Source organism: Amaranthus tricolor, chromosome 16 (assembly GCF_026212465.1).
Source record: "Amaranthus tricolor cultivar Red isolate AtriRed21 chromosome 16, ASM2621246v1, whole genome shotgun sequence".
Taxonomy (NCBI): domain Eukaryota; kingdom Viridiplantae; phylum Streptophyta; class Magnoliopsida; order Caryophyllales; family Amaranthaceae; genus Amaranthus; species Amaranthus tricolor.
Genome location: NC_080062.1, coordinates 889,788 through 1,033,966, shown reverse-complemented (window position 1 = coordinate 1,033,966; position 144,179 = coordinate 889,788). Strand labels below are relative to the sequence as shown.

General features: G+C 31.3%; 5 protein-coding genes, 4 long non-coding RNA genes and 1 pseudogene across 13 annotated transcripts in view; all 10 read right to left on the bottom strand.

Annotated features, from left to right (window-relative positions):
• LOC130803290 (uncharacterized) overlaps positions 1–1,755 on the bottom strand; it is a 12,471-nt gene extending 10,716 nt beyond the window's left edge. Inside the window, exon 1 of the mRNA XM_057667495.1 lies at positions 443–1,755. Within this exon, the coding sequence (XP_057523478.1) occupies positions 443–996 (554 nt within the window). The 5' untranslated portion in view covers positions 997–1,755. The remainder of the gene's footprint in view (positions 1–442) is intronic.
• Positions 1,756–6,052: 4,297 nt separating this feature from the next.
• On the bottom strand, positions 6,053–11,627 carry LOC130802215 (probable receptor-like protein kinase At5g38990). Its single transcript, XM_057666139.1, has 3 exons — positions 10,649–11,627; positions 8,500–8,937; positions 6,053–7,882 (listed from the first exon to the last, which is right to left on the bottom strand). The coding sequence occupies exons 1-3, from the start codon at positions 11,476–11,478 to the stop codon at positions 6,319–6,321; spliced, it is 2,832 nt and encodes a 943-aa protein (XP_057522122.1). The 5' UTR covers positions 11,479–11,627; the 3' UTR covers positions 6,053–6,318.
• A 43,996-nt stretch (positions 11,628–55,623) lies between these two features.
• LOC130802214 (putative receptor-like protein kinase At5g39000) lies at positions 55,624–66,290 on the bottom strand. 3 transcript variants are annotated; one of them, XM_057666137.1, is made up of 3 exons: positions 65,344–66,290; positions 57,914–58,306; positions 55,624–57,434 (listed from the first exon to the last, which is right to left on the bottom strand). In XM_057666137.1, exons 1-3 carry the CDS (start codon positions 66,162–66,164, stop codon positions 55,871–55,873), a joined length of 2,778 nt encoding a protein of 925 aa, XP_057522120.1. In that variant the 5' UTR covers positions 66,165–66,290; the 3' UTR covers positions 55,624–55,870. The 3 variants fall into 3 exon arrangements, with proteins under 3 accessions (XP_057522120.1, XP_057522119.1, XP_057522121.1); XM_057666136.1 differs by having other exon boundaries at positions 57,914–58,342; positions 65,344–66,285; XM_057666138.1 differs by lacking the exon at positions 57,914–58,306 and having other exon boundaries at positions 65,344–66,289.
• A 4,646-nt stretch (positions 66,291–70,936) lies between these two features.
• Positions 70,937–73,949, bottom strand: LOC130802213 (uncharacterized). Its single transcript, XR_009039748.1, has 3 exons — positions 73,612–73,949; positions 71,880–71,952; positions 70,937–71,459 (listed from the first exon to the last, which is right to left on the bottom strand). It is a non-coding gene; the product is annotated as an uncharacterized LOC130802213 (long non-coding RNA).
• Positions 73,950–77,240: 3,291 nt separating this feature from the next.
• On the bottom strand, positions 77,241–79,095 carry LOC130802212 (uncharacterized). Its single transcript, XR_009039747.1, has 2 exons — positions 78,779–79,095; positions 77,241–77,550 (listed from the first exon to the last, which is right to left on the bottom strand). It is a non-coding gene; the product is annotated as an uncharacterized LOC130802212 (long non-coding RNA).
• Positions 79,096–91,134: 12,039 nt separating this feature from the next.
• LOC130802208 (putative receptor-like protein kinase At5g39000) lies at positions 91,135–101,817 on the bottom strand. Of its 3 annotated transcripts, none has more exons than XM_057666133.1 (3): positions 100,871–101,817; positions 93,425–93,817; positions 91,135–92,945 (listed from the first exon to the last, which is right to left on the bottom strand). In XM_057666133.1, exons 1-3 carry the CDS (start codon positions 101,689–101,691, stop codon positions 91,382–91,384), a joined length of 2,778 nt encoding a protein of 925 aa, XP_057522116.1. In that variant the 5' UTR covers positions 101,692–101,817; the 3' UTR covers positions 91,135–91,381. The 3 variants fall into 3 exon arrangements, with proteins under 3 accessions (XP_057522116.1, XP_057522115.1, XP_057522117.1); XM_057666132.1 differs by having other exon boundaries at positions 93,425–93,853; positions 100,871–101,812; XM_057666134.1 differs by lacking the exon at positions 93,425–93,817 and having other exon boundaries at positions 100,871–101,816.
• Positions 101,818–106,463: 4,646 nt separating this feature from the next.
• LOC130802211 (uncharacterized) lies at positions 106,464–109,476 on the bottom strand. Its single transcript, XR_009039746.1, has 3 exons — positions 109,139–109,476; positions 107,407–107,479; positions 106,464–106,986 (listed from the first exon to the last, which is right to left on the bottom strand). It is a non-coding gene; the product is annotated as an uncharacterized LOC130802211 (long non-coding RNA).
• Positions 109,477–112,767: 3,291 nt separating this feature from the next.
• Positions 112,768–114,622, bottom strand: LOC130802210 (uncharacterized). Its single transcript, XR_009039745.1, has 2 exons — positions 114,306–114,622; positions 112,768–113,077 (listed from the first exon to the last, which is right to left on the bottom strand). It is a non-coding gene; the product is annotated as an uncharacterized LOC130802210 (long non-coding RNA).
• Positions 114,623–130,265: 15,643 nt separating this feature from the next.
• LOC130802204 (putative receptor-like protein kinase At5g39000) lies at positions 130,266–135,706 on the bottom strand (annotated as a pseudogene).
• A 6,998-nt stretch (positions 135,707–142,704) lies between these two features.
• On the bottom strand, positions 142,705–143,464 carry LOC130802207 (probable receptor-like protein kinase At1g30570). The gene has a single exon (XM_057666131.1). It carries the CDS (start codon positions 143,356–143,358, stop codon positions 142,708–142,710), a length of 651 nt encoding a protein of 216 aa, XP_057522114.1. The 5' UTR covers positions 143,359–143,464; the 3' UTR covers positions 142,705–142,707.
• Positions 143,465–144,179: the final 715 nt, after the last annotated feature.

The following is a 144,179-nucleotide window of genomic DNA, read 5'->3' as shown; positions in this document are numbered from 1 at the left end:
TCATTAACTTTATAAAAATATTTTTTTATTAGTTATAGTCCTTATAATTTTTTCAATGACTTTATTTCAATTTTTTAATAATTATATATGGTGCCTACTTTTTTTTATTAAATTAAATTTATTATTTAATAAAATAATATATTAATTATCTAAAATATTATATTTTTCTTATTTTCATTTACATTTCTTATGGAAACTTGATAAGAAACGAAGAAAGTAATAGAAAACTTTGTAAGAAAAAAATACTATTTATTTTTTTACTTGACACTAATAAATTAACTACTTTCTATGCTTTTTGGGAATTCAAAAGAATTTATATTTCATGGTGACCCAAAATTATCTATCCACCAGATAGTTTAAGTTTATCAGTGAAACAAAGAAAATTAGAAGACAATTGTCTAAAATTAAATTCAGGAAAAATGAAAAATATTGTTGAACTTACATCATGTAGTCATCGTCTCTACCGAACCAAGTCCGGCTAAGTCCGCAATCATCACGCGGCTCCACGATCGACCCACCAACGTTCAGCCGGATAATATTTTCCATAGCTATTGAATCCGAAAAATTAAACAGGTTATTCAAATAATCTTGAAACCCACCCGTAAGATATGGAACCATATTGGATCCGGAACGGTTAAAGTACAACCCATCGGGAACAGATAAAATCTCCAACCCATTTATGAACCCGTACCCATCCGGGTTACCTGGTGAGAAAGTTAGGTTTAGACCCTTTTGCCCGTTTCCTTTGTTCAAAGAGATGTAAATCTCTCTTACAAGCCCGTCGTTTACGGGCGCATTTGTATTGGTGTACGCGTTGAACGCGCTAAAATTGCGCAAAATATTGAACCCATTAATTGTGAGCGAAAGAAAAGACGATTTGATGTCTATAATGTCGTAGGATATGGATAGGGGTGGAAAGTAGAGGCGGACTAGTTTTGGGCCCCACGTAGTAACAGGTATGGAATATGTTGTCGTGGCCCGAAATATTCGGGCCATGTGATAAGGAGTTGAAGCCGCCTCCACTGCTTTTGCAGTGGATTTACTAATGGCAGAATACGTTGCTAGGATGAAATCTTGATCGCTCCGCCATCTGTCACCGAAGTTATCGGTGGGTTGTGGAGAATTTTTCGGTAGGCCAAAGTTGATGAGGAGGTGGTCGGGTTGTTCATATGGGGTTGTAATGGAATTTGTTAGTGTTGTGATGAAGAGGAAGGAAAGAAGTGTTGCATTTGAGGGTGAACGAACATTATTGGAGATTGGAGATAGAAAATTAAATGATTTTGGATAAAAGTATTTCTATCTAATCAATTTAAATTCAAAAATGTGATTTTTTAGGTGCATTATTTCGAGTAATAATTTTGTATAACACTAATATGTATGTTGACCGTTTACTTTATCTTCTACTTCTACATGACAAATTGGATACAAATATCAATTTGAGCACTTGAAAGTTATTATTCCAGCAGTAATAAAGATGGTTTGTATAAAAATAGTTGTTGGCATTTGGTTGCTTATTAGGAAAATAATTGAGTCATAATTCCAAAAACCATCAAAAATATTACCCATAGTAGCTTTTGGGTTATGGCTTTAAGTTATTTCTCAGAAATTTTTTTCTAAATGTCCAACGAAAAAATCACTTGCAGCGCGTAAGATGATAAAAGGAGAGACGTGAATGTTGAGTTGGATGTTGTGACATATCAACATAGATAAGATTAAGAACCGTGTTTTGAGAGAAAGACTAGAGGCTTTACCCATCTCTGCAGAGATGCGTGAAAGTAGATTGAGATGGTTTTGGCATGTACGAAGAAAGATCGTCGACATGCAAAACATCACCGTTGATAGAAGTAAAGTCATGATAGGCCTAAGAAAACGTGAGAAGAGCAAATTAAAAATGACATAAATGAGTTGTATTTTTCTAAGAACTTGACTAAAGATAATTAAAATTAGTTGGAGACGTAGTTTTGGTGTCCGTGAGCATCAATAATTACCTTTAGCTCATAGTCTTGCCTTTATGATTGTGTTTGTATATCTCTGGCTTATGCATATAAGCTATTATTACTAGTCTTAGCTTTTTTGTTTTTTCTTCTTTGTCTTGCTGGTCTTTTTAGTTCATTTGCGGGTTTTCTTGAGATGAAGGTTGTATAGATTGTAATTTTTTTTTACCTCTTTTGATAAGGTAAGGTATGTTAATTTTAGTGATCAAAATATACTTAATATGAAGATTATAAATTTATTATTAGGAAAATTAATTTTCAAAATAATAAAATTACACTCTTTTAGACTTTTAGTCTTTAATGACTCATCTAAAATAGAAGTTATATACTAATTTTTTACTAGCAATCATTTCGATTTGGGTTGATCAGTTGTCATTACTCCCATTCATTTTGAAATTTCACACGCTCACTCCATTAATATCTACACAATTAAATTACTCCATCCATCCTCAAATTTTACATTAAATATTCTCGTTGAAATTTTAAAGAAATTGGTTCGACTTTGGTTCAATGTTGAGGCTAATTAATGATAGTTTTTCAAATAAAAAAAAATCTTGAATTTGAATTTGGTTTGAATTTAGGATGGTTATGGTGGTGGTTTACATTTAGGGTGGGTGGTTATGGTGGTTGTTTGTGGAGGTTGCGTCATGGAAAGGAGGTGAGGAAGGCTGCACAGGGTGCTGTTTATGGAAGGCCGATTGGTGGTGGTGGAGTGGAGGGAAGGGTTTTATGGTGGTTGAGAACAGAGGGGCATAGGGGCTGCGCAAAGGATGGGGAGTTGGATTTGGTAGTGGATTTTGATGAAGATGGTGGTGGCTGGAAGTGGGTGGGGAATAGGAGTGACAGTGAGCGGGGAACGGTAGTAGTTGTGGCCTGTGAGGGATGGGGGCTGGAGGTTGGGCTGGGATAGGGAAGGGGTACGGTGAGAATTAGGAATTCATGTTCTTTATTTTTATTTTTATTTTCCTTTTTTTTGTACTTTTTATTTTATTTTTTGTATTTTCTTTTTTTTTTTTTTGAGCAACTTAACCTACAATTGTAGGTTAATAATAGGTTAAAGATGCTCTAGGGAAATTCATATTAAAGTTGATATTATTTAGGGTTAATCGAAATCTCGTATTATTGCAAGATAATCAGTAAAAGTTCGTATTATTCACGGTTATTTTTTCTTAATATTATTACTAACATTAATAATATGTTGATGCTAATTACAATAATACTTCCTCCGTTCTGAAATACTAGTTACATAATGGTTTTTGACACTATTCATCATTCAAGTTTATTTTATATATTGCGGCTAATGTGTAAAAAAAATATTGTCAAGTGAGATCTTATTTGAATCGTCTAATCGCATAGTTTCATAATATTAATTTTTTTAATATTTTTTAGATGTGTATATTTCAATATATAAATGATCAAAATAACACATTAAATTATATAAAAAGTCAAATATAGCAAGTATAGTGGAACGGAGAAAGTACTCTATACTAAAACTAATATTGTTAACAATATAATAATTTGAATACTAATGATCCTAATGACATACGGTAGGGTTTATGCCATTTTACCTCAGCCAAACTTTAATTGTTCGATTCTTCTCTCACCAATTGATAAGCAACCTTTTGGAGAATTTAGCTTTTGCAATAACACTTAGATTACATCTATTGTTTATAAAGTTAACATCAAGCTAAGGGTCACCATTAAAAAAGGTGTTGAAGCTAAATTTTTAATTTAAAAGCATGCTTGTATCTGTGTGAATATTTAAGAAGAGAAGAAAAGTCAAATTATGAAAATAAAAAAAATGATAATATGATAAGAGGGTAATGGAAGATTATCATTTTATTTTGGGGACAAATATTCGATATGTTTTACCCTTAAAATGAAAGGATTAATTTTTCAATTTGTCTTTCTCCATCCATCGCTTTATAACCATTTATTACCATTAGGACAATTATATATTTTTTTATTTTATGCTCTAATAATACTCTCTTTTAGTTTAATATTTATTCCCCCATAGATATTTACATTGTATAAAAACCTAGTCTTGTAAATACAAAATCATGCACATAGGCCAAATCAAGGATTGGTTTGGGGTATATTATATGACTCCTGACTCTATATGTTTTACATTAAAAAATAAAAATTAAAAATTACTCTTGACTTGTATTTTTGTTTTTAATATAACAAAAAATTTTCAAGTTGAATCTTACTTAATTAGTCTTAATGTAAATTTTATTAATATCAATTTTTTATAATTTTTATTATCCATAATTATAGACATTATGAATTAAAACAATACATTGAATAATGTGTATAATCAAATAGGCACTCAAAAGAGATTGAGGAAGTATGTTTTTTGCTTATTAGCCTTTAAATAAATTTAATCTTTTTTGATGACTCATTATACTAGTATAAGGTGTGCAAAGCTCATCCGTATATATCCGTGGATCCACTCAATTGTCATTTTTTTTAACTCCTTCTTATTCTTATCAGATGATTTATTTTTTTTTCATACTATTCACCAATTATTCTAGTTTATATTTTATTCTCACACAAATTGTTGTGTGACACGGTCTTATTGTGAGACGTTCTTCAATCATGAGTTGAATAACTCAATTTACAATTTTTAATAAATAAGTTTCTTGTTTTGAGATCGTTTCACCGAAAGCCGGTCTTTCACAAGAGTGGCTATTATTCTCAATATATTAATAAGTATATATGATCTTGTTTGATTCGTCTCAATATATATTTTATTATCATTAACTTTTTATAATTTTTAACAAACACTTTTTGACACATTAAAAATTAAAATGATGTATAAAAAATATGAAAAACCATATAAGGTATTAGTACATTAGAATAAAAAAGGTTATAATACTTCAAAGAATTCAAAACAAATAGATTTTTATTTAAATAAATTAGTTCATAGCCTAGGCAGGTCCAACCTTGGACTCCTTATTTGCCATCTTCCAATAAAAAACAAAAGCTATGATCAATCAATTTATCAAAATGGCTTTTAGCATAGAAGAAAATTAAACAACTTTATAAATTTGTTCTTATTTTACTTGAGGGCCCCAATAGATTATACTCAAAAATAAAGATAAAGTTGCCCAACTTTAAGGGTTGATCTTGACTCTCAAGTCTCAAGTCTCATTTTGCCACTCACCAATGGACTTGGTCCAATTTGTCTACTTAGTATACAAGTCTCTCCCAAAAGTATTCTTACTTTTATCGCTACATTTTCTTTTATTCTTGTAATTTTTGTTTTTAGATTTTAATGTAAATATAAAAGTTAAATAATTTTTATTGTAAATTTTTAAAAGTTATAATAAATAATATTTAAAAAATACATATCGAGACGAATTTATCAATATTCACATATGAATATGTTTTTTTATATAAATTAATGAGAATTATTAATTAAAATTTGACATAAAATTTTATAATTCCATTTGAGAAGAGTAAAAAAGAATTTTGTTATGTATGTATGTGGCAAAGTAGAAAAAAACTAGACTTTTATAAATTGCTAATCTTGCTCTCTTCTCTCTTTTTTTTCTCTCAAAAAAATCTAACCTTCATTGTAAATTTTTGGGGCTACTATCAACCTTATAATGATCATGATAGAGGGAAGACTTTAGTATTGGATCTCCTTTATAATGATCATGACTTTTTTTATATACTCCCTCATATTCAGCCTACTTGTCACATTTACCTTTTTTACACTTGTCGAGGAACATTTTAACCTTTAATATCTTTAATTGTGCATATTAAAAATTATCAAAACTTGATATTAATAATCATTGTATTGAAACGAATGAAATAAAATCCCGCTTGACTATATTTTACGTTATAGATTAAAAATAAAATACAAATTAAGAGTGATTAGTGAGTAGTAACCAAAAAGTAATTGGGACAAGTAGGAAGAGTAGGAGGTAGTAAAATTTTGTTTGATTAAAATTATTATGTATTTGATCGATTGTTACTCTGTTGTAGATGTCGTATGATATTTTTATCAATAAATTATTAGATTTTCTTAAAAAAATAACTAAAAAATGAAATGGACTAACACGGCACTTATGCATCTTATATTTTTATGATATAATTATTCATATTAAAAACACAACCGTACCTTGAAATATTCAAAATATAATACTAATTAACAAATTAACAGTTATATTTATTATCCTCAAAAAAAAATTTACAAAAAAAATATATTTTCTTATTTCTTTTAGATACTCTTGTATGAGAAATAAAAATCTTATATTCTCATGTCGTATGAAACACATTTTATAGAGAAATCGTCTCATACAACAATTTGTACGAGTCATCTGGCTTTTGGGTCGATAATCTCAGAAAAAACCGAACCAGACTTCATATCAATTATGGGTGATTCCGATGAATTAAATGTAGTAGTTCTACTATCCAATAACTTTTTTGTGCCCATATCAACCATCTTAGTATCAGAAAAATCATCATTTAATGTGGTCGATTCATTCTCAATATACATTGAACCTAATGCATTTTCCCCATCAAGTTTAAAACTTATCGTAGAATCTGAAATTTCTCCTTGAGGATCATCACTTAAATTGTTTTGCATAATTTTCTCCGCGGTTTCTTGTAGTTGTAAGGCAAATTCAAGGCCCCAAACTACGTCCCCCATCGAAGGACGATCACTTCCATGTTCTCGTATACACATTTCTGCCACTTCTCCAAATTTTTTTAGACATTCGGGTGCAATTTGCCCTGTTAGATTTGGATCGACAATTGTGTGGAGGGTTTTATTTTTGTAGTTATAACGAGCCCACACGGCTAAGTTCACTTGTTGCTTGGGTAGATTAGGGTTCATCGCAAATCGAGCACATAAAACCTCGAACAACAAAACTCCGAAGGAGTATACATCTGATTTCTCTGTCAATTGTTGACGTCGATAGTACTCTGGATCTAAATATCCAACACTTCCTTTAACAGCGGTACTAACATGGGTAGGACCCATATCACCAGGAGTGGGTCCTACCTTTGAAAGGCCGAAGTCTGAGACTTTGGCCGTCCACTTATCATCAAGAAGAATATTCGTAGACTTGACATCTCGATGAATAATCAATTGTTTAGCACCCGCGTGAAGATAGTGCAAACCGCGAGCTGATCCAAGACAAATCATAAGTCGTTGCTTCCACGACAATGGTGTATGGTTCTCGCTTCTCTCGGGATTCTTGTACAACAAGTGATCCCGAAGAGTGCCACGTGGCATATACTCGTAAACTATGATCATTTCACCGTGTTCGTCACAATATCCGATTAAGGACACCAAATGTACGTGACGTAGTCTCGATAGCATCTCGATTTCTGTTTCAAACTCGCGAGCGCCTTGCTTCGATGTTGTCGTAAGACGTTTTATGGCCACAATAGTGGCTCCATCATCTATTGAACCCTTGTAAACTTTACCGAACCCACCGGTTCCTATGATCAAATCGTCGTCGAAATCGTTCGTAGCAACCCTAACTTGCGCAAATGAGAAACGTCGACAAAGATCGGACGGCAGAGAAGAAATCACACTAGCGGTAGTTGCATTAGATCCAGAATCATCCAACGGCGAAATCCACTTAAGCTTGCTAGTATCATCTTTGCTCATTGTTTTCATGAATTTTTGTTTCTCATTTTTTCTTCGGAAAATGATTATGAAATATATTGATGATATGAGTGCGACTACTAGAATAGCACCAAGGATTCCTCCGATAATCGGTATTAAATGATTAGAACTATTCGACGATCGATTATTACCTTGTAAAGATGTTAAAGTCATAGTGATATTAGGATTTGGTGCGGCAAGAGAACCATTTGAAGAGTTCAACTTGAAAATCTCCAATCCATTGAGCAAGACATCGCCATATCTAGAAAAACAAGACAACAGTTTCAACTTCAATGCAAATTTGAAAAAGTCATTAAATAAAGTATTTTTAGAAGGAAAATATTCTTGCTATCAAACAAATAATTAGTCTATATGCTCTTTTGAAATTGCAATAATGAATCATATATAATACAAAGACTAAGAAATTGTAAAGGCATTTATATTGCATAAATCTGGATTAAAATTAAAGTAAGGAAACAAAATTTTTCGTGGTGGGACCACTTCCATAAAATAAAATGTGGCAAGAAAAATAAACAAACTAAAAAAAAGAAATTTTTTATTTTTAAAAAAATAGAGAAATGGACTTCAGGTAAAAACAATTGGAAAAGTAAACTTCACGTAAAATTGCTATCTTAAATAGCGATTTTAAACCCATATTGGCTAAAAATGTAAGTTTTTGGGTCAAAAGATTAAAAAAACACACGGCGAGTTTGACTTGATTAAAATATATGCAAATGTATTGTAGAAAGTCTTTCCATTCATTCTTATGATAGGCGTTCAATTTTTAACCCAGGGGAAAATCAATGCTTGACTCCTAGCCTCCTCATGCACGGGCCGGATTCTCGATTTCTTACCCATAAAAAACAATGATTAACTTACGTTGAGGTAAGGTCGGGAGTAAGTGTCACTGAAAGAAGACCTCTGGTTTCGACACTAGCTTTGTTGGTACCACTACCTTCAAAGAGCGTAACGAAATCTCGATACATTGGAATGAAAATGCCACCAGTTAGCGCAAAAACATCAATATCATGTGCACCCATTTGATTGTTGATACTAACGTGGAAAACTCTTTGGCCAGTGTTGTTGATTTTGGAATCTAACTCGCAAAAATGGAGCCTCACAAGATAATTAAATCCAACATCGACCTCGAACAACCATGTCATATTTTGGTTTTGCTTCAATTTTTTAACATATGGTCCCATCAACCTCATTGTCAAGTACACTAATTCTGGCGCTGTATAAGATGGTGTTGCAACTGTATAATTGAAGTTTGTGATTGTGGTATCGTTGTTCAACACTGTGTAGTTTAGACCATTACTGATCATGTACAACATAAAAATAAAATTAATCAATTTATCATCATATATGATAGATTCCGCTTAGGACTGGGTTTGTGGGTTCGTGACCGACAAATTATACCTACACCCCATCTGAAGACAGGACAAGAGGAAAACAGTCATAGCGACGCTCAAATAAAAAGAGCACTGCAAAAAAAAAGAGACGAATGAAACCAAATACAATACCAAAGTTACATGTGTTCAACACAAGCTAAGGTACAACTCAATATAATCAATATATATATATATATATATATATATATATATATATATATATATATATATATATATATATATATATATATATATATATATATATATATATATATATATATATATATATATATATATAATTCAAAAATAAGTACATAAAAGTAGTAATGCTATTATTCCGAATTTAAAATTGTATTTGCAGTTTTAAATGATTACTTAATCATCTAATCAAACTTTTGGATGAATTGAGTACTTGATATGACTTTAAAAGGTCATGTTAAGGATTAGAATCTCATTCATCTAACGTTTAAAGTGGGAATATATACTTCAAATATACGGAAGACTTGTATTGCATGATGCACACTTGTAGCCTATAGTGAGAAGAGACGTGATTGTACTTCTATATTGCACATTTCCTCCGTTTTTCTTTTATGTTTTATAGAATAATTTTACATGGTTCTTTATTCTATAGTATCTTACATATTGCGATTATTATATGAGAAAAATATATAACCATTTGAGATCTTATTTTATTCGTCTCTCCACGCATATCAATATATTATCATATTATTGTATTTTTAATTATTTTTAACTCGATCTTATAAACGCATTGAACTTAGCAAACACGGGAAGAAACAAGTATATATATACATATTAGTGTGTGATGTAGTAAACACATTCAAACACTGCACACAAGTTAAAGATGTCACTGCTACAATCGACATATTGGTCAATTATATTTACCAAGAGTTTGTTTGGTCAACAAATAAATACTTAAATTCCTATAAAATTTTTAATTTCTTAATAAATTAATAACTTAAAAAAATTCTTTGACATTGTTTTTTTCTTTTTCTTTTGGTTGAATACTGAAAATGGAAATTATCACATAAGTATAGAGCTATGAAGATTGCATTTTTATCGTTACTTAAAAGAATTTTTTATTTTTATATCATAAGATTTGAATAAAAATAATCTTTTTAACCTTATTTTAACATTTTAACATTTGTATCTTTCTTATGATCCTTATATGTTTCTCATTAACTTTACAAAAATATTTTTTTATTAGTTATAGTCCTTATAATTTTTTCAATGACTTTATTTCAATTTTTTTAATAATTATATATGGTGTCTACTTTTTTTTCATTAAATTAAATTTATTATTTAATAAAATAATATATTCATTATCTAAAATATTATATTTTTCTTGTTTTCATTTACATTTCTTATGGAAACTTGATAAGAAACGAAGAAAGTGATTGAAAACTTTGTAAGAAAAAAATACTATTTATTTTTTTACTTGACACAAATAAATTAATTACTTCCTATGCTTTTTGGGAATTCAAAAGAATTTATATTTCCTGGTGACCCAAAATTATCTATCCACGAGATAGTTTGAGTTTATCAGTGAAACAAAGAAAATTAGAAGACAATTGTCTAAAATTAAATTCAGGAAAAATGAAAAATATTGTTGAACTTACATCATGTAGTCATCGTCTCTGCCGAACCAAGTCCGGCTAAGTCCGGAATCAACACTCGGATCCACGATCGACCCACCAACGTTCAGCCGGATAATATTTTCCATAGCTATTGAATCCGAAAAATTAAACGGGTTATTCAAATAATCTTGAATCCCACCCGTAAGATATGGAACCATATTGGATCCGGAACGGTTAAAGTATAACCCATCAGGAACAGATATAATCTCCAACCCGTTTATGAACCCGAACCCATCCGGGTTACTTGGTGAGAAAGTTAGGTTTAGACCCTTTTGCCCGTTTCCTTCGTTCAAAGAGATGTAAATCTCTCTTACAAGCCCCTCGGATGTTATGGGCGCAGTTGTATTGGCGTGCGCGTTCGCGTTAGTCGTAACAGCAAACGCGCTAAAATTGCGCAAAATATTGAACCCATTAATTGTGAGCGAAAGAAAAGACGATTTGGTGTCTATGATGTCGTAGGATATGGATAGGGGTGGAAAGTAGAGGCGGACTAGTTTTGGGCCCCACGTAGTAACAGGTATGGAATATGTTGTCGTGGCCCGAAATATTCGGGCCATGGGATAAGGAGTTGAAGCCGCCTCCACTGCTTTTGCAGTGGAGTTACTGGTGGCAGATTGCGTTGCTAGAATGAAATCTTGATCGCTCTGCCATCTGTTACCGCGCTTATCAGTGGGTTGTGGAGAATTTTTTGGTAGGCCAAAGTTGATGAAGAGGTGGTCGGGTGGTTTATATGGGGTTGTAATGGAATTTGTTAGTGTTGTGATGAAGAGGAAGGAAAGAAGTGTAAGGAGCATTTGAGGGTGAACGAACATTATTGGAGATTGGAGATAGAAAATTAAATGATTTTGGATAATAGTATTTGTATTTCTATCTAATCAATTTAAATTCAAAAATGTGATTTTTGAGGTGCATTATTTTCAGAGTAATAATTTTGTATAACACTAATATGTATGTTGACCGTTTACTTATCTTCTACATGACAAATTGGATACAAATATCAATTTGAGCACTTGAAAGTTATTATTCCAACTAAATTTGTCATTTTCTCTTTTGGTTTGGTGAATTAAACTTGTTTAATTTTTATTTTTTTAAATATTATAACCTCACAAATACTTGTGAGTGAGAAACGTTTTCTTTAAGTAAAAAATCTCTGATTGGATCAGCCCATAAAATAAATATAAAAAGAATAACATTAAGCTTTAATGGACTGGATTTGAAAGACAATTTCTCAGAAGACTAGAGCCTGCGGTTATCACATAGTTTTTTTTAAATTTTTATCGAAATGGTTATGGGCTTAAGGCTATGGTCATTAGCCCATATACCGCCCAAATTCGGAATCCTAGTGGAAGAGATAATGAACAGATCAAACATGTTTTTTCTATCTAAATATTTAACTATTTCTCTCTTATTTCTCTGTAAAATATCAATTTACTTGTTTTTTTCTTTCATTAAATATAATGTTGGTTTAACATGAATAAATTTGGTACTTCCTCTATTCTTTCAAATTTCTTGCAATTAGAAAATTACACTATTTATTTATTATTATTAATTTTTAATTTGTTTTAATTATTAAGTTAAAGCATAATCAGGCGTGTTTTTATTTGATTTGTATCAATACAAAAATTATTAATATTAATTTTTTATAATTTTTCATTATAAATAATTAAAAATATTAAAAATTAAATTAATTAATTAAATAGTATAAAAAAATCAAATATTACAACTACTTTGAAACACAGAATTTACTACTTATCAGAGAAATAAAAAAATAAAGCAGTGACCACTCACAAGTTGCATAAGACGTCAGTGTTATGTAGAACAAGTCAAGAATGGCATGAAATTAAAGCTCAATTATTGAATAGTCAATAGACAAGGACATTAACATATGAATATGTATGTCCAAAGTTTTAATAGACAATTAATTAATGAACTATCATTTTTTCATTTTGGTAAAGCATTATTTAATTTGTAAAACTAACTTAATTAATTAAACAAGAAGATTCAACAAATTAAATTAACAATTTCATTATTTAGATACCTTAATAATTGACCAAGAAAATATAATAAATTAAATTAACAAAGTAATGGATGATCATTAATTAGAGGATATTATTTCCATTGATTATATGATGATTTGTCAGTATTTTTATTTTCGCCAAATTATTATAATTTTTTAACATATAATTAAAAATTTGAAAATAAAAAATAATTTTAGGTCCCAAAAATTGTGGGCCGTTATGTCGTCATATATGGTGCTTTTGTTAAAGTGTTGGACCTGTGTATAGAGGTTTGTTTGATGAATGGTAATTGGTTGGAGGTTGAAGCTATTAGTTAGTTTGATTAGCTCAAAGAATTGACTTATTTGCTACTTCTCAAAGCCAAAGGTTTAGGCCAGCCAACTGTAATTGTTGTGAATGGGCTATTGCAATGGTGAAGAAACAATAACAAAAGAAATGCAAAGACAAACAACCAAAATAGAGCACAACAATGGAAGAAGCAAAACACAAGATGTATGAGGTATCTATGGATACCTCCACCTCAAAATAAGTAGCTTATCATTAATATAATCAAAAATACATTAATGACTCACCTTTCCAAGCTTTTAGAACAGCCTCTCAAAGCAAAGATTGAACCTTTAACTCAATCTCACACAAACATGCATAACACAAGGATGAAGAACTCTTATGATGTGAACCCTAGCTTTCAATCTTGTATATACCTCTCTCAATTCTCTAATGATGTTCTAAGACTATAGTCACAAAACATATTAGAATAACTTAGGATAAAAGGCTTAAAAGCCCACAAAATCCCTCACATAAAACAAAAAGCTTTTGTTTTGTTCGCTGCCATTTTGCTCGATCGAGCGCCCTAGGCTCGACCGATCGAGTGCTTTCTCTGAGGCTACTGGAACCCTGCTGCATTAAGGTTCGACCGAGCCAAACATGCTCGACCACTCGAGCGGTCTTCAAAGCCCTCCAATCTTCGTGCCTTGTCTTTATTAAGACACCCCAAATCATTTACCTTGATCACTTTATCAAGCGATCCAAATCTCAATCCTCCATAGCTCATGTTCCTTACAACTTCACTCTCAAGAGTGCAAGACAAGGCATGAGCAATCAAGTGATCAAACCCATCACCATGGTCATTAAAATTGGGCTTGACTCAACTGTAATAAAGATGGTTTGTATAAAAATAGTTGTTGGCATTTGGTTGCTTATTAGAAAAATAATTGAGTCATAATTCCAAAAACCATCAAAAATATTACCCATAGTAGCTTTTGGGTTATGACTTTAAGTTGTTTACCAGAAACTTTTTTCTAAATGTCCAACAAAAAAATCACTTGCAGCGCGTAAGATGACAGTAGGAGAGACGTGAATGTTCAGTTGGATGTTGTGACAAACCAACATAGATAAGATTAAGAACCGTGTTTTGAGATAAAGACTAGAGGCTTCACCCATCTCTGCAGAGATGCGTGAAAGTAGATTGAGATGATTTTGGCATGTACGAAGGAAGACCGTCGACATGCAAAACATCACGGTAGATAGAAGTAAAGTCATAATAGGCCTAAGAAAAAGTGAGAAGAGCAAATTAAAAATGACATGAATGAGTTGTATCTTTCTAAGAACTTGACTAAAAATAAATTAAAATTAGTTGGAGACGTGGTTTTGGTGTCCGTGAGCATCAATAATTACCTTTGGCTCATAGTCTTGCCTTTATGATTGTGTTTGTATTTCTCTGGCTTATGCATATAAGCTATTACTAGTCTTAGCTTGTTTGTTTTTTCTTCTTTGTCTTGCTAGTCTTTTTGGTTCATTTGCGGGTTTTCTTGAGTTGAAGGTTGTACAGACTATAATTTTTTTTACCTCTTTTGATAAGGTAAGGTATGTTAACTTTAGTGATCAAAATATACTTAATATGAAGATTATAAATTTATTATTAGGAAAATTAATTTTCAAAATAATAAAATTACACTCTTTTAGTCTTTAATGACATATGAATTTAATCTACTATTTATAGCTAGAAAGAAATAGAACGGGAACATCTAACGAAAGGAATGCATTTCACATTTGTAATCTGGCACGAGCAATTACCAGCTTGAATTTTGGTGCGGCAGACTGGTCTCTTATTCATAGATTCATTTGTTGTGCGACAGCGGAAGTAAGTTCGTCGAACAATAATGAAACAATAAGAAAATTCAATGCAAAATAAGAAATTGACACGAGAGATTTAACGTGGTCAATGTGATAGCTACATCCACCGGCACTAAGATTAAAAAATTTCACTATGATCGCAAAGAATTACAAGATGAATCTCAATAATGAGTACAACTACGCGAGCCGCGAAATGGAGACAGAACGCACTCCGTGCCCCACGGACTAAGGCAGCAGCTTCTCCGCGCCCCGCGGACCTCCTCTTTGACCCATACTCATCTTCTTCAATGGTGCTTGCTAATTTGAGTCACCATTAACAACAATCTCCACCTTGACAAAAACTCGTATTCAGCAAACGATCTCCTCAACACAAAGTGAACATATCTCAAGCCAAAACCCGATGTAAAGCTCATGCATAAGCCGTACATCCCGATAAGTCTTCAACCAAGACTCATCCCGACAAATCTCCAACCAAGACCTATCACATACTTGTCACCAAGTATAGCAACTCATAATGCTCCACCTGCATCACAAGCCCCGGGCAAGCTCCACCTTAAGGCCAACATGCCTACAACAAAAGCTCCCTAACACCGCCCCTAAGGGCCTACTACATCACATAGTAATCAATATTTAGCAAGTCTAAGCAATGTTTAAACTTACTAAATGGAACAGACTTAGTAAAGAAATTAGCTGGGTTGTCAGCGGTCCCGATCTTCTTTACCTTTACCCTCCGTCAATACACAAGAAATAATACCTAACATCAATGTGCTTGGTCCGATCATGGTGTACTTGGTCTTTAGCTAAGCAAATGGCACTTAGACTATCACAATACACCGTAGCAAAATCCTGTGCGATACCCAGTTCACCTACAAGGCCTTTGAGCCATATGGACTCCTTAGCTGCAGAAGTTAAAGCCATGTACTCAGCTTCAGTAGTAGACAACGTAACCGAAGACTGCAATATAGACTTCCAACTAACCACAGAACCACCCAAAGTAAACACATACCCGGTCACCAACCTCCTGGTATCCACATCAGCTGCATAATCAGAATCACTATATCCAGTTACCAAACACTCCTTACCATTCCCATATGCAAGACCAATATCAGTTGTCCCTCTTAAAAATCCTTTTCACCCCCTGCCAGTGCTCTCTCCCAGGTCGAGCCATGAACCTACTCACAACACTAACAGCGTGCGTAATATCCGGCCTAGTACAGACCATAGCATACATCAAACAACCAACAGCGTTGGCATAAGGGACTCTAGATATATATGCCAACTCCTCCTCAGTTTGAGGTGACATAGACAAAGACAATTCACAGCTCATAGATGTTGGTGTACTTATAGGCTTTGATTTCTCCATCCCAAAACGAGATAAAATCTTTTCGATGTAACTTTTCTGAGTCAAGAAAAGCTTACCTCTAGCTCGATCCCTATAGATCTCCATACCCAAAATCTTCTTAGCTGGACCCAAATCCTTCATGTCAAATTCCGAGCTAAGCAACTCTTTAATTCTAGCAACATCCGATTTATTCTTTGTGGCAACAAGCATGTCATCAACATATAACAACAAATAAATCATGGAACCGTCATCCAACTTACTATGATACACACAACAATCATACGCGTTCCTATCAAAACCATGCGAAACCATAAAAGAATCAAACCTCTTGTACCACTGCCAAGGGGATTGCTTAAGTCCATACAACGACTTTAGCAACTGCATGCATATTGCTCTTTCCCTGGGATCTTGAATCCCTCGGGCTGCTTCATCAAAATCTCCTCCTCCAAATCGCCATAAAGAAAAGCCGTCGTAACATCCAGCTGCTCCAGTTCAAGGTCAAAATGTGCTACAATCGACAATAGCACACGAATAGAAGTATGTCGAACCACTGGTGAGAATATCTCCACAAAGTCAACCCCTTCTACCTGACTGAACCCCTTTGCAACTAGCCTAGCCTTAAAACAAACTTTCTCAGATTTAGATGATCCTTCTTTCTTCTTAAAAATCCACTTGCACCCTACAAGCTTTCTCCCCTCTGGTACCTTCACAAGTTCCCACACACTGTTCTTGTAAAGAGACTGCATCTCTTCACCCATTGCAGCAAGCCATTGCGCCGACTCACTATAACTAATTGCTTGTTTATACGTGGCAGGTTTATATAACTCTACATCATCAGCAACACTCAATGCATAACCAGTCAAATTCTCAACAAAGCAAGTTCTTCCTTCCATCTCTTTAATCAACCTGACAGGCTTCTTGATAACTCGTCTAGGTCTCTCAAGAATGGTGTCAGATTGACTAGATGACCCCTGATTATACTGCTCCACCTCCTCCCCAAAGTTAGGAGAGGATGGAACAACCTCAGGTTCAGGAGTACTCGGCACTGGAGCCTCAACATCATCATCAATAAATTGCACTCGAGGTAAATCAGCAATGGATGACTGATGTACCTCAAGTACTCCATCTGTCTGCAGCAAGTTTTCCCCTTCCTTTCCCAGATCAGAAGACTCCGAGCTCTTCTTGGAATACATGGTGCTCTCATCAAAAGTGACATCCCTACTAAGAATGACCCGACCCTCTGAAGGTGAATAGATCCTAAACCCCTTCACACCATTACTGTACCCAACAAAACACCCTTTCTTCGCTCGTGGATCCAGCTTACCCTCACTAACATGATAATAAGCAACACAACCAAAGATCTTCAAATTAGAGACACTAGGCAACTTACCACTCCAAATCTCAAACGGAATTCCGAAATCAATTCCCGAATGCGGACCCCTGTTGATGATATAACAAGTTGTCATCACAGCTTCACTCTAATACTTCCTCCCAAGCCCTGCATTAGAGAGCATGCATCGAACTCTCTCAAGCAGTGTCTGATTAACCCGCTCTACAACACCGTTCTTTTGTGGTGTCATCCTGACGGTATGATGCCGACCAATACCCTCATCTGCACAGAACTGATTAAACTCTTCTTTGCAAAACTCTAGCTCATTGTCTGTTCGTAGCTTCTTAATCTTCTTACCCTGTCGATTCTCCACCAAACCTTTCCATTGCTTAAAAGCTTTGAAGGCCTCATCCTTTGACTTAAACAACCTAAGCCATGTGTATCGGGATTTGTTAGCTAAAAATGACACAAAATAGCGAAAACCTCCCATACCTTCAACCCTAGATGCACCCCAGCAATCTGAATGGATATAATCGAGCACTTCATCAGTAATGTGAGCACCCTTGATGAACTTTGACCCGTGTTTCTTCCCAAACACGCAATCTCACAAAATTCAAGGTTAGCAACCTTGATTCTGGATAGTAGACCCCTGTTAGACAATAGCTGCATTCCCTTCTCCCCTATATGACCAAGCGTCATGTGCCAAATCTTGGTCATCTCCTGGTGAGACGCTGATGCGCAAATTGCAGAACTAGACAGTGTAACACCCTCAAAGACATAGAGGGTGTTCCTCTTGATACCCTTAAGTACCAACTCCGAACCTCGGTAAATGGACAACTCCCCATCCAAAAACACTCCATTGTACCCCAAATCATCCAAGGTACCTAATGAAATCAGATTCTTCCGCAAAGCAGGGACATGCCGTACTCTAGTCAATGTCATCTTTCGCCCATCACTAGTCCTCAATCTCATGGACCCAATACCCGTAATCTTACAAGGTGCGTTGTTACCTACAATAACTTTACCCCCATTGCAAGACTCATACGTGTCAAACCAATCTCGACGTGGACTCATATGGAACGAACACCCCGAATCTAGAACCCAATCATCAGAAAGATCCCCAGACTTAGCAGAACTCACTAACGCCAAGTTTTCTTACGAATTATAGTTCTCCTTCGATTTTTCCTCAACTACAGTAGCTTGGGACTTGCCCTACATCACTGGACAATTAGCCCTAAAGTGACCCGGTTCCTTGCAGTAATAACAGGTCTTCTCCGCAGTCTTACCAAGTCCCTCATTGTCGTTTCCAGCACCCGACCCAATATTATTGCCCTTGTTAACCCCCTTTTTCTTTTTAGACTTCCCGGACTTTACAAACAACCCACTGCCACTCTCCCCGTTATCACCTATAACTTTCTGACGAAGTTCCCTAGTATGAAGTGTTGCCTTCACTTCTTCTAAGGTCAGTGAGCCTTTTCCTCCATTACTGCTAATTACCCGTCAGTTAACCCGTTTTTCGACCCCGCAGTAGTACTCTTTGAAGCCAACGGACGCCAGATTTGTTGTTGTTTCAATAGAACCTTCATCTTTATTTGCCATAGCCCGAAGCTGTTTTTCCCGGTAAATTTCTCGATTCTTATTGTAGAATCTCCAGCCATTGTTCCACTCAAAAACTCTCCAAGGACTTAAACCTGAGCTCTTGATGTCATTGTTGTGCGACAGTGGAAGCAAGTTCGTCGAACAATAATGAAACAATAAGAAAATTCAATGCAAAATAAGAAATTGACACGAGAGATTTAACGTGGTTCACTATTAATGTGATAGCTACATCCACCGGCACCAAGATCAAATAATTTCACTATGATCGCAACGAATTACAAGATGAATCTCAATCACACTCAAAAATTAATGGCTCTCTTGTGATCTCTCTCAATTTTGTGAATCATCATATATTAATCCTAAAATGGCAGTTTATATACTAATGCCCAATAAAAGGAAGTTATTACATAATAAACACAAAGTAACCGTCCCAAAAGACACCTCCCGTGAAAAGAAACCGCCATTTTGCAAGCCGTGTACAACTACGCGAGCCGCGAAATGGAGACATAACGCACTCCGCGCCCCGCGGACTGAGGCACCAGCTTCTCCGTGCCCCGCGGACCTCCTCTTTGACCCATACTCATCTTCTTCAATGGTGCTTGCTAGTTTGATGTAACACCCCGAGATTTTCTGACGTCATTATTTAATATTTTAATGACTTTTGGGTATTTTATTATTATATTAAATTAATTTTGAAGTAGTTTTAATAAATTCATTTCATATACGAATTTAAATATTAACATATATTTATATTAAAAATACAATTACGATTTCTAAATAAAGAGGTTCGAATCAAAATAATTATTTTTTTATTAAAATGTGTGAGCGTACGGAGGTGAGTTCTTAATTGGGCCTCAAAAGAAGATGAATCAAGATAAATAAATAAATAGATAAATAATATAAAAGGATGTGTTAGGGTTGTGAGTACTCCTTCACTCACTCACAAGAATCACGTCGCCCATCCCTCCTCTTCTTTTCCTCTCTAAACTCCCTCTCCCTCACGGCCCACAAAAGAAAACAGCAGCTGCCGGCACACCACACCACCGGCAGGCCACTTGCTTTCCTTTTTCCCTCCACCGTGAGCAGCCACCAAGCAAGGCAGGCCCTCTTCCTCCCCACGAACAATCACGAGCAGCAGTGGGCTGTGTTGCCTGTTCCCAGCTGCGAGCAGGGCTGCGTGTTGCTCTCACAGTAGCCGGCGGGTGCCACCAACTCCCCACCTTGGTCCTCCACCACCACAACAACCACCTACAATCTTACCCTTTTCTAGTTCCTTCATTGTAAGCCATCTCTTTTATTCTCTAATTAATTTTCTAGTTTTAATTGGAGTTTTATTAAGTGTGTTGAGTTTGATGTTGGTTTTGTGTTAATATTATTGAATCTTTTTGTGGGTAAGAATTTGATCGATGAATTAAACATGTTTATGACTTAGGGTTTGAAGTGTGATTTGAAATTATGGGTTGTGTGTTGATTTTGTATTAGTGTCTTTGAATCTTAGTATGGGTAGTAATTAAATATGTTATCTTTGAACACGAAACGATTAGGCTTGGCTTTAGAGATGAAATTACTAATAATGTGTGTTTTATACTATATTTTGGTGATGATTGATTAAATAACTTTAAAAGTTGTTTTAAGATTTGGTCGATTGGTTATATTTGTGAATAATTAGTAATGATGATTATGTTAGTTGACTATGAAAGTGATTTTGATTGATTAAATGGGGAATAATAGTTACTAATTGTTGTGGTCTGATTGTTGTAAATTACAAATACCCTTATTAGGTTGTTATTGAAGTTATAGATACATGATATTAGTAAAGCAAGAGCATAATGTCAACTTATCGTCGATGGTTGCTAAAGTTATTTGTCGTGTTGTTTTGACTATAGTTCTTAATAGCTTTGGAGAATGTAACAAATGATATCCCGATACGATAACTCTAAGATTTGTCTTATCGTTAAATTAATATTATATTAAAATTGTAAGATTTAGTTGTGATTAGTTATCTTTGGGTAACGCGAGTCGATATGCTCAAAATTAGTTAATATAAAGAAACGATTCACACATACTTCTACTTTAAATTGATGGAAAGACTTATGCTGTGTTGAGTTAATGATTTTGGCTTGTATTGAATGAGTTGTGTGCGTACTAGAGTAATCGGAAACTCATGTTGAATGGGTGATAGCGGTTACTTTGATATTTATTTTGGTATGGCAAAGTAGTTAAGGGAACTTATTAGTTCTACTCATAACTTATATAGGTGCCCATTTCGTAAGAGGAAAGTAGAGCCTTAGTTGGGTGATTGTGACTTTTGATCGTGCAGTGACGCTTACAGATACGTATACGCAGTAACTAACCCTTATATGCAATTTGCTTTAAGATATTATTGTTTATTGTGATAATATACATTGCATTGAAACTATGAGATACTAGTGAGTACACTTTATATGAAGAGCTATCGATTATGAAATCCTTGCGCTTAGAATAGTTTAGAGAATGAGAGTGTTAATAGAAGGCGAGAACTACTCCCTTATCTATTTAAGAATTGGATTACGCCTTACTTGGAGTTAGAATGACTCCTTTAGAGGTGAATTTCATAGTTTGATGAGTGGCCCAGTGGGTTTTGGCGTGCTGCTATTCCAGAGCGCTCATTATTAGTCAAAAGTGGAAGTTATTCCTATCTGATAAAGTATTAGATTATGATTAGCTGGTGTGACTCAACTGGATTATGTCCGGTTGATTTAGTAGTCCCCTAAGTGAGGTTCGTCGGGACCACCGTAAGGGGGGTATGAGCATGCATGGGTCACTGGGCGCCGGATGGCCGATACCGCCCCTTGACCGAGGTGTTACCATACGGGCCTTGCATACCCCAATATGGTGGCCTCTTCACTGGTTTAGAACCCCAGTGTGTTAGTTTTTTTCCCGAAGGTAGGACCCGAGAGGGTCAGTTGGAGGGGGCATGAGCTCATACTTTGCCATGGGCGCCGGATGGCCGATAACGCCCTTGGCCGCGTCACTATGCCAGGAAGTAAAGAAAGATCAACTGATAGAAAGTTATTCAGTGATAGAAAGTTTATTCATTGATCGAAAGTTATTTAATGATAGAAGGTTCATTCTTTGATAGAAAGCTTACACATTAATAGAACGTTTACTCTTTGATAGAATATTTACTCATTGATTGTAACACCCCGTAATTTATCGGAATTAAAAATAAATAAAATATAATAAAGTAGAGTATAATAAAATAAAATAAATAAGTAATATTGAATTATACTATTATACATAGTTAATTATAAGAAATAAAGTAAGTTTAATTTTAACGGTAACAAGTTTTATCGCGTACGATGTTATCGCGTGACGTTTCTTTGCTGTTTTAACAATAATATAGTAATTACTTAACTAATTAACAAAATTAAATTAAATTAAGGGAAAATGAAGGGGGTGGCCGGTTGTGTGAAGGAATGGGAGGAGTCTTGTAACTCCTCTCATAAGTGTGTATTATGGCACATTAAGCTCATCCCTTAATTGCCTATTAATCCTTGTGAAAACCATTTGAGTTCTTCACCCTTCTAAGCTCCCAAGTGAACAAAAAAAATCAGAAAAATTCTCTCCTTTGTGCTTGTTGATTCGGCATTTCAAAAAAAAAAAAAATTTGTTCTCTTGTTCTTCCATTCAATCTTTTGATCAAAGGGGTAAGTTTAATTGAATTGCTAGTTATAAAGTTTACATACAAGGTTTTCTAAGATGAATTACATTTTATGTATGATGATATCCTATGACTTTGAGGAGAATTGAGTATATTTTTATGTAATTTTCTTTAACAATCCTTTAATAAACCTTAATTTTGTTAAAAGGATTAAGTCATGTTCTTGATTTATATTCTTTAACAAAGTTTAAATTTGTTATAAGAATTGAGTTTTGTTGATATTCAAATAAATTTCTTTTATGGTTTAAATTTCTCTAACTAAATTTCAATTTGTTAGTAGAAATTAAGTTGGTATGGTTTAAGTTATGTAGTCATACAAGGGTTTAATATTCCTTTAGCAAAATTTGATTTACTTGAAGGATTGTGTTATATTTATATATATGTGTCTTGTTTTAAAAGGGTGATTTAGTTTTGTAATTCTCTACAAAATTTAATTTGTAAAGAGAATTAAGTATTTAATTTAGTTATGATAATTTATGAAATTTCAAGTCTCTTAAAGGATTTTGCGGATGTGTTCTTGCTAGAATTATTTTAGTCATGAGTTTTAAAAGAAAAAGGGGGTTGATAATGTATATATAAAATAATAATAATAATGAGGAATTTAAAAAATATATATATGTATATGTATTCGGGTAGCAGCTGATCTGCCTCGTTAAAGGTGCCGACCCGGAAACGTTAGTTGTTTTCCGTTGTTTTGTGCACCGTTGCGTTAAAAACTCGTTAAACACTTAAAATAATTAAAAATAGTAAATGGATGTTAGAAATTACGAAATTTGGTACCCAAGGTAATTGACGCGTTCCAAACGCAATGGCGAAGTTGGATTTTTCATTTGAATTTTCTAATCTGTCCGAAATGGCCCTTAAAGTTTCTGGTCAGAATGTGAAATTTTGAACCTTTGGGAATTGGATGAAAACAATTAAAAATTATCTAGTCTTAGTGATATTTTGGCATATGGAGTGGATTAGATGTGTAAACACGTCCTAATACGTGATCGTTTTGTGTGTGTGTTATTTTGGACCTCAATTTATAAGAGGGCGAAATTTCAGTTGTGCTTGAGCATTGTTGTTTGCAGCGCTTAAAGGTACACGCTTAGACCATACTGTTTATGTGGTTGTGCAAGTAGAGTTGTTTCATTTCTAATCGGGGCTTTGTAAATCACATAAGGATTAGACACCTCAAATAATTTGAAAGAAATTAATTGGAAATTGAGGATTTATGTGTTTGTCACCCAAAGGGGTTGACGTTTGGTTATGTTACCCAAAGGGGTTAACGTTTGGTTTGGATTATTATAATTATTGTTCCCATGGCAGTTTTGGATCATTACGGTCACCATGGGGGTATGCATACTTTAGCCTTTGACGACCTGAACAGGACGGGCAACGTCTTAGGTCGGTGGTTGCCATGGGATTAGCTCTCTCAAGTGTATTCCTCCAAAATATTTAAATTTATACTTGAACGACTCGAACAGGACGGGCAACATTACAAGTTGGAATTATCTAATAATGAATGGTTTATACTTGAACGACCCGAACAGGACGGGCAACGTTACAAGTTGGGATTTATTAATAATGAATGTATTAGAGCCTATGCATGCTAGGATGAACATTTTGCTTGTATTCAACCTGGTTGATAATTGTATGAAGTCTCTGACGTGTATTGGTTTGTTTCTTTGGAACCTACTGTGTGTTGTCATACGACGACTAGTAGGTTGATTGCAGGTGGGGCCTGGAGTGAGATCTCGGTTTAGAACCTGTAATTATCAAGACTGTGCCATTATCTTTTTAGATTATCAGTAGAAAGAAATTTTGTATTTAAGTATCAGGCGATTGTGTAGTTTTCTATTCGCTTCCGCTATTTCAATTAGTTGATTCAGAGGCCTTTAGGCTCTCGAGTTGTATGTAAATGACTTCCGCTGACTTGTTTTTTTTTTTTGCTTGAGTATGTTTTCTGTCCTAATTATATTCCTTTATCGATGGAACGCTGACGATCCAAGTAGAGATGGTTCTTTGGTGTCCGTTATGTGAACCGGGTTCATGTTTCCATATGATTGCCCGGGTCACTTGAACCGGGCCGTTACATTGATAGAACATCTACTTATTGATAAAATAGTTTATGCTAGTGAGAAGTGTGCCTAAGTTAAGTTACGTCAAGGGTATTACAGACTATAATCACACTTACCTTAAGATAGACAAGCTCTATGAGGTCATGTGTTAGGTATTCTGTTAATGCCTTGGTCGAGTTGATACTATACGTGTTTTGCCAGAGTTTATGTTTTTAAAAGAGGAGCGTGAAGACCTGCATTCTACCCAAGAACACATGGTTCGGGTTGGAAAGCACGTAATGAAATTAAGAAGTATAAGTGGCCGATAAACGGTTACTAGCTGTGCTTGCGTCTTATGAAATCATCTTATGTTTTTTTATAATATAATGTTATCTAGTAGTTGGCCTTATTATATTTGATGCTAGTTACTGACGTGTACGTGTTTGTGTTTATGTTTGATTGTTGATGACTTTCTATGATTGTCCTGCTATGACATATTGCCCTTTGGTCTAATGTCGAGCAGCAGGAGGATTATAGACAGGCGTAGCAGGTAGTGGAGCTTCTTTTGCATTGCATTGCATTGAGGGATAGTGATGAGGGCGAAGCATAACCTGTGTCATAACGCTATCTTTCGATTTTGTAGCTTTTTTTATCTTTTGTAAACTTTGGTTGTATGTGTTTTGTTATGAGGCCTGGTGTCTTCCCTTGTATATTTGTATTTCCGCTGCGTAGTTTATAACTCTGTATGGTTTTAAGGAGTTAAGTCGTTTTTTTAAATGCAAACGTCGACACTGGAACCACAATCCATGCTTGGCATGTTGATTTAAGAAGCCGGCGACGAATCATTCCGCCGTGGTATGAGATTTTAAAGGCAATGATGCCGTAGATTAGTTTAATGTTTTATTGTGCTGATTGCTCTACCACATGTTCGATTTTTAGAAGAGATGCTGCCGAAATTTCCACTCACCCTTTTTAAAGTTAATGTTTCACGTTTATCTAATTCTTTTCCTTTTCTTTTATGTAACACCCAAATTTACTCCCGTCCTTTACGATTTTGGTTTCGTTAAGGGGTCGAAAATTCTTGGGTGTTACATTTGAGTCACATTAACAACATCATTGATGTCATTGGAGCATTCGCCCTCTATATGAACCACATTGAAGCACAAAACTAGCAAAGAAAATAAAAGAAAAATAAATGAAACAGATAATTTACACTTACTTTTTTTCATAGTGTTTTTTTTTTTTTTTTTGAAAGAATTGACGGGGATGATCAAATGGAATTTATATCTTAAAACTTATATAGCAAAATGAAATTAATATTGAAATTATTGATAGTAATCCGTACTAATTTTGGAAGAAAAATACAAAAAAAAAAAAAAAAAAAAATCTAACTTGCATTATTGTTTAGACTTTAGAGGGTCCATACTAAAGTAGGATAAGAGATGTGAGGTATGTATTCACTATTGTCTTTAGTATTGAACCACAAGTCCAATAGTATAAAATTGAAAATTTATTAATATATTTCTTTTTATACAAATTGCCGGGCTATTCCAATGTGCATTTACAGTATTATAGTAATTAATAGGATCATAAATAAATTAGTTATAATCATAAAATGATTATTTACGGTTTTAAAGTGATTACTTTTTATAGTTTTAATGTGATATTTATTTATAGTGTTTTTAAAGTGATTATTTATAATCTTAAAGTGGTCAGTTAAATAAACACTACACCAAAAGGACTTATATTTATCTTTGATCTACAGTTCTTTAAAACCGCTATAAATGAATTTGTTATGTATAGCAGTTTCAGCAGCAATAAAAACATGATTACTATTTATAGTTGTATTAACCGCTATGTGTATTATTTATAACAGCTGCAACAACTATAGAAAATAGTATATCAAAAAAGGGTTTTAATCGAGATGCACATATTATTTGCGTAAATTTATATTCATTTTAAAAAAAAACAAAAAATACTCTTTTATTTCATTAACTTAGTCATCAAAATTCACCCCAAACACCTAGACCTTAGAATTATTGAAATTAAGTTTTAAAATTCTTTTCACCAAATCAAGATTAACAAGATCACGTGGGTGAAATTCAAAATCAATTATTGTAAAAAGTGTAATTTTCTACTAAGGTAATAAATTTTTACATTACACCATGGGATTTTAATGAAATTGCATATCGATAGCTTTTTTAAATTATGAAATATATTTTTTTTAGTTTAATTGTGTTAAATATACATGTCGCGATTTCTGTTGTCGCCATAAGCATAATATGATGATTATAAATCTATTATTAGGAAAATTAATTTCAAAAAAATAAAATTACACTCGTTAAGTACCTTCTAATATAAAAGTCATATTAATTTTTCACCAGCAACCATTTTGATTTGGGTCCAGCTGTCTTTACTTCCCATCATTTTGAGATGGCACACTTTTCATTCTCTCTTCTATTAATATCTACATAATTAAACCTAATTCTTAAATTTCGCCACCCTTTTCATTTTATCGCCACTCTTCTAGAAAATTATGAATTTACCCCTGGATTTTCAAAAAATTACGATTTTGCCATTGAACTTAAAATTTCTTATACATACCACAATCTCACTAAAATTTATCTTACCACACTTAAAAACCAACTTACAAAAGCAAATTGTTGGAGCAAAACCTAAGTTCAATCCGCAAACAATTAATCGAGGTAATTTTTTTCGAATCCAATTAATCTAAATTCACAAACGAAAAAAAAAAATTTAAAGTGAACCGCCCAAATCTAGGCGATTGGACCTCGGTTCAATCACCTAAAAAGTGGCTATTGAACCGAGGTCCAATCGCCCAGATCTAGGCGGTTCACATATATATATATATATATATATATATATATATATATATATATATATATATATATATATATATATATATATATATATATATATATATATATATATATATATATATATATATATATATATATATATATATATATATATATTCCTTTGTTTTTCAATAGTTATTAAATTATATTATTATTGTTATTATTATTATTTTTATTACTGTTATTATTATTAATTTTATTGTTATTGTTGTGATTGTTTTATTTTTTTATTATTAAATATATATTTATGTTTTGATTTTTTATTTATTAATGTAAATATGTTTGTTATAATTATTATTATTATTTTTATTTTTAATAACCTTTTTATATTACCTTTATTATTATTGCTATTATTGTTTTTTTTATTTATTTTTAAATGTAAATTATTTTAATTTTTTTAAAAAAATATGAAAATAAATCGCCCAGATCTAGGCGATTGGACCCCGTTTCAATCGCCAAAAATTTGGCGATTGAACCGGGGTCCAATCGCCCAAATCTGGGCGATTTATTTTATATATTTTTTTTCGTTTTTTTGATAATTATTATTATTATTTTTAATTTTATTATTGTTGTTATTATTATTATTATTATTATTATTATTATTATTATTATTATTATTATTATTATTATTATTATTATTATTATTATTTTTATTATTTTTATTATTTTTGTGATTGTTATTATTTTTATTGTTAAATTATTATTTTTTTAATTATTAATTTATTATTTTAAATTTATTTATTATAATTAATATTATTATTATTATTAATAAACTTTGTATGTTGTGTTGAAAATTATTTTAATAATTGGTGTTGTTTTTTTTTCAATTTTTTTTCCATTTTTTGTTTTTTAGAATAATTATAATTATTTTTATTTATATTATTATTGTTATTATTATTATTATTATTATTATTATTATTATTATTATTATTATTATTTATTATTATTATTATTATTATTATTATTATTATTATTATTATTATTATTTATTATTATTATTATTATTATTATTATTATTATTATTATTATTATTATTATTATTATTATTGTTATTCTTATTATTTTTACTATTACATTATTATTATTGTAACGGTCCGGTTTAAGTGACCCGGAAATCCATATGAAAATACAAATTCCGGTTCACCTTTTTGGACTCTAGAGAAGACTTTTCTCTAGGACCGTCAACGTTCCGTCGATAAAGAAATATAGATAAACAGAAAACAAGACCAATGTGAAAGGTAATAAGTCAGCGGAAACTCTAGCGTACAACTCGAGAGCCTAGAGGCCTCTAAACAAACTAATCAAAAAAAAACGGAAGCGAAAAGAAAACTATCTCATTTGTTACATTAATTACAGAGATTTTGTCTATTCATAATCTAATATAAAAGATAATACATAGTCTTGCTTATTACGGGTTCTACGTCGAGATCTCACTCCAGACCCCACCTGCAATCAACCTACTACTCGTCGTAAGACAACACATAGTAGGTTCCAAAGAAACAAACCAATACACGTCAGAGACATCATACAATTATCAATCAGGTTGAAAACAAGCACATTGTTCTTCCTAGCATGCATAGGCTCTAGTACATTATTATTAATTAATCCCAACTTGTAACGTTGCCCGTCCTGTTCGGGTCGTTCAAGTATAAACCATTCATTTTTAGATAAATTCCAACTTGTAACGTTGCCCGTCCTGTTCGGGTCGTTCAAGTATAAATTCAAGTATTATTTTTGGAGGAATACACTTGGGAGAGCTAATCCCAAGGCAACCACCGACCTAAGACGTTGCCCGTCCTGTTCGGGTCGCCAAAGGCTAAAGTATGCATACCCCCATGGTGACCGTAATGATCCAAAACTGCCATGGGAACAACAATTATAATAATCCGAACCAATCGTTAACCCCCTTTGGGTAACATAACCAAACGTCAACCCCCTTTGGGTGACAAACACATAAATTCTCAATTTTCAAATAGTTATTTCATATTATTTGAGGTGTCTAATCCTTATGTGATTTACAATGCCTCGATTAGGAATGAAACAACACTACTTGCACAACCATATAAACAGTATGGTCTCAGCGTGTACCTTTAAGCGCTGCAACAACGAAGTTCAAGCACGACAGAAATTTCGCCCTCTTATGAATCGAGGTCCTAAATAACACACACACAAAACGATCACGTATTAGGACGTGTTTACACATTTAATCCACCCCATACACCAAAATATCACTAAGACTAGATAATTTTTAATTGTTTACATCTAATTCCCAAAGGTTCCAAATTCCACATTCTGACCAGAAACTTTAAGGGCTATTTCGGACAGATTAGAAAATTCAAACGAAAAATCCGACTTCGCCATTGCGTTCGGAACGCGTCAATTACCTTGGGTACCAATTTTCGTAATTTCTAACATTCATTTACTATTTTTAATTATTTTAAGCGTTTAACGAGTTTTTAACGCAATGGGTAATTAAACAACAACGAAAACACACCCGACACTCGGATCGGGGCACCACCACCGAGGCAGCAGTTGCTGTCCGGAATCCCCTTTTACTTTAATTATTATTATTTTTTTTTTTATTTTATTATTCGAATTATTTAATCCTTTTTAAATCTCATAACCTACACATCAACCGAAACCGAATTTTCATTCTACTAAAATAAAACAAACAAGACCAATTTTCCTATCACACAACCACTTGATATTTCCACACATTTGGCAATACACAAAGTCCATCAACAATCTAAGCCATCATCAAAACATAAGGCTAACAACTTAAAACATACTCATCCTCAAGATCTTCAAGAACATTTAAAATTTTATAACCATGATAAGTAAATTAAATATTTGATCCTCTCAACAAATTTAAATTTTGTAGAGAATCATAAACCAACATTTTTTTTTTTTTATTTTAAATCGAACATATATATATAAGGACAATCCTTTAAACAAATCAAATTTTGTTAAAGGATTTATAAACTCATGGATACTTACATCACTTAATCCACACACTTAAAATTTCATCTAACAAACTAAAATCTTGTTAGAGAAATATAAATCGTAAAATAAATTCAATTTAACATTTGAATAGACTTTATTCTTATAACAAATTTAAACTTTGTTAAAGAATGTAAATCAAGGAAAATTTTGCATAACAGAAATATGATATAACCCTTTTAACAAATCAATTTTATCAAAGGATTATTAAAGAAAACTTATATAAAATACTCAATCCTCCTAATAAGTCATAGGATATCATCATATTGAAAGAAATATTATATAATCTCATACTAGAATTTCTTATAAATAAAATTTATAAATAACAACTCAACTTACTTACCCCTTTGATTTGAAGATTGGATTGAACAAAGTTTTTTTTTTTTTTCTTCTTGAATACCGAAACAAAAGCAAGAAAAGAGGAAAATTTTCTGAATTTGTTCACTTTGAAAACTTAGGAAAAGTGAGGAAACTCAAATGATGCTTAAGGATTAATAGGCACTTAAGAGGTGAGCTTAATGTGCCATAATACTCACTTATGAGAGGAGTTACAAACTCCTCCCATTCCTCCTCACAACAACCGGCCACCCCTTCACTCCCCTCTCAATTATTATTATTTTTTTTTTAATTTAATTTAATTAATTAATTAAGTCATTATTATATTATTGTTAAAATAGAAAGAAACGTTACGCGATAGCCTCGTACGCGATAAAACTCGTTACCGTTAAAATTTAACTCACTTTATTTCTTAAAATTATCTATGTGGAATAATATAATTTAATAATACGTATTTATTTTATTTTATTATATTATTTCTTAAACCCGATAAATTACGGGGTGTTACAATTATAGTGATTTTTATTATTATTATTGTTATTATGTTATCCTTTAATTTTATTTATAATTATTTTTTTTGTTATTAGTGTTATAATTATTGTTATTATTTGTGTTCCTTTTGTTATGATTATTTTTAATGTTATTATTTTTGTTAATATTGTTATTATTTTTATAATTATTGTCAATTTAGAAAATTAATATTGTTTTTTGTTAATGTGGTTAATGTAACGTAATGTTTGATTATGTTCATTTATTATTAATATTTAATGAAATTGTTAAAAATTGTGGAAAATGACTGGTAATAAAAGAAAAGGAAAGGGTTTTTTTAGACAATTGTTGAGAGGTAATAGTTCTAGGCCTACCTTACTCAGAGGGGACCCGCATGAGAGGGGGGTAACGGGTTCTGCTAGGAGGGCTAGGCAAGAATAGGCTGCCAGACACAATATTGCCCAGAAGTCGAGTGCGCTAGACCTATTGCGAACCCCTCTTGATGACCAGTCTAGCAGCATCCAGAGTAGTTGGGGGGTTTCGAGTGATGATGATAATGATGTAGATGATGTTCAATATGAAGCATCTGATTCTCGCCCATTGAACTGGACTGTTGTTCGGGGGCCCAATGAGAGATTCGCACGTAGCGGCCCTAGTTCTTCTGCCGCATCTGAGCGCGCAGGACGTAGTTTCGTCGATAATAAGCCGCCATGGGAGAGCAGGCCCTCACAGTCCGCTAACACGGACTGGTTAGTCACATCGCCCCAGCCCGGGGGCCCGACAGATACGCGACTGATCCCTAGCTATGGAGGGCACGTAGCTAAACTTATTTTCGACGGCTCCGAGCGTACGCCTCCGATTCTGGATTGCCGTATTAGGAAGAGGCCGATGGAGTCCATCATCCGACTGAGGGATATGTCCAATGTGCTAAACGATGTTCTACCTGCCACTTCCCTCGGCCGACTACCGGACATTATGCACCAGTACATCGACTGTGCTTTGATATCGGCGTTCGTGGAGAGGTGGCAGCCGGATACGAACACCTTCCACATGCAGTGGGGGGAAATGACGATTATGTTGCACGACATGCAACGCATACTGGGCATTTCTATTGAAGGTTCTCTGCCGGCTGAGCCTTCTGAGGCGGAGTGGCAGGTCGGTATCACCAATCGGTTCGGGGAGCCTATGTCTGAGCTTCGGCGTAGAGGTGCATTCACATGCGGCTACGTGAACGTTGCTGAACTGATGCAGCTGTGTCATAGGTCCCAGGCCATGGATACCCAGACGACAGCGTACTACATGGCTATCGTCGGCTCTACCTTGCTGGCGGATAAGACCAGAATTGGCATGCGACCTCACTCGATACTTGCCGTGAACGTCAATCAGCAGGAGGTGGCCTGGGGTGCGGTGACCTTGGCCTACTTGTATAGGCAGCTCGGAATGGCATCTAGGGCTGGTTGCAAGACCATTGCGGGCTGTCTCACATTGCTTCAGACATGGATCTATGAGTACTTTCCCGCTTTCCGCCCTCATCCTCTCTGAGAAGATGTGCCAAACATGACTAGGGCGGAGATGTGGTCAACGAAGAAACCATGTCATGAGGTGGACAGGCTGAGGGACTGCCGCAGGGTTCTTGACTCAATGACGGAGACTCAGGTATTGTACATTACATGACATTTTGTTATTCATGTGTTTTTAATTTTACATTATTTGTTAACTTGGTCTGCATGCAGGTGGAATGGACTCCGTACAATTCTGCTGCTACTGCGTTGCTGAATGAGCACCCACGCACCACCATCATCGGGGGTATCACGTGCTTTGATGTCGTCGAGGTGTATTTGCCGGAGCGGACATTGCGACAAATCGGGTTCATGCAGGCTATTCCCCCCGCTCCTATGAGACCAGCCAAGGCTCTCCGACCGGCACAGGTACCTAATCCGTGACCTTTGCTTCTTCTGCTGTTTATTTGGAGGCATGGAGTAGGTTCCCCTTTAGTGCCCGCCTTGTTGAGCAGGGACTTCGCCGGGCATCTGTGCCATTAGAGGCTGAACCAACTTACGTTGACTGGTTCAGAGTATGCTCGCACCCGTACATAGCCCCCGACGTAGGCCCGACTTCCGGTCCTCGTCCTTCTCAGAGCAGATCTGAATACGTGAGTTTTGAAAATATACTTGTTTTCTGCTATGTTTTTGTGTTTTTTTGATGTTGTTTTATATCTTGTTAACTTTTTTTTCCTTTTGTTTTTTCAGTTCCTCAATGAATGGCCCAGTCGATTTGTGATGTATGCACTTTATACTATATTTTTATGCTCCTTTCCCTTGCATTTTATAGCATTCTGATGTGTGATTTCGCATTTTCCATGTGGTTTTACGCTTGGTTGGAGTTTTTTGTGTTTTTGATTATTTCAGGTCATTTTACTCCACTCTTGTGTTGGAAGCGGATCACTCCTGAGCATTAGATGCGTGCTTCGAGATTTGGCAGAGTTTGAGACCGCATTGCAACACTTTTGTGAGCTCACGAGCCCATTCGGACATGCTTCGAGTCCCGTTGGGTTTCGTTGTACTTTTGTCGCGTTCTCATGAAGAAAAGTAAGCACAAGATGATAGGCCCGGGCGGGTATTTTCATACCCGGGTGATTTCAAGCAAGAAGTAAGAACGCAAGCATCCAAGCCCAGGACCCGGTCGGGTCCAGCTCAAACCCGGCCGGGTTTGTCTAAAATCACTTACTGGAATGTTCAACCCACGGACCCGGTCGGGTCTTACTTAAACCCGGTCGGGTTCTGCAACTTCTACTCTCTGGAAAACTCTTAACACACGGACCCGGTCCGGTCTTGCCAGAAACCCGGTCCGGTCTTCCAGAAACCAGGTCCGGTCCTGCTTTAATAACCGTTTTTCAGCGCAGTTTTCTTATTTAATCACTGGGGAATGTAATAGAACGGGAGTAAACATTTTCTCTGTTTTCTTTAGATACTTTTAATTCTTCACTTTGGTAGAGAGACTTTGTAACTTTCAATTACTTTCGTTCGTCATTTGGTATTCAACTTCAAGTATTATTTCTTTATCTTTTCCTTGTTATTATTTTTAATCATGTTTCCTTTAATTAATTATTGTTTTGTTGCATTTAATATGTGTGAGTAGTTTCTTAATCTAGGGTTAGATGGAACCCTAGCCATGATTTTGATGATGAATTATTGAATCCCAATCCCTTTTTATTATGCATAATCCTTGTTCATGCTTGGTTTCTTATGCTAGTTAATTCATATATTTTCAATAGAAATTTTGGAAATTGTGGTTAACAATTCATTCAATCGCTAACGAAAGTTAGGGTTGAGTGAATTGCCTTTTAGATCAAGGGCTTGATAATCTTCATGAAAATAGATAGATTTGATTGTTGGATCTTATAGAATACTACGCTCAATGTCATTACTATGCTTGATTCCATGAAAATAGGTTTGATAGTATGGTAGTGAAGCTAATAGTCTTCGAAAGGAGTTATTAGTATTTCTAATGGTGTATTCGTCCCATTGAACTTGTTTATGATTGTTGAAAAGGATAGTAGGATCTTATTGTCATCATATCATGCTAGTGGGGAAATTTATCTCTAGATGTCTTAGTATCATTGATTTACCTTTCTAATTAAATTGTTTGTATTCTAGTCATTTAGTTAGTTTAGACATATATTTTCTGAAATTGTGTGTTACTAAGGATCAATTGGTAGCCGGAAAATAATCATTTACTACGTTGTTCCCTGTGGATTCGACCCTAATTGCCGCTATATTAGTTGCATAATTAAATTAGGATTTGTTTGATAGTACATAAACGACCTATCAATTTGCTCCAGTGGCTAGACTACCTCCTTCCCTCGCGGATATGAACCCCCGTCAACGACATGCGTTAGAAATTTACCTTAATGATTGTAGAGATTTATTTGACGAATGGAAAATTTTTAAAGGGCATGGCCCTTCATAGTCTGTAATTCAACTATTTTACATTAATAATTGTATTTATTTTCGTCAACGCTATTTACCTCACATTTAATTCATGATTACATCGTTACTATACAAAGTAATATACCTATGCACTATATACAAATTGAATCTCGCGTATAATTTCTACAATACAAGTAAATAATGATTTATACAACACGTAAGCCTATGGAGTATCTAAATTTACAGCATCGTCAGCGGTGTTATTACTTGGTCGTGCTCGTGGCCCGCGTAGATTATTCCAGAGCATAATCCTCGTACTGAAATGTGTCTCAATATTTCTGGTGAAATTGTCAACCGCTTCTCTCCAACGTTGATGGATTGGCGGCAGTGGGGCTGAATCGTCGTTCTCCTTAACGGGAGATCAAGCAGTTGAATTGCGGATTACCGTCAGCAGAACCATAAAAAGTAATGCCAATGTTTAGAAAGGTTGCTGCAGAGTACAAAGCCATCGGTGCATCCATCCAGTGAATAAAAGGAGCAGGTCCATTGCCGTGTGAACCTATTCTGAATATAGCCTCGTCTAACGACTCCTGGGATAGATACAAACTTAGGTATTGCTCTATGTTCATTTGCATTTCCATACACATAGCACGTCTTAAAAGAGGCCATGCTTCCTCGCCTCCCAGCTCTGTGACGGCAATTGCTCTAAATCCACAGTTACCATCACTTAACACATCAATCCAGTCGAACAAGTAAGGAGGAAGGATGTACGGGATGTTATTAGGCCATGGAAACTGTGAAAAATCACGACCACCTGGATCATCTGCAATAATTGAAAATAAGGTTTATAATATTAAACTGTAACAAATTAATGCAAATAACGGAAAAGAAAGTCATGTACCGGATAAGTTGAAACTAAACTTACTTCCTACTGAGGATTGCGTTTCTCGACCGCTAGATCTGCCACTAGATCTTCCGCGGGAAGAAGATCTAGACCCTCGACCACGAGAAGATGATCTGTTATATTCAAATGCACTTTTTTTCCTTCTCATGGTTTTACTTGTGCTTGGTCTTCCCTTTCTCGGTGGACTTGCGTAAGGCTCAGGTATTTCGGCTCCTTCTGGGTGTAGTTTATATTCAAGTACCTGAGACATTCGGCGTACAACAGCGGGATCAGATTTAAGGACTTCATCGACCAGAGATTGAAAGTACTCTTTGTCATTGGCGTTCGCGTATCGCACTCCTTCGTTGGTCTCGTCTCCGACCTCTGTGTACCTCAAAGTACTCCAGAATTGATGAATGTCATCCACGTACAAAGCACCATGTGAACTGATGCACATATGTAAATAACATGCACACGGCAATCCATGGGTTTGTTGAAGTACACAACCGCATTTGTTTAATACAAAATCACCCAGTTCTAACATGCGGTTATACTCAAGCTGGAGCTGCTCCAAGGCGTAGATAGATATGTGGCGATATAAAGGTCTAAAGAAATGTTGTCGCAGCGACCTTCCATGGATTCCTGTAGCGCTTGTCGGATCCTGGCTTGCTGATTTGTAATTTGTGCGTGTGCCCTTTTAAACAGGGTATCGAATGAGCTATTACCGCTACCAAGGTAATACTTGAAAGACGAGTGTTGACTTTCGACTCTGCTGGTATTCTGGTTACCCATGTGCAAACAATCATTCGTCCACGCACACACAAATTTATCTCTAAGTGGAATCCATGTTCCAGCCAAATACCGAACGACCTTTTTGTTCCTAACCGACCACGTACTAACGATCGCTTGCCATCTCTGTTCAAATTCCCCGATTGTAGAACTTTCAACCAAGGGGTTCCATCTACCCTGTCTGAATATTTGGCCTTGTTGATTTTTTTTCCCGCCACACAACTTGTCCACCATGTTCTCAACGTCGTTGGCAATATGCCAGATGCATAACAAATGCCGCACATCTACATTAAACAAAACATTGAACGTAATTACGACATATTCAATACATAGAACGACATTAATTAATCAACAAAACCTTTTTACCTGGGAAGACGTCACGAATAGCTGCAGATAGACCTTTGTCTCGATCGGTTACAATGACGCTAGGAGTTTGAGCAGTGCCGAAAATATCTCACAATCCCTGCAACACCCACGAATACGACACAGCCGCCTCATCTCGCATCAAACAAAACGCAACCAAGAAGTTGTGATTGGTTGGCGTCATTCCGATCACATCACATAGTGGCCACTTTTGTTTGTTCGTTTTGTACGTTGTATCTATCAACACTACATACGGCCACGTACGTATCATTTGGATAGAGGTAGGATTTGCAATTAATAGTCTGCTCAATTGCCCTTCGCTATCCAAGTCTGTCCAGACCACGTAATTAAGTTCTGTGGCAGTATGAAGACAGTGTTGAAGGGGAGTCCTACCCTCCATCTCTTCTCTCCTTATTGATTGCCTAATATTATATATCTGATTCATACTAGCATAAAAACCAGGAAAATTATCTCTAATAGAATTCATAATAAAGGCCGGTTGCATTCCGGTTGCACTAAGCTGTCGTATGTGCTTCCGAATATCTACATTTATCCTATTCGCCCTTACATGACCATCTCTGTACACTAAGAATGGGTGGTTATGTTTTTCTTTTTCACCAAGACACACCCTTACCGTCCAAGGTCTTTCTCCTGGTTTACGACTAGTTCCTACAATCAAAAATTTACACCCGCAACTTCTACTTTTAGAACCAGGTCGGGCAGTATTATCTAGATTATGTACATCACCCCTAATATTACCATAGCGGTGACATCTTAAATAGACACTAACTCTAGAACGTCCTTCTTTCTTTTTATAAGAAGCACGTGTAAATTGAAAACTAATTGTTATTGCTATCGTATCGGCCCAACTATGTAACTCATCTACGGAAGTAAATTCTCTATCCGTAACAAAGCTACCGAAGTAGTCAACGTTGTCTCCAAAGTTTTCAAACTCCTGCAAATTTGAAATAAAAATAATATAAATTAATTACATTAATGACGAAAATATAAATAATAATTATAACAAAAATTAATAAAAATACTAATACTAAAAAAAATTAATAAAAATAATAATAATAATAATAATAATAATAATAATACTAATAATAATAATAATAATAATAATAATAATGACGACAACAATAATAATAATAATATCAATAATAATAATAATAATAATAAATTACGTAAATAAAAAAAATTTAAAAAACAATAATAATAATAATAATAATAATAATAATAATAATAATAATAATAATAATAATAATGACAATAATAATAATAATAATAATAATAATAATAATAATAATAATAATAATAATAATAATAATAACAATAATAAAAAAATTACGAAAAGTAAAATTAATAATGACAACAACAACAACAACAACAATAATAATAATAATAATAATAATAATAATAATAATAATAATAATAATAATAATAATAATAATAATAATAATAATAAAATTACGTAAATTAATAAAAAAAATTAAAAAAACAATAATAATAATAATAATAATAATAATAATAATAATAATAATTATTATTATTATTATTATTATTATTATTATTATTATTATTATTATTATTATTATTATTATTATTATTATTATTATTATAATGACAACAACAACAACAACAACAATAATAATAATAATAATAATAATAATAATAATAATAATAATAATAATAATAATAATAATAATAATAATAATAATAATAATAATAATAATAATAAAAATAAAAATAAAATTACGAAAAGTAAAATTAATAACGACAACAACAACAACAACAACAACAACAACAACAACAACAATAATAATAATAATAAAAATAATAATAAAATACTCCCTCCGTTCCTTTTTGTTTTTCCACATTACTAAAACGGGTAGTTCCATAAGTTTTTCCACTTTAGAATACTTTCCATTTTTGGAAAGTTTTTTTCCCATTTATACCCCTCAAATACCCTCTTTTACCATAAATAATTATTTTCTCTCTCATACTTTCAATACAATTATTACTTCACACTACTATTTAATTAAAATAATACCCACTACAACCTCATACTTCGAATACAATCATTACTTTCCACTATTATATATTAAAATAATACCCACTACCACCAAAGATTCTATTTTTCTTAATCTATGTGAAATACCCAAAGTGGAAAAACAAATAGGAACGGAGGGAGTATTACGTTAATAAATAAATAAAAAATAAAAAAAATTAAATCGCATGAAACTGGGCGACTAAACCATGGTCCAGTTGCCCAGTTTTGTGCGATTGAACCATGGTCCAGTCACTCAGTTTTGTGCGATTTAATTTTTTTTTTTTTAAATTTCCAACGATTCAAATCGAAAAATTTACGTACCGCATCCGATTCATAGTCGCTTTCGTTAGCCATAGTTAACCGATTAAGAGTTTAAGAGTTTAAGAGTTTTTAGAGAGATAGTACCGTGTTTGAATTCGTACTTCATACACGTCTGAGAATTCGATATATATAGACAAATGTTCCCGATTAAAGTGTTAATAGTGTTATTAAGTGTGATTTACATTAATTAATTAAGTTTTAAGTCCAGTGACAATTTTGTAGTTTTTTAAACTTTAGGGGCAAATACGTAATTTCAAGGAGGGATGGCGATAAAATGAAAAGAGATGGCGAAATTTAGTAACTCAAATCATCATATCCACAAAAGTATTAGAATTCAATATTCATATGCGTACTTACATTCGTCGATGGAGCTTTGATCTTAAGTTTTCGTAACTTGGTCAGAAAAGTCCAACCAACAAAAATACCTAATTTTAATATTTAAAGAGTGCAAAATCAATAAAGCTAAAAGTTTGTCAAAAGTTAAAGGCCTGCAAAATTGTTTTCATTATGTTGCAATTTTCACTTTAGCGTCAAGACCTTCGCAAAAAATGATTTCTTAGTCATAATATGAACATCAACAGCAAAAATCTGCAACACATCAAACAAAATGCACAACTTTAGCAAAACTAAAAGAATGAAGGGTCTACTTCATCTAACCACAAGCAAAACATAACATTAAAAAATTCTTAATTACACTTCTACCATAAGCACTAAAAAGTAATATGAAAAAGATTCAATGAATGATAAAAATAATAATAATTCTTATTATTTACCAAGTAGGAAAAAATAAAGTCAAACCACCATCATGCCATCATATATACAAAATTAAAATCATTCACAAAAGCATATGATAACAACAACAAAAAAAAAAAAAAAAAAAAAAAAAAAAAAAAGAAATCAGATAAATACAATATTAGCTCAACAAAATTATAAAAATTCATCTCAAGACAAAATGTCAGCCAAGCTAAAGTCGCTATTGATTATAAATTTAAGTTGAGCACAAGGTTTGTAGGTTTGATTGCACTTAACTAAAAAAACCAGATCGAAGTTGCAACAGGTAGTCCCATAAACTTGTTCACCTATAGCAAAGATCCACTAATAAAAGGGACTAGTTTTGAACTTGTATATAATTAATACAATTTCTAATTTGATGGAGGTTGGAACGCAGCATAAAAAGATGACACTGTTCAAAGACAAAGACTATTCTCTTTTAAAATGGTTAAATACTGGCAAAACAAACATTTTTTAAGGTACAAGCTTGTAATATAGACTTCATCAAAACCCCATGGAAACTATAAAAGAAAACAAGTTAAAGAAAATATATGATAGTCAGATGTTCTTGTAATAAGTAAAACTCCTCTCTATCATGCTAAAGTCATTTAATTAAACAAAGATTAGTGAAGATCAATATTAAAAGGTTGATGATGATAGGTGAATATATAGCCCTAAGTTGACAAACAAGAAATGTAACACTTAAAAGGAACAATCTACAAAGAAGACATTGCGATTTTAATTCTAACAAGATAAAATCGGTAGTTTCCATGTAATTGTAAAAAAACAAAGAGAAAAAGTTAATGGAGATGAAATCAAATCTGTAAAGTTGAGCACATGGTTTACATCTTCTCAATGCTTCCACAATTGTTTATAGGCTTCGAAAAATTACAAAGTGTAAGCAATGAAATTATACTCTAATGCTAACAAATTAAAAAAATGGTAAATCTGACGGCGAGGATGAGATGGTGACGGCGGCGAGGATAATGAAAAAATGAAGTGAAATTATCTTTTAAGCGGCTAGGGTTTTTGTTTAAGCTATTATGCCATTTTGTTTTTGTTTAGGCGGGGTAGAACCCGCTCTTCCTTTCGCTTAAATTTTTTTGGATTTTCGACTATTGAAGCCTGTGTAATTATCAACTGTTTTGTACGTTAAAAAATAAGCGTCTAAAGATTCTGTGCTTTTTTCGACACTTTCTATTGCGTTGAAATTCAAGCCTCTAAAAACTCCACCTTTTGCTGTAGTGCTATAAATTACTTTCAATTAATCAATTTAACAAATACCTCCTACCAGTAATCATTTATCAAACAAATTCTTTAATCAAAATTGAAAGAGCTAGAGCATAATCAAATTCAATCAAGCACTTCAAATTAATTTTAACATACAACTATTAATAACATCCCATCTATATATGATTTAATAACAAGATTTAACATTATTTCTCAACGATTAAATCGAAGTAAAAGTAATTAGGAAACGTACATATATAATTGAAATCTCAAATTCATAGTTGAGAAGATAAACTACAATTTCACTAAGCCGAATCGAACCTTACCCTTGTGTAGAAACAAATAAGAGTTTTCGAATTAGCTTAGAGAATTACAAATTAGCCTAATAATTAAATACATTTTATTTCATCCTCGTGACAAGAATACTTTGAGTCAATTAATTCTCGAATCAAACCTTTGTCTATAGAGATTCTCTGACCACTCGAACCAAAAAAAATTCCAAAAATAGAAACATAATTTTTAAGAAAGTATTGACATATAAATTTAACCTACTATTAACTTGATTGATGGCGGGGACATCTACGGTAAACAATGCAATGTGAATCTGTAACCTTGCACAAGCAATCACCAACTTGCTTTTTGTTGTCGCAGACTGGTCTCTTACTCTGAGCATCAGTGACCTTCAAGCATTTGCCCTCAATATGAACCACATTGAAGCTCAAAAATAGCAATGTAAATAAAAGAAAAATAAATGAAGGAAATAATTTACTCTTACTATTATTTTTCAGTGTTTTTTTTAAAATAATTGATGGGGATTGGTGATTGGGGATTGAATGGAATTTATATCTCAAACTTATATAGCAAATGAAATTAATATACGTCAGATTTAGATAGCGCGGGCACATCTATTATACATGATACACCTTCCATTGGTGACCCCACATAAGCAATTACCATACATTTCTGCCTTGCAAAATGGTCGTGGAGTTTTTACATTATTTCTCTTTGTGATGCATTGAGCAGAAGCTATATATTCATTAAAGCTGAATATTAGCAGCATAAATACAAGAAAAAGGTGCAAAACTATATTCTTGTTATTTTTCATGGTGTTTTTTTTAAAATAATTGATGGGGATTAGGTATTGGGGATTGGGATTGAATGGAATTTATATCTCAAACGTATATAGCAAATGAAATTAATATATATTGAAATTATGAATAGTTATCCGTACTACTTTATTGGAGGAAAAAAAATGTAACATGCATATTTATTGTATAGAGGGTCCACAATGAAGTAAGGATAAGATATGTGAGGTATGTATTGTCCTTAATAATTGAACCTAAGTGCAATAAATAAATTTGAAAAGTTATTGATATAATAGTATTTCTTTTTATACATATTTTTAAATTAGATGGTTTTTACGGTTAGATTATTTTGATTGTACTGAATAGTGAATACTAATCCACATACATTTATAGTATTATATTTCCTTTGTTTTCTAATGTTTTTTTTTTTTGAATATTTCACCTTTAAGAAAGAGAAATTTGATTAATGTTTTAGAAACGTATTTATAAAATAAAATATATTCATATGAGATCTTTTTAGATTCGCTTTAATATACACTTTTTTATTATGTCTTTTTATAATTTTTTATTATGTGTATTAAGAGATACTAAGACTTAAATTTTGCTTTGAAAATTATGCAAAAAGTAAACGAGAAAAGAAAAAAAGAACAGAAGTAGTAGTTATTACTTAATTAATTTTAAATTGACTAATTATAACCCATTTACAATTTTGAACTGGTTACATTTATAGTTTTAAAGTTATTACTTATAATCTTAAAGTGATATTAATTAAATAAATTAATTAATTGTATGGGTCTAGTATCATGGTGAGAGTGGTCAAGAACACAAAATTGAGAATAACAATTGAGAACATCTCTCTAAAGTTTTTGGTTAAGCTATAGCGTATTAAATTATTAACTAAACTATATTCAACCCTAATTAGAATGTACATTCACTAAACTCAACTCAACTCCACATTTTAAAGATTCTACATGTATCAATATTACCATCAATTTTTTGATATAAAAACAAATTATCTAAGGCCAAAACTCCAAAACATATTGCAATAAAAAAAAAAAAAGAGCAAAGTAGTCCATGAGAATTTGTACTCGAGACACTTTATATTTATTCGGTATACAACCATCAATTACATTAATGTATAATTAAATTCAATCCAAAATTTAAACATACACAAAGATATATAAATATATAACTAAAATAAAACAACAATCACTACAAATAATTATCGAAATAACAATGGAAAATCAGCGAGGGGGTTGGTTGGTCGCCCTTGGCGACCACATAGCGACCGCTAGATTCGTCGCTGTATATTTAAAAAAAATTAAAAAAAATAAAAGCTTTTATTTTTTTATTTTTTTTACATATACAGCGAAGAGGCTAGTGGTCGCCCGGCCTACTTTTTGACCGTTTAGCTATCAAATGGCGACGAAAAGCGTTGTCGCCAATTCGATAATTATTTGTAGTAAATTTCGCTAATAACATATAATTTTCTTAATTCATTAATTAATTTTAATTAATTATTATTAAACTTTTATATAAAATTTGAAAAAAGCGAATATACATGATTTTATCATCGTAAAAACTAAAAATATACGTCAGATTTAGGTAGCGCCGGCACATTTATTATACGCGATACACCTTCCATTGGTGACCCCACATAAGCAATTAAAGCTGAATATTAGCAGCATAAATACAAGGAAAAGGTGCAAATCTATATTCTTGTTATTCATGGTGTTTTTTTTTTATTTTTAATTATATGTATATGTTCAAATGAAATTAATATCTCAAAGTTATATAATGGAGTGGGAATATTTCTGGTAGAATTGGATAAATAATGGATGAATTAGACTAACTTGCATTATTATTTTAATTGTTCATGTTGGAAGGTAATGGGTAGTAGTTGAAACACAAGCAAATAAAAAATTCTACCGACAATTATTTAGCATAATAAAAAATTTGAAAATAAATATTTATATTGTAAAAGTAATAATTTGCAAATTACAGCTTTAAAGTTTAAATTTTTTACGAATCACAGTTACTAAAGTATCAATGTTTATATCTTTCAGACCGGTCAAATCACAGAAATCCGACCATTTTAACCTAAAATAGACGTGATCAAACACCGGGCTGGGCGGAAAAAACAGCCCATTGATGCGGGCGGGCCTAAAAGTTCTTGCCCAAACTCGTAATATGCGGGCTTGCGGGCCTATGTTATATATTATTTATACATAATTAAAAATAAAAATTACAAATAATTGAAATAAACAAATACAATTGTTACATATTATACATAATTTAAAACACAAATTACAAATAATTCAAATAAACAAATACAAAATAATCAAATTATGTAACTAATTAGTGATTTGACAATCGTCATCTTCACGATCTACCTCTTCTTCCTCCTCTTCAACATTAAAAATAGTAAACCGACCTTGATGCAATATGAAAAAAAATTGTTAGCATATGAAATAATCAAAATATGTAACTAATTGGACCAACTTAGCTCCTTTCGAATCGGGCCGGGCCGGCCCGCAGGCCAAACACCAATCCCTAACCCGTCCAAAAAAATTTGGGCCACTTATTTTCTGCCCAAACCCACCCATCGGGCTATATTTTGGTACCCAAACCCTCACTTTTTCGAGCCGGGTCGGGCCTGCCGCCCATGATAAGGTCTAACCTAAAACTTTGGACCCCTAACATGATTAGAATTTGTGATTTGACTTGAACATTGTAAACATTGATACTTTAATAACTATAATTCGAATAAAAAATATTAAAATCGTAATTAAAAAAACTTTAATTCGCAAATTATATTTTATATTATCATTTTTTTAAATCTATTAATTTTTGCCATTAGGTGAATGGTCCATTTCTTCCTTTTTAACTTTGTTTTATTGATGTTATGATTGGTGGTGAGGAGTGGAAACGACGAAGAGATCAAAATTGTGTTTAATGTTGTCATTTGAAGGTTTGTATTTGTATATGATTTAGGCTTAATTAATTTACAAATTACACATATAAAAGAGATTAATTAAATTGAGTTAGTTTAATAAAAACTTTGCACTATTTTTCCGGGTCCATTTGCCTTTTTTGTTAGTGAATAATTATGATGTATCAATTTAGAGAAATTCTTGTATAAGAGTGTCTTACACTGAAACATGTCTATATAAAGAGTTAATTTGTAATAAACTAATTGTTTGAAGAAAAAATAAATGTTTAAATTAATTTAATTTAGTTATGATATTTATTTAACAACAAAACTATCTTAAATGAAAATGCAAAAGTTCTTGTGAGAGACCATCTCTAATTGGGCCGGATCATTATATATTTTTTAAAATATTATAAGTAGGCATTAAGAATAATATAAGTAAACATTTAAGATATTGAAAATAGACATTAAGGATACGGTAAGTAAACATTAATGATAATAATATAAGTAGACATTATGAATACGGTAAGTAGGTATTAATCTTTAATGAACTGGGTTTGAGATACGTCTCTAAAAGACTAGCTAATGAAAATATATGATCAATTTATTGTTGAGAAATGTGATTTGTGAATATTATCATGGATATATAGTAGAAGTATTTGACAATTTTAGCAATACTTTCTCAAAAAAAATAAAAATAAATAAAAGAGATAGTAGAAGATACTATGAATAACAATACTCCATTATATTCTAAATATCCACCAAAAGAGAGATTTATCAAGGGGTCAGGTGAAATTAGATAACAAATTGAATCTTATTCTTGTACAAACAAAAATTGTTTTCCTAATCCGTCTTTTAGAGCAAACTCAACAAAATTATATATAAAAAAAAAAGAAATTAGCATAATTTAAAAATAAGTTCTGACATAGCATACATCAATCTTAATATTTCTTTATTTATAATTTTACTCTTAAAATGAAAAGATGTACACTATGCTACTATGGACTAAATTTAAACAAGTCTTTTACCATTAAGTAGAGGTGTTCAAAACAAATTCAATACTTTGAAATTTACTCGATCTTGTAATTGAACTTGATTTGATCAAAGATATAAAATATATTAACAATTATGTAAACACATACAAGGATATATATATATATATATATATATATATATATATATATATATATATATATATATATATATATATATATATATATATATATATATATATATATATATAATATTAACAATTATGTAAACACATACAAGGATATATATATATATATATATATATATATATATATATATATATATATATATATATATATATATATATATATATATATATATATATATATATATATATATATATATATATATATATATATATATATATATATATATATATATATAAGAACTAATTTTGAAACAATTCGAAACATTTGACCTAAAAATCGATCCGATGATCCGAATAAACATCTCAACCGCTAACTAGAGATACTCGGCGGACATCTACGGTAAGCATTGCACCTTCCACTCGTAACTTCACATAAGCAATTAGTATAAAAAGGATGGCGATTGCTAGTCCTGCAAAATGGTCTTGGACTTAGAACATGAAGTGTGTTTAGGATGCAACTATTAGCACTTTTGCCATTCAAGCTTAATAATAGTGTTTTTAGTTAATGGTGTTTTTAGTGGAAGTTAATGGATACTCATTAATTGAACACAAGTCAAATTAATGCTTTTAATTATTAAATTAAATAAATACTCTACTATTTTTGTCATTTTGATTTATCATAATGGAGAAAGATTAATATAACATAAAGAATTATGAATTAGTCTAGTATATTTAAAATTTTTTCCTTTCATTCATATGACACAAGATTTTAATTCTCACCTCATAATAAAATATTTAATAATTTTAGTTATTTCACAAATTCCTTAACATGTTATGTTCAATTATAATATTTTTTTATATATTTTTCCTTATGAGTAAATGATACGCCATATTTTCTAATGGAGGGCCCCACACTGGAATATGTTAGACCCATTTATAGTATACTCTATTGGGTGCGGCATGGTTGTAATTAATTATATTACTGAAAATAAACCCGACCATTTTAATTCAATTTTAATGTGATTTTGAAACTTAATTAACAATTATGTGTAAATTAATATGAAATTAACATTTAATTTTAATCCAATCTAAATATATGACACGAAATCAACTCAATGATAGCAATGAACTTAACAGTGCTAACTTTACCTTTATCTTTTGTTTGTATTAATTAAGTTATTAATCATAGGCGTAACTGAGCTGTTATTTGTTATTAGTAATTTGTGATCAAGTTATTAATCATAATTTAATTAAGTTAGTAATCAATTATTAGTAGTTTTCATAATTTGTAATCAATAATCTGTTGTTCGTTGTTTGTAGCATATCACATGCAAGCTAGCTAAGGATTTCTCTCTCTTTTTTTATGTTGGGCGACCTATATGTAAATAATAATAGACACTTTAACATGTACAAATTCGAATATGATGTTAAATTTGGGTATGTATCCCAAGAGTTGAAAGGGAAAACAAAAACTTCTACAGTAGAGCAAAGATGGATAGGATATTATGAATTTACCGAGAATGATGAAGATGATCCTGAATTTGGTTAGATCGTGTTCACGTCCTACAATGTGCAACCAAGATTTTTGTGGTATAAACATATGGCCCAATCACCCTCATTGTCAAGTAGACTAACTCAGGCGCCGTAAATGATGCTGTTGTAACTATGTAATTGATGTTTGTGGTATCGTTGTAGATCGATGAGAAGTAGTTGTGACCGTTACTCATCAAGTACAACAACACTAAAATAATATTAATCGAAATCAAAGTTACTAACCATTTTTATTCACTGTACATTATTTCTTCAAATATAAGCAAATATTTATTAAATCTAATTAATAAGTTTTTATCAGAAAATAATTCAAAAGTGTAATTATTCACAATGGAAAGGTGAAAGGATGGATTATTAATATTAATTTTTCCTATTTATATTAAGTCTAATTAATCATTTTTTATCAATTTCTACCACATAACTAAAGTTGTGCAATGGACTGAGGGCTCTTTGGGGCCCGAATTTTAATGTTAAATGGATTGAGCTTTAAATGAACCCTTTATTTAAATAAAAATAGAACAAGCTAATAATGGGCTATGAATTATTCTTGCCAACAATCAACATATTGTACATTTCTTAAACAACTAATTTTGCGAGTGACCGTCTCAATATGAGATCAATAGTCCAATAGTCCAATCAGCCTAATTATATTTTTTTCCAATAGACCAATAGTAATTAATCTATTTCAGTTTATAATTGATTTCTTTTATAAGTTATAATTGATTATTTAATTGCTCATTTTATATATAATTGATCACTTCAAGGTCTAAATTGATCACTTTAACATTGAAATTGAAGACTTTAAAAAAATTGACTCATTTAGAGATATAAACTTGTATGAAGAAATTGATCACTTTAATGTAAAAATTGATCACTTTTAATCAAAATTGAATTTTTTTATTAATATCTTTTAAAAGTTGTAACTGATCATTTAAAGAATCACTTTATATATAATTGAGCTCTTTAAAGTTTTACTTTAAGGTATAAACTAGTACGTAGAAATTGATCAGTTTAATGTCAAAATTGATCACTTTTAGTTCATAATTTAATTTTTTTATATTTTAATTGATTTATTTAAGATTTACTTTAAGTAGAAATTGATATCTTTAAAGTCAAAATTGAATTTTTATTCTTTAATTTTTGAAATTTAGATCACTTTTGGTTTTCAATTTTTGGCTTTTGGACCGGTATATATATGGAAGGTCCCTTGAATAAGTTTTTGCGTTCCTTAAATAATCGTAATTAGTTGTTTTGATATTAGTTTAGGAACACATATTATGTAATTATTATATCACTTGAATAAGGGATTTTTTTGTACTATATATATTTACCCTTTGTCATTAATGAGAATTATTAATCGTCTTCCACAAAACCTAATAAATTATGATATATTATTATAGATTTATAACCATTAATTGTTTAAATATTATTGACAAAAACAAGTAATTAAGTTATAATGCATTTTAATACTCAATTTGATGACATGTCTATATCAATGAAAATTTGTAAGAAAAAAATTATAAACAAGTCAGATCGCGTCGAGAGGCCCTCGCACACGTTCATAAATTCCACCAATTATTTTACTTCAACCCAAATTTAGTAGAAATATTGAACTATTAACAATTTGAATTTGTAGTTACGACCCGTTGGTTGTTGGTACCAAATAGTAGTAATAAAAATTAAACTTATTACAATTTACCATGTTTTTAGCACATTCACTTAATTAAGTTTTGTTAGTATGACAGAGAATGACCCAAACGATTGTTTTAGATCTGGTTAAGAAATAATCATAATACGTGCCATAATGCTAATTAAGGGTGTTTAAAATCGTATACCGAATCTATTCGGATTCAAAAATCTACTTTTCTAATAATGAAAATCATGATTTGGTTTGTTCCGATTCGGATTAAAATGGATTTCTAGATTTCATATATTTGATTTATCGAATCGGATACTGGATATTCGATTTTATTTTATTTTTATTTTTTTGCCTTTTAAAAAAAATTTTGCGATTTTTACACATAAATATTTAAACTCATTTCGCTTTCTTTCTTTAATGAAACTTATTATTTAATGTTTGAAAAAAAATCATTTTGAAAATATGGTTAGATTTTCAAAAGTCTAATTTAATTAACATAAATTAATTATGTAACTTAGTTGTACCGGTGAATTATAAATATTAGTATACTCAATAATATAATCAAAGTTTTATATATATATATATATATATATATATATATATATATATATATATATATATATATATATATATATATATATATATATATATATATATATATATAATTAAAAATCAGATATCCTTTTAGTAAATACTCCGATTCGGATCCGGAATATCTGCCTTGGCAGTGTTGATGGTGGTCGTATGTAACGGTGTGAGGATGAACTCTAGATCGCTCTGCCATTCGTCAAAACTTCCATCATCGGTGGGCTGAGTGGAATGTTTTGGTAGGCCAAAGTTGATGAATATGTGATCGGGTGGGAAGTAATATGGGGTTAATAGTTGGGAGGAGGAAGAAAAAGAAAGAAAGAAGTAAGGGGAGCGCGTGTGGATGAATTAGAGTGTGATAATGGTTGCAATTGGTGGTGAAGGCGAAGCCCTCTAGCCTTGGCTCGCGCTTGGTGGAAGCACTCTTAGTGATGACGGAGGTGGGTGAAGGTTCTCAGCAATGATGATGGCTTGTGTGTTGCAAAAAATTTGTAAAATTGTAGGGAAATCAGTAAAATGATCGATCATTTTAAGTAGTTTTTCTTATAAAAATTCAAATTATAAGAAATATTCCCTTTGTTTATCAAAAAACTTTTATTTGTCATTTTTAAATATTTTATTTGTTGTTTTCATAATGAATATTTCTATTTGTATCACAAATTTGGACATTTTTAAATAATCCTTATTTTTAATATTTTAATAATACATATGGTCCCCACATATTTTTCATTAATTTAATTTTAATATATTTATATTATTTATGCTTCCCACATATTTTTAACTAATTTTATTGAAACATTTTTTTGTTAGTTGTGGTCTCCATATTTTTCCACTAACTTTCTTTTAATAATTTTTAAATGTTTATGGTCCTAATTTCCTTCAATCAAATTTATTATTTAATAAAATAATATATTCAAAAAGTAAAGATTTTATTTTTTCTAATTCTCGTAAACATTACTTGTGAAAACTTTTATTAAGGAATGGAAAGAATACATGTCATATGTATCGTGACAAATGTAATAGGATTACACATTGATACTCCATATTTTAACTTTTTTTTATCCATTGAAAATCATGAGTAGCATTTTTTATCTCTTTATACATGGAATATTTGAAAAGTATCCAACAATATAAAATAGAGGGAGTAATATACAAATAATTATAGTAGTACTATTATTACTTTTTATAATTATATCTATCTCATATTAAAAATAATTTTTTTATCAAAAGGAAACATTTTTCTTTGTTATTTAGTTAAGAAAAAATTACCGTGAATAATATAAACTTTAATTAATTTTCCTATAATAATACGAACTTTTGATTAACCTTAAATAATACCAACTTTGGCATACGTTTTCCCTTAGCATTCAAATTCACATGCAACCTGTAAAACAGGTAATTCTACTCTAGAAAAAAGATAATTTTATTTAAAGAAAAATAATTTCCAATCCCCTCTTTAATCTCCACCTGTGCACCACCCCCTCCCCCTCCCCTGCGACGGCGCCCCCACCCAACGAGGCTCAGCAACTCATATCTGCAACACCAATTTAATAATGGTGGTCAATTTTGATGGTCGAATTTGGTAGTGGAAAAGTAGATTAAAGATTATGTTGGTTTGAATTTGGGATGGTTATGGTGGTGATTCACATTTAGGGTGGGTGGTTATGGTGGTTGTTTGTGGAGGTTGCGTCAGGGAAAGGAGGTGAGGAAGGCTGCACAGGGCGCTGTTTATGGGAGGCCGATTGGTGGTGGTGGAGTGGAGGGAAGGGTTTGATGGTGGTTGAGAATAGAGGGGGATAGGGGCTGCGCAAAGGATGGGGAGTTGGATTTGGTGGTGGATTTTGATGAAGATGGTGGTGGCTGGAAGTGGGGAATGGGAGTGACAATGAGCGGGGAACGGTGGTAGTTGTGGCCTGTGGGGGATGGAGGCTGGAGGTTTGGCTAGGGATAGGGAAGGGGTACGGTGAAGATTAGGAATTCATGTTCTTTACTTCTTTTTTTTTTTCACTTTTTTTGTACTTTTTATTTTATTTTTTGTATTTTCTTTTTTTTTTTTTGAGCAACTTAACCTACAATTGTAGGTTAATAATAGGTTAAAGATGCTCTAGGGAAATTCATATTAAAGTTTGTATTATTTAGGGTTAATCGAAAGTTCGTATTATTGCAGGAAAATCAGTAAAAGTTTATATTATACACGGTTATTTTTTCTTAATATTATTACTAACATTAATAATATGTTGATGCTAATTACAATAATACTTCCTCCTTTCTTAAATACTAGTTACATAACGGTTTTTGACACTATTCATCATTCAAGTTTATTTTATATATTGCGGCTAATGTGTAAAAAAAAATATTGTCAGGTGAGATCTTGTTTGAATCTTCTAATTACATAGTTTCATAATATTAATTTTTTTATATTTTTTAGATGTGTATAGTTCAATATATAAATGATCAAAATAACACATTAAATTATATAAAAAGTCAAATATAACAAGTATAGCGGAACAAAGGAAGTACTATATACTAAAACTAATACTGTTAACAATATAATAATTTGAATACTAATGATCCTAATGACATACGGTAGGGTTTATGCCATTCTACCTCAGCCAAACTTTAATTGTTCGATTCTTCTCTCACCATTTTAAATTTTTTATTAAAAGCATGCTTGCATTTGTGTAAATATTTAAGAAGAGAAGAAAAGTCAAATTATGAAAACAAAAAAGATGATAATATGATAGGAGGATAATGGAAGGTTATCATTTCATTTTGGGGACAAATATTTTTCAATTTTTCAATTTGTCTTTCTCCATCCACCGCTTTATAACCATTTATTACATTGAGGACAATTATACATCTTTTCATTTTATGCTCTAACAATACTCTCTTTTAATTTAATACTTATTCCCCCATAAATATTTACATTGTATAAAAACCTAGTATTGTAAATACAAAATCATGCACATAGGCCCAATCAAGGATTGGTTTGGGGTATATTATATGACTCGTAACTCTATATGTTTTACATTAAAAATTAAAAATTAAAAATTACCCTTAATTTGTATTTTTATTTTCAATATATTAACAAAAATTTTCAAGTTGGATCTTACTTGATTAGTTTTAATGTAAATTTTATTAATATTAATTTTTTATAATTTTTATTATCCATAATTTTAGACATTATGAATTAAAACAATACATTGAATAGTGTGTATAATCAAATAGGCACTCAAAAGAGATAGAGGAAGTATGTTTTTTGATGATTAGCCTTTAAGTAAATTTAGTCGTTTTTGATGACTCATTATACTAGTATAAGGTGTGCAAAGCTCATCTGTATATATACGTGGATCCAACTCAATTTTCATTTTTTTTACTCCTTATTCTTATCAGATGATTTATTTTTTTTTCATACTATTCACCAATTATTCTAGTTTATATTTTATTCTCACACAAATTGTTGTGTGACACGGTCTTATTGTGAGACGTTCTTCAATCATGAGTTGAATAACTCAATTTACAATTTTTAATAAATAAGCTTCTTGTTTTGATATCGTTTCACCGAGAACCGGTCTTTCACAAGAGTAGCTATTATTCTCAATATATTAATAAGTGTATGTGATCTTATTTGATTCGTCTCAATATATATTTTATCATCATTAACTTTTTATAATTTTTAACAAACACTTTTCGACACATTAAAAATTAAAATGATGTATAAAAATGTGAAAAACCACATGAGGTATTATTACATTAGAATAAAAATTATTATAATATTTCAAACAATTCAAAACAAATAGATTTTTATTTAAATAAATTAGTTCATAGCCTAGGCAGGTCCAACCTTGGACTCCTTATTTGCCATCATCCAATAAAAAACAAAAGCTATAATCAATCAATTTATCAAAATGGTTTTTAGCATAGAAGAAAATTCAACAACTTTATGAAATTCCATCTATCACTCTCAAGTCTAAGTCTCAAGTCTCATTTTGCCACTCACCAATTGACTTGGTCCAATTTGTCGACTTAGTATACAAGTCTCTTTTAAAGTATTCTTACTTTTATTGCTACATTTTCTTTTATTTTTGTAATTTTTGTTTTTAGATTTTAATGTAAATATATCTTTTAAAAGTTATAATAAATAATATTTAAAAGATATATATCAAGATGAATTTATCAATATTCACATGTGAATATATTTTTTTATATAAATTAATGAGAATTATTAATCAAAATTTTAAAATTCCATTTGAGAAGAGTAAAAGAGAATTTTGTTATAATGATCATGCTCTCTTCTCTCTCTTTTTTTCTCTCAAAAAATTCTAACCTTCATTGTAAATTTTGGGGCTACTATCAACCTTATAATGATCATGATAGAGGAAGACTTTAGTAATGGATCTCCTTTATAATGATTATGACTTTTTTATATACTCCCTCAAATTCAGCCTTCTTGTCCCATTTACCTTTTTTACACTTGTCGAGGGAACATTTTAACTTTTAATATCTTTAAATGTGCATAATTAAAAATTATAAAAAGTTGATATTAATAATCATTGTATTGAGACTAATGAAATAAAATCCCGCTTGACTATGTTTTAAGTTATATAAATTAAGAATAAAATACAAATTGAGCGTGATTAGTGAATAGTAACCAAAAAGCAATTGGGACAAGTAGGAAGAGTAGGAGGGAGTAAAATTTTGTTTGATTAAAATTGTTATGTATTTGACCAATTGTTACCTGTTGTAGATGTCGTATGATATTTTTATCAATAAATTCTTTGATTTTCTTAAAGAAAAAAACTAAAAAATGAAATGTACTAACACGGCACTTATGCATCTTATATTTTTATGATATAATTATTCACATTAAAAACACAACCGTACCTTGAAATATTCAAAATATAAGAGTAATTAACAAATTAACAGTTTTATTTATTATCCTCAAAATAAAAATTTACAAAAAAATAGATTTTCTTATTTCTTTTAGATACTCTTGTAAGAGAAATAAAAATCTTATATTCTCATGTCGTATGAAACACATTTTATGGAGAAATCGTCTCATACAACAATTTGTACGAGTCATCTGGCTTTTGGGTCGATAATCTCAGAAAAAATCGAACCAGACTTCATATCAATTATGGGTGATTCCGATGAATTAAATGTAGTAGTTCTACTATCCAATAACTTTTTTGTGCCCATATCAACCATCTTAGTATCAGAAAAATCATCATTTAATGTGGTCGATTCATCATCAATATACATTGAACCTAATGCATGTGCCTCATCAAGTTTAAAACTTATCGTAGAATCTGAAATTTCTCCTTGAGGATCATCACTTAAATTGTTTTGCATAATTTTCTCCGCGGTTTCTTGTAGTTGTAAGGCAAATTCAATGCCCCAAACTACGTCCCCCATCGAAGGACGATCATTTCCATGTTCTCGTATACACATTTCTGCCACTTCTCCAAATTTTCTTAGACATTCGGGTGCAATTTGCCCTGTTAGATTTGGATCGACAATTGTGTGGAGGGTTTTATTTTTGTAGTTATAACGAGCCCACACGGCTAAGTTCACTTGTTGCTTGGGTAGATTAGGGTTCATCGCAACTCGAGCACATAAAACCTCGAACAACAAAACTCCGAAGGAGTATACATCTGATTTCTCTGTCAATTGTTGACGTCGATAGTACTCTGGATCTAAATATCCAACACTACCTTTAACAGCGGTACTAACATGGGTAGGACCCATATCACCAGGAGTAGGTCCTACCTTTGAAAGGCCAAAGTCTGAGACTTTGGCCGTCCATTTATCATCAAGAAGAATATTCGTAGACTTGACATCTCGATGAATAATCAATTGTTTAGCACCCGCGTGAAGATAGTGCAAACCTCGAGCTGATCCAAGACAAATCATAAGTCGTTGCTTCCACGACAATGGTGTATGGTTCTCGCTTCTCTCGGGATTCTTGTACAACAAGTGATCTCGAAGAGTGCCACGTGGCATATACTCGTAAACTATGATCATTTCACCGTATTCGTCACAATATCCGATTAAGGACACCAAATGTACGTGACGTAGTCTCGATAGCATCTCGATTTCTGTTTCAAACTCGCGAGCGCCTTGCTTCGATGTTGTCGTAAGACGTTTTATGGCTACAATAGTGGCTCCATCATCTATTGAACCCTTGTAAACTTTACCGAACCCACCGGTTCCTATGATCAAATCGTCGTCGAAATCGTTCGTAGCAACCCTAACTTGTGCAAATGAGAAACGTCGACAAAGATCGGACGGCAGAGAAGGAATCACACTAGCGGTAGTTGCATTAGATCCAGGATCATCCAACGGCGAAATCCACTTTAGCTTGCTAGTATCATCTTTGCTCATTGTTTTCATGAATTTTTGTTTCTCCTTTTTTCTTCGGAAAATGATTATGAAATATATTGATGATATGAGTGCGACTACTAGAATAGCACCAAGGATTCCTCCGATAATCGATATTAAATGATGAGAACTATTCGATGATCGATTATTACCTTGTAAAGATGTTAAATTCATAGGGATACTAGGATTTGGTGCGGCAAGAGAACCATTTGAAGAGTTCAACTTGAAAATCTCCAATCCATTGAGTAAGACATCGTCATATCTAGAAAAACAAGACAAAAGTTTCAACTTCAATGCAAATTTGAAAAAGTCATTAAATATAGTATTTTAAGAAGGAAAATATACACTCTATCAAACAAATAATTACTCTATATGCTCTTTTGGAAGAATCATATATAATACATAGACTAACAAATTGTAAAGTTGTATAAATCTGGATTAAAGTTAAAGTAAGGAAAAATTTGTATATGACAAAATTTTCCGTGGTGGGAACACTTCCATAAAATAAAATGTGGCAAGGAAAATAAACAAACTAAAAAAAAAATTTATTTTTAAAAAAACACACGGCGATTTTGACTTGGTTAAAATATATGCAAATGTACTGTAGAAAGTTTTTCCTTTCATTCTTGTGATAGGCGTTCAATTTTTAACCCAGGGGAAAATCAATGCTTGACTCCTAGCCTCCTCATGCAAGGGCCGGATTCTCGATTTCTTACCCATAAAAAACAATGATTAACTTACGTTGCGGTAGGGTCGGGAGTAAGTGTCACTGAAAGAAGACCTCTGGTTTCGACACTAGCTTTGTTGGTACCACTACCTTCAAAGAGCGTAACGAAATCTTTATACATTGGAATGAAAATGCCACCAGTTAGCGCAAAAACATCAATATCATGTGCACCCATTTGATTGTTGATACTAACGTCGAAAAGTCTTTGGCCAGTCTTGTTGATATGGATAACTAACTCACAAAAATGGAGCCTCACAAGATAATTAAATCCAACATCGACCTCGAACAACCATGTCAAATTTTTGTTTTTCTTCAATTCTCCAACATATGCTCCCATCTCCTTCATTGTCAAGTACACTAACTCTGGCGCCATATACGATGGTGTTGCAACTGTATAATTGATTGTCCTATTGTTGTAGGACACTGTGTAGTTTAGACCATTACTGATCATGTACAACATAAAATTAAAATTAATCAATTTACCATCATATACGATAGATGCCGCTTAGGACTGGGTTTGTGGGTTCGTGACTGACAAATAATACCTACACCCAATCTAAAGACAGGGCAAGAGGTATACAGTCAAAGCGACGCTCAAATAAATAGAGCACTGCAAAGAAAAAGACGAATGAAACCAAATACAATAGCAAAGTTACATGTGTTCAACACAAGCTAAGGTACAACTCAATATATATATATATATATATATATATATATATATATATATATATATATATATATATATATATATATATATATATATATATATATATATATATATATATATATATATATATATATATATATATATATATATATATATATATATATATATATATATATATATATATATATATATTATAGTGCTATTATTCCGGATTTAAAATTATATTTGCAGTTTTAAATGATTACTTAATCATCTAATTAAACTTTTGGATAAATTGAGTACTTGATATGACTTCAAAAGGTCATGTTAAGGATTAGAATCTCATTCATCTAACGTTTAAAGTGGAATTATATACATCAAATATACGGAAGACTTGTATTACATGATGCACACTTGTAGCCTATAGTGAGAACAGACGTGATTATACTTCTATATTGCATATTTCCTCCGTTTTTTTTATGCTTTATAGAATAATTTTACATTGTTCTTTATTCTATAGTATCTTACATATTGCGATTATTATATGAGAAAAATATATTACCATTTGAGATATTATTTTATTCGTCTCTCCACGCATATCAATATAATATCATATTATTGTATTTTTAATTATGTTTAACTCGATCTTATAAACGCATTGAGCTTCGAAAACACAGGAAGATACAAGTATATATATATACATATTAGTGTGTGATGTAGTAAACACATTCGAACTCTGCACACAAGTCAAAGATGTCACTGCTACAATCGACATATTGGTCAATTATATTTACCAAGAGCTTGTTTGGTCAACAAATAAATACTTAAATTCCTATAAAATTTTTAATTTCTTAAAAAATTAATAACTTAAAAAAATTCTTAGAAATTTTTTTTTTCTTTTTCTTTTGGTTGAATACTGAAAATGAAAATTATCACATAAGTATATTCTTGATATATATGCTAAGCTACAGCTAATATTTGGTTGATGACTCAACATAGTAACAAACTATCAAAGCTTTTCTTGGTTCTTTAGTTCTTGATTCCTTTTGTAAGAAGTGTATATAAATAAGGTGCTTTGTTATAAAGTTTTTTTTTGATATAATTTGAGAAACAATAATAAGAAAACAATTAATCTTGAAGAGACAAGTTCTTCAAGAAAAGGAACTTCTCTGAAATTTGTCATTCCTCTTCACTCCTTCTTTCATTACTCTCAACACATCAATTTGATCATAATCTGGATGAATCAATTAAACATTCTGTTTTACAACATGGTATCAGAGCCTCGTCATCAAATTCTGGAGAAATAATTTGATGTTTGAGCAATTTCTATAATCGTCTTATGGTATTGTTCTTGATTTTCTAATTTGTTCTTATCTAAGTTTCATCCGTGTTTGTTTCATTGAAATTTTCTCAGAAATCTATCTCTATTTGTGATTCTGTTGATCTATTATTAAGTTCCTTCAATTTCTACACAAATTTTGTTTTTCTTCCCTTAATCTTCTTTTCCAGTTCCTTATTATGTCTACCGCACAAAATACTCTTCTTAAATCACAAGATCCTACTAGCATTTACTTCATTCATCCCTCTGAAAACACATCCACACCTTTAGTTTCTGAGAAATTCAATGGTGAACGTTACAATGAATGGAAAAGGAGTATGATTATAGCATTATCTGCTAAGAACAAGCTAGGGTTCATAGATGGAACTGTAATGAAACCTGATGAGACTCATGAAGATTACAAGGCATGGGAGAGATGTAATAATTTGGTAATTTCTTTCATTCTGAGATCTTTAGATAGTGAACTTGCTAGAAGTGTTCTTTATTTTACTACAGCCAGAGAAATATGGCAAGATCTAGAGAAGAGATATGATCAGACATCAGGTCCTCAGTTGTTCACTCTACAGCAAAATCTGAGTGACTTGATTCAAGGAAGTAGTTCTGTGGCTGAATTCTTCACTAAAATCAAATCACTGTGGGATCAAATTAATGGCATAAATCCATTACCTGTCTGTACATGCAATGGATGCTCATGCAACTTGACTCAGAAATTTCTTAAAGCTCAACAAGAAGAAAGACTCATACAGCTACTCATGAAGCTAGATGATAAGTTTGTTAACATCAGGACTAATATACTCATGATGCAGCCACTACCAAATGTGTCCTTAGCTTATAGATTACTAATTCAAGAAGAAAAGCAGAGAACTGTTGGTCAGTTGCAAGGAGAGTCTTCTAATACTATGGCTTTTGTTGCTGACTATAAAAAGGGGGAATACAGGAGACGTGAGTACAAACCATACAGGCCACCTTTTCAATCCAACAATTACTCATCACAAAATAATTACAGGAATAATGGTGGATACAAGAAGAACAGCAACATCAATTACTACTGTGATCATTGCAAGGTCCCTGGACATTCCAGACAAAGGTGTTTTGTTCTAAATGGCTTTCCTTCTAACTTTCAGCCAAAGACACAGGACAAAGGAAAGAAGGTTGCAGCAGTCATTACTCAAGACTGTGATGAACAGGAAGATCCTGAGGCTCAGGCTTACATTTTTGTGCAAGAATTCAATGAGATCAAAAGCTATCTCCGAAAGCAAAATGAAGGTTCTACTCAACCTCAAACTCATGTAGCAGGTATATGCCTCTTAATTAATCCCAATGATAAGTGGATTGTAGATAGTGGTGCAACACATCATATCTGTTCTGATCTAGCTTTGTTTGAAACACATAAGAAGTATGACCATGCACAAAACACCATAACTGTGACTGATGGAAAGAAATCAACTGTGGAACACATAGGTTCTATTAACTTGGGAAATGGGATCATATTAGTAAATGTATTGCATGTTCCAGGATTCAATTTTAATCTGATATCAACTCATCAGTTGTGTAAAGATCTTAATTGCACCATTACATTTACACAGAACAAGTGCATACTACAGAATCCTTCACAGAAAAGTTCCCTGGTTCTTGGTGAATTGAAGTCAGGATTGTATGCAGTAGATGAAGTCACAAATCATAATTCTAAAGTTGATTTAGCTGCTGCCACTGGTGTTGTTACACAAAGTTCGGAAGAGAGCAAGCTTTGGCACTTGAGGCTTGGTCACTTGCCATTCAAGAAATTACATCATGTATGTAGTATAAATAACAATAATAAGACTATAGATTTCATATGTCATATATGCCCACAAGCTAGGCAAACAAGGCTACCATTTCCTAAAAGTCTTTCTAAAAGTAAGAAGTGTTTTGAGCTTTTACATATTGATGTATGGGGCCCCTACAAGGTCAAGACTCATGACAATTGTAAGATGTTTTTGACTATAGTAGACGATTTTTCTAGACATACATGGATTTTTCTACTCAAGCACAAAAGTGATGTGGTAAGTTTGTTATATCAATTTGTTACTTTTATTAAAACACAGTTTCAAGCTGATATCTTGACTATAAGGTCAGATAATGCAAAAGAATTTTGTGAAGGTGATATTCTGCAATTTTACATAAAGCATGGTATTGCACATCAGAAGAGTTGTGTTAACACTCCACAGCAAAATGGCACTGTGGAAAGAAAACACAGGCATTTATTGGAGACTGCAAGAGCTTTATATTTTCAATCTAAAGTTCCTATTCAGTATTGGGGTGAATGTTTGTTGTGTGCCACTCATCTTATCAACAGAATGCCACTGAAAACATTCTCTTTTCAAACTCCTTATGAAAAGTTACATGGCAACAAGCCCTCTATGGAGCATCTCAGAATCTTTGGATGCCTGTGCTATTGCTCTACCAACAAATCTCACAGAACCAAATTTGACCAAAGAGCCATCCCATGTGTGTTCTTAGGTTATCCTGTTGATCAGAAAGCCTATAAGGTTTTAACTCTTAATACTAACAAGATACTTATCACTAGAGATCTTGTTTTCCATGAAAAACATTTTCCTTTTCATTTCACTGCCTCACCTCCAACTTCTTCGCCTATTTTCCTCCCTACTGAAACAACAATTGATCCCTCCTCTTTTCCTCCCTTACCTGAACCACTTTCCCACTCTATCATAAACTAATCTTTAAACACAGAAACTGACCATTCTTCTGTTAAAGAGCTTCACTCTCCACAATCTTCTCATGAACAACAATCTATCTTTTCTCAAATTGTCTCACCACAGCCTGATCCATCACAAAATAATCTTCAACCACCTAGACAATCTTCTAGACCACATAATAAACCCTCCTGGATGCAAGATTTTATGTGTGTGCTACCATACTTAGTGAACATTGGTGCAATCTTGTTCAATTTTCCTCACTCCACCTGATAACAGAGGCATTATTGAGCAAAATTGCAAAATTGTTGAACCAACGAATTACTTAGAAGCCTCTCAAGACCAAAAATGGGTTGAAGCCATGAATTAGGAGCTTGAAGCCCTCCGAACTAATCATACCTGGGATGTGGTGTCTTTGCCACAAGGGAAGAAAGCAATTGGGTGCAAATGGGTTTATAAAGTGAAGTTGAAAGCAGATGGTTCAGTGGAAAGGTTTAAAGCCCGATTAGTTGCAAAGGGATTCACACAAAAGTATGGCATTGACTACCAGAAAACATTCTCTCCTGTTGTCAAAATGACCACTATGCGATGCCTAATTGCCATTGCTGCTAACAACAAATGGCCCTTGCACCAACTTGACATAAATAATGCTTTTTTACATGGCACCTTGACTGAAGAAGTATACATGAAAATGCCAGAGGGTTTTTCCAATACAGAAAATAAGGTATGTAGGTTGGTCAAATCTCTCTATGGTTTAAAGCAGGCCAGCAGAGAATGGTTCACTAGGCTTAATCAAGAGTTACAGCAACAAGGGTTCATGCAATCAATGAATGACTATTCCCTGTTTTTAATGAATTCAACTTCAGGCTTTACTATTGTGGCTGTTTATGTAGATGATATTATCATCACAGGTGCTGATTCTTCTGTCATTTCAAATCTCAAACAACATCTCCACTCTACCTTCAGCATATAGGACCTTGGCCTTCTTAATTACTTTCTTGGTATTGAGGTCACACATGTGCAGTAAGGTGTTATTTTAACACAGAAGAAGTTTACAAAAGAACTTCTTCAAGATTGTAATATGGATGTTTCTAAGACAACTAAAATCCCTTTGCCAACCAGAATAAGACTTCTAGCAGAAGAGGGTAAACTCTATCATAATCCAATTCAATATAGGTCTTTGGTTGGGAAGCTAAACTTTCTTACACACACCAGGCCTGACCTATCTTTTGCTGTCCAAACCCTAAGCCAGTTTATGCAACACCCACGGCTTCCTCATGTTCAAGCTCTCCAACATGTACTTAGATACATCAATGCAACAGTTGGCCAGGGTATATTCTTGAAAGCAAATACACAACTCACTTTACAAGCTTACTCCGACTCTGACTGGGCATCCTGCCCCAACTCCAGAAGATCTGTTATTGGCTATCTTCTACTTCTTGGCAACTCCCCTATTTCTTGGAAATCCAAGAAGCAAATTACTATTTCCAGGTCCTCCTCGGAAGCAGAGTACAGAGCTATGGCAGCAGCCTCAACAGAAGTCACTTGGGTTGTCAACCTTCTGAAAGAGTTAGGGCTCTCTAATCTGCTTTTTGTTCAGCTCAGGTGTGACAATGAATCTGCCATTCATATTGGCAGGAATCCAGTATTCCATGAAAGGACCAAACATGTGGAATTGGATTGTCATTTTACTAGGGAGAAAGTGATGGAAGGTCTCATAGAACTCTCCTATCTTCCCACAACAGAACAATTGGTTGATGTTCTCACAAAACCTCTCTCTTCTACTCAACACTCTAAGCTTGTTCACAAACTATGCATGCTTCCTGAACAGCCTCCCTAACTTGAGGGGGGGTCTTGATATATATGCTAAGCTACAGCTAATATTTGGTTGATGACTCAGCATAGTAACAAACTATCAAAGCTTTTCTTGGTTCTTTAGTTCTTGATTCCTTTTGTAAGAAGTGTATATAAATAAGGTGCTTTGTTATAAAGTTTTTTTTGATATAATTTGAGAAACAATAATAAGAAAACAATTAATCTTGAAAAGACAAGTTCTTCAAGAAAAGGAACTTCTCTGAAATCTATCATTCCTCTTCACTCCTTCTTTCATTACTCTCAACACATCAATTTGATCATAATCTGGATGAATCAATTAAACATTCTGTTTTACAACACTATGAAGATTGCATTTTTATCGTTACTTAAAGAATTTTTTATTTTTATATCATAAATTTCGAATAAAAATAACCTTTTTAATCTTATTTTAATAATAATCCTTATAATTCTCACATATTTTCTAGCCACTAACTTCATTTTAACATTTGTATATTTCTTATGTTCCTTAAATATTTCTCATTAACTTTATAAAAATATTTTTTTTATTAGTTATGGTCCTTATAATTTTATCAATAACTTTATTTTAATTTTTTTAATAATTTTATATGGTGCCTACTTTTTTTCATTAAATTAGATTTATTATTTAATAAAATAATATATTCATTATCTAAAATATTATATTTTTCTTGTTTAACGAAGAAAGTAATTGATAATTTTGTAAGAAAAAATTACTATTTATTTTTTTACTTGACACTGATAAATTAATTTTTCTTCCTATGCTTTTTGGAAATTCAAAAGAATTTATATTTCCTGGTGACCCAAAATTATCTATCCACCATATAGTTTAAGTTTATCAGTGAAACAAAGAATATTAGAAGACAATTGTCTAAAATTAAATTCAGGAAATTTGAAAAATATTGTTGAACTTACATCATGTAGGCATCGTCTCTATCGAACCAAGTCCGGCGAAGTCCGGAATCATCTCTCGGATCCACGTTCGATCCACCAACGTTCAGCCGGATAATATTTTCCATAGCTATTGAATCCGAAAAATTAAACTGGTTATTCAAATCTTGAAACCCACCCGTAAGATATGGAACCGTATTGGATTCGGAACGGTTAAAGTACAACCCATCGGGTGCAGATATAATCTCCAACCCGTTTATGAACCCGAACCCATCCGGGTTACTTGGTGAGAAAGTTAGGTTTAGACCCTTTTGCCCGTTTCCTTCGTTCAAAGAGATGTAAATCTCTCTTACAAGCCCGTTTGTCACGGGCGCAGTTGTATTGGCGTGCGTGTTCGCGTTAGTCGTAACAGCGAACGCGCTAAAATTGCGCAAAATATTGAACCCATTAATTGTGAGCGAAAGAAAAGACGATTTGGTGTCTATGATGTCGTAGGATATGGATAGGGGTGGAAAGTAGAGGCGGACTAGTTTTGGGCCCCACGTAGTAACAGGTATAGAATATGTTGTCGTGGCCCGAAATATTCGGGCCATGTGATAAGGAGTTGAAGCCGCCTCCACGGCGAAAGCAGTGGAGTTACTGGTGGCAGATAGCGAAGTGAGGATGAAGTCTTGATCGCTCTGCCATATACCGCGGTTATCGATAGGTTGTGGAGAATTTTTTGGTAGGCCAAAGTTGATGAGGAGGTGGTCGGGTGGTTTATATGGGGCTGTAATGGAATTTGTTAGTGTTGTGATGAAGAGGAAGAAAAGAAGTGTAAGGAGCATTTGAGGGTGAACGAACATTATTGGAGATTGGAGATGGAAAATTAAATGATTTTGGATAAAAGTATTTCTATCTAATCAATTTAAATTCAAAAATGTGATTTTTGAGGTGCATTATTTTCAGAATAATAATTTTGTATAACAATAATATGTATGTTGACCGTTTACTTTATCTTCTACTTCTACATGACAAATTGGATACAAATATCAATTTGACAATTTGAGCACTTGAAAGTTATTATTCCAACTAAATTTGTCATTTTCTCTTTTGGTTTGGTGAATTAAACTTGTTTAATTTTTAGGCAAAATTATAAGAAACTACCTAATCTATACCTTTTTTTAAAAAACTACCTTGTGTAAAATTTTTTGCAAAAAACTACCTTATACAATACAAATCTTTGCAAAACACTACCTTTTAACGGATTTCGTTTGTTGACCGTTACTTTAGGCCATTGACCATCACGTGACTCTTAAACTTCCTTCTTCTTAATCTCATTTTCGCATTCCTTTGTTTCTGAAGCTTTCTTTCATGCGATACCATTTCGAAGTTGCCCTTCCTTATTCCTGTCCTTGATTTCCAATCCCTAATTCATTCAAAGAACCCAATTTTTTCCAACAATCATTACACAATTAACTAGTAATGTCTTCTTTTTCTTCAATCGGGAATTCGATACCTGAAAAATGTGGGTGTGGAGTTCCCTTTGCAAGGAGGTTTCATGGACCAAGGAAAATCCATGGAAGAAGGTTTAAGACTTGCGTTTTTTATGATCCTGATACAAATTGAAGGGGATGCAAAAAGTTTAAATGGATTGATGAACCTGAAATGACTGTTTGGCAAAGAGAAGTGACTAACAAACTTTTAGAGGACAAGTGATAATTAGCAACCGAAATCAAGATTTTGACATCAAGGATTTGTTGCTTAGAACATGAAAAGGAACAAGCAATTTCATAAATTAAAAGGATTACGAAGAAATGGATGAATGAGAGGAAGTATGGAAATCAGATTACAAGCTTTGTATTAGGGTTTTTCTTTTGTTTTTTGTTGGTGTTGGTTGTTTTAATCAAGGCTAGTAAATAAAGTTTATGACCTATTTAAGAATTTGTATTAGTGATTTCGGTATGCAATGGAAGGATGATTTCTTTTGTAACATGATTATGATGAATGAAAAGTGTTTTTATTTTGTCTATTTGATTTCGTTTTTGGTATTGTTGTTTGTTGTTTGCTTGTTGTTTGCAATAGCATCAGTATACACACTGCTTGCACTAATCAACTTCAGTAGCCATTTCAATGTGTTTCAAAACTGAATTTCAGCACTGATTCAATTTGTATGTAATGCTGCAGCACTAATCAACTTCATCATACTCAAAACTGATTTGTCGCACTGATTTTCATCACTCATTCAATGTGTATGTAATGCTTACTGCACTAATCAACTTCAGTATACTCAATGTGTTTTAATGAACTGATTTTCAGCACTGATTCAATGTGTATGTAATACTGCATTACTTATCAACTTCAGCATACTCAAAAACTGATTCAAAACTGATTTGAAGCACTGATTTTGAGCACTAATTCAATGTGTATGTAATGCTTGCCGCACTAATCAACTTTAGCATACTCAAAATTGATTCAAAACTAATTTGCAGCACTAATCAACTTTAGTAGCCAACTTAATGTGTTTCAAAACTGATTTATAGCACTGATTTTGAGCACTCACTCAATGTGTATGTTATGCTTGTTGCACTAATCAACTTCAACATACTTCATGTGTTTCAAAACTGATTTGCAGCACTGATTCAATGTGTATGTAATGCTGCAGCACTAATCAGTATCATCAGTCTTAAACAAAGTGCACTGATTCAATGTGTATCATCAGTATTGTTGCACTGACTCAATACACAACATTGATTTGCTGTTGTGCAATTGCTTACATACATACTACGTATATTGCCACTGATTCCATACACTCAGTTCATATAATGATTCAACACAGTAAATTAATTCAACACAGTACATTCTCAGTTCATATACTGATTTGCTTACATACAGTTTAACACAGTACATTCTCAGTTCATAAAACTTATACTAATATATGTCTTACATTAATTCAACACATTACATTCAACACCAAATTTCTTACTTTCAATATTTAAAATGAGCTCTATATTTGACTAATTTAATTCGTATCACTACAAAAATTATTAATATTAATTTTTATAATTTTTCATTATAAATAATTAAAAATATTAGAAATTAAATTAATAAATTAAATTTTATAAAAAATCAAATATTACAACTACTTTGAAACACAGAATTTACTACTTATCAGAGAAATAAAAAAATAAAGCAGTGACCACTCACAAGTTGCATAAGAACGTCAGTGTTATGTAGAACAAGTCAAGAATGGCATGAAAGTAAAAAGCTCAATTATTGAATAGTCAATAGACAAGGACATTAACATATGAATATGTATGTCCAAAGTTTTAATAGACAATTAATTAATGAACTATCATTTTTTCATTTTGCTAAAGCATTATTTAATTTGTGAAACTAACTTAATTAATTAAACAAGAAGATTCAACAAATTAAATTAACAATTTCATTATTTAGATACCTTAATAATTGACCAAGAAAATATAATAAATTAAATTTACAAAGTAATGGATGATCATTAATTAGAGGATATTATTTCCATTGATTATATGATGACTTGTCAGTATTTTATTTTCGGCAAATTATTATAATTTTTTTAACATATAATTAAACATTTGAAAATAAAAAATAAGTTTAGGTCCCAAAATTTGTGGGCCGTTATGTCGTCGTATATGGTGCTTTTGTAAAAGAGTTGGACCAATGTATAGAGGTTTGTTTGATGAATGGTAATTGGTTGGAGGTTGAAGCTATTAGTTAGTTTAATTAGCTCAAAGAATTGACTTATTTGCTACTTCTCAAAGCCAAAGGTTCAGGCCAGCCAACTGTAATTGTTGTGAATGGGCTATTGCAATGGTGAAGAAACAATAACAAAAAAATGCAAAGACAAACAACCAAAACAGAGCCAATGGAAGAAGCAAAACACAAGATGTATGAGGCATCTATGGATACCTCCACCTCAAAATAAGTAGCTTAACATTAATATAATCAACAATACATTAATGACTCACCTTTCCAAGCTTTAAGAACAGCCTCTCAAAGCAAAGATGGAACCTTTAACTGAATCTCACACAAACATGCATAACACAAGGATGAAGAACTCTTATGGTGTGAACCCTAGTTTTAAATCTTGTATATGCCTCTCTCAATTCCCTAATGATGTTCTAAGACTCCTTATATAGTCATAAAACATATTAGAATAACTTAGGACAAAAGGCTTAAAAGCCCACAAAATCCTGCACATAAAACAGAAAGCTTCTGTTTTGTTCGCTGCCATTTTGCTCGATCGAGCGCCCTAGGCTCAACTGATCGAGCGCTTTCTCCGAGGCTACGCTCGACCGAGTTAAACATGCTCGACCACTCGAGCGGTCTTCAAAGCCCTCCAATCTTCAAGTGATCAAACCCATCACAAAGGTCATTGAAATTGGGCTTGACTCAACAGTAATAAAGATGGTTTGTATAAAAATAGTCGTTGGTATTTGGTTGCTTATTAGAAAAATAATTGAGTCAATTCCAAAAACCATCAAAAATATTACCCATAGTAGCTTTTGGGTTATGACTAAGTTATTTACTAGAAACTTTTTTCTAAATGTCCAGCGAAAAAAATCACTTGAAGCGCGTAAGATGACAGTAGGAGAGACGTGAATGTTAAGTTGGATGTTGTGACAAACCAACATAAATAAGATTAAGAATCGTGTTTTGAGAGAAAGACTACAGGCTTTACCCACTCTGCAGAGATGCGTAAAAGTAGATAGAGATGGTTTTGGCATGTACGAAGGAAGACCGTCGACATGCAAAACATCACGGTTGATAGAAGTAAAGTCATGATAAGCCTAAGAAAATGTGAGAAGAGCAAATTAAAAATGACATGAATGAATTGTATTTTTCTAAGAACTTGACTAAAGATAAATAAATTAAAATTAGTTGGACCCGTGGTTTTGGTGTCCGTGAGCATCAATAATTACCTTTGGCTCATAGTCTTGCCTTTATGATTGTGTTTGTATTTCTCTGGCTTATGCATATAAGCTATTACTAGTCTTAGCTTGTTTGTTTTTTCTTCTCTGTCTTGCTAGTCTTTTTAGTTCATTTGCGGGTTTTCTTGAGTTGAAGGTTGTATAAATTGTAATTTTTTTTTACCTCTTTTGATAAGGTAAGGTATGTTAACTTTAGTGATAAAATATACTTAATATGAAGATTATAAATTTATTATTAGTCAAATTAATTTTCAAAATAATAAAATTACGCTCTTTTAGTCTTTAATGACTCATCTAAAATAGAAGTTATATACTAATTTTTCACCAGCAATCATTTTGATTTGGGTTGATCAGTTGTCATTACTCCCCTTCATTTTGAAATGTCACACGCTCACACCATTAATATCTACACAATTAAATTACTCCATCCATCCTCAAATTGGTTCGACTTTGGTTCAATGTTGAGGGTAATTAATGATAGTTTTTCAAATTAAAAAAAAATTCTTTTTATTTAGGTTAACTAAAGGCATTACTTAATAATATTTAACTTTTAGACCCAATTGATATAATAATACTAATATGATACAAATTTCCAAATAACTAACTAAAACGACCGACTTAAATGTATAATAGTTAGTATATCAATAATTAATTCTGACTAATAACAGTTCCAACAAGTAATCATTTATCAAATAAATTCTTTAATCAAAATTCAAAGAGCTAGTGCATAATTAAATTCAATCAAGCACTTTACATTAATTTGACATACAACCATTAAAAACATTTCATCCATGTATGATTAATAATATATTTTCTCCCTTCTATTATACTTGCTACTAATAATAACATTGTAACAACCCGAGTTACCGTTGACTGGGTAAACAGGGTCATCACTAGGTTCGTTTCCCAAGAAACTGAAATTACACTTCCAAAACTCAAGCAAGGGGTCACAAGCTCTTCAACGTGACTAACTCAGCTAAATCCCAAAGCCAACATCTAACTAATACACAAGATAATCATACAATTCTCTACAAGACCGATATAACCAACACAACCAAAACAAATATACATTTATCCAAAAACCAAATACAAAATTATAAATTCCTACGTGCTCAGCTCAATATACATCCTTGGAACGCTATTTAACACCGTTAACTCATCGTTCCCGACCGGTTCCGATCTGTAGATATGCTAAAAGATGGAAACAACAGAGGATCAGATTAAACTGAATGAGAAGTAACAATCCAAAACAACAAAACACAGTAATTCTAGTCATAGGTTTAAAAGCAACATCAGTTCCCTAGACCTATGTGCGCACAGGGAGTCTAGTTTGAGAGGTGCCCCATAGCTCTAAGGCTATGTCGCTCTCGGGTGAAGCTAGTCAATATCTCAATGACAATTCGCTTCAAAAACAGGGAGCAGGGAACAGTGTTCCTCAACTCCGTCAATGACCAGCTCGCAAGCCTGATCCATTGACCATATCATAATATCAGCATAAGCATTCACAACAACATTTGTCTCAACAATATCCAATTCAAAAGAGCTTTAGTAAAAAGTTTATTTTCAAGAGAGTAGTCTGGCCAGACCCTTTAAGGGACTGCTACTACTCACCAACAAGACGCTTCAAAGAGCCGTGATCGATTCGCGGCTAACAGCTAGAATGGTTCCTCGATGACGTCGCCTCCTGAAGCATAACAAACATAACATCACAACAAAGCGTTCGATACTACAAACTAGGTTCATATAACTCATTGTATCTCCTCCTATGATCGCATCTTAGTTCCATCTTCTATTCTAATAATTCTAATTTCAAAGATTGCGCAAGTTCTAATTCTAACCCCAACATATATAAAAAAAAATATAACCTTGTTTAAGACTAGCTTATAACCTTGTAACGATCATACGTCTCCACAATTCCCTTTGTATTTCCAATTCAAACACTTCTAGTTCATTTAACTCAAACCAAGAAACTAAACAAGATTAACCAGCTATCCTAAAAGAAGAATACAACTAATTTATCCATTCAACTAATAACTTCCACACGAACCCTGATACTTTCAAGAATAACCAATCATATAAAATCAAGGGTAATATCAAACACTTACAATTACCCAACTATTAAATAAATAGTTACAACAAAGAACTATTCACCACTAGCAAATTCATATGAATCAACTAACATTTAAGAACATCAAGTTTCCATAAACTTTCCACATTCAATATCCTATCGATATCCTAATCTTCGTAAATTCATACTAATTAACAATTCCACAATTAAGTTCGTATCACCACTTTGACCTATAATTATCATTAACAACATTCAAATCCAAATTCTCACCACTACCTATACACCATCAAGACACTACGAATCCATTCCCAACAAATTGTTTCACAAGTATCTGGTATTATATCTAAGAGTATCAATCTATTCAATTATTCACCATTATCATAACTTGTCACAACTCTTAGTTCCTAACAATAATTCAGCAGCTAAATATGCATATCCAACAGCTAGTCTCAATCAACAAAACTCATCTAGTTTAGGAATCCCGTAATGGTTTTAGGACACATCTTACTAAAACAGGCATAACTCACTCATACAGAAACCAAATGAGACGATTTAAGTGGCTAAGCGTCCATTATTCATAGCTCTACTATTCTTATTTAGACACTAAAACCCAGAAACAATTAGAACGATCCCAAAATAGCCAAAACAGAATGTTTGTTATGGATTTTCAAGATAGCCTGCTAGTATTTCACTATTTTGAACATAACTCTCCCATATAAACTCATTTTGGAGCGATTCAAGTGCCCACATGATCTCGACTCGAAGCTCTACAAATCTCATGAAGACACCAAAACCCCAAAACGACTGTAACTATTTCAATAACAGTAACACAAATTCGGACAGAACAAAACGGAACCTCATTGTCGATCTTTATGACAGTCTACTAGTATTTTGGACATAACTTCCTCATATGAACTCATCTCGGGGTGATTCAAGTGTCCACATGACCGCGACTCAAAGTTCTACAAATCTCAAGAAGACATAACAACCCAAAAATAATCAGAACCATCCCCAAAATGGCCAAAACAGAAAGTTCGGTTTATGAACTGAAATTTCAGAATCCCAAATACTCAATTTGATACTAGAACTCAAATAATCCAAATAACCAATTCTAATCAACACTAAAAACAACTCAATTAATAATTGAATCTATATAATCATCTTAAATTCAAGTTGATACCTAAATTTAAATCAAAGACCCAAATTGAATCCACAAATATCAAACTACCTTAAAACATTAAATTAATACTTTAAATAGATTAGTTTGTGGATTACCTCAATCACCATTGAAGGAAGAGGAAGGAGTTGGTATGGTGGTGCGGCCCACCGTGTGTGATGGTGAAGGAAGGCTGCATGGGGCTAGCATCACAGCAGCTTGTTGCTGTTTGGAGGCACAAAGCAGCAGTTGTTGCTGCTAGGTGGGTGGATCACGACTAGTTGCTGCCGCCTGCTACTTTTGGAGGACAGGGAGGTGTCGGTTGCTGCTTGTGGAGGAGGAGGCAGCTGCTGGTGGAGGAGAAAATGAGCAAGGGCTGTTGAGGAGGGAGAAACAGCCGTGGGGAAGAGGGTGAGGAAGTGAGGCATGTTGGTTTTGAATGTGAGGGCAAGGAGTGTGTCGATTGAAATTCAATGTGAGGGAAGAGATATGTCGGTTTATAGATGGTAAAATGGGTTTATTTTTAGCTTTGACCCATTAAATTCTATTAAAGTCGTCTCATCGTAAAACAATCTTATATAAGACATGCTGTAAGGGTACAATAGACGATTTATGAAATAAGTAAATGGGTAGTATGAATTTGGATTTCATTTAGGAATCTATTTTTCAATACTTTATTTAAATTTATTTTTATAAAGATAAGATAGTAATCAATTAATAAAATATAATCAAAATACACTTTTATCGAAGTATTCTTTATACGAATTTTATACATTACATAAAATATACCTCTTTCTTGAAAATGTTAACAAATGAAATACTTGAGTCAATATTATCAAAATAATAATATTATTACTCGAATTAACTTACTTAATAACCCCAATCAGCTTAATAAACTTATAATTAAGCTTTATTAAATATAGTCTATTTCAAACATTTTCTACACAACATGTCACAATTGAATGCGAGTATTTCGAAGTATTTAATTTGACAACTATAAAAATTCTCCGACTACCCTGATAAAAAAAATTACAAAAATAGAAACATAATTTTGAAGAAAGTATTGACATATGAATTTAATCTACTATTTATAGCTAGAAAGAAATAGAACGGGAACATTTAACGAAAGGAATGCATTTCACATTTGTAATCTGGCACAACCAATTACCAGCTTGAATTTTGGTGCGGCAGACTGGTCTCTTATTCATAGATTCATTTGTTCTGCGACAGCAGAAGTAAGTTCGTCGAACAATAATAAAACAATAAGAAAATTCAATACAAAATAAGAAATTAACACGAGAAATTTAACGTGGCTACATCCACCGGCACCAAGATCAAATAATTTCACTATGATAGCAAAGAATTACAAGATGAATATCAATCACACTGACAAATTATTGGCTCTCTTGTGATCTCTCTCAAATTTGTGAATCAACATATATTAATCCTAAAATGGGAGTTTATATACTAATGCCCAATAAAAGGAAGTTATTACATAATAAACACAAAGTAACCGTCCCAAAAGACACCTCCCATGAAAGGAAACCGCCATTTTGCGAGCCGTGTACAACTACATGAGCCACGAAATGGAGACAGAACGCACGCGGACCTCCTCTTTGACCCATACTCATTTTCTTCAATGGTGCTTGCTAGTTTGAGTCACCATTAACAACACCATTGATGTCATTGTAGCATTCGTCCTCTATTATATATACCACATTGAAGCACAAAACTAGAAAAGAAAATAAAAGAAAAATAAATGAAATAGATAATTTACACTTACTCTGTTTAATAGTGTTTTTTTTAAATAATTGATGGGGACGATCAAATGGAATTTATATCTTAAAACTTATATAGCAAAATGAAATTAATATTGAAATTATTGATAGTAATCCGTACTAATTTTGGAAGAAAAATACAAAAAAAAAAATGTAACTTGCATTATTGTTTAGACTTGAGAGGGTCCATACTAAAGTAGGATAAAAGATGTGAGATATGTATTCACTATTGTCTTTAGTATTGAACCACAAGTCCAATAGTAAAAAATTGAAAATTTATTAATATATTTCTTTTTATACAAATTCCCGATCGCTATTTCGATTGGGCTATTCTAATGTGCATTTACAGTATATAGTAATTAATAGGATCATAAATAAATTAGTTATAATCATAAAATGATTATTTACAGTTTTAAAGTGATTACTTTTTATAGTCTTAATGTGATATGTTTTTATAGTGTTTTTAAAGTGATTATTTACAATCTTAAAGTGGTCAGTTAAATAAACACTACACCAAAGAGACTTATATTTTATGTTTGATCTACAGTTCTTTAAAACCGCTATAAATGAATTTGTTATCTATAGCAGTTTCAGCAGCAATAAAAACATAATTACTATTTATAGTTGTATTAACCGCTATGTATAAAAACTAATAAAAATAGTATATCAAAAAGGGGTTTTAGTCGAGGTGCACACATTATTTGCGTAAATTTATATTTAATTTTAAAAAAAACAACAAAAAATACTCTTTTATGTCATTAACTTAGTCATCAAAATTCACCCCAAACACCTAGACCTTAGAATTATTGAAATTAAGTTTTAAAATTCTTTTCACCAAATCAAGATTAACAAGATCACGTGGGTGAAATTCAAAATGAATTATTGTAAAAAGTGTAATTTTCTACTAAGGTAATAAATTTTTACATTACACCATGGGATTTGAATGAAATTGCATATAGATAGCTTTTTTAAATTATGAAATATATTTTTATTAGTTTAATTGTGTTAAATATACATGTCGCAATTTCTGTTGTCGCCATAAGCATAATATGATGATTATAAATCTATTATTAGGAAAATTAATTTCAAAATAATAAAATTACACTCGTTAAGTACTCTTCTAATATAAAAGTCATATTAATTTTTCACCAGCAATCATTTTGATTTGGGTCCAGCTGTCTTTACTTCCCATCATTTTGAGATGTCACACTTTTCATTCTATCTTCTATTAATATCTACATAATTAAATTACTCCATCCATCCCATTTTGTACTATATATTCTCGTTGAAATTTCAAAGAAATTGGTCCAAATTTGGTGGAATGTTGAGGGTAATTAATGATAATTTTTTAAAATAAATCCTTTTATTTAAATCATTCAAAAGTGTGATTTTATAGTATTTGACTTTTAGAGCTAATTGATAATAATATTAATATAATACAATTTTCTAAATAACTGACATAAACAGTTAGCATACACTATAAAAAAACACGGAGTTTTTTGACGGAAATATGATGGTTTTTTCGACGCTTAAAAACGTTCAATGGTTGAGGGAGCGTCTAAAAAAAGTAGGTTACAAATTTTTGATGCTTTTTTTTCGACGGTTATTTTCGTGGATAATAAAAGTGGTTTTCGACACCTTTTGCTGTGGGGAAAAAATTTCGCGCTTAAAATCATAATGCAATTTTATGTTTTTAGACGCTTTAAAACGTGAAAAAGAAAACCTTTTAGACCCTAATAAGAGTGGATAATGCAAATATTTTAGACGCTTTATCATGTGGAAAATGGTTAATATTTTAGACGCTTTTATACGTCAAAAGAGAATGAACCATTGATATCTAGATTTATGTTTTAGACATTTACATGCGTTGAAAATGTATTTACTTTTGACAACTTATCATCACCCCAATATATATTAGCCTTTTCCATACTATATAAAATTCATTAAACATACATAATAACCAACAAACATCATACCAAATCATCATATCTAAAAAAGTATTAGAATTCGATATTCATATACGTACACACATTCGTTGATGGAGCTTTGATCTTAAGTTTTCGTAACTTGGTTAGAAAAGTCCAACCAACAAAAATACCTAATTTTAATATTTACATACACTCGTTGATGTTAAAGAGTGCAAAATCAATAAAGTTAAAAGTTTGTCAAAAGTTAAAGGCCTGCAAAATTGTTTTCATTATGTTGCAATTTTCACTTTAGCGTCAAGACCTTCACAAAAGATGATTTCTTGGTCATAATATGAACATCAACAGCAAAAATCTGCAACACATCAAACAAAATGCACAACTTTAGCAAAAACTAAAAGAATGAAGGGTCTACTTTATCCAACTACAAGCAAAACATAACATTAAAAAACTCGTAATTACACTTCTACTACAAACACTAAAAGTAATATGAAAAAGATTTAATGGATGATAAAAATAATAATGATTCTTATTATTTACCGAGTAGGAAAAATTAAAGTCAAACCACCATCATGCCATCAAATATACAAAACTAAAATCATTCACAAAAGCATATGATAACAAAAAAAAAAAAAAAAATTAGATAAACACAATATTAGCTCAACAAAATTATAAAAATCTGACGGCCAGGATGAGATGGTGACGGCGGCGAGGATAATGAAAAAATGAATTGAAATTATCTTTTAAGCGGCTAGGGTTTTTGTTTAAGCTATGACGCCATTTTGTTTTTGTTCAGGCGGGGTAGAACCCGCTCTTCCTTTCGCTTAAATTTTTTTGGATTTTCGACTACTGAAGCTGTGCAATTATCAACTGTTTTGTACGTCAAAAAATAAGCGTCTAAAGACTCTGTGTTTTTTCCGACACTTTTTATTGCATTGAAATTCAAGCGTCTAAAAACTCCACCTTTTATTGTAGTGCTATAAATTACTTTCAATTAATCAATTTAACAAATACCTCCTACCAGTAATCATTTATCAAACAAATTCTTTAATCAAAATTGAAAGAGCTAGAGCATAATCAAATTCAATCAAGCACTTCAAATTAATTTAACATACAACTATTAAAAACATCTCATCTATATATGATTTAATAACAAGATTTAACATTATTTCTCAACGATTAAATCGAAGTAAAAGTAATCAGAAAACACACATATATAATTGAAATCTCAAATTCATAGTTGAGAGAATAAACTATAATTTCACTAAGCCGAACCGAACCTTACCCTTGTGTAGAAACAAATAAGAGTTCCCGAATTAGCTTAGAGAATTACAAATTAGCCTAATAATTAAATACTTTTTATTTCATCCTTGTGACAAGAATACTTTGAGTCAATTAATTCTCGAATCAAACGCTTGTCTATAGAAATTCTCTGACTACTTGGACTAAAAAGAAATTACAAAAATAGAAACATAATTTTTAACAAAGTATTGACATATAAATTTAAATTGCGTATACTGGAAGGCGGGGACATCTATTGTAAACAATGCAATGTTTATCTGTAACCTTGCACAAGCAATTACCAACTTGCTTTTCGTTCTTGCAGACTGGTCTCTTACTGTCAGCAGCAGGGACCTTCAAGCATTCGCCCTCAATATGAACCACATTGAAGCTCAAAAATAGCAATGTAAATAAAAGAAAAATAAATGAAGGAAATAATTTACTCTTACTATTATTTTTCATAGTGTTTTTTTTTAAATAATTGATGGGGATTGGGGATTGGGGATTGAATGGAATTTATATCTCAAACTTATATAGCAAATAGAATTAATATATATTGAAATTATGAATAATTATCCGTACTACTTTATTGGAGGAAAAAAAAATGTAACATGCATATTTATTGTATAGAGGGTCCACAGTAAAGTAAGGATAAGATATGTGAGGCATATTTATAAAATAAAATATATTCATGTGAGATCTTTTTAGATTCGTCTTAATATATATTTTATTATTATATTTTTTTATAATTTTTTATTATGTGTATTAAGAGATACTAAGACTTAAATTTTACTTTGAAAATTGTGCAAAAAGTAAACGAGAAAAGTAAAAAAAAAACAGAAGTAGTAGTTATTACTTAATTAATTTTAAATTGACTAATTATAACCCATTTACAATTTTGAAGTGGTTACATTTATAGTTTTAAAGTTATTACTTATAATCTTAAAGTGATATTAATTAAATAAATTAATTAATTGTATGGGTCTAGTATCATGGTGAGAGTGGTCAAGAACACAAAATTGAGAATAACAATTGAGAACATCTCTCTAAAGTTTTTGGTTAAGCTATAGCGTATTAAATTATTAACTAAACTATATTCAACCCTAATTAGAATGTACATTCACTAAACTCAACTCAACTCCACATTTTAAAGATTCTACATGTATCAATATTAACATCAATTTTTTGATATAAAAACAAATTATCTAAGGCCAAAACTCCAAAACATATTGCAATAAAAAAAAAAAAAAAAGAGCAAAGTAGTCCATGAGAATTTGTACTCGAGACACTTTATATTTATTCGGTATACAACCATCAATTACATTAATGTATAATTAAATTCAATCCAAAATTTAAACATACACAAAGATATATAAATATATAACTAAAATAAAACAACAATCACTACAAATAATTATCGAAATAACAATGGAAAATCAGCGAGGGGGTTGGTTGGTCGCCCTTGGCGACCACATAGCGACCGCTAGATTCGTCGCTGTATATTTAAAAAAAAATTAAAAAAAATAAAAGCTTTTATTTTTTTATTTTTTTTACATATACAGCGAAGAGGCTAGTGGTCGCTATGTGGTCGCCCGGCCTACTTTTTGACCGTTTAGCTATCAAATGGCGACGAAAAGCGTTGTCGCCAATTCGATAATTATTTGTAGTAAATTTCGCTAATAACATATAATTTTCTTAATTCATTAATTAATTTTAATTAATTATTATTAAACTTTTATATAAAATTTGAAAAAAGCGAATATACATAATTTTATCATCGTAAAAACTAAAAATATACGTCAGATTTAGGTAGCGCCGGCACATTTATTATACGCGATACACCTTCCATTGGTGACCCCACAAAAGCAATTAAAGCTGAATATTAGCAGCATAAATACAAGGAAAAGGTGCAAATCTATATTCTTGTTATTCATGGTGTTTTTTTTTTATTTTTAATTATATGTATATGTTCAAATGAAATTAATATCTCAAAGTTATATAATGGAGTGGGAATATTTCTGGTAGAATTGGATAAATAATGGATGAATTAGACTAACTTGCATTATTATTTTAATTGTTCATGTTGGAAGGTAATGGGTAGTAGTTGAAACACAAGCAAATAAAAAATTCTACCGACAATTATTTAGCATAATAAAAAATTTGAAAATAAATATTTATATTGTAAAAGTAATAATTTGCAAATTACAGCTTTAAAGTTTAAATTTTTTACGAATCACAGTTACTAAAGTATCAATGTTTATAGCTTTCAGACCGGTCAAATCACAGAAATCCGACCATTTTAACCTAAAATAGACGTGATCAAACACCGGGCTGGGCGGAAAAAACAGCCCATTGATGCGGGCGGGCCTAAAAGTTCTTGCCCAAACTCGTAATATGCGGGCTTGCGGGCCTATGTTATATATTATTTATACATAATTAAAAATAAAAATTACAAATAATTGAAATAAACAAATACAATTGTTACATATTATACATAATTTAAAACACAAATTACAAATAATTCAAACAAACAAATACAAAATAATCAAATTATGTAACTAATTAGTGATTTGACAATCGTCATCTTCACGATCTACCTCTTCTTCCTCCTCTTCAACATTAAAAATAGTAAACCGACCTTGATGCAATATGAAAAAAAATTGTTAGCATATGAAATAATCAAAATATGTAACTAATTGGACCAACTTAGCTCCTTTCGAATCGGGCCGGGCCGGCCAGCGGGCCAAACACCAATCCCTAACCCGTCCAAAAAAATTTGGGCCACTTATTTTCTGCCCAAACCCGCCCATCGGGCTATATTTTGGTACCCAAACCCTTACTTTTTCGAGCCGGGTCGGGCCGGCCGCCCATGATAAGGTCTAACCTAAAACTTTGGACCCCTAACATAATTAGAATTTGTGATTTGACTTGAACATTGTAAACATTGAAGCAAATTATATTTTATATTATCATTTTTTTAAATCTATTAATTTTTGCCATTACGTGAATGGTCCATTTCTTCCTTTTTAACTTTGTTTTATTGATGTTATGATTGGTGGTGAGGAGTGGAAACCACGAAGAGATCAAAATTGTGTTTAATGTTGTCATTTGAAGGTTTGTATTTGTATATGATTTAGGCTTAATTAATTTACAAATTACACATATAAAAGAGATTAATTAAATTGAGTTAGTTTAATAAAAACTTTGCCCTATTTTTCCGGGTCCATTTGCCTTTTTTGTTAGTGAATAATTATGATGTATCAATTTAGAGAAATTCTTGTATAAGAGTGTCTTACACTGAAACATGTCTATATAAAGAGTTAATTTGTAATAAACTAATTGTTTGAAGAAAAAATAAATGTTTAAATTAATTTAATTTAGTTATGATATTTATTTAACAACAAAACTATCTTAAATGAAAATGCAAAAGTTCTTGTGAGAGACCATCTCTAATTGGGCCGGATCATTATATATTTTTTAAAATATTATAAGTAGGCATTAAGAATAATATAAGTAAACATTTAAGATATTGAAAATAGACATTAAGGATACGGTAAGTAAACATTAATGATAATAATATAAGTAGACATTATGAATACGGTAAGTAGGTATTAATCTTTAATGAACTGGGTTTGAGATACGTCTCTAAAAGACTAGCTAATGAAAATATATGATCAATTTATTGTTGAGAAATGTGATTTGTGAATATTATCATGGATATATAGTAGAAGTATTTGACAATTTTAGCAATACTTTCTCAAAAAAAATAAAAATAAATAAAAGAGATAGTAGAAGATACTATGAATAACAATACTCCATTATATTCTAAATATCCACCAAAAGAGAGATTTATCAAGGGGTCAGGTGAAATTAGATAACAAATTGAATCTTATTCTTGTACAAACAAAAATTGTTTTCCTAATCCGTCTTTTAGAGCAAACTCAACAAAATTATATATAAAAAAAAAAGAAATTAGCATAATTTAAAAATAAGTTCTGACATAGCATACATCAATCTTAATATTTCTTTATTTATAATTTTACTCTTAAAATGAAAAGATGTACACTATGCTACTATGGACTAAATTTAAACAAGTCTTTTACCATTAAGTAGAGGTGTTCAAAACAAATTCAAGACTTTGAAATTTACTCGATCTTGTAATTGAACTTGATTTGATCAAAGATATAAAATATATTAACAATTATGTAAACACATACAAGGATATATATATATATATATATATATATATATATATATATATATATATATATATATATATATATATATATATATATATATATATATATATATATATATATATATATATATATATATATAAGAACTAATTTTGAAACAATTCGAAACATTTGACCTAAAAATCGATCCGATGATCCGAATAAACATCTCAACCGCTAACTAGAGATACTCGGCGGACATCTACGGTAAGCATTGCACCTTCCACTCGTAACTTCACATAAGCAATTAGTATAAAAAGGATGGCGATTGCTAGTCCTGCAAAATGGTCTTGGACTTAGAACATGAAGTGTGTTTAGGATGCAACTATTAGCACTTTTGCCATTCAAGCTTAATAATAGTGTTTTTAGTTAATGGTGTTTTTAGTGGAAGTTAATGGATACTCATTAATTGAACACAAGTCAAATTAATGCTTTTAATTATTAAATTAAATAAATACTCTACTATTTTTGTCATTTTGATTTATCATAATGGAGAAAGATTAATATAACATAAAGAATTATGAATTAGTCTAGTATATTTAAAATTTTTTCCTTTCATTCATATGACACAAGATTTTAATTCTCACCTCATAATAAAATATTTAATAATTTTAGTTATTTCACAAATTCCTTAACATGTTATGTTCAATTATAATATTTTTTTATATATTTTTCCTTATGAGTAAATGATACGCCATATTTTCTAATGGAGGGCCCCACACTGGAATATGTTAGACCCATTTATAGTATACTCTATTGGGTGCGGCATGGTTGTAATTAATTATATTACTGAAAATAAACCCGACCATTTTAATTCAATTTTAATGTGATTTTGAAACTTAATTAACAATTATGTGTAAATTAATATGAAATTAACATTTAATTTTAATCCAATCTAAATATATGACACGAAATCAACTCAATGATAGCAATGAACTTAACAGTGCTAACTTTACCTTTATCTTTTGTTTGTATTAATTAAGTTATTAATCATAGGCGTAACTGAGCTGTTATTTGTTATTAGTAATTTGTGATCAAGTTATTAATCATAATTTAATTAAGTTAGTAATCAATTATTAGTAGTTTTCATAATTTGTAATCAATAATCTGTTGTTCGTTGTTTGTAGCATATCACATGCAAGCTAGCTAAGGATTTCTCTCTCTTTTTTTATGTTGGGCGACCTATATGTAAATAATAATAGACACTTTAACATGTACAAATTCGAATATGATGTTAAATTTGGGTATGTATCCCAAGAGTTGAAAGGGAAAACAAAAACTTCTACAGTAGAGCAAAGATGGATAGGATATTATGAATTTACCGAGAATGATGAAGATGATCCTGAATTTGGTTAGATCGTGTTCACGTCCTACAATGTGCAACCAAGATTTTTGTGGTATAAACATATGGCCCAATCACCCTCATTGTCAAGTAGACTAACTCAGGCGCCGTAAATGATGCTGTTGTAACTATGTAATTGATGTTTGTGGTATCGTTGTAGATCGATGAGAAGTAGTTGTGACCGTTACTCATCAAGTACAACAACACTAAAATAATATTAATCGAAATCAAAGTTACTAACCATTTTTATTCACTGTACATTATTTCTTCAAATATAAGCAAATATTTATTAAATCTAATTAATAAGTTTTTATCAGAAAATAATTCAAAAGTGTAATTATTCACAATGGAAAGGTGAAAGGATGGATTATTAATATTAATTTTTCCTATTTATATTAAGTCTAATTAATCATTTTTTATCAATTTCTACCACATAACTAAAGTTGTGCAATGGACTGAGGGCTCTTTGGGGCCCGAATTTTAATGTTAAATGGATTGAGCTTTAAATGAACCCTTTATTTAAATAAAAATAGAACAAGCTAATAATGGGCTATGAATTATTCTTGCCAACAATCAACATATTGTACATTTCTTAAACAACTAATTTTGCGAGTGACCGTCTCAATATGAGATCAATAGTCCAATAGTCCAATCAGCCTAATTATATTTTTTTCCAATAGACCAATAGTAATTAATCTATTTCAGTTTATAATTGATTTCTTTTATAAGTTATAATTGATTATTTAATTGCTCATTTTATATATAATTGATCACTTCAAGGTCTAAATTGATCACTTTAACATTGAAATTGAAGACTTTAAAAAAATTGACTCATTTAGAGATATAAACTTGTATGAAGAAATTGATCACTTTAATGTAAAAATTGATCACTTTTAATCAAAATTGAATTTTTTTATTAATATCTTTTAAAAGTTGTAACTGATCATTTAAAGAATCACTTTATATATAATTGAGCTCTTTAAAGTTTTACTTTAAGGTATAAACTAGTACGTAGAAATTGATCAGTTTAATGTCAAAATTGATCACTTTTAGTTCATAATTTAATTTTTTTATATTTTAATTGATTTATTTAAGATTTACTTTAAGTAGAAATTGATATCTTTAAAGTCAAAATTGAATTTTTATTCTTTAATTTTTGAAATTTAGATCACTTTTGGTTTTCAATTTTTGGCTTTTGGACCGGTATATATATGGAAGGTCCCTTGAATAAGTTTTTGCGTTCCTTAAATAATCGTAATTAGTTGTTTTGATATTAGTTTAGGAACACATATTATGTAATTATTATATCACTTGAATAAGGGATTTTTTTGTACTATATATATTTACCCTTTGTCATTAATGAGAATTATTAATCGTCTTCCACAAAACCTAATAAATTATGATATATTATTATAGATTTATAACCATTAATTGTTTAAATATTATTGACAAAAACAAGTAATTAAGTTATAATGCATTTTAATACTCAATTTGATGACATGTCTATATCAATGAAAATTTGTAAGAAAAAAATTATAAACAAGTCAGATCGCGTCGAGAGGCCCTCGCACACGTTCATAAATTCCACCAATTATTTTACTTCAACCCAAATTTAGTAGAAATATTGAACTATTAACAATTTGAATTTGTAGTTACGACCCGTTGGTTGTTGGTACCAAATAGTAGTAATAAAAATTAAACTTATTACAATTTACCATGTTTTTAGCACATTCACTTAATTAAGTTTTGTTAGTATGACAGAGAATGACCCAAACGATTGTTTTAGATCTGGTTAAGAAATAATCATAATACGTGCCATAATGCTAATTAAGGGTGTTTAAAATCGTATACCGAATCTATTCGGATTCAAAAATCTACTTTTCTAATAATGAAAATCATGATTTGGTTTGTTCCGATTCGGATTAAAATGGATTTCTAGATTTCATATATTTGATTTATCGAATCGGATACTGGATATTCGATTTTATTTTATTTTTATTTTTTTGCCTTTTAAAAAAAATTTTGCGATTTTTACACATAAATATTTAAACTCATTTCGCTTTCTTTCTTTAATGAAACTTATTATTTAATGTTTGAAAAAAAATCATTTTGAAAATATGGTTAGATTTTCAAAAGTCTAATTTAATTAACATAAATTAATTATGTAACTTAGTTGTACCGGTGAATTATAAATATTAGTATACTCAATAATATAATCAAAGTTTTATATATATATATATATATATATATATATATATATATATATATATATATATATATATATATATATATATATATATATATATATATATATATATATATATAATTAAAAATCAGATATCCTTTTAGTAAATACTCCGATTCGGATCCGGAATATCTGCCTTGGCAGTGTTGATGGTGGTCGTATGTAACGGTGTGAGGATGAACTCTAGATCGCTCTGCCATTCGTCAAAACTTCCATCATCGGTGGGCTGAGTGGAATGTTTTGGTAGGCCAAAGTTGATGAATATGTGATCGGGTGGGAAGTAATATGGGGTTAATAGTTGGGAGGAGGAAGAAAAAGAAAGAAAGAAGTAAGGGGAGCGCGTGTGGATGAATTAGAGTGTGATAATGGTTGCAATTGGTGGTGAAGGCGAAGCCCTCTAGCCTTGGCTCGCGCTTGGTGGAAGCACTCTTAGTGATGACGGAGGTGGGTGAAGGTTCTCAGCAATGATGATGGCTTGTGTGTTGCAAAAAATTTGTAAAATTGTAGGGAAATCAGTAAAATGATCGATCATTTTAAGTAGTTTTTCTTATAAAAATTCAAATTATAAGAAATATTCCCTTTGTTTATCAAAAAACTTTTATTTGTCATTTTTAAATATTTTATTTGTTGTTTTCATAATGAATATTTCTATTTGTATCACAAATTTGGACATTTTTAAATAATCCTTATTTTTAATATTTTAATAATACATATGGTCCCCACATATTTTTCATTAATTTAATTTTAATATATTTATATTATTTATGCTTCCCACATATTTTTAACTAATTTTATTGAAATATTTTTTTGTTAGTTGTGGTCTCCATATTTTTCCACTAACTTTCTTTTAATAATTTTTAAATGTTTATGGTCCTAATTTCCTTCAATCAAATTTATTATTTAATAAAATAATATATTCAAAAAGTAAAGATTTTATTTTTTCTAATTCTCGTAAACATTACTTGTGAAAACTTTTATTAAGGAATGGAAAGAATACATGTCATATGTATCGTGACAAATGTAATAGGATTACACATTGATACTCCATATTTTAACTTTTTTTTATCCATTGAAAATCATGAGTAGCATTTTTTATCTCTTTATACATGGAATATTTGAAAAGTATCCAACAATATAAAATAGAGGGAGTAATATACAAATAATTATAGTAGTACTATTATTACTTTTTATAATTATATCTATCTCATATTAAAAATAATTTTTTTATCAAAAGGAAACATTTTTCTTTGTTATTTAGTTAAGAAAAAATTACCGTGAATAATATAAACTTTAATTAATTTTCCTATAATAATACGAACTTTTGATTAACCTTAAATAATACCAACTTTGGCATACGTTTTCCCTTAGCATTCAAATTCACATGCAACCTGTAAAACAGGTAATTCTACTCTAGAAAAAAGATAATTTTATTTAAAGAAAAATAATTTCCAATCCCCTCTTTAATCTCCACCTGTGCACCACCCCCTCCCCCTCCCCTGCGACGGCGCCCCCACCCAACGAGGCTCAGCAACTCATATCTGCAACACCAATTTAATAATGGTGGTCAATTTTGATGGTCGAATTTGGTAGTGGAAAAGTAGATTAAAGATTATGTTGGTTTGAATTTGGGATGGTTATGGTGGTGATTCACATTTAGGGTGGGTGGTTATGGTGGTTGTTTGTGGAGGTTGCGTCAGGGAAAGGAGGTGAGGAAGGCTGCACAGGGCGCTGTTTATGGGAGGCCGATTGGTGGTGGTGGAGTGGAGGGAAGGGTTTGATGGTGGTTGAGAATAGAGGGGGATAGGGGCTGCGCAAAGGATGGGGAGTTGGATTTGGTGGTGGATTTTGATGAAGATGGTGGTGGCTGGAAGTGGGGAATGGGAGTGACAATGAGCGGGGAACGGTGGTAGTTGTGGCCTGTGGGGGATGGAGGCTGGAGGTTTGGCTAGGGATAGGGAAGGGGTACGGTGAAGATTAGGAATTCATGTTCTTTACTTCTTTTTTTTTTCACTTTTTTTGTACTTTTTATTTTATTTTTTGTATTTTCTTTTTTTTTTTTTTGAGCAACTTAACCTACAATTGTAGGTTAATAATAGGTTAAAGATGCTCTAGGGAAATTCATATTAAAGTTTGTATTATTTAGGGTTAATCGAAAGTTCGTATTATTGCAGGAAAATCAGTAAAAGTTTATATTATACACGGTTATTTTTTCTTAATATTATTACTAACATTAATAATATGTTGATGCTAATTACAATAATACTTCCTCCTTTCTTAAATACTAGTTACATAACGGTTTTTGACACTATTCATCATTCAAGTTTATTTTATATATTGCGGCTAATGTGTAAAAAAAAATATTGTCAGGTGAGATCTTGTTTGAATCTTCTAATTACATAGTTTCATAATATTAATTTTTTTATATTTTTTAGATGTGTATAGTTCAATATATAAATGATCAAAATAACACATTAAATTATATAAAAAGTCAAATATAACAAGTATAGCGGAACAAAGAAAGTACTATATACTAAAACTAATACTGTTAACAATATAATAATTTGAATACTAATGATCCTAATGACATACGGTAGGGTTTATGCCATTCTACCTCAGCCAAACTTTAATTGTTCGATTCTTCTCTCACCATTTTAAATTTTTTATTAAAAGCATGCTTGCATTTGTGTAAATATTTAAGAAGAGAAGAAAAGTCAAATTATGAAAACAAAAAAGATGATAATATGATACGAGGATAATGGAAGGTTATCATTTCATTTTGGGGACAAATATTTTTCAATTTTTCAATTTGTCTTTCTCCATCCACCGCTTTATAACCATTTATTACATTGAGGACAATTATACATCTTTTCATTTTATGCTCTAACAATACTCTCTTTTAATTTAATACTTATTCCCCCATAAATATTTACATTGTATAAAAACCTAGTATTGTAAATACAAAATCATGCACATAGGCCCAATCAAGGATTGGTTTTGGGTATATTATATGACTCGTAACTCTATATGTTTTACATTAAAAATTAAAAATTAAAAATTACCCTTAATTTGTATTTTTATTTTTAATATATTAACAAAAATTTTCAAGTTGGATCTTACTTGATTAGTTTTAATGTAAATTTTATTAATATTAATTTTTTATAATTTTTATTATCCATAATTTTAGACATTATGAATTAAAACAATACATTGAATAGTGTGTATAATCAAATAGGCACTCAAAAGAGATAGAGGAAGTATGTTTTTTGATGATTAGCCTTTAAGTAAATTTAGTCGTTTTTGATGACTCATTATACTAGTATAAGGTGTGCAAAGCTCATCTGTATATATACGTGGATCCAACTCAATTTTCATTTTTTTTACTCCTTATTCCTATCAGATGATTTATTTTTTTTTCATACTATTCACCAATTATTCTAGTTTATATTTTATTCTCACACAAATTGTTGTGTGACACGGTCTTATTGTGAGACGTTCTTCAATCATGAGTTGAATAACTCAATTTACAATTTTTAATAAATAAGCTTCTTGTTTTGATATCGTTTCACCGAGAACCGGTCTTTCACAAGAGTAGCTATTATTCTCAATATATTAATAAGTGTATGTGATCTTATTTGATTCGTCTCAATATATATTTTATCATCATTAACTTTTTATAATTTTTAACAAACACTTTTCGACACATTAAAAATTAAAATGATGTATAAAAATGTGAAAAACCATATGAGGTATTATTACATTAGAATAAAAATTATTATAATATTTCAAACAATTCAAAACAAATAGATTTTTATTTAAATAAATTAGTTCATAGCCTAGGCAGGTCCAACCTTGGACTCCTTATTTGCCATCATCCAATAAAAAACAAAAGCTATAATCAATCAATTTATCAAAATGGTTTTTAGCATAGAAGAAAATTCAACAACTTTATGAAATTCCATCTATCACTCTCAAGTCTAAGTCTCAAGTCTCATTTTGCCACTCACCAATTGACTTGGTCCAATTTGTCGACTTAGTATACAAGTCTCTTTTAAAGTATTCTTACTTTTATTGCTACATTTTCTTTTATTTTTGTAATTTTTGTTTTTAGATTTTAATGTAAATATATCTTTTAAAAGTTATAATAAATAATATTTAAAAGATATATATCAAGATGAATTTATCAATATTCACATGTGAATATATTTTTTTATATAAATTAATGAGAATTATTAATCAAAATTTTAAAATTCCATTTGAGAAGAGTAAAAGAGAATTTTGTTATAATGATCATGCTCTCTTCTCTCTCTTTTTTTCTCTCAAAAAATTCTAACCTTCATTGTAAATTTTGGGGCTACTATCAACCTTATAATGATCATGATAGAGGAAGACTTTAGTAATGGATCTCCTTTATAATGATTATGACTTTTTTATATACTCCCTCAAATTCAGCCTTCTTGTCCCATTTACCTTTTTTACACTTGTCGAGGGAACATTTTAACTTTTAATATCTTTAAATGTGCATAATTAAAAATTATAAAAAGTTGATATTAATAATCATTGTATTGAGACTAATGAAATAAAATCCCGCTTGACTATGTTTTAAGTTATATAAATTAAGAATAAAATACAAATTGAGCGTGATTAGTGAATAGTAACCAAAAAGCAATTGGGACAAGTAGGAAGAGTAGGAGGGAGTAAAATTTTGTTTGATTAAAATTGTTATGTATTTGACCAATTGTTACCTGTTGTAGATGTCGTATGATATTTTTATCAATAAATTCTTTGATTTTCTTAAAGAAAAAAACTAAAAAATGAAATGTACTAACACGGCACTTATGCATCTTATATTTTTATGATATAATTATTCACATTAAAAACACAACCGTACCTTGAAATATTCAAAATATAAGAGTAATTAACAAATTAACAGTTTTATTTATTATCCTCAAAATAAAAATTTACAAAAAAATAGATTTTCTTATTTCTTTTAGATACTCTTGTAAGAGAAATAAAAATCTTATATTCTCATGTCGTATGAAACACATTTTATGGAGAAATCGTCTCATACAACAATTTGTACGAGTCATCTGGCTTTTGGGTCGATAATCTCAGAAAAAATCGAACCAGACTTCATATCAATTATGGGTGATTCCGATGAATTAAATGTAGTAGTTCTACTATCCAATAACTTTTTTGTGCCCATATCAACCATCTTAGTATCAGAAAAATCATCATTTAATGTGGTCGATTCATCATCAATATACATTGAACCTAATGCATGTGCCTCATCAAGTTTAAAACTTATCGTAGAATCTGAAATTTCTCCTTGAGGATCATCACTTAAATTGTTTTGCATAATTTTCTCCGCGGTTTCTTGTAGTTGTAAGGCAAATTCAATGCCCCAAACTACGTCCCCCATCGAAGGACGATCATTTCCATGTTCTCGTATACACATTTCTGCCACTTCTCCAAATTTTCTTAGACATTCGGGTGCAATTTGCCCTGTTAGATTTGGATCGACAATTGTGTGGAGGGTTTTATTTTTGTAGTTATAACGAGCCCACACGGCTAAGTTCACTTGTTGCTTGGGTAGATTAGGGTTCATCGCAACTCGAGCACATAAAACCTCGAACAACAAAACTCCGAAGGAGTATACATCTGATTTCTCTGTCAATTGTTGACGTCGATAGTACTCTGGATCTAAATATCCAACACTACCTTTAACAGCGGTACTAACATGGGTAGGACCCATATCACCAGGAGTAGGTCCTACCTTTGAAAGGCCAAAGTCTGAGACTTTGGCCGTCCATTTATCATCAAGAAGAATATTCGTAGACTTGACATCTCGATGAATAATCAATTGTTTAGCACCCGCGTGAAGATAGTGCAAACCTCGAGCTGATCCAAGACAAATCATAAGTCGTTGCTTCCACGACAATGGTGTATGGTTCTCGCTTCTCTCGGGATTCTTGTACAACAAGTGATCTCGAAGAGTGCCACGTGGCATATACTCGTAAACTATGATCATTTCACCGTATTCGTCACAATATCCGATTAAGGACACCAAATGTACGTGACGTAGTCTCGATAGCATCTCGATTTCTGTTTCAAACTCGCGAGCGCCTTGCTTCGATGTTGTCGTAAGACGTTTTATGGCTACAATAGTGGCTCCATCATCTATTGAACCCTTGTAAACTTTACCGAACCCACCGGTTCCTATGATCAAATCGTCGTCGAAATCGTTCGTAGCAACCCTAACTTGTGCAAATGAGAAACGTCGACAAAGATCGGACGGCAGAGAAGGAATCACACTAGCGGTAGTTGCATTAGATCCAGGATCATCCAACGGCGAAATCCACTTTAGCTTGCTAGTATCATCTTTGCTCATTGTTTTCATGAATTTTTGTTTCTCCTTTTTTCTTCGGAAAATGATTATGAAATATATTGATGATATGAGTGCGACTACTAGAATAGCACCAAGGATTCCTCCGATAATCGATATTAAATGATGAGAACTATTCGATGATCGATTATTACCTTGTAAAGATGTTAAATTCATAGGGATACTAGGATTTGGTGCGGCAAGAGAACCATTTGAAGAGTTCAACTTGAAAATCTCCAATCCATTGAGTAAGACATCGTCATATCTAGAAAAACAAGACAAAAGTTTCAACTTCAATGCAAATTTGAAAAAGTCATTAAATATAGTATTTTAAGAAGGAAAATATACACTCTATCAAACAAATAATTACTCTATATGCTCTTTTGGAAGAATCATATATAATACATAGACTAACAAATTGTAAAGTTGTATAAATCTGGATTAAAGTTAAAGTAAGGAAAAATTTGTATATGACAAAATTTTCCGTGGTGGGAACACTTCCATAAAATAAAATGTGGCAAGGAAAATAAACAAACTAAAAAAAAAATTTATTTTTAAAAAAACACACGGCGATTTTGACTTGGTTAAAATATATGCAAATGTACTGTAGAAAGTTTTTCCTTTCATTCTTGTGATAGGCGTTCAATTTTTAACCCAGGGGAAAATCAATGCTTGACTCCTAGCCTCCTCATGCAAGGGCCGGATTCTCGATTTCTTACCCATAAAAAACAATGATTAACTTACGTTGCGGTAGGGTCGGGAGTAAGTGTCACTGAAAGAAGACCTCTGGTTTCGACACTAGCTTTGTTGGTACCACTACCTTCAAAGAGCGTAACGAAATCTTTATACATTGGAATGAAAATGCCACCAGTTAGCGCAAAAACATCAATATCATGTGCACCCATTTGATTGTTGATACTAACGTCGAAAAGTCTTTGGCCAGTCTTGTTGATATGGATAACTAACTCACAAAAATGGAGCCTCACAAGATAATTAAATCCAACATCGACCTCGAACAACCATGTCAAATTTTTGTTTTTCTTCAATTCTCCAACATATGCTCCCATCTCCTTCATTGTCAAGTACACTAACTCTGGCGCCATATACGATGGTGTTGCAACTGTATAATTGATTGTCCTATTGTTGTAGGACACTGTGTAGTTTAGACCATTACTGATCATGTACAACATAAAATTAAAATTAATCAATTTACCATCATATACGATAGATGCCGCTTAGGACTGGGTTTGTGGGTTCGTGACTGACAAATAATACCTACACCCAATCTAAAGACAGGGCAAGAGGTATACAGTCAAAGCGACGCTCAAATAAATAGAGCACTGCAAAGAAAAAGACGAATGAAACCAAATACAATAGCAAAGTTACATGTGTTCAACACAAGCTAAGGTACAACTCAATATATATATATATATATATATATATATATATATATATATATATATATATATATATATATATATATATATATATATATATATATATATATATATATATATATATATATATATATATATATATATATATATATATATATATATATATATATATATATATATATATATATATATATATATATATATATATTATAGTGCTATTATTCCGGATTTAAAATTATATTTGCAGTTTTAAATGATTACTTAATCATCTAATTAAACTTTTGGATAAATTGAGTACTTGATATGACTTCAAAAGGTCATGTTAAGGATTAGAATCTCATTCATCTAACGTTTAAAGTGGAATTATATACATCAAATATACGGAAGACTTGTATTACATGATGCACACTTGTAGCCTATAGTGAGAACAGACGTGATTATACTTCTATATTGCATATTTCCTCCGTTTTTTTTATGCTTTATAGAATAATTTTACATTGTTCTTTATTCTATAGTATCTTACATATTGCGATTATTATATGAGAAAAATATATTACCATTTGAGATATTATTTTATTCGTCTCTCCACGCATATCAATATAATATCATATTATTGTATTTTTAATTATGTTTAACTCGATCTTATAAACGCATTGAGCTTCGAAAACACAGGAAGATACAAGTATATATATATACATATTAGTGTGTGATGTAGTAAACACATTCGAACTCTGCACACAAGTCAAAGATGTCACTGCTACAATCGACATATTGGTCAATTATATTTACCAAGAGCTTGTTTGGTCAACAAATAAATACTTAAATTCCTATAAAATTTTTAATTTCTTAAAAAATTAATAACTTAAAAAAATTCTTAGAAATTTTTTTTTTCTTTTTCTTTTGGTTGAATACTGAAAATGAAAATTATCACATAAGTATATTCTTGATATATATGCTAAGCTACAGCTAATATTTGGTTGATGACTCAACATAGTAACAAACTATCAAAGCTTTTCTTGGTTCTTTAGTTCTTGATTCCTTTTGTAAGAAGTGTATATAAATAAGGTGCTTTGTTATAAAGTTTTTTTTTGATATAATTTGAGAAACAATAATAAGAAAACAATTAATCTTGAAGAGACAAGTTCTTCAAGAAAAGGAACTTCTCTGAAATTTGTCATTCCTCTTCACTCCTTCTTTCATTACTCTCAACACATCAATTTGATCATAATCTGGATGAATCAATTAAACATTCTGTTTTACAACATGGTATCAGAGCCTCGTCATCAAATTCTGGAGAAATAATTTGATGTTTGAGCAATTTCTATAATCGTCTTATGGTATTGTTCTTGATTTTCTAATTTGTTCTTATCTAAGTTTCATCCGTGTTTGTTTCATTGAAATTTTCTCAGAAATCTATCTCTATTTGTGATTCTGTTGATCTATTATTAAGTTCCTTCAATTTCTACACAAATTTTGTTTTTCTTCCCTTAATCTTCTTTTCCAGTTCCTTATTATGTCTACCGCACAAAATACTCTTCTTAAATCACAAGATCCTACTAGCATTTACTTCATTCATCCCTCTGAAAACACATCCACACCTTTAGTTTCTGAGAAATTCAATGGTGAACGTTACAATGAATGGAAAAGGAGTATGATTATAGCATTATCTGCTAAGAACAAGCTAGGGTTCATAGATGGAACTGTAATGAAACCTGATGAGACTCATGAAGATTACAAGGCATGGGAGAGATGTAATAATTTGGTAATTTCTTTCATTCTGAGATCTTTAGATAGTGAACTTGCTAGAAGTGTTCTTTATTTTACTACAGCCAGAGAAATATGGCAAGATCTAGAGAAGAGATATGATCAGACATCAGGTCCTCAGTTGTTCACTCTACAGCAAAATCTGAGTGACTTGATTCAAGGAAGTAGTTCTGTGGCTGAATTCTTCACTAAAATCAAATCACTGTGGGATCAAATTAATGGCATAAATCCATTACCTGTCTGTACATGCAATGGATGCTCATGCAACTTGACTCAGAAATTTCTTAAAGCTCAACAAGAAGAAAGACTCATACAGCTACTCATGAAGCTAGATGATAAGTTTGTTAACATCAGGACTAATATACTCATGATGCAGCCACTACCAAATGTGTCCTTAGCTTATAGATTGCTAATTCAAGAAGAAAAGCAGAGAACTGTTGGTCAGTTGCAAGGAGAGTCTTCTAATACTATGGCTTTTGTTGCTGACTATAAAAAGGGGGAATACAGGAGACGTGAGTACAAACCATACAGGCCACCTTTTCAATCCAACAATTACTCATCACAAAATAATTACAGGAATAATGGTGGATACAAGAAGAACAGCAACATCAATTACTACTGTGATCATTGCAAGGTCCCTGGACATTCCAGACAAAGGTGTTTTGTTCTAAATGGCTTTCCTTCTAACTTTCAGCCAAAGACACAGGACAAAGGAAAGAAGGTTGCAGCAGTCATTACTCAAGACTGTGATGAACAGGAAGATCCTGAGGCTCAGGCTTACATTTTTGTGCAAGAATTCAATGAGATCAAAAGCTATCTCCGAAAGCAAAATGAAGGTTCTACTCAACCTCAAACTCATGTAGCAGGTATATGCCTCTTAATTAATCCCAATGATAAGTGGATTGTAGATAGTGGTGCAACACATCATATCTGTTCTGATCTAGCTTTGTTTGAAACACATAAGAAGTATGACCATGCACAAAACACCATAACTGTGACTGATGGAAAGAAATCAACTGTGGAACACATAGGTTCTATTAACTTGGGAAATGGGATCATATTAGTAAATGTATTGCATGTTCCAGGATTCAATTTTAATCTGATATCAACTCATCAGTTGTGTAAAGATCTTAATTGCACCATTACATTTACACAGAACAAGTGCATACTACAGAATCCTTCACAGAAAAGTTCCCTGGTTCTTGGTGAATTGAAGTCAGGATTGTATGCAGTAGATGAAGTCACAAATCATAATTCTAAAGTTGATTTAGCTGCTGCCACTGGTGTTGTTACACAAAGTTCGGAAGAGAGCAAGCTTTGGCACTTGAGGCTTGGTCACTTGCCATTCAAGAAATTACATCATGTATGTAGTATAAATAACAATAATAAGACTATAGATTTCATATGTCATATATGCCCACAAGCTAGGCAAACAAGGCTACCATTTCCTAAAAGTCTTTCTAAAAGTAAGAAGTGTTTTGAGCTTTTACATATTGATGTATGGGGCCCCTACAAGGTCAAGACTCATGACAATTGTAAGATGTTTTTGACTATAGTAGACGATTTTTCTAGACATACATGGATTTTTCTACTCAAGCACAAAAGTGATGTGGTAAGTTTGTTATATCAATTTGTTACTTTTATTAAAACACAGTTTCAAGCTGATATCTTGACTATAAGGTCAGATAATGCAAAAGAATTTTGTGAAGGTGATATTCTGCAATTTTACATAAAGCATGGTATTGCACATCAGAAGAGTTGTGTTAACACTCCACAGCAAAATGGCACTGTGGAAAGAAAACACAGGCATTTATTGGAGACTGCAAGAGCTTTATATTTTCAATCTAAAGTTCCTATTCAGTATTGGGGTGAATGTTTGTTGTGTGCCACTCATCTTATCAACAGAATGCCACTGAAAACATTCTCTTTTCAAACTCCTTATGAAAAGTTACATGGCAACAAGCCCTCTATGGAGCATCTCAGAATCTTTGGATGCCTGTGCTATTGCTCTACCAACAAATCTCACAGAACCAAATTTGACCAAAGAGCCATCCCATGTGTGTTCTTAGGTTATCCTGTTGATCAGAAAGCCTATAAGGTTTTAACTCTTAATACTAACAAGATACTTATCACTAGAGATCTTGTTTTCCATGAAAAACATTTTCCTTTTCATTTCACTGCCTCACCTCCAACTTCTTCGCCTATTTTCCTCCCTACTGAAACAACAATTGATCCCTCCTCTTTTCCTCCCTTACCTGAACCACTTTCCCACTCTATCATAAACTAATCTTTAAACACAGAAACTGACCATTCTTCTGTTAAAGAGCTTCACTCTCCACAATCTTCTCATGAACAACAATCTATCTTTTCTCAAATTGTCTCACCACAGCCTGATCCATCACAAAATAATCTTCAACCACCTAGACAATCTTCTAGACCACATAATAAACCCTCCTGGATGCAAGATTTTATGTGTGTGCTACCATACTTAGTGAACATTGGTGCAATCTTGTTCAATTTTCCTCACTCCACCTGATAACAGAGGCATTATTGAGCAAAATTGCAAAATTGTTGAACCAACGAATTACTTAGAAGCCTCTCAAGACCAAAAATGGGTTGAAGCCATGAATTAGGAGCTTGAAGCCCTCCGAACTAATCATACCTGGGATGTGGTGTCTTTGCCACAAGGGAAGAAAGCAATTGGGTGCAAATGGGTTTATAAAGTGAAGTTGAAAGCAGATGGTTCAGTGGAAAGGTTTAAAGCCCGATTAGTTGCAAAGGGATTCACACAAAAGTATGGCATTGACTACCAGAAAACATTCTCTCCTGTTGTCAAAATGACCACTATGCGATGCCTAATTGCCATTGCTGCTAACAACAAATGGCCCTTGCACCAACTTGACATAAATAATGCTTTTTTACATGGCACCTTGACTGAAGAAGTATACATGAAAATGCCAGAGGGTTTTTCCAATACAGAAAATAAGGTATGTAGGTTGGTCAAATCTCTCTATGGTTTAAAGCAGGCCAGCAGAGAATGGTTCACTAGGCTTAATCAAGAGTTACAGCAACAAGGGTTCATGCAATCAATGAATGACTATTCCCTGTTTTTAATGAATTCAACTTCAGGCTTTACTATTGTGGCTGTTTATGTAGATGATATTATCATCACAGGTGCTGATTCTTCTGTCATTTCAAATCTCAAACAACATCTCCACTCTACCTTCAGCATATAGGACCTTGGCCTTCTTAATTACTTTCTTGGTATTGAGGTCACACATGTGCAGTAAGGTGTTATTTTAACACAGAAGAAGTTTACAAAAGAACTTCTTCAAGATTGTAATATGGATGTTTCTAAGACAACTAAAATCCCTTTGCCAACCAGAATAAGACTTCTAGCAGAAGAGGGTAAACTCTATCATAATCCAATTCAATATAGGTCTTTGGTTGGGAAGCTAAACTTTCTTACACACACCAGGCCTGACCTATCTTTTGCTGTCCAAACCCTAAGCCAGTTTATGCAACACCCACGGCTTCCTCATGTTCAAGCTCTCCAACATGTACTTAGATACATCAATGCAACAGTTGGCCAGGGTATATTCTTGAAAGCAAATACACAACTCACTTTACAAGCTTACTCCGACTCTGACTGGGCATCCTGCCCCAACTCCAGAAGATCTGTTATTGGCTATCTTCTACTTCTTGGCAACTCCCCTATTTCTTGGAAATCCAAGAAGCAAATTACTATTTCCAGGTCCTCCTCGGAAGCAGAGTACAGAGCTATGGCAGCAGCCTCAACAGAAGTCACTTGGGTTGTCAACCTTCTGAAAGAGTTAGGGCTCTCTAATCTGCTTTTTGTTCAGCTCAGGTGTGACAATGAATCTGCCATTCATATTGGCAGGAATCCAGTATTCCATGAAAGGACCAAACATGTGGAATTGGATTGTCATTTTACTAGGGAGAAAGTGATGGAAGGTCTCATAGAACTCTCCTATCTTCCCACAACAGAACAATTGGTTGATGTTCTCACAAAACCTCTCTCTTCTACTCAACACTCTAAGCTTGTTCACAAACTATGCATGCTTCCTGAACAGCCTCCCTAACTTGAGGGGGGGTCTTGATATATATGCTAAGCTACAGCTAATATTTGGTTGATGACTCAGCATAGTAACAAACTATCAAAGCTTTTCTTGGTTCTTTAGTTCTTGATTCCTTTTGTAAGAAGTGTATATAAATAAGGTGCTTTGTTATAAAGTTTTTTTTGATATAATTTGAGAAACAATAATAAGAAAACAATTAATCTTGAAAAGACAAGTTCTTCAAGAAAAGGAACTTCTCTGAAATCTATCATTCCTCTTCACTCCTTCTTTCATTACTCTCAACACATCAATTTGATCATAATCTGGATGAATCAATTAAACATTCTGTTTTACAACACTATGAAGATTGCATTTTTATCGTTACTTAAAGAATTTTTTATTTTTATATCATAAATTTCGAATAAAAATAACCTTTTTAATCTTATTTTAATAATAATCCTTATAATTCTCACATATTTTCTAGCCACTAACTTCATTTTAACATTTGTATATTTCTTATGTTCCTTAAATATTTCTCATTAACTTTATAAAAATATTTTTTTTATTAGTTATGGTCCTTATAATTTTATCAATAACTTTATTTTAATTTTTTTAATAATTTTATATGGTGCCTACTTTTTTTCATTAAATTAGATTTATTATTTAATAAAATAATATATTCATTATCTAAAATATTATATTTTTCTTGTTTAACGAAGAAAGTAATTGATAATTTTGTAAGAAAAAATTACTATTTATTTTTTTACTTGACACTGATAAATTAATTTTTCTACCTATGCTTTTTGGAAATTCAAAAGAATTTATATTTCCTGGTGACCCAAAATTATCTATCCACCATATAGTTTAAGTTTATCAGTGAAACAAAGAATATTAGAAGACAATTGTCTAAAATTAAATTCAGGAAATTTGAAAAATATTGTTGAACTTACATCATGTAGGCATCGTCTCTATCGAACCAAGTCCGGCGAAGTCCGGAATCATCTCTCGGATCCACGTTCGATCCACCAACGTTCAGCCGGATAATATTTTCCATAGCTATTGAATCCGAAAAATTAAACTGGTTATTCAAATCTTGAAACCCACCCGTAAGATATGGAACCGTATTGGATTCGGAACGGTTAAAGTACAACCCATCGGGTGCAGATATAATCTCCAACCCGTTTATGAACCCGAACCCATCCGGGTTACTTGGTGAGAAAGTTAGGTTTAGACCCTTTTGCCCGTTTCCTTCGTTCAAAGAGATGTAAATCTCTCTTACAAGCCCGTTTGTCACGGGCGCAGTTGTATTGGCGTGCGTGTTCGCGTTAGTCGTAACAGCGAACGCGCTAAAATTGCGCAAAATATTGAACCCATTAATTGTGAGCGAAAGAAAAGACGATTTGGTGTCTATGATGTCGTAGGATATGGATAGGGGTGGAAAGTAGAGGCGGACTAGTTTTGGGCCCCACGTAGTAACAGGTATAGAATATGTTGTCGTGGCCCGAAATATTCGGGCCATGTGATAAGGAGTTGAAGCCGCCTCCACGGCGAAAGCAGTGGAGTTACTGGTGGCAGATAGCGAAGTGAGGATGAAGTCTTGATCGCTCTGCCATATACCGCGGTTATCGATAGGTTGTGGAGAATTTTTTGGTAGGCCAAAGTTGATGAGGAGGTGGTCGGGTGGTTTATATGGGGCTGTAATGGAATTTGTTAGTGTTGTGATGAAGAGGAAGAAAAGAAGTGTAAGGAGCATTTGAGGGTGAACGAACATTATTGGAGATTGGAGATGGAAAATTAAATGATTTTGGATAAAAGTATTTCTATCTAATCAATTTAAATTCAAAAATGTGATTTTTGAGGTGCATTATTTTCAGAATAATAATTTTGTATAACAATAATATGTATGTTGACCGTTTACTTTATCTTCTACTTCTACATGACAAATTGGATACAAATATCAATTTGACAATTTGAGCACTTGAAAGTTATTATTCCAACTAAATTTGTCATTTTCTCTTTTGGTTTGGTGAATTAAACTTGTTTAATTTTTAGGCAAAATTATAAGAAACTACCTAATCTATACCTTTTTTTAAAAAACTACCTTGTGTAAAATTTTTTGCAAAAAACTACCTTATACAATACAAATCTTTGCAAAACACTACCTTTTAACGGATTTCGTTTGTTGACCGTTACTTTAGGCCATTGACCATCACGTGACTCTTAAACTTCCTTCTTCTTAATCTCATTTTCGCATTCCTTTGTTTCTGAAGCTTTCTTTCATGCGATACCATTTCGAAGTTGCCCTTCCTTATTCCTGTCCTTGATTTCCAATCCCTAATTCATTCAAAGAACCCAATTTTTTCCAACAATCATTACACAATTAACTAGTAATGTCTTCTTTTTCTTCAATCGGGAATTCGATACCTGAAAAATGTGGGTGTGGAGTTCCCTTTGCAAGGAGGTTTCATGGACCAAGGAAAATCCATGGAAGAAGGTTTAAGACTTGCGTTTTTTATGATCCTGATACAAATTGAAGGGGATGCAAAAAGTTTAAATGGATTGATGAACCTGAAATGACTGTTTGGCAAAGAGAAGTGACTAACAAACTTTTAGAGGACAAGTGATAATTAGCAACCGAAATCAAGATTTTGACATCAAGGATTTGTTGCTTAGAACATGAAAAGGAACAAGCAATTTCATAAATTAAAAGGATTACGAAGAAATGGATGAATGAGAGGAAGTATGGAAATCAGATTACAAGCTTTGTATTAGGGTTTTTCTTTTGTTTTTTGTTGGTGTTGGTTGTTTTAATCAAGGCTAGTAAATAAAGTTTATGACCTATTTAAGAATTTGTATTAGTGATTTCGGTATGCAATGGAAGGATGATTTCTTTTGTAACATGATTATGATGAATGAAAAGTGTTTTTATTTTGTCTATTTGATTTCGTTTTTGGTATTGTTGTTTGTTGTTTGCTTGTTGTTTGCAATAGCATCAGTATACACACTGCTTGCACTAATCAACTTCAGTAGCCATTTCAATGTGTTTCAAAACTGAATTTCAGCACTGATTCAATTTGTATGTAATGCTGCAGCACTAATCAACTTCATCATACTCAAAACTGATTTGTCGCACTGATTTTCATCACTCATTCAATGTGTATGTAATGCTTACTGCACTAATCAACTTCAGTATACTCAATGTGTTTTAATGAACTGATTTTCAGCACTGATTCAATGTGTATGTAATACTGCATTACTTATCAACTTCAGCATACTCAAAAACTGATTCAAAACTGATTTGAAGCACTGATTTTGAGCACTAATTCAATGTGTATGTAATGCTTGCCGCACTAATCAACTTTAGCATACTCAAAATTGATTCAAAACTAATTTGCAGCACTAATCAACTTTAGTAGCCAACTTAATGTGTTTCAAAACTGATTTATAGCACTGATTTTGAGCACTCACTCAATGTGTATGTTATGCTTGTTGCACTAATCAACTTCAACATACTTCATGTGTTTCAAAACTGATTTGCAGCACTGATTCAATGTGTATGTAATGCTGCAGCACTAATCAGTATCATCAGTCTTAAACAAAGTGCACTGATTCAATGTGTATCATCAGTATTGTTGCACTGACTCAATACACAACATTGATTTGCTGTTGTGCAATTGCTTACATACATACTACGTATATTGCCACTGATTCCATACACTCAGTTCATATAATGATTCAACACAGTAAATTAATTCAACACAGTACATTCTCAGTTCATATACTGATTTGCTTACATACAGTTTAACACAGTACATTCTCAGTTCATAAAACTTATACTAATATATGTCTTACATTAATTCAACACATTACATTCAACACCAAATTTCTTACTTTCAATATTTAAAATGAGCTCTATATTTGACTAATTTAATTCGTATCACTACAAAAATTATTAATATTAATTTTTATAATTTTTCATTATAAATAATTAAAAATATTAGAAATTAAATTAATAAATTAAATTTTATAAAAAATCAAATATTACAACTACTTTGAAACACAGAATTTACTACTTATCAGAGAAATAAAAAAATAAAGCAGTGACCACTCACAAGTTGCATAAGAACGTCAGTGTTATGTAGAACAAGTCAAGAATGGCATGAAAGTAAAAAGCTCAATTATTGAATAGTCAATAGACAAGGACATTAACATATGAATATGTATGTCCAAAGTTTTAATAGACAATTAATTAATGAACTATCATTTTTTCATTTTGCTAAAGCATTATTTAATTTGTGAAACTAACTTAATTAATTAAACAAGAAGATTCAACAAATTAAATTAACAATTTCATTATTTAGATACCTTAATAATTGACCAAGAAAATATAATAAATTAAATTTACAAAGTAATGGATGATCATTAATTAGAGGATATTATTTCCATTGATTATATGATGACTTGTCAGTATTTTATTTTCGGCAAATTATTATAATTTTTTTAACATATAATTAAACATTTGAAAATAAAAAATAAGTTTAGGTCCCAAAATTTGTGGGCCGTTATGTCGTCGTATATGGTGCTTTTGTAAAAGAGTTGGACCAATGTATAGAGGTTTGTTTGATGAATGGTAATTGGTTGGAGGTTGAAGCTATTAGTTAGTTTAATTAGCTCAAAGAATTGACTTATTTGCTACTTCTCAAAGCCAAAGGTTCAGGCCAGCCAACTGTAATTGTTGTGAATGGGCTATTGCAATGGTGAAGAAACAATAACAAAAAAATGCAAAGACAAACAACCAAAACAGAGCCAATGGAAGAAGCAAAACACAAGATGTATGAGGCATCTATGGATACCTCCACCTCAAAATAAGTAGCTTAACATTAATATAATCAACAATACATTAATGACTCACCTTTCCAAGCTTTAAGAACAGCCTCTCAAAGCAAAGATGGAACCTTTAACTGAATCTCACACAAACATGCATAACACAAGGATGAAGAACTCTTATGGTGTGAACCCTAGTTTTAAATCTTGTATATGCCTCTCTCAATTCCCTAATGATGTTCTAAGACTCCTTATATAGTCATAAAACATATTAGAATAACTTAGGACAAAAGGCTTAAAAGCCCACAAAATCCTGCACATAAAACAGAAAGCTTCTGTTTTGTTCGCTGCCATTTTGCTCGATCGAGCGCCCTAGGCTCAACTGATCGAGCGCTTTCTCCGAGGCTACGCTCGACCGAGTTAAACATGCTCGACCACTCGAGCGGTCTTCAAAGCCCTCCAATCTTCAAGTGATCAAACCCATCACAAAGGTCATTGAAATTGGGCTTGACTCAACAGTAATAAAGATGGTTTGTATAAAAATAGTCGTTGGTATTTGGTTGCTTATTAGAAAAATAATTGAGTCAATTCCAAAAACCATCAAAAATATTACCCATAGTAGCTTTTGGGTTATGACTAAGTTATTTACTAGAAACTTTTTTCTAAATGTCCAGCGAAAAAAATCACTTGAAGCGCGTAAGATGACAGTAGGAGAGACGTGAATGTTAAGTTGGATGTTGTGACAAACCAACATAAATAAGATTAAGAATCGTGTTTTGAGAGAAAGACTACAGGCTTTACCCACTCTGCAGAGATGCGTAAAAGTAGATAGAGATGGTTTTGGCATGTACGAAGGAAGACCGTCGACATGCAAAACATCACGGTTGATAGAAGTAAAGTCATGATAAGCCTAAGAAAATGTGAGAAGAGCAAATTAAAAATGACATGAATGAATTGTATTTTTCTAAGAACTTGACTAAAGATAAATAAATTAAAATTAGTTGGACCCGTGGTTTTGGTGTCCGTGAGCATCAATAATTACCTTTGGCTCATAGTCTTGCCTTTATGATTGTGTTTGTATTTCTCTGGCTTATGCATATAAGCTATTACTAGTCTTAGCTTGTTTGTTTTTTCTTCTCTGTCTTGCTAGTCTTTTTAGTTCATTTGCGGGTTTTCTTGAGTTGAAGGTTGTATAAATTGTAATTTTTTTTTACCTCTTTTGATAAGGTAAGGTATGTTAACTTTAGTGATAAAATATACTTAATATGAAGATTATAAATTTATTATTAGTCAAATTAATTTTCAAAATAATAAAATTACGCTCTTTTAGTCTTTAATGACTCATCTAAAATAGAAGTTATATACTAATTTTTCACCAGCAATCATTTTGATTTGGGTTGATCAGTTGTCATTACTCCCCTTCATTTTGAAATGTCACACGCTCACACCATTAATATCTACACAATTAAATTACTCCATCCATCCTCAAATTGGTTCGACTTTGGTTCAATGTTGAGGGTAATTAATGATAGTTTTTCAAATTAAAAAAAAATTCTTTTTATTTAGGTTAACTAAAGGCATTACTTAATAATATTTAACTTTTAGACCCAATTGATATAATAATACTAATATGATACAAATTTCCAAATAACTAACTAAAACGACCGACTTAAATGTATAATAGTTAGTATATCAATAATTAATTCTGACTAATAACAGTTCCAACAAGTAATCATTTATCAAATAAATTCTTTAATCAAAATTCAAAGAGCTAGTGCATAATTAAATTCAATCAAGCACTTTACATTAATTTGACATACAACCATTAAAAACATTTCATCCATGTATGATTAATAATATATTTTCTCCCTTCTATTATACTTGCTACTAATAATAACATTGTAACAACCCGAGTTACCGTTGACTGGGTAAACAGGGTCATCACTAGGTTCGTTTCCCAAGAAACTGAAATTACACTTCCAAAACTCAAGCAAGGGGTCACAAGCTCTTCAACGTGACTAACTCAGCTAAATCCCAAAGCCAACATCTAACTAATACACAAGATAATCATACAATTCTCTACAAGACCGATATAACCAACACAACCAAAACAAATATACATTTATCCAAAAACCAAATACAAAATTATAAATTCCTACGTGCTCAGCTCAATATACATCCTTGGAACGCTATTTAACACCGTTAACTCATCGTTCCCGACCGGTTCCGATCTGTAGATATGCTAAAAGATGGAAACAACAGAGGATCAGATTAAACTGAATGAGAAGTAACAATCCAAAACAACAAAACACAGTAATTCTAGTCATAGGTTTAAAAGCAACATCAGTTCCCTAGACCTATGTGCGCACAGGGAGTCTAGTTTGAGAGGTGCCCCATAGCTCTAAGGCTATGTCGCTCTCGGGTGAAGCTAGTCAATATCTCAATGACAATTCGCTTCAAAAACAGGGAGCAGGGAACAGTGTTCCTCAACTCCGTCAATGACCAGCTCGCAAGCCTGATCCATTGACCATATCATAATATCAGCATAAGCATTCACAACAACATTTGTCTCAACAATATCCAATTCAAAAGAGCTTTAGTAAAAAGTTTATTTTCAAGAGAGTAGTCTGGCCAGACCCTTTAAGGGACTGCTACTACTCACCAACAAGACGCTTCAAAGAGCCGTGATCGATTCGCGGCTAACAGCTAGAATGGTTCCTCGATGACGTCGCCTCCTGAAGCATAACAAACATAACATCACAACAAAGCGTTCGATACTACAAACTAGGTTCATATAACTCATTGTATCTCCTCCTATGATCGCATCTTAGTTCCATCTTCTATTCTAATAATTCTAATTTCAAAGATTGCGCAAGTTCTAATTCTAACCCCAACATATATAAAAAAAAATATAACCTTGTTTAAGACTAGCTTATAACCTTGTAACGATCATACGTCTCCACAATTCCCTTTGTATTTCCAATTCAAACACTTCTAGTTCATTTAACTCAAACCAAGAAACTAAACAAGATTAACCAGCTATCCTAAAAGAAGAATACAACTAATTTATCCATTCAACTAATAACTTCCACACGAACCCTGATACTTTCAAGAATAACCAATCATATAAAATCAAGGGTAATATCAAACACTTACAATTACCCAACTATTAAATAAATAGTTACAACAAAGAACTATTCACCACTAGCAAATTCATATGAATCAACTAACATTTAAGAACATCAAGTTTCCATAAACTTTCCACATTCAATATCCTATCGATATCCTAATCTTCGTAAATTCATACTAATTAACAATTCCACAATTAAGTTCGTATCACCACTTTGACCTATAATTATCATTAACAACATTCAAATCCAAATTCTCACCACTACCTATACACCATCAAGACACTACGAATCCATTCCCAACAAATTGTTTCACAAGTATCTGGTATTATATCTAAGAGTATCAATCTATTCAATTATTCACCATTATCATAACTTGTCACAACTCTTAGTTCCTAACAATAATTCAGCAGCTAAATATGCATATCCAACAGCTAGTCTCAATCAACAAAACTCATCTAGTTTAGGAATCCCGTAATGGTTTTAGGACACATCTTACTAAAACAGGCATAACTCACTCATACAGAAACCAAATGAGACGATTTAAGTGGCTAAGCGTCCATTATTCATAGCTCTACTATTCTTATTTAGACACTAAAACCCAGAAACAATTAGAACGATCCCAAAATAGCCAAAACAGAATGTTTGTTATGGATTTTCAAGATAGCCTGCTAGTATTTCACTATTTTGAACATAACTCTCCCATATAAACTCATTTTGGAGCGATTCAAGTGCCCACATGATCTCGACTCGAAGCTCTACAAATCTCATGAAGACACCAAAACCCCAAAACGACTGTAACTATTTCAATAACAGTAACACAAATTCGGACAGAACAAAACGGAACCTCATTGTCGATCTTTATGACAGTCTACTAGTATTTTGGACATAACTTCCTCATATGAACTCATCTCGGGGTGATTCAAGTGTCCACATGACCGCGACTCAAAGTTCTACAAATCTCAAGAAGACATAACAACCCAAAAATAATCAGAACCATCCCCAAAATGGCCAAAACAGAAAGTTCGGTTTATGAACTGAAATTTCAGAATCCCAAATACTCAATTTGATACTAGAACTCAAATAATCCAAATAACCAATTCTAATCAACACTAAAAACAACTCAATTAATAATTGAATCTATATAATCATCTTAAATTCAAGTTGATACCTAAATTTAAATCAAAGACCCAAATTGAATCCACAAATATCAAACTACCTTAAAACATTAAATTAATACTTTAAATAGATTAGTTTGTGGATTACCTCAATCACCATTGAAGGAAGAGGAAGGAGTTGGTATGGTGGTGCGGCCCACCGTGTGTGATGGTGAAGGAAGGCTGCATGGGGCTAGCATCACAGCAGCTTGTTGCTGTTTGGAGGCACAAAGCAGCAGTTGTTGCTGCTAGGTGGGTGGATCACGACTAGTTGCTGCCGCCTGCTACTTTTGGAGGACAGGGAGGTGTCGGTTGCTGCTTGTGGAGGAGGAGGCAGCTGCTGGTGGAGGAGAAAATGAGCAAGGGCTGTTGAGGAGGGAGAAACAGCCGTGGGGAAGAGGGTGAGGAAGTGAGGCATGTTGGTTTTGAATGTGAGGGCAAGGAGTGTGTCGATTGAAATTCAATGTGAGGGAAGAGATATGTCGGTTTATAGATGGTAAAATGGGTTTATTTTTAGCTTTGACCCATTAAATTCTATTAAAGTCGTCTCATCGTAAAACAATCTTATATAAGACATGCTGTAAGGGTACAATAGACGATTTATGAAATAAGTAAATGGGTAGTATGAATTTGGATTTCATTTAGGAATCTATTTTTCAATACTTTATTTAAATTTATTTTTATAAAGATAAGATAGTAATCAATTAATAAAATATAATCAAAATACACTTTTATCGAAGTATTCTTTATACGAATTTTATACATTACATAAAATATACCTCTTTCTTGAAAATGTTAACAAATGAAATACTTGAGTCAATATTATCAAAATAATAATATTATTACTCGAATTAACTTACTTAATAACCCCAATCAGCTTAATAAACTTATAATTAAGCTTTATTAAATATAGTCTATTTCAAACATTTTCTACACAACATGTCACAATTGAATGCGAGTATTTCGAAGTATTTAATTTGACAACTATAAAAATTCTCCGACTACCCTGATAAAAAAAATTACAAAAATAGAAACATAATTTTGAAGAAAGTATTGACATATGAATTTAATCTACTATTTATAGCTAGAAAGAAATAGAACGGGAACATTTAACGAAAGGAATGCATTTCACATTTGTAATCTGGCACAACCAATTACCAGCTTGAATTTTGGTGCGGCAGACTGGTCTCTTATTCATAGATTCATTTGTTCTGCGACAGCAGAAGTAAGTTCGTCGAACAATAATAAAACAATAAGAAAATTCAATACAAAATAAGAAATTAACACGAGAAATTTAACGTGGCTACATCCACCGGCACCAAGATCAAATAATTTCACTATGATAGCAAAGAATTACAAGATGAATATCAATCACACTGACAAATTATTGGCTCTCTTGTGATCTCTCTCAAATTTGTGAATCAACATATATTAATCCTAAAATGGGAGTTTATATACTAATGCCCAATAAAAGGAAGTTATTACATAATAAACACAAAGTAACCGTCCCAAAAGACACCTCCCATGAAAGGAAACCGCCATTTTGCGAGCCGTGTACAACTACATGAGCCACGAAATGGAGACAGAACGCACGCGGACCTCCTCTTTGACCCATACTCATTTTCTTCAATGGTGCTTGCTAGTTTGAGTCACCATTAACAACACCATTGATGTCATTGTAGCATTCGTCCTCTATTATATATACCACATTGAAGCACAAAACTAGAAAAGAAAATAAAAGAAAAATAAATGAAATAGATAATTTACACTTACTCTGTTTAATAGTGTTTTTTTTAAATAATTGATGGGGACGATCAAATGGAATTTATATCTTAAAACTTATATAGCAAAATGAAATTAATATTGAAATTATTGATAGTAATCCGTACTAATTTTGGAAGAAAAATACAAAAAAAAAAATGTAACTTGCATTATTGTTTAGACTTGAGAGGGTCCATACTAAAGTAGGATAAAAGATGTGAGATATGTATTCACTATTGTCTTTAGTATTGAACCACAAGTCCAATAGTAAAAAATTGAAAATTTATTAATATATTTCTTTTTATACAAATTCCCGATCGCTATTTCGATTGGGCTATTCTAATGTGCATTTACAGTATATAGTAATTAATAGGATCATAAATAAATTAGTTATAATCATAAAATGATTATTTACAGTTTTAAAGTGATTACTTTTTATAGTCTTAATGTGATATGTTTTTATAGTGTTTTTAAAGTGATTATTTACAATCTTAAAGTGGTCAGTTAAATAAACACTACACCAAAGAGACTTATATTTTATGTTTGATCTACAGTTCTTTAAAACCGCTATAAATGAATTTGTTATCTATAGCAGTTTCAGCAGCAATAAAAACATAATTACTATTTATAGTTGTATTAACCGCTATGTATAAAAACTAATAAAAATAGTATATCAAAAAGGGGTTTTAGTCGAGGTGCACACATTATTTGCGTAAATTTATATTTAATTTTAAAAAAAACAACAAAAAATACTCTTTTATGTCATTAACTTAGTCATCAAAATTCACCCCAAACACCTAGACCTTAGAATTATTGAAATTAAGTTTTAAAATTCTTTTCACCAAATCAAGATTAACAAGATCACGTGGGTGAAATTCAAAATGAATTATTGTAAAAAGTGTAATTTTCTACTAAGGTAATAAATTTTTACATTACACCATGGGATTTGAATGAAATTGCATATAGATAGCTTTTTTAAATTATGAAATATATTTTTATTAGTTTAATTGTGTTAAATATACATGTCGCAATTTCTGTTGTCGCCATAAGCATAATATGATGATTATAAATCTATTATTAGGAAAATTAATTTCAAAATAATAAAATTACACTCGTTAAGTACTCTTCTAATATAAAAGTCATATTAATTTTTCACCAGCAATCATTTTGATTTGGGTCCAGCTGTCTTTACTTCCCATCATTTTGAGATGTCACACTTTTCATTCTATCTTCTATTAATATCTACATAATTAAATTACTCCATCCATCCCATTTTGTACTATATATTCTCGTTGAAATTTCAAAGAAATTGGTCCAAATTTGGTGGAATGTTGAGGGTAATTAATGATAATTTTTTAAAATAAATCCTTTTATTTAAATCATTCAAAAGTGTGATTTTATAGTATTTGACTTTTAGAGCTAATTGATAATAATATTAATATAATACAATTTTCTAAATAACTGACATAAACAGTTAGCATACACTATAAAAAAACACGGAGTTTTTTGACGGAAATATGATGGTTTTTTCGACGCTTAAAAACGTTCAATGGTTGAGGGAGCGTCTAAAAAAAGTAGGTTACAAATTTTTGACGCTTTTTTTTCGACGGTTATTTTCGTGGATAATAAAAGTGGTTTTCGACACCTTTTGCTGTGGGGAAAAAATTTCGCGCTTAAAATCATAATGCAATTTTATGTTTTTAGACGCTTTAAAACGTGAAAAAGAAAACCTTTTAGACCCTAATAAGAGTGGATAATGCAAATATTTTAGACGCTTTATCATGTGGAAAATGGTTAATATTTTAGACGCTTTTATACGTCAAAAGAGAATGAACCATTGATATCTAGATTTATGTTTTAGACATTTACATGCGTTGAAAATGTATTTACTTTTGACAACTTATCATCACCCCAATATATATTAGCCTTTTCCATACTATATAAAATTCATTAAACATACATAATAACCAACAAACATCATACCAAATCATCATATCTAAAAAAGTATTAGAATTCGATATTCATATACGTACACACATTCGTTGATGGAGCTTTGATCTTAAGTTTTCGTAACTTGGTTAGAAAAGTCCAACCAACAAAAATACCTAATTTTAATATTTACATACACTCGTTGATGTTAAAGAGTGCAAAATCAATAAAGTTAAAAGTTTGTCAAAAGTTAAAGGCCTGCAAAATTGTTTTCATTATGTTGCAATTTTCACTTTAGCGTCAAGACCTTCACAAAAGATGATTTCTTGGTCATAATATGAACATCAACAGCAAAAATCTGCAACACATCAAACAAAATGCACAACTTTAGCAAAAACTAAAAGAATGAAGGGTCTACTTTATCCAACTACAAGCAAAACATAACATTAAAAAACTCGTAATTACACTTCTACTACAAACACTAAAAGTAATATGAAAAAGATTTAATGGATGATAAAAATAATAATGATTCTTATTATTTACCGAGTAGGAAAAATTAAAGTCAAACCACCATCATGCCATCAAATATACAAAACTAAAATCATTCACAAAAGCATATGATAACAAAAAAAAAAAAAAAAATTAGATAAACACAATATTAGCTCAACAAAATTATAAAAATCTGACGGCCAGGATGAGATGGTGACGGCGGCGAGGATAATGAAAAAATGAATTGAAATTATCTTTTAAGCGGCTAGGGTTTTTGTTTAAGCTATGACGCCATTTTGTTTTTGTTCAGGCGGGGTAGAACCCGCTCTTCCTTTCGCTTAAATTTTTTTGGATTTTCGACTACTGAAGCTGTGCAATTATCAACTGTTTTGTACGTCAAAAAATAAGCGTCTAAAGACTCTGTGTTTTTTCCGACACTTTTTATTGCATTGAAATTCAAGCGTCTAAAAACTCCACCTTTTATTGTAGTGCTATAAATTACTTTCAATTAATCAATTTAACAAATACCTCCTACCAGTAATCATTTATCAAACAAATTCTTTAATCAAAATTGAAAGAGCTAGAGCATAATCAAATTCAATCAAGCACTTCAAATTAATTTAACATACAACTATTAAAAACATCTCATCTATATATGATTTAATAACAAGATTTAACATTATTTCTCAACGATTAAATCGAAGTAAAAGTAATCAGAAAACACACATATATAATTGAAATCTCAAATTCATAGTTGAGAGAATAAACTATAATTTCACTAAGCCGAACCGAACCTTACCCTTGTGTAGAAACAAATAAGAGTTCCCGAATTAGCTTAGAGAATTACAAATTAGCCTAATAATTAAATACTTTTTATTTCATCCTTGTGACAAGAATACTTTGAGTCAATTAATTCTCGAATCAAACGCTTGTCTATAGAAATTCTCTGACTACTTGGACTAAAAAGAAATTACAAAAATAGAAACATAATTTTTAACAAAGTATTGACATATAAATTTAAATTGCGTATACTGGAAGGCGGGGACATCTATTGTAAACAATGCAATGTTTATCTGTAACCTTGCACAAGCAATTACCAACTTGCTTTTCGTTCTTGCAGACTGGTCTCTTACTGTCAGCAGCAGGGACCTTCAAGCATTCGCCCTCAATATGAACCACATTGAAGCTCAAAAATAGCAATGTAAATAAAAGAAAAATAAATGAAGGAAATAATTTACTCTTACTATTATTTTTCATAGTGTTTTTTTTTAAATAATTGATGGGGATTGGGGATTGGGGATTGAATGGAATTTATATCTCAAACTTATATAGCAAATAGAATTAATATATATTGAAATTATGAATAATTATCCGTACTACTTTATTGGAGGAAAAAAAAATGTAACATGCATATTTATTGTATAGAGGGTCCACAGTAAAGTAAGGATAAGATATGTGAGGCATATTTATAAAATAAAATATATTTATGTGAGATCTTTTTAGATTCGTCTTAATATATATTTTATTATTATATTTTTTTATAATTTTTTATTATGTGTATTAAGAGATACTAAGACTTAAATTTTACTTTGAAAATTGTGCAAAAAGTAAACGAGAAAAGTAAAAAAAAAACAGAAGTAGTAGTTATTACTTAATTAATTTTAAATTGACTAATTATAACCCATTTACAATTTTGAAGTGGTTACATTTATAGTTTTAAAGTTATTACTTATAATCTTAAAGTGATATTAATTAAATAAATTAATTAATTGTATGGGTCTAGTATCATGGTGAGAGTGGTCAAGAACACAAAATTGAGAATAACAATTGAGAACATCTCTCTAAAGTTTTTGGTTAAGCTATAGCGTATTAAATTATTAACTAAACTATATTCAACCCTAATTAGAATGTACATTCACTAAACTCAACTCAACTCCACATTTTAAAGATTCTACATGTATCAATATTAACATCAATTTTTTGATATAAAAACAAATTATCTAAGGCCAAAACTCCAAAACATATTGCAATAAAAAAAAAAAAAAAAAGAGCAAAGTAGTCCATGAGAATTTGTACTCGAGACACTTTATATTTATTCGGTATACAACCATCAATTACATTAATGTATAATTAAATTCAATCCAAAATTTAAACATACACAAAGATATATAAATATATAACTAAAATAAAACAACAATCACTACAAATAATTATCGAAATAACAATGGAAAATCAGCGAGGGGGTTGGTTGGTCGCCCTTGGCGACCACATAGCGACCGCTAGATTCGTCGCTGTATATTTAAAAAAAAATTAAAAAAAATAAAAGCTTTTATTTTTTTATTTTTTTTACATATACAGCGAAGAGGCTAGTGGTCGCTATGTGGTCGCCCGGCCTACTTTTTGACCGTTTAGCTATCAAATGGCGACGAAAAGCGTTGTCGCCAATTCGATAATTATTTGTAGTAAATTTCGCTAATAACATATAATTTTCTTAATTCATTAATTAATTTTAATTAATTATTATTAAACTTTTATATAAAATTTGAAAAAAGCGAATATACATAATTTTATCATCGTAAAAACTAAAAATATACGTCAGATTTAGGTAGCGCCGGCACATTTATTATACGCGATACACCTTCCATTGGTGACCCCACAAAAGCAATTAAAGCTGAATATTAGCAGCATAAATACAAGGAAAAGGTGCAAATCTATATTCTTGTTATTCATGGTGTTTTTTTTTTATTTTTAATTATATGTATATGTTCAAATGAAATTAATATCTCAAAGTTATATAATGGAGTGGGAATATTTCTGGTAGAATTGGATAAATAATGGATGAATTAGACTAACTTGCATTATTATTTTAATTGTTCATGTTGGAAGGTAATGGGTAGTAGTTGAAACACAAGCAAATAAAAAATTCTACCGACAATTATTTAGCATAATAAAAAATTTGAAAATAAATATTTATATTGTAAAAGTAATAATTTGCAAATTACAGCTTTAAAGTTTAAATTTTTTACGAATCACAGTTACTAAAGTATCAATGTTTATAGCTTTCAGACCGGTCAAATCACAGAAATCCGACCATTTTAACCTAAAATAGACGTGATCAAACACCGGGCTGGGCGGAAAAAACAGCCCATTGATGCGGGCGGGCCTAAAAGTTCTTGCCCAAACTCGTAATATGCGGGCTTGCGGGCCTATGTTATATATTATTTATACATAATTAAAAATAAAAATTACAAATAATTGAAATAAACAAATACAATTGTTACATATTATACATAATTTAAAACACAAATTACAAATAATTCAAACAAACAAATACAAAATAATCAAATTATGTAACTAATTAGTGATTTGACAATCGTCATCTTCACGATCTACCTCTTCTTCCTCCTCTTCAACATTAAAAATAGTAAACCGACCTTGATGCAATATGAAAAAAAATTGTTAGCATATGAAATAATCAAAATATGTAACTAATTGGACCAACTTAGCTCCTTTCGAATCGGGCCGGGCCGGCCCGGCCAGCGGGCCAAACACCAATCCCTAACCCGTCCAAAAAAATTTGGGCCACTTATTTTCTGCCCAAACCCGCCCATCGGGCTATATTTTGGTACCCAAACCCTTACTTTTTCGAGCCGGGTCGGGCCGGCCGCCCATGATAAGGTCTAACCTAAAACTTTGGACCCCTAACATAATTAGAATTTGTGATTTGACTTGAACATTGTAAACATTGAAGCAAATTATATTTTATATTATCATTTTTTTAAATCTATTAATTTTTGCCATTACGTGAATGGTCCATTTCTTCCTTTTTAACTTTGTTTTATTGATGTTATGATTGGTGGTGAGGAGTGGAAACCACGAAGAGATCAAAATTGTGTTTAATGTTGTCATTTGAAGGTTTGTATTTGTATATGATTTAGGCTTAATTAATTTACAAATTACACATATAAAAGAGATTAATTAAATTGAGTTAGTTTAATAAAAACTTTGCCCTATTTTTCCGGGTCCATTTGCCTTTTTTGTTAGTGAATAATTATGATGTATCAATTTAGAGAAATTCTTGTATAAGAGTGTCTTACACTGAAACATGTCTATATAAAGAGTTAATTTGTAATAAACTAATTGTTTGAAGAAAAAATAAATGTTTAAATTAATTTAATTTAGTTATGATATTTATTTAACAACAAAACTATCTTAAATGAAAATGCAAAAGTTCTTGTGAGAGACCATCTCTAATTGGGCCGGATCATTATATATTTTTTAAAATATTATAAGTAGGCATTAAGAATAATATAAGTAAACATTTAAGATATTGAAAATAGACATTAAGGATACGGTAAGTAAACATTAATGATAATAATATAAGTAGACATTATGAATACGGTAAGTAGGTATTAATCTTTAATGAACTGGGTTTGAGATACGTCTCTAAAAGACTAGCTAATGAAAATATATGATCAATTTATTGTTGAGAAATGTGATTTGTGAATATTATCATGGATATATAGTAGAAGTATTTGACAATTTTAGCAATACTTTCTCAAAAAAAAATAAAAATAAATAAAAGAGATAGTAGAAGATACTATGAATAACAATACTCCATTATATTCTAAATATCCACCAAAAGAGAGATTTATCAAGGGGTCAGGTGAAATTAGATAACAAATTGAATCTTATTCTTGTACAAACAAAAATTGTTTTCCTAATCCGTCTTTTAGAGCAAACTCAACAAAATTATATATAAAAAAAAAAGAAATTAGCATAATTTAAAAATAAGTTCTGACATAGCATACATCAATCTTAATATTTCTTTATTTATAATTTTACTCTTAAAATGAAAAGATGTACACTATGCTACTATGGACTAAATTTAAACAAGTCTTTTACCATTAAGTAGAGGTGTTCAAAACAAATTCAAGACTTTGAAATTTACTCGATCTTGTAATTGAACTTGATTTGATCAAAGATATAAAATATATTAACAATTATGTAAACACATACAAGGATATATATATATATATATATATATATATATATATATATATATATATATATATATATATATATATATATATATATATATATATATATATATATATATATATATATATATATATATATATATATATATATATATATATATATATATATATATATATATATATATATAAGAACTAATTTTGAAACAATTCGAAACATTTGACCTAAAAATCGATCCGATGATCCGAATAAACATCTCAACCGCTAACTAGAGATACTCGGCGGACATCTACGGTAAGCATTGCACCTTCCACTCGTAACTTCACATAAGCAATTAGTATAAAAAGGATGGCGATTGCTAGTCCTGCAAAATGGTCTTGGACTTAGAACATGAAGTGTGTTTAGGATGCAACTATTAGCACTTTTGCCATTCAAGCTTAATAATAGTAGTGTTAATACAAATAAAAGCTCCAAATTTTTCATGTTTGTTTTCCTCACTTTTATGAACAAATGGAAGTTACATATATCTCAAATTTATATACTTGAATTAATTTATTTTTAGAAAAGAATTGAAAGAAAAAGAAGAAAGTTAAACTTGCATAATTACTTTGAGGGTCCATTTGGATAAAAGTGTTCATAGTGGAAGTTAATGGTGTTTTTAGTGGAAGTTAATGGATACACATTAATTGAACACAAGTCAAATTAATGCTTTTACTTATTAAATTAAATAAATACTCTACTATTTTTGTCATTTTGATTTATCATAATGCAGAAAGATTAATATAATATAAAAAATTATGAATTAGTTTAGTATATTTAAAATTTTTTCCTTTTATTCATATGACACAAGATTTTAATTCTCACCTCATAATAAAATATTTAATAATTTTAGTTATTTCACAAATTCCTTAACATGTTATGTTCAATTATAATATTTTTTTTTTGTATATTTTTCCTTATGAGTAAATGATACGCCATATTTTCTAATGGAGGGCCCCACACTGGAATATGTTAGACCCATTTATAGTATACTCTATTGGGTGCGGCATGGTTGTAATTAATTATATTACTGAAAATAAACCCGACCATTTTAATTCAATTTTAATGTGATTTTGAAACTTAATTAACAATTATGTGTAAATTAATATGAAATTAACATTTAATTTTAATCCAATCTAAATATATGACACGAAATCAACTCAATGATAGCAATGAACTTAACAGTGCTAACTTTACCTTTATCTTTTGTTTGTATTAATTAAGTTATTAATCATAGGCGTAACTGAGCTGTTATTTGTTATTAGTAATTTGTGATCAAGTTATTAATCATAATTTAATTAAGTTAGTAATCAATTATTAGTAGTTTTCATAATTTGTAATCAATAATCTGTTGTTCGTTGTTTGTAGCATATCACATGCAAGCTAGCTAAGGATTTCTCTCTCTTTTTTTATGTTGGGCGACTTGTATGTAAATAATAATAGATACTTTAACATGCACAAATTCTGATATGATGTTAAATTTGGGTATGTATCCCAAGAATTGAAAGGAAAAACAAAAACTTCTTAAATAGAGCAAAGATGGATAGGATATTATGAATTTACCGAGAATGATGAAGATGCTCTTGAATTTGGTTAGACAGTGTTCACGTCCTACAACGTGCAACCAAGATTTTTGTGGTATAAACATATGGCCCAATCACCCTCATTGTCAAGTAGACTAACTTAGGCGCCGTAAATGATAGTGTTGTAACTGTGTAATTGATGTTTGTGGTTTCGTTGTAGATCGATGAGAAGTAGTTGTGACCATTACTCATCAAGTACAACAACACTAAAATAATATTAATCGAAATCAAAGTTACTAACCATTTTTATTCACTGTACATTATTTCTTCAAATATAAGCAAATATTTATTAAATCTAATTAATAAGTTTTTATCAGAAAATAATTCAAAAGTGTAATTATTCACAATGGAAAGGTGAAAGGATGGATTATTAATATTAATTTTTTCTATTTATATTAAGTCTAATTAATCATTTTTTATCAATTTCTACCACATAACTAAAGTTGTGCAATGGACTGAGGGCTCTTTGGGGCCCGAATTTTAGTGTTAAATGGATTGAGCTTTAAATGAACCCTTTATTTAAATAAAAATAGAACAAGCTAATAATGGGCTATGAATTATTCTTGCCAACAATCAACATATTGTACATTTCTTAAACAACTAATTTTGCGAGTGACCGTCTCAATATGAGATCAATAGTCCAATAGTCCAATCAGCCTAATTATATTTTTTTCCAATAGACCAATAGTAATTAATCAATTTCAGTTTATAATTGATTTCTTTTATAAGTTATAACTGATTATTTAATTGCTCATTTTATATATAATTGATCACTTCAAGGTCTAAATTGATCACTTTAACATTGAAATTGAAGACTTTAAAAAAATTGACTCATTTAGAGATATAAACTTGTATGAAGAAATTGATCACTTTAATGTAAAAATTGATCACTTTTAATCAAAATTGAATTTTTTTATTAATATCTTTTAAAAGTTGTAACTGATCATTTAAAGAATCACTTTATATATAATTGAGCTCTTTAAAGTTTTACTTTAAGGTATAAACTAGTACGTAGAAATTGATCAGTTTAATGTCAAAATTGATCACTTTTAGTTCATAATTTAATTTTTTTATATTTTAATTGATTTATTTAAGATTTACTTTAAGTAGAAATTGATATCTTTAAAGTCAAAATTGAATTTTTATTCTTTAATTTTTGAAATTTAGATAACTTTTGGTTTTCAATTTTTGGCTTTTGGACCGGTATATATATGGAAGGTCCCTTGAATAAGTTTTTGCGTTCCTTAAATAATCGTAATTAGTTGTTTTGATATTAGTTTAGGAACACATATTATGTAATTATTATATCACTTGAATAAGGGATTTTTTTGTACTATATATATTTACCCTTTGTCATTAATGAGAATTATTAATCGTCTTCCACAAAACCTAATATATTATGATATATTATTATAGATTTATAATCATTAATTGTTTAAATATTATTGACAAAAACAAGTAATTAAGTTATAATGCATTTTAATACTCAATTTGATGACATGTCTATATCAATGAAAATTTGTAAAAAAAAAATTATAAACAAGTCAGATCGCGTCGAGAGGCCCTCGCACACGTTCATAAATTCCACCAATTATTTTACTTCAACCCAAATTTAGTAGAAATATTGAACTATTAACAATTTGAATTTGTAGTTACGACCCGTTGGTTGTTGGTACCAAATAGTAGTAATAAAAATTAAACTTATTACAATTTACCATGTTTTTAGCACATTCACTTAATTAAGTTTTGTTAGTATGACAGAGAATGACCCAAACGATTGTTTTGGATCTGGTTAAGAAATAATCATAATACGTGCCATAATGCTAATTAAGGGTGTTTAAAATCGTATACCGAATCTATTCGGATTCAAAAATCTACTTTTCTAATAATGAAAATCATGATTTGGTTTGTTCCGATTCGGATTAAAATGGATTTCTAGATTTCATATATTTGATTTATCGAATCGGATACTGGATATTCGATTTTATTTTATTTTTATTTTTTTGCCTTTTAAAAAAAATTTTGCGATTTTTACACATAAATATTTAAACTCATTTCGCTTTCTTTCTTTAATGAAACTTATTATTTAATGTTTGAAAAAAAATCATTTTGAAAATATGGTTAGATTTTCAAAAGTCTAATTTAATTAACATAAATTAATTATGTAACTTAGTTGTACCGGTGAATTATAAATATTAGTATACTCAATAATATAATCAAAGTTTTATATATATATATATATATATATATATATATATATATATATATATATATATATATATATATATATATATATATATATATATATATATATATATATATATATATATATATATATATATATATAAAATTAAAAATCAGATATCCTTTTAGTAAATACTCCGATTCGGATCCGGAATATCTGCCTTGGCAGTGTTGATGGTGGTCGTATGTAACGGTGTGAGGATGAACTCTAGATCGCTCTGCCATTCGTCAAAACTTCCATCATCGGTGGGCTGAGTGGAATGTTTTGGTAGGCCAAAGTTGATGAATATGTGATCGGGTGGGAAGTAATATGGGGTTAATAGTTGGGAGGAGGAAGAAAAAGAAAGAAAGAAGTAAGGGGAGCGCGTGTGGATGAATTAGAGTGTGATAATGGTTGCAATTGGTGGTGAAGGCGAAGCCCTCTAGCCTTGGCTCGCGCTTGGTGGAAGCACTCTTAGTGATGACGGAGGTGGGTGAAGGTTCTCAGCAATGATGATGGCTTGTGTGTTGCAAAAAATTTGTAAAATTGTAGGGAAATCAGTAAAATGATCGATCATTTTAAGTAGTTTTTCTTATAAAAATTCAAATTATAAGAAATATTCCCTTTGTTTATCAAAAAACTTTTATTTGTCATTTTTAAATATTTTATTTGTTGTTTTCATAATGAATATTTCTATTTGTATCACAAATTTGGACATTTTTAAATAATCCTTATTTTTAATATTTTAATAATACATATGGTCCCCACATATTTTTCATTAATTTAATTTTAATATATTTATATTATTTATGCTTCCCACATATTTTTAACTAATTTTATTGAAACATTTTTTTGTTAGTTGTGGTATCCATATTTTTCCACTAACTTTCTTTTAATAATTTTTAAATGTTTATGGTCCTAATTTCCTTCAATCAAATTTATTATTTAATAAAATAATATATTCAAAAAGTAAAGATTTTATTTTTTCTAATTCTCGTAAACATTACTTGTGAAAACTTTTATTAAGGAATGGAAAGAATACATGTCATATGTATCGTGACAAATGTAATAGGATTACACATTGATACTCCATATTTTAACTTTTTTATATCCATTAAAAATCATGAGTAGCATTTTTTATCTCTTTATACATGGAATATTTGAAAAGTATCCAACAATATAAAATAGAGGGAGTAATATACAAATAATTATAGTAGTACTATTATTACTTTTTATAATTATATCTATTTCATATTAAAAATAATTTTTTTATCAAAAGGAAACATTTTTCTTTGTTATTTAGTTAAGAAAAAATTACCGTGAATAATATAAATTTTAATTAATTTTCCTATAATAATACGAACTTTTGATTAACCTTAAATAATACCAACTTTGGCATACGTTTTCCCATAGCATTCAAATTCACATGCAACCTGTAAAACAGGTAATTCTACCCTAGAAAAAAGATAATTTTATTTAAAGAAAAATAATTTCCAATCCCCTCTTTAATCTCCACCTGTGCACCACCCCCTCCCCCTCCCCTGCGACGGCGCCCCCACCCAACGAGGCTCAGCAACTCATATCTGCAACACCAATTTAATAATGGTGGTCAATTTTGATGGTCGAATTTGGTAGTGGAAAAGTAGATTAAAGATTATGTTGGTTTGAATTTGGGATGGTTATGGTGGTGATTCACATTTAGGGTGGGTGGTTATGGTGGTTGTTTGTGGAGGTTGCGTCAGGGAAAGGAGGTGAGGAAGGCTGCACAGGGCGCTGTTTATGGGAGGCCGATTGGTGGTGGTGGAGTGGAGGGAAGGGTTTGATGGTGGTTGAGAATAGAGGGGGATAGGGGCTGCGCAAAGGATGGGGAGTTGGATTTGGTGGTGGATTTTGATGAAGATGGTGGTGGCTGGAAGTGGGGAATGGGAGTGACAGTGAGCGGGGAACGGTGGTAGTTGTGGCCTGTGGGGGATGGAGGCTGGAGGTTTGGCTAGGGATAGGGAAGGGGTACGGTGAAGATTAGGAATTCATGTTCTTTACTTTTTTTTTTCCCTTTTTTTGTACTTTTTATTTTATTTTTTGTGTTTTCTTTTTTTTTTTGAGCAACTTAACCTACAATTGTAGGTTAATAATAGGTTAAAGATGCTCCAGGGAAATTCATATTAAAGTTTGTATTATTTAGGGTTAATCGAAAGTTCGTATTATTGCAGGAAAATCAGTAAAAGTTTATATTATACACGGTTATTTTTTCTTAATATTATTACTAACATTAATAATATGTTGATGCTAATTACAATAATACTTCCTCCTTTCTTAAATACTAGTTACATAACGGTTTTTGACACTATTCATCATTCAAGTTTATTTTATATATTGCGGCTAATGTGTAAAAAAAAATATTGTCAGGTGAGATCTTGTTTGAATCTTCTAATTACATAGTTTCATAATATTAATTTTTTTATATTTTTTAGATGTGTATAGTTCAATATATAAATGATCAAAATAACACATTAAATTATATAAAAAGTCAAATATAACAAGTATAGCGGAACAAAGAAAGTACTATATACTAAAACTAATACTGTTAACAATATAATAATTTGAATACTAATGATCCTAATGACATACGGTAGGGTTTATGCCATTCTACCTCAGCCAAACTTTAATTGTTCGATTCTTCTCTCACCATTTTAAATTTTTTTATTAAAAGCATGCTTGCATTTGTGTAAATATTTAAGAAGAGAAGAAAAGTCAAATTATGAAAACAAAAAAGATGATAATATGATACGAGGATAATGGAAGGTTATCATTTCATTTTGGGGACAAATATTCAATATGTTTTACCCTCAAAATAAAAGGATTAATTTTTCAATTTGTCTTTCTCCATCCACCGCTTTATAACCATTTATTACATTGAGGACAATTATACATCTTTTCATTTTATGCTCTAACAATACTCTCTTTTAATTTAATACTTATTCCCCCATAAATATTTACATTGTATAAAAACCTAGTATTGTAAATACAAAATCATGCACATAGGCCCAATCAAGGATTGGTTTGGGGTATATTATATGACTCGTAACTCTATATGTTTTACATTAAAAATTAAAAATTACCCTTAATTTGTATTTTTATTTTTAATATATTAACAAAAATTTTCAAGTTGGATCTTACTTGATTAGTTTTAATGTAAATTTTATTAATATTAATTTTTTATAATTTTTATTATCCATAATTTTAGACATTATGAATTAATTGAATAGTGTGTATAATCACATAGGCACTCAAAAGAGATAGAGGAAGTATGTTTTTTGATGATTAGCCTTTAAGTAAATTTAGTCGTTTTTGATGACTCATTATACTAGTATAAGGTGTGCAAAGCTCATCTGTATATATACGTGGATCCAACTCAATTTTCATTTTTTTTACTCCTTATTCTTATCAGATGATTTATTTTTTTTTTTCATACTATTCACCAATTATTCTAGTTTATATTTTATTCTCACACAAATTGTTGTGTGACACGGTCTTATTGTGAGACGTTCTTCAATCATGAGTTGAATAACTCAATTTACAATTTTTAATAAATAAGCTTCTTGTTTTGATATCGTTTCACCGAGAACCGGTCTTTCACAAGAGTAGCTATTATTCTCAATATATTAATAAGTGTATGTGATCTTATTTGATTCGTCTCAATGTATATTTTATTATCATTAACTTTTTATAATTTTTAACAAACACTTTTCGACACATTAAAAATTAAAATGATGATCATTAACTTTTTATAATTCTCATATTAATAAGTGTATGGTTCTCGCTTCTCTCGGGATTCTTGTACAACAAGTGATCTCGAAGAGTGCCACGTGGCATATACTCGTAAACTATGATCGTTTCACCGTGTTCGTCACAATATCCGATCAAGGACACCTAATGTACGTGACGTAGTCTCGATAGCATCTCCATTTTTGTTTCAAACTCGCGAGCGCCTTGCTTCGATGTTATCGTAAGACGTGGCCACAATAGTGGCTCCATCATCTATTGAACCCTTGTAAACTTTACTGAACCCACCGGTTCGTATGATCAAATCGTCGTCGAAATCGTTCGTAGCAACCCTAACTTGCGCAAATGAGAAACGTCGACAAAGATCGGACGGCAAAGAAGAAATCACACTAGCGTTAGTTGCATTAGATCCAAAATCATCCAACGGCAAAATCCACTTTTGCTTGCTAGTATCATCTTTGCTCATTGTTTTCATGAATTTCTGTTTCTTCTTTTTTCTTCAGAAAATGATTATGAAATATATTAATGATATGAGTGTGACTACTAGAATAGCACCAAGGATTCATCCGATAATGGGTATTAAATGATGAAATATATTTATGCTTAACCTTTAATTAAATTTAGTAGCCTTGGGTTGAATTTTAGATATTTGTGTGCGGAAGTAACTCAACGTCATAACTCATATTTATTTGTGATATGTTATAAAATTTAATATTAATAAATTTTAAATTAATTAACTTTTTTAGAACCTAAACAGTCACGAATTATCTTCCGTTGTTTGCCATCTTGCAATAAATAACCGAAGTTTTTATAAAGCATTATGATCAATGAATTAAGCAAAACAGTTTTTTAGCGTAGAAGAAAATTCAACATAACTTAATGAAAATTGTTCTTATTTACTTTAGGGCCATTATAGATTATGAAATAGAAAATTAATAAAAAGTTGGTCAAATTTAAGTGTTGATATTGACTCTTGATATTTAGTAATGACGCCTATTCAATTTGATTGATCATTCTCAAGTCACCTTTTGTTACTTAGCCCTAGTGACATTACTTTCTATCCCTATAATGGGCAAGAGGGGCCTGTGCCCCGGCCCCATTCTAAAAATTGAAAAAACGATGCTTTAATATTTAATAGTTAGGGGTTTATAATAATATATTTAGTAATTAAAGACACATTATTAATATTTTGTTGGTCAATTTTGATGGTCGAATTTGGCAGTGGAAAGGTAGATTAAAGATTATGTTGGTTTGAATTTGGGATGGTTATGGTGGTGGTTCACATTTAGGGTGGGTGGTTATGGTGGTTGTTTGTGGAGGTCGCGTCAGGGGAAAGGAGGTGAGGAAGGCTGCACAGGGCGCTGTTTATGGGAGGCCGATTGGTGGTGGTGGAGTGGAGGGAAGGGTTTGATGGTGGTTGAGAATAGAGGGGGATAGAGGCTGCGCAAAGGATGGGGAGTTGAATTTGGTGGTGGATTTTGATGAAGATGGCGGTGGCTGGAAGTGGATAGGGAATGGGAGTGACAGTGAGCGGGAAACGATGGTAGTTGTGACCTGTGGGGGATGGGAGCTGGAGGTTGGGCTAGGGATAGGGAAGGGGTACGGTGAGGATTAGGAATTCATGTTCTTTATTATTTTTTTTTTTCCATTTTTTTGTACTTTTTATTTTATTTTTTGTATTTTATTTTTTTTTTTGAGCAACTTAACCTACAATTGTAGGTTAATAATAGGTCAAAGATGCTCTAGGGAAATTCATATTAAAGTTTGTATTATTTAGGGTTAATCGAAAGTTCGTATTATTGCAGGAAAATCAGTAAAAATTCGTATTATTCACGGTTATTTTTTCTTAATATTATTACTAACATTAATAATATGTTGATGCTAATTACAGTAATACTTCCTCCGTTCTGAAATACTAGTTACATAATGGTTTATGACACTATTCCTCATTCAAGTTTATTTTATATATTGCGGTTAATGTGTAAAAACATATATTGTCAAGTGAGATCTTGTTTGAATCGTCTAATCGCATAGTTTCATAATATTTTTTTTTATATTTTTTAGTTGTATATAGTTCAATATATAAATGATCAAAATAACACATTAATTTGTATAAAAAGTCAAATATAACAAGTATAGGGGAACAGAGGAAGTACTATATACTAAAACTAATACTGTTAACAATATAATAATTTGAATACTAATGATCCTAATGACATACGGTAGGGTTTATGCCATTCTACCTCAGCCAAACTTTAATTGTTCGATTCTTCTCTCACCAATTGATAAGCAAGCTTTTGGAGAATTTAGCTAAGGGTTTATGCAATAACACTTAGATTACATCTATTGTTTATAAAGTTAACATCAAGCTAAGGGTCACCATTAAAAAAGGTGTTGAAGCTAAATTTTTAATTTAAAAGCATGCTTGTATCTGTGTGAATATTTAAGAAGAGAAGAAAAGTCAAATTATGAAAATAAAAAAGATGATAATACGATACGAGGATAATAGAAGATTATCATTTTATAAATACAAAATCATGCACATAGGCCAAATCAAGGATTGGTTTGGGGTATATTATATGACTCCTAACTCTATATGTTTTATATTAAAAATTAAAAATTACTCTTAACTTGTATTTTTATTTTTAATATATCAGCAAAAATTTTACATATTGGATCTTACTTGATTAGTCTTAATGTAAATTTTATTAATATCAATAATTTATAATTTTTATTATCCATAATTTTAGACATTATGAATTAAAACGATACATTGAATAGTGTGTATAGACAAATAGGCACTCAAAAGAGACGGACGAAGTATGTTTTTTGCTTATTAGCCTTTAAGTAAATTTAGTCGTTTTTGATGACTCATTATACTAGTATAAGGTGTGCAAAGCTCATCTGTTTATATACGTGGATCCAATTCAATTGTCATTTTTTTTACTCCTTCCTATTCTTATCATATGATTTATTTATTTTTTTTCATACTATTTACCAATTATTCTAGTTTATATTTTATTCTCACACAAGTTGTTGTGTGACACGGTCTTATTATGAGACGTTCTTCAATCATGAGTTGAGTAACTCAATTTACAATTTTTAATAAATAAGCTTCTTGTTTTGAGATCGTTTCATCGAGAGCCGGTCTTTCACAAGAGTAGCTATTATTCTCAATATATTAATAAGTGTATGTGATCTTGTTTGATTCGTCTCAATATATATTTTATTATCATTAACTTTTTATAATTTTTGACAAACACATTTCGACACATTAAAAATTAAAATGATGTATAAAAAATGTGAAAAACCATATGAGGTATTATTACATTAGAATAAAAAAGGTTATAATACTTCAAACAATTCAAAACAAATAGATTTTTATTTAAATAAATTAGTTCATAGCCTAGGCAGGTCCAACCATGGACTCCTAATTTGCCATCTTCCAATAGAAACCAAAAGCTATGATCAATCAATTTATCAAAATGGTTTTTAGCATAGAAGAAAATTCAACTTTATGAAATTTGTTCTTATTTTGCACAACTTTAAGGGTCAATTCTCAAGTCTCAAGTCTCAAGTCTCATTTTGCCGCTCACCAATTGACTTGGTCCAATTTGTCTACTTAGTATACAAGTTTCTCCCAAAAGTATTCTCACTTTTATCGCTATATTTTCTTTTATTCTTGTAATTTTTGTTTTTAGATTTTTAATGTAAATATAAAACTTAAATAAATTTAATTGTAAATTTTTAAAAGTTATAATAAATAATGTTTAAAAGATATATATCAAGATGAATTTATCAATATTTAAATATGAATATGTTTTTTTATATAAATTAATGAGAATTATTAATTAAAATTTGATATAAAATTTTATAATTTTATTTGAGAAGAGTAAAAAAGAATTTTGTTATGTATGTATGTGGCAAAGTAGAAAAAAACTAGACTTTTATAAATTGCTAATTTTTGCTCTCTTCTTTCTCTTTTTTTCTCTCAAAAAATTCTAACCTTCATTGTAAATTTTGGGGCTACTATTTAACATTAGAATGAAGATGATAAAGGAAAGACTTTACTATTGGATCTCCTTTAAAATGATCATGACTTTTTTTATATACTCCCTCGTATTCAACTTACTTGTCCCATTTACCTTTTTTACACTTGTCGAGACAACATTTTAACTTTTAATATCGTTAATTGTGCATAATTAAAAATTATGAAAAGTTGATATTAATAACCATTGTATTGAAACGAATGAAATAAAATCACGCTTGACTATATTTTAAGTTAAAGATTAAGAAAAAAAATACAAATTAAGAGTGATTAGTGAATAGTAATCAAAAAGTAATTGGGACAAGTAGGATGAGTAGGAGGGAGTAAAAGTTTGTTTGATTAAAATTATTATGTATTTTATCGATTGTTACTCTGTTGTAGATGTCGTATGATATTTTTATCAATAAATTATTAGATTTTCTTAAAAAAAAAATTTACAAAAAAGATATATTTTCTTATTTCTTTTACATACTCTTGTAAGAGAAATAAAAATCTTATATTCTCGTGTCGTATGAAACACATATTATAGAGAAATCGTCTCATACAACAATTTGTACGAGTCATCTGGCTTTTGGGTCGATAATCTCAGAAAAAACCGAACCAGACTTCATATCAATTATGGGTGATTCCGATGAATTAATAAATGTAGTTGTTCTACTATCCAATAACTTTTTTGTGCCCATATCAACCATGTTAGTATCAGAAAAATCATCATTTAATGTGGTCGATTCATTATCAATATACATTGAACCTAATGCATTTGCCCCATCAAGTTTAAAACTTATCGTAGAATCTGAAATTTCTCCTTGAGGATCATCACTTAAATTGTTTTGCATAATTTTCTCCGCGGTTTCTTGTAGTTGTATGGCAAATTCAATGCCCCAAACTACGTCCCCCATCGAAGGACGATCACTTCCATGTTCTCGTATACACAATTCTGCCACTTCTCCAAATTTTCTTAGACATTCGGGTGCAATTTGCCCTGTTAGATTTGGATCGACAATTGTGTGGAGGGTTTTATTTTTGTAGTTATAACGAGCCCACACGGCTAAGTTCACTTGTTGCTTGGGTAGATTAGGGTTCATCGCAACTCGAGCACATAAAACCTCGAACAACAAAACTCCAAAGGAGTATACATCTGATTTCTCTGTCAATTGTTGACGTCGATAGTACTCTGGATCTAAATATCCAACACTACCTTTAACAGCGGTACTAACATGGGTATGACCCATATCACCAGGAGTGGGTCCTACCTTTGAAAGGCCAAAGTCTGAGACTTTGGCTGTCCACTTATCATCAAGAAGAATATTCGTAGACTTGACATCTCGATGAATAATCAATTGTTTAGCTCCCGTGTGAAGATAGTGCAAACCGCGAGCTGATCCAAGACAAATCATAAGTCGTTGCTTCCACGACAATGGTGTATGGTTCTCACTTCTCTCGGGATTCTTGTACAACAAGTGATCTCGAAGAGTGCCACGTGGCATATACTCGTAAACTATGATCATTTCACCGTGTTCGTCACAATATCCAATTAAGGACACCAAATGTACGTGACGTAGTCTCGATAGCATCTCGATTTCTGTTTCAAACTCGCGAGCGCCTTGCTTTGATGTTGTCGTAAGACGTTTTATGGCCACAATAGTGGCTCCATCATCTATTGAACCCTTGTAAACTTTACCGAACCCACCGGTTCCTATGATCAAATCGTCGTCGAAATCGTTCGTAGCAACCCTAACTTGCGCAAATGAGAAACGTCGACAAAGATCGGATGGCAGAGAAGAAATCACACTAGCGCTAGTTGCATTAGATCCAGAATCATCCAACGGCGAAATCCACTTAAGCTTGCTAGTATCATCTTTGCTCATTGTTTTCATGAATTTTTGTTTCTCCTTTTTTCTTCGGAAAATGATTATGAAATATATTGATGATATGAGTGCGACTACTAGAATAGCACCAAGGATTCCTCCGATAATCGATATTAAATGATGAGAACTATTCGACGATCGATTATTGCCTTGTAAAGATGTTAAATTCATAGGGATCTTAGGATTTGGTGCGGCAAGAGAACCATTTGAAGAGTTCAACTTGAAAATCTCCAATCCATTGAGCAAGAGATCGTCATATCTGGAAAAACAAGACAAAAGCTTCAACTTCAATGCAAATTTGAAAAAGTCATTAATTAAAGTATTTTTGGAAGGAAAATATTCTTGCTATCAATCAAATAATTACTCTATATGCTCTTTTGAAATTGCAATAATGAATCATATATAATACAAAGACTAAGAAACTGTAAAGTCATTTATATTGCATAAATCTGGATTAAATTTAAAGTAAGGAAAAATTTATATATGACAAAATTTTCCGTGGTGGGACCACTTCCATAAAATAAAATGTGGCAAGAAAAATAAACAAACTAAAAAAAAGAAATTCTTTATTTTAAAAAAAAATAGAGGAATGGGCTTCAGGTAAAAACAGTTGGAAAAGTAAACTTCACGTAAAATTGCTATCTTAAATAGCGATTTTAAACCCATATTGGCTAAAAATGTAAGTTTTTGGGTCAAAAGATTAAAAAAACACACGGCGAAGTTTGACTTGGTTAAAATATATGCAAATGTATTGTAGAAAGTCTTTCCATTCATTCTTGTGATAGGCGTTCAATTTTTAACCCAGGGGAAAATCAATGCTTGACTCCTAGCCTCCTATGCAGGGGCCGGATTCTCGATTTCTTACCCATAAAAAACAATGATTAACTTACATTGCGTTAGGGTTGGGTGTAAGTGTCACTGAAAGAAGACCTCTCGTTTCGACACTAGCTTTGTTGGTACCACTACCTTCAAAGAGCGTAACAATATCTCGATACATTGGAATGAAAATGCCACCAGTTAGCGTAAAAACATCAATATCATGTGCACCCATTTGATTGTTGATACTAACGTGGAAAACTCTTTGGCCAGTGTTGTTGATTTTGGAATCTAACTCGCAAAAATGGAGCCTCACAAGATAATTAAATCCAACATCGACCTCGAACAACCATGTCAAATTTTGGTTTTTCTTCAATTCTCCAACATATGGTCCCATCTCCCTCATTGTCAAGTACACTAATTCTGGCGCCGTATACGATGGTGTTGCAACTGTATAATTGATTCTGGCATCGTCGTAGATGTTTGTGTAGTTTAGACCATAACTAATCATGTACAACATAAAAATAAAATTAATCAATTTACCATCATATACGATAGATTCCACTTAGGACTGGATTTGTGGGTTCGTGACTGACAAATCATACCTACACCCCATCTGAAGACAGGGCAAGAGGGATACGGTCAAAGCGACGCTCAAATTAAAAGAGCACTGCAAAGAAAGAGACCAATGAAACCAAATACAATAGCAAAGTTACATGTGCTCAACACAAGCTAAGGTACAACTCAATATAATCAATAAAAATAAATAAATAAATAAATAAATATATATATATATATATATATATATATATATATATATATATATATATATATATATATATATATATATATATATATATATATATATTATATAAATAATTCAAAATTAAGCACATAAAAGTAGTATAGTGCTATTATTCCGAATTTAAAATTGTATTTGCACTTTTAAATTATCACTTAATCATCTAATTAACCTTTTGGATAAATTGAGTACTTGATATGACTTCAAAAGGTCATGTTAAGAATTAGAATCTCATTCATCTAACGTTTAAAGTGGGATTATATACTTCAAATATACGGAAGACTTGTATTGCATGATGCACACTTGTAGCCTATAGTGAGAAGAGACGTGATTATACTTCTATATTGCATATTTCCTCAGTTTTTTTTTTTATGCTTTATAGAATAATTTTACATTGTTCTTTATTCTATAGTATCTTACATATTGCGATTATTATATGAGAAAAATATATAATCATTTGAGATCTTATTTTATTCGTCTCTCCACACATATCAATATAATATCATATTATTGTATTTTTAATTATGTTTAACTCGATCTTATAAACGCATTGAACTTAGCAAACACGGGAAGAAACAAGTATATATGTACATATTAGTGTTTGATGTAGTAAACACATTCAAACTCTGCACACAAGTCAAAAATGTCACTGCTACAATCGATATATTGGTCAATAATATTTACCAAGAAATAAATACTTCAATTCCTATAAAATTTTTAATTTCTTAAACAATTAATAACTTAAAAAAATTCTTAGAAATTGTTTTTTTCTTTTTCTTTTGGTTGAATACTGAAAATGGAAATCATCACATAAGTATAGAGCTATGATGATTGCATTTTTATCCTTACTTAAAGAATTTTTTTATTTTTATATCATAAATTTCGAATAAAAATAACCTTTTTAATCTTATTTTAATATTTTAATAATAATCCTTAGAATTCTCACATATTTTCTAGCCACTAACTTTATTTTAACATTTGTAAATTTTTGATGATCCTTACATATTTATCATTAACTTTATAAAAATATTTTTTTTATTAATTATGCTCCTTATAATATTTTCAATGACTTTATTTCAATTTTTTAATAATTATATATGGTGCCTACTTTTTTTCGTTAAATTAAAATTATTATTTAATAAAATATTATATTTTTCTTATTTTCATTTATGTTCCTTATGGAAACTTGATAAGAAACGAAGAAAGTAATTGATAACTTTTTTTACTTGACACTAATAAATTAATTACTTCCTATGCTTTTTGGGAATTCAAAAGAATTTATATTTCCTGGTGACCCAAAATTATCTATCCACCACATAGTTTAAGTTTATCAGTGAAACAAAGAAAATTAGAAGACAATTGTCTAAAATTAAATTCAGGAAATTTGAAAAATATTGTTGAACTTACATCATGTAGTCATCGTCTCTACCGAACCAAGTCCGGCGAAGTCCAGAATCATCACGCGGCTCCACGATCGACCCACCAACGTTCAGCCGGATAATATTTTCCATAGCTATTGAATCCGAAAAATTAAACGGGTTATTCAAATAATCTTGAAACCCACCCGTAAGATATGGAACCATATTGGATGACGAACGGTTAACATACAACCCATCCGGCACAGATATAATCTCTAACCCGTTTATAAACCCAAACCCATCCGGGTTACTTGGTGAGAAAGTTAGGTTTATCGCCCTTTGCCCGTCTCCTTCGTCTAAAGAGATGTAAATCTCTCTTACAAGACCGTCTGGTGGTGTTGACGTGCGCGTTCGCATTAGTCGTAACAGCGAACGCGCTAAAATTGCGCAAAATATTGAACCCATTAATTGTGAGCGAAAGAAAAGACGATTTGGTGTCTATGATGTCGTAGGATATGGATAGGGGTGGAAAGTAGAGGCGGATTAGTTTGGGCCCCCACGTAGTAACAGGTATGGAATATGTTGTCGTGGCCCGAAATATTCGGGCCATATTATAGGGAGTTTTAGCCTCCACTGGTTTTGCAGTGGAGTTACTGGTGGGTTGTGGAGAATTTTTTGGTAGGCCAAAGTTGATGAGGAGGTGGTCGGGTGGTTTATATGGGGTTGTAATGGAATTTGTTGGTGTTGTGATGAAGAGGAAGGAAAGAAGTGTAAGGAGCATTTGAGGGTGAACGAACATTATTGGAGATTGGAGATAGAAAATTAAATGATTTTGGATAAAAGTATTTCTATCTAATCAATTTAAATTCAAAAATGTGATTTTTGAGGTGCATTATTTTGAGAGTAATAATTTTGTATAACACTAATATGTATGTTGACCGTTTACTTTATCTTCTACTTCTACATGACAAATTGGATACAAATATCAATTTGAGCACTTGAAAGTTATTATTCCAACTAAATTTGTCATTTTCTCTTTTGGTTTGGTGAATTAAAATTTGTTTAATTTTTATTTTTTTGTAATATTATAACATCACAAATTCTTTTGAGTGAGAAACGTTTTCTTTAAGAGAATATTTATGATTGGATCAGCCCATAAAGGAAAATATAGTAAGAGTAATATTAAGTTTCAATGTACTGAATTTGAAAGACAATCTCTCAGGAGAATGGAGCCTGCGGTTACCACATAGTTTTTTTAAATTTTTATCGAAATGGTTATGGGCTTAAGGCTATGGTCATTAGCCCATATACCGCCCAAATTCGAAATCCGAAAGGAAGAGATAGTGGACAGATCAAACATGTTTTTTCTATCTAAATATTTAACTATTTCTCTCTTATTTCTCTGTAAAATATCAATTTACTTGTTTTTTTCTTTGATTAAATATAATGTTGGTTTAACAAGAATAAATTTGGTACTTCCTCTATTCTTTAAAATTTCTTGCAATTAGAAAATTACACTATTTATTTATTACTATTAATTTTTAATTTGTTTTAATTATTAAGTTAAAGCATAGTCAGGCGTGTTTTTATTTGATTTGTATCAATATAAAAATTATTAATATTAATTTTTTATAATTTTTCATTATAAATAATTAAAAATATTAAAAATTAAATTATATAAAAAATCAAATATTACAACTACTTTAAAACACAGAATTTACTGCTTATCAGAGAAATAAAAAAATAAAGCAGTGACCACTCACAAGTTGCATAAGAACGTCAGTGTTATGTAGAACAAGTCAAGAATGGCATGAAAGTAAAAAGCTCAATTATTGAATAGTCAATAGACAAGGACATTAACATATGAATATGTATGTACAAAGTTTTAATAGACAATTAATTAATGAACTATCATTTTTTCATTTTGATAAAGCATTACTTAATTTGTGAAACTAACTTAATTAATTAAACAAGAAGATTCAACAAATTAAATAAATAAATAAATAATATATATATATATATATATATATATATATATATATATATATATATATATATATATATATATATATATATATATATATATATATATATATATATATTAACAATTTTATTATTTAGATACCTTAATAATTGACCAAGAAAATATAATAAATTAAATTAACAAAGTAATGGATGATCATTAATTAGAGGATATTATTTCCATTGATTATATGATGACTTGTCAGTATTTTTATTTTCGGCAAACTATTATAATTTTTTTAACATATAATTAAACATTTGAAAATAAAAAATAATTTTAGGTCCCAATAATTGTGGGCCGTTATGTCGTTGTATATGGTGCTCTTGTAAAAGAGTTGGACCTGTGTATAGAGGTTTGTTTGATGAATGGTAATTGGTTGGAGGTTGAAGCTATTAGTTAGTTTGATTAGCTCAAAGAATTGACTTATTTGCTACTTCTCAAAGCCAAAGGTTCAGGCCAGCCAACTGTAATTGTTGTGAATGGGCTATTGCAATGGTGAAGAAACAATAACAAAAGAAATGCAAAGACAAACAACCAAAACAGAGCACAACAATGGAAGAAGCAAAACACAAGATGTATGAGGTATCTATGAATACCTCCACCTCAAAATAAGTAGATTATCATTAATATAATCAACAATACATTAATGACTCACCTTTTCAAGCTTTAAGAACAGCCTCTCCAAGCAAAGATTGAACCTTTAACTCAATCTCACACAAACATGCATAACACAAGGATGAAGAACTCTTATGGTGTGAACCCTAGCTTTCAATCTTGTATATGCCTCTCTCAATTTCCTAATGATGTTCTAAGACTCCTTATATAGTCATAAAACATATTAGAATAACTTAGGACAAGAGGCTTAAAAGCCCACAAAATCCCGCACATAAAACATAAAGCTTCTGTTTTGTACGCTGCCATTTTGCTCGATCGAGCGCGCTAGGCTCGACCGATCGAGCGCGCTAGGCTCGACCGATCGAGCGCTTTCTCTGAGAATACTGGAACCCTGCTGCATTAAGGCTCGACCGAGCCAAACATGCTCGACCACTCGAGCGGTCTTCAAAGCCCTCCAATCTTCGTGCCTTGTCTTCTTTAAGGCACCCCAAATCATTCACCTTGATCACTTCATCAAGTGATCCAAATCTCAATCCTACATAGCTCATGTTCCTTACATCTTCACTCTCAAGAGTGCAAGATAAGGCATGAGCAATCAAGTGATCAAACCCATCACCAAGGTCATTGAAATTGGGCTTGACTCAACAGTAATAAAGATGGTTTGTATAAAAATAATTGTTGGCATTTGGTTGCTTATTAGAAAAATAATTGAGTCATAATTCCAAAAACCATCAAAAATATTACCCATAGTAGCTTTTGGGTTATGACTTTAAGTTATTTACCAGAAACTTTTTTCTAAATGTCCAACGAAAAAATCACTTGCAGTGCGTAAGATGACAGTAGGAGAGACGTGAATGTTAAGTTGGATGTTGTGACAGACCAACATAGATAAGATTAAGAACCGTGTTTTGAGAAAACGACTAGAGGCTTCACCCATCTCTTCAGAGATGCGTGAAAGTAGATTGAGATGGTTTTGGCATGTACGAAGGAAGACCGTCGACATGCAAAACATCACGGTCGATAGAAGTAAAGTCATGATAGGCCTAAGAAAACGTGAGAAGAGCAAATTAAAAATGACATGAATGAGTTGTATCTTTCTAAGAACTTGACTAAAGATAAATTAAAATTAGTTGGAGACGTGATTTTGGTGTTCGTGAGCATCAATAATAACCTTTGGCTCATAGTCTTGCCTTTATGATTGTGTTTGTATTTCTCTGGCTTATGCATATAAGCTATTACTAGTCTTAGCTTGTTTGTTTTTTCTTCTTTGTCTTGCTAGTCTTTTTAGTTCATTTGCGGGTTTTCTTGAGTTGAAGGTTGTATAGATTGTAATTTTTTTTACCTCTTTTGATAAGGTAAGGTATGTTAACTTTAGTGATCAAAATATACTTAATATGAAGATTATAAATTTATTATTAGGAAAATTAATTTTCAAAATAATAAAATTACACTCTTTTAGTCTTTAATGACTCATCTAAAATAGAAGTTATATACTAATTTTTCACTAGCAATCATTTTGATTTGGGTTGATCAGTTGTCATTACTCCCCTTCATTGCTCACACCATTAATATCTACACAATTAAATTACTCCATCCATCCTCAAATTTTGCATTAAATATTCTCGTTGAAATTTCAAAGAAACTGGTTCGACTTTGGTTCAATGTTGAGGCTAATTAATGATAGTTTTTCAAATAAAAAAAAAAAAATCTTGAATTTGAATTTGGTTTGAATTTGGGATGGTTATGGTGGTGGTTCACATTTAGGGTGGGTGGTTATGGTGGTTGTTTGTGGAGGTTGCGTCATGGAAAGGAGTTGAGGAAGGCTGCACAGGGCGCTGTTCTTGGGAGGCCGATTGGTGGTGGTGGAGTGGAGGGAAGGGTTTTATGGTGGTTGAGAATAGAGGGGGATAAGGGCTGCGCAAAGGATGGGGGGTTGGATTTGATGGTGGATTTTGATGAAGATGGTGGTGGCTGGAAGTGGGTGGGGAATGGGAGTGACAGTGAGCGGGGAACGGTGGTAGTTGTGGCCTGTGGGGGATGGGTGCTGGAGGTTGGGCTAGGGATAGGAAGGGGGTACGGTGAGGATTAGGAATTCATGTTCTTTACTTTTTTTTTTTTTTTTCCTTTTTTTTGTACTTTTTATTTTATTTTTTGTATTGTCTATTTGTTTTGAGCAACTTAACCTACAATTGTAGGTTAATAATATGTTAAAGATGCTCTAGCGAAATTCATATTAAAGTTCGTATTATTCAAGGTTAATCGAAAGTTCGTATTATTGCAGGAAAATCAGTAAAAGTTCGTATTATTCTTCTTTAACCAATTGATAAGCAACCTTTTGGAGAATTTAGCTTTTGCAATAACACTTAGATTACATCTATTGTTTATAAAGTTAACATCAAGCTAAAGGTCACCATTAGCTAAATTTTTAACTTTAAAAGCATACTTGGATCTATGTGAATATTTAAGAAGAGAAGAAAAGTCAAATTATGAAAATAAAAAAGATGATAATATAATACGAGGGTAATGGAAAATTATCATTTTATTTTGGGGACAAATGTTCGATATGTTTTACCCTCATAATGAAAGGATTAATTTTTCAATTTGTCTTTCTCCATCCATCGCTTTATAACCATTTATTACCATTGAGGATAATTATATATTTTTTTATTTTATGCTCTAATAATACTCTCTTTTGGTTTAATATTTATTTCCCCATAGATATTTACATTGTATAAAAACCTAGTCTTGTAAATACAAAATTATGCACATAGGCCAAATCAAGGATTGGTTTGGGGTATATTATATGACTCCTAACTCTATATGTTTTACATTAAAAATTAAAAATTAAAGATTACCCTTAATTTGTATTTTTATTTTTAATATATTAACAAAAAAATGTCAAGTTGGATCTTTCTTGATTAGTCTTAATGTAAATTTTATTAATATTAATTTTTTATAATTTTTATTATCCATAATTTTAGACATTATGAATTAAAACAATACATTGAATAGTGTGTATAATCAAATAGGCACTCAAAAGAGACGGAGGAAGTATGTTTTTTGCTTATTAGCCTTTAAGTAAATTTAGTCGTTTTTGATGACTCATCTATATATATAGGTGGATCCAACTCAATTGTCATTTTTTTTTACTCCTTCCTATTCTTATTAGATGATTTTTTTTTTCATACTATTCACCAATTATTCTAGTTTTATTTTATTCTCACACAAATTGTTGTGTGACACGGTCTTATTGTGAGACGTTCATCAATCATGAGTTGAATAACTCAATTTATAATTTTTAATAAATAAGCTTCTTGTTTTGAGATCGTTTCACCGAGAGCCGGTCTTTAACAAGAGTAGCTATTATTCTCAATATATTAATAAGTATATGCGATCTTGTTTGATTCGTCTCAATGTATATTTTATTATCATTAACTTTTTATAATTTTTAACAAACACTTTTGGACACATTAAAAATTAAAATGATGTATAAAAAATGTGAAAAACCATATGAGGTATTATTACATTAGAATAAAAAAGGTTATAATACTTCAAACTATTCAAAACAAATAGATTTTAATTTAAATAAATTAGTTGATAGCCTAGGCAGGTCCAACCTTGGACTCCTTATTTGCCATCTTCCAATAAAAAACAAAAGCTATGATCAATCAATTTATCAAAATGGTTTTTAGCATAGAAGAAAATTCAACAACTTTATGAAATTTGTTCTTATTTTACTTGAGGGTCCCAATGGATTATAATCTAAAATAAAGAAAAAGTTGCCCAACTTTAAGGGTTGATCTTGACTCTCAAGTCTCATTTTGCCACTCACCAATTGACTTGTCCAATTTGTCTACTTAGTATACAAGTCTCTCCCAAAAGTATTCTTACTTTTATCGCTACATTTTCTTTTATTCTTGTAATTTTTGTTTTTAGATTTTAATGTAAATATAAAAGTTAAATAATTTTTATTATAAATTTTTAAAAGTTATAATAAATAATATTTAATAAATATATATCGAGACGAATTTATCAATATTCACATATGAATATATTTTTTTATATAAATTAATGAGAATTATTAATTAAAATTTGACATAAAATTTTATAATTCCATTTGAGAAGAGTAAAAAAGAATTTTGTTATGTATGTATGTGGCAAAGTAGAAAAAAACTAGACTTTTATAAATTGCTAATCTTGCTCTCTTCTCTCTCTTTTTTTCTCTCAAAAAATTCGAACCTTCATTGTAAATTTTGGGGCTACTATCAACCTTATAATGATCATGATAGAGGGAAGACTTTAGTATTGGATCTCCTTTATAATGATCATGACTTTTCTTTATATACTCCCTTATATTCAACATACTTGTCTCTTTTGCCTTTTTTACACTTGTCGAGGTAACCTTTTAACTTTTAATATCTTTAATTGTGCATAATTAAAAATTATGAAAAGTTGATATTAGTAATCATTGTATTGAGACGAATGAAATAAAATCCCGCTTGATTATATTTTAAGTTATAGATTAAGAATAAAATACAAATTAAGAGTGATTATTGAATAGTAACCAAAAAGTAATTGGGACAAGTAGGAAGAGTAGGAGAGAGTAAAATTTTGTTTGATTAAAATTGTTATGTATTTGATCAATTGTTACTCTGTTGTAGATATTTTTATCAATAAATTATTAGATTTTCTTAAAAAAAAACTAAAAAATGAAATGGACTAACACGGCACTTATGCGTCTTATATTTTTATGATATAATTATTCATATTAAAAACACAACCGTACCTTGAAATATTCTCAAAATATAATACTAATTAACAAATTAACAGTTTTATTTATTATCCTCAAAAAAAAATTTACAAAAAAAATATATTTTCTTATTTCTTTTAGATACTCTTGTAAGAGAAATAAAAATCTTATATTCTCGTGTCGTATGAAACACATTTATAGAGAAATCGGCTCATACAACAATTTGTACGAGTCATCTGGCTTTTGGGTCGATAATTTCAGAAAAAACCGAACCAGACTTCATATCAATTATGGGTGATTCCGATGAATTAAATGTAGTAGTTCTACTATCCAATAACTTTTTTGTGCCCATATCAACCATCTTAGTATCAGAAAAATCATCATTTAATGTGGTCGACTCATCATCAATATACATTGAACCAAATGCATTTGCCCCATCATGTTTAAAACTTATCGTAGAATCTAAAATTTCTCCTTGAGGATCATCACTTAAATTGTTTTGCATAATTTTCTCCGCGGTTTCTTGTAGTTGTATGGCAAATTCAATGCCCCAAACTACGTCCCCCATCGAAGGACGATCACTTCCATATTCTCATGTACACATTTCTGCCACTTCTCCAAATTTTCTTAGACATTCGGGTGCAATTTGCCCTGTTACATTTGGATCGACAATTGTGTGGAGGGTTTTATTTTTGTAGTTATAACGAGCCCACACTGCTAAGTTCACTTGTTGCTTGGGTAGATTAGGGTTCATCGCAAATCGAGCACATAAAACCTCGAACAACAAAACTCCGAAGGAGTATACATCTGATTTCTCTGTCAATTGTTGACGTCGATAGTACTCTGGATCTAAATATCCAACACTACCTTTAACAGCGGTACTAACATGGGTAGGACCCATATCACCAGGAGTGGGTCCTACCTTTGAAAAGCCAAAGTCTGAGACTTTGGCCGTCCACTTATCATCAAGAAGAATATTCGTAGACTTGACATCTCGATAAATAATCAATTGTTTAGCACCCGCGTGAAGATAGTGCAAACCGCGAGCTGATCCAAGACAAATTATAAGTTGTTGCTTCCACGACAATGGTGTATGGTTCTCGCTTCTCTCGGGATTCTTGTACAACAAGTGATCTCGAAGAGTGCCACGTGGCATATACTCGTAAACTATGATCATTTCACCGTGTTTGTCACAATATCCTATTAAGGACACCAAATGTACGTGACGTAGTCTCGATAGCATCTCGATTTCTGTTTCAAACTCGCGAGCGCCTTGCTTCGATGTTGTCGTAAGACGTTTTATGGCCACAATAGTGGCTCCATCATCTATTGAACCCTTGTAAACTTTACCGAACCCACTGGTTCCTATGATCAAATCGTCGTCGAAATCGTTCGTAGCAACCCTACCTTGCGCAAATGAGAGAAGTCGTTAAAGATCGGACTGCAGAGAAGAAATCACACTAGCGGTAGTTGCATTAGATCCAGAATCATCCAACGACGAAATCCACTTAAGCTTGCTAGTATCATCTTTGCTCATTGTTTCATGAATTTTTGTTTCTCCTTTTTTCTTCGGAAAATGATTATGAAATATTGATGATATGAGTGCGACTACTAGAATAGCACCACGGATGCCTCCGATAATCGGTATTAAATGATGAGAACTATTCGACGATCGATTATTACCTTGTAAAGATGTTAAATTCATATCTAGAAAATCTCCAACTTGAAAATCTCCAATCCATTGAGCAAGAGATTGTCATATCTAGAAAAAAAAGAGAAAAGTTTCAACTTCAATGCAAATTTGAAAAAGTCATTAAATAAAGTATTTTTAGAAGGAAAATATTCTTGTTATCAAACAAATAATTACTCTATATGCTCTTTTGAAATTGCAATAATGAATCATATATAATACAAAGACTAAGAAATTGTAAAATCAATTATATTGCATAAAGCTGGATTAACTTTAAAGTAAGGAAAAATTTGTATATGACAAAATTTTCCGTGGTGGGGGACCACTTCCATAAAATAAAATGTGGCAAGAAAAATAAACAAACTAAAAAAAAG

Coding starts and splice junctions, on each gene's coding strand:
- LOC130802215 (XM_057666139.1), bottom strand. CDS start 11,478: ATGTTCGTTCACCCTCAAATGCTCCTTACACTTCTTTCCTTCCTCTTC. Junction 8,938..10,648: donor AGAGACGATGACTACATGAT/GTAAGTTCAACA, acceptor GTACATGATCAG/TAATGGTCTAAACTACACAG. Junction 7,883..8,499: donor ACTCCCGACCTTACCTCAAC/GTAAGTTAATCA, acceptor TTGTTTTTCTAG/ATATGGCGATGTCTTGCTCA.
- LOC130802214 (XM_057666136.1), bottom strand. CDS start 66,164: ATGTTCGTTCACCCTCAAATGCTCCTTACACTTCTTTTCTTCCTCTTC. Junction 58,343..65,343: donor AGAGACGATGCCTACATGAT/GTAAGTTCAACA, acceptor GTACATGATCAG/TAATGGTCTAAACTACACAG. Junction 57,435..57,913: donor ACTCCCGACCCTACCGCAAC/GTAAGTTAATCA, acceptor TTGTTTTTCTAG/ATATGACGATGTCTTACTCA.
- LOC130802208 (XM_057666132.1), bottom strand. CDS start 101,691: ATGTTCGTTCACCCTCAAATGCTCCTTACACTTCTTTTCTTCCTCTTC. Junction 93,854..100,870: donor AGAGACGATGCCTACATGAT/GTAAGTTCAACA, acceptor GTACATGATCAG/TAATGGTCTAAACTACACAG. Junction 92,946..93,424: donor ACTCCCGACCCTACCGCAAC/GTAAGTTAATCA, acceptor TTGTTTTTCTAG/ATATGACGATGTCTTACTCA.
- LOC130802207 (XM_057666131.1), bottom strand. CDS start 143,358: ATGCTATCGAGACTACGTCACGTACATTTGGTGTCCTTAATAGGATAT.